Source organism: Nuphar pumila, chromosome 10, assembly GCF_984573655.1.
Source record: "Nuphar pumila chromosome 10, dmNupPumi1.hap1.1, whole genome shotgun sequence".
Lineage (NCBI taxonomy): Eukaryota > Viridiplantae > Streptophyta > Magnoliopsida > Nymphaeales > Nymphaeaceae > Nuphar > Nuphar pumila.
Window position 1 is genome coordinate 648931 of NC_143258.1, and position 144179 is coordinate 793109.

Here is a 144179-nt window from a genome sequence, read left to right on the forward strand (position 1 = left end):
AGTTGAAAATTAAGTATTTAATAAATAATTGATGAGGTATATTAGGCTTAGTTTAATGGCTAAGCTTGGTACCTAATCCAATTTTCCCGTTCAGTTAGAAAATTAGTTTATACTCTATTTCCTCTCACACAATTTTGGAAAAGAAGTCCATAACCTGTTGGAAACTGATTTGGAATGCCAAGTGCCATTCTCTCTTGTATTATATTATATATTATTTAATTTATATTTACTTAGTTAACTAACCTAATTAGGATAGGATGATTAGGGGTTTGACTTGAACTCTAGCTCCTTCCACACTATTTTGGGAGAGGAGTCCCTAACACATTTTAAAACAATATAAAGGTGCCAAGTGGCATCCCCCATATTTTAAATATAATATATTAATTAATCATAATTAATTAAAAAATATTTCTAAGAACAAACTTATAGCAAAAAGGGGTTTTGATGTACCAAAGACTCCCACATGATTCCCATAAGGGGTGTAGGTTTGATAAGAGGGTGCCATGTGTCACACCCTTCCTACATGAAAATTAATTTAAGAAAACAATACACTTAAATATGAGGTGTCATTAGATTAGAGAGTCATTTTGGAGATGAAGGGTTATGATTCAAAGATACGTGGCCAGGGTATTTTGAAAACTTATAAATAGGTAGGGGAGGACCCTCTACACGAATTTCCTTCACTCATTCTCTCTCTTCAAGAATTGTCTCCCCTCTCTCTAAATCCTTTCCTTTTTCATTCCCCATAGGTTGAAAAAAGGTCTTCCATTTATGAAGCTTCAAAGGATGATAGTGTGGTTGAAGATGAAAGATACACAAACTCAACCGATTCGATATAGGGTTTCTCTAACATTGGATGTGTGTACGAGCTAGGGTACACTATTCATGCATGGGGATAAATCCCCTATGCATCCTACTATCAAAAAATGGTCCTGATCTAAATATGATATGAGATTTGATGTATTCTAAAGTATTTTTTACGATTTCAAACCCCGAAATAGGCTTTTTGGAGATTAATTTTGAAATATCCAAGTTTTTTTTTTATGTGTTTCAGGTATGATTTCATGATATGATGTCTATATTTGTGCTAGAAACATGTTCATAGGTGTTTATGCATGATTTGATGACGATTTAATAACTCAAAATCATTTTTTCATATTTTCATGGTTAATCGTGATGTATGCTTGGATTATTGATGTATTTATTGAATAGTATGTTGGTTTTCCGAGTTTTTAGATTTGAGCAATGTTTTGTAACTTAAATTTCTATAAATTTATTCAAAATAAAATTCTAAAAATTTATAAAGACACTCTGCACACGCAGAGAAAGACTTCAGCTTAAAATCGCAATCGTCTGATCTTAGATGAGGGAGATATGCCCTCTCCAAGTTGGATATGAGATTTTGTTTGTAATAGTGAACCTGTTTTGATAGACCTATATTAGAAAAATCATATCCCCACGATAGTGTGTTGTTTTGATCCAATTTTTTATGGATGATATTTGACATGACTGAGAACCTAAGATGAACCAGGCATGTATTTGACCTGATTTAGTACAATGTGTGAGCTTAACAAGAGCCTTGAAGTTGTACATTCATTTGTAAGCATGTATTGATTGCTAAATGACAAGTAATGCATGAATGGATGTTACATAGCATGAATGTGTACATGAACTTGATTATTGATGTAGTGCATGATGTGGTGACATGTAGCATGCTTAAATGATATGCATCATGAACAGAATACATGCTATGTTGTGTTGTAAGATATAAGAAAGATGTGTGCAAATATGTTTATAGTTATGTGGAACCCATGTAGTGCCAGCAGTCAAGATTTGATAATACACGTTGTGTTGCATGTACCGTCATATAAGATGTATGAAAAACACATGCACTTGTAAATGCTCTTGCTATGAGCAAACAATTAGCGGATCAATCGATGTCCAGACACGTCAAATCAATGGATTGATACACATGCACACAACATAATTAATTACCTCAGGGGAGGCATACCTCAATGCAAGTACGATGGATATTCGATTTAAAGGTATCGGACATAGTATGAATGGGTTATTTTTTCTCAAACTTGTGTAAATGTAAATCTACCAAAGAGTAGGTAGTATTTGGCTCATACCAGTGACATTGTACCCTGAATAGGTACTTGTGCTAATGCACCTTCTTTTTGTACTGAGTGACATAACATTTGTGTCTAATACACTTAATTTGTAATAACAACTCTCATAACTCATTCTAACTTTGGTTTACCTTGGAGTTGGTTGGTAATACAAAACTTCGTAAAAATGTGTATTTGTTTTGAGAGTTATAGGTGTCTTTTTTGGTCCTCAATCATCGGAGTCAGGGGTCGGGACTACCGTGAACAGTCTAAGTGATATATCTCAAACACTACAGTAGTCACTGATTGCGCAATACAATTTGTCATTGAACACATCACACTGGTGGAAACTATTTTCGGTTGTGGATCGCCCACAGTGGATATGTTTTAGTTAGTCACACAAGTTATTTAAAATACATAGCATAATAAACTCCCGTGTGGTCTCAATTGTTACAATAGACATCTATGAGTACCCAACCTAAGAGAGTTAAGAAAAATCAAAAGCCTTAAAATTTTATCGAGTTATGATGTTAAACATGTGATGAAAACATGCCTTAATATGAGAAACATGTGTTGAGTTATGTTCATGCTCTGAAATAAATGTTTATGCTTTGAAATATATCCATGCATTGAGATGTGTAGCATACTTTAAATTATTGTTGTATACATACAATTGTCATTATTATTTATTGAAATGTTTATGGATTGTACTTGCAATAATTGATGCTTAAGTGATAGCATGATATTATTATGTTGTGTTGATAATTGCATGTTATTTGTATACTTAGATATGTATGTACATTCCCTGTTAGTGATTTCCTATTGAGGCTCTGAATGAGTTCTGACCCTCAAAATTTTATACAGATGTATAATAGTCGTACTAATGCACAACGAGATGCTACATTGACCATCGACCAATCTCTTAGTTTTGAGAAAACATTTTTGGGTGTCCTTGTCTAGATTGGACATTTTGAACAATTGATATAATTATTTGTTTAATGATTTATCATTCAATTGGGTTATTTAATATGTTAAATGGTTTGTTAACTCTGATTCATATTTAGAATATGGGATTTGTAGTTTGAAGTGAACTTAACCCAATATCTAGTATATGAATTTGATCAAGTCTCATGTTTGTTTGTCTTACCTTTAACCCGCCCAAAGTTTATAACTCAATTAAAAAAAAGTTTTTGTTGTTTAAAAAAATATTTGTCCTACTTTCGAGTTTAAATTTTGAGGTGTTACATATTTGGTATAGTGGTTAGCATTTTAGTTTATGTTAAAGAGGTCATGAGTTCAAGTATCATTACAAAGGGTAGGTCCTATGTTCAAACTCTTAAAATAAGGATAAATTAATAATTTATCTCACATATAAAGGTAAAATGGTAATTTTAAAATATGAGTTAGTGTTAACCCAAGAACAATCCTACGGTAATTCATGATTGAGGCAATTTGATTAACCCAAGTAAAAACTTTGGTGTAAATTTGCAAACTTTCAAACTTTTTGTGTACGGAAAAGTATGAAGGAATTTACAATTTTTTTTCTAAAATTAAAGAATTGCCCTTCTAATCTTTGTGAATAGCAGAGAGCTGCCTCTCTTTTGCATAATCACCCCAAGCATAAGTCAGACGGGTTGGTTGGTTTGGACATCACTGCATCAGCATGGTTTATGACTATATATATATATATCACGTTTGGATTAACATTTTTATAATAATAAAAATTTGTAAATGTCACATAATTACAGCAGTTAATAGGAAGGTTCTAATATATCTTTGCGTACAAATATATGGCCTCACTGCCAAGCTTCAAAATCCATATTTATTTACTTAATTAATGTTACCTTTTCTTTTCTCACTTGTTTTCATCTTTTAAATGTTAACCCTCAATTTCCTCATCTTCTCTTCACGTATCCATTCACATTCATTTCCTTCTTTCACTCCTAAAAAGTAACATATGAAAAAAAATACAAGACTAACACAAGATAGCAATCAAATTTATTATGATAAAATATTATAAACCGACATTATGGACAACTGGAGTAAGATAATCAGATTTAACACTCATAACTATAGTAAAAACCAAAATGGTAACAAATCCACCCTTCATTATGCTTAATGCTCGCAAATATAGTAGAAATAGCACTGGAATAGTAGAAAGCTATTCTACTTAAATGTCACCTCCCAATTTATTGAACTAAAGATATTGAAACTAATACTAACAAATAGGGCTGGAATATATATATATATATATATATATATATATATATATATATATATATATATATATATATATATATATTTGGGTGGTCGGTCAACCCGTGTCCAACCCCGCCAAAGTCTGGGCCAGGCCTAGGCCCAATTCGGGTCAGGACCTAGTTGAAAAACTAGGCCCAAGCCTGGCCCAAGGGAGCTAAGCAATGGGCTACCCATGGGCCGCCTGGCCTGTTGTCCAGCTCTACTAACAAATACTATAAAATTAAATGTCCTATACTCGAACTTAAAAACATGCAAGAAATATAGGGTTATGGGTTATGGAAAATACAACGTTCTACCACAAGAAGGAAACAAAGGCCCTCTACTCCACACAAACACAACTTTCTTTTTTAACATAAACCTCCTACAAAAACAAAATGGATAGTATTAAAAAAAAAAACGCTAATAATCCCAAATGCAAGTGCCAAACAATTGCATTTTATATCATTTATTATTCTATTTTAGTTTTTTTTTATATATATATATATATATATATATATATATATATGGACAACCATATAGAATAAAATAAATAAATACACGTAAAAACACCATTTTGCATAGACCTTATTACTTAGCCATCTAATCAAAGAAATATATATTTAAACTTTTATAAAAACCATAAATGAAAAAAACATATCTTTCAATATCCCCCGATTGATTGTATGAAGGCGTCAAGTGCTATGTGCAAACCCTCAAACCACAAGCATGTAAGATCAGAAATCACAACAAAACTTCAAACATGAAGCATATGAGATGAGAAAACATGACCAAGAACACAAGAAGAGTAGAAAAATAGAAAAGGTCCAAATTTGCAAAATGTGAAGCAAATCGGTGATACATCGCAGACTAATGCCACTTAAAACCATTCTATTGCAATTCAACCATAAGTAATTTTGTGTACATGTGCACTGATGACAGTTAAAACCATTCTCCACAATGAGTTATATTTTTTTGATAAATTAAAAAAAATGACTTGTTCGAGTCATCGAGCTGCAAACGAGCGATCCGTTCAAAAAAGACAATCATTTTTTCCATATGGTAGATGTGTCACCCTCATGCAACCTTATAATAGAGAGACTATGGATTCATGATCTCAAGGTTGTCTCTTCCAAGTCCCACCAATGTGTCAAAATATCATGGCAAGATCACATTGTGCTGGTGTATATTGATGATCCTGTCATTAGAATGGTATAACCCATGTTGCCCAAACCTATGGGACATGCTAACATGCCAACCATTTGATCAAAGGAAGAAATGCCCCTTCATCAAGCTCAGTTAGGAATATGACAATATCTAGCTCATGCCAAATGTCATTTGTAGATCTCTCCAAAAGACTTAGCGTCTTAGGCCTCAAAAGAAGGATGTATGACTCTCACCCCAAGGGTTGCCCCCAATATCAACATGTTTTAAAATATATCAATGGATAGAGAATTACCTTATACATGGAGTACGAGTCATTTAGAGGGTTAAGAAAATGCCAACATGGGACAAGAGTACCTTTTGCAACAATGCCCAAGGTAGAAACGTAAGGTCTTGGCTATAAGATCTTACATGGGTCCTAAATAATATTTTCAAAAAAAGAACCACCATCATCAACTCAATAGAGGGTCCAATTACATCATATGGCACAAGATTTACACTTCCTTTACATGAATTTAGTTTTGAATCTCATAAGTCGTACAACAATCTGAACTCTTCCATTTCTCCTTATGCAAAAGATCGCAACAAGTCAGAGCAACATTGTTGTAGTATGGAGGAAAAAATATATCTTACATAGATCATCATCCCATGGCCCAAGATAAGTTTAAGAACTCCCGAGAACCTCAAGATGATCAAAATTGGAAGTTGCTTGACAAATGAAAAGATAAAATAAATTATACAATTTATGAGGCAATATGCCAATGTTTTTGCTTGGACGTTTGAAGATATACATGGTTAGCAAACATAGTTGTTGTGATGAAGGCCAATGGAAATGTTAGTGTGCATAAACTTTAGAGACCTCAACAATGTTATTCACAATGATGACTTACCACTGACCAATATTGACCTCATAGTTGATAGCACAATATATTTTAAAATGTTCTTTTCATGGATTAGTTATCTCATGTCTGGATATAACCAGATTGAGCTTGTTAAAATGGATTCGCCCAAAACAATATTTATTACTCCATAGGGCACATTCTATTACACAATCATGCCTTTTGAATTGAGAAATGAAGAGGCAATATATCAAAGATCTATGGTCATCATTTGCCATGATCAAATTCATGACTGCCCAGAGGTATATGTTGATGACATTTTAAAAAAATACAAAACTCTAAAAGGTCATTTTGAGTTAGGGTTTTCAAGTGCATTCGAGAGTATAAACTTATGATGAATCCCCAAAAGTGTGTCTTTAGAGTCAAGCCATGTAAGCTTTTAGGATTCATAGTCAATAAGAAAGGCAAAGAAATTTACTCGACCAAGGTTAAAGTCATCATTGACATGCTTCCTTCACATAACCTCAAGCAACTTAAGAATCTTCAGGGTAAGATTGAGGCCATTAGGAGATTCCTCTCAAACCTAGAAACCCATTGTGAGCACTTTAAGAAGCTCCTTAAGAAAGATGTTGAGTTTGAGTACAACCAAGAATGTCAAGAATATTTTAATCGCTAAAACAATACCTTCTCAACCACTTTATCCTTAAGCCTCCTATCATAAGAAAACCATTGTTGTTGTATTTATTTATAGGAGAATTTGACTTTGGATGTTTGTTGGCTCAATATAAGAATGATGAAAATATAGAATGCACCATTTATTATATGAGTAAGACTCTATTGGAGTATGAAAAAATATATATAAGATTGTAGAATACATGCTTAGTTTTAGTTTGGGTAATTCAAAAGCTTCAACATTTTATGCTAACATGTGAGGTGAAAGTATCTCTAGGCTTGATCTGATTAGATATCTCTTCGATAAGCCAATGCTCACAGGAAGACTTGCTAGATGGCAAATCTTCTTGATTAAATTTGATCTAAAATACATATCTGGAAATTTCATAAAAGAGCAAGCAATAACAACTCATTTAACAAACTTACCCAGGTAGGAGAAAACAATGATAAAAAATAATTTTCCATATGAGAATATACTTACCCCGAAAGTAATACCACCATCTTGAAAGATGTTTTTTTATAGACATAAAAATGTTTCGGGAGCCTGCTTTAAATTTGTGTTAATCACTTTGGAAGAGATTGAGATACACTATTATTTGAAATTAGAATTTCCATGTACAAGAGATATGGCTGAATATGAAGCACCAATTTAGGGAATACAAGTGTTGATAAAATGCAATTGGAATCAAATAAGTGGATATTATAGGAGATTTCTTACTAGTCATCAACAAAGTCGACAACAAATGACAAACCAAGCAAGAAAGGCTATTTTTCTATAACAACCAAGCATTGGACCTCTCTAGAAACTTTGATAGGTAATTGTTCTCTGAAAAACATAAACATAATTTTGATTGCATGATTAAAATACTTTGTTCATACAATCATATTTCACAACACTTAAATGAAGCTCATGCATAATAATAGCAACACCATATAATTTTATAGTACACTCTATGCTAAATTTAGAAGTTACTAAACGTAGTGCTCAAATTGAAAAGTGAAAGATTTTGTTTGCTTGCTTGTTGTTTAGCTAATTTATTATTGCAAGACTCCAAATACCTTTTTTAATAATTGGTCTCGTTTGTACTGGAAACACTAAGACTCTTATCACACATAGGGTACATAGATATTACATTTATATTTTATCAAAGTTTTTTTTCATAAATTTTCCATACATTTGAAGTTTTTATCCTTTTTGATGTACTTGGTTTGCTAGAGATGCCAACAACTTTACTAGCAACTTGATCAATTTCTCTACATCAAAATAACAATCAAAATATAACAAGAGACTGAAAATAATATTATCGAGTTTGATTATTGGATGTCATTATTGCAAATCTATAATATTTAATCTCACTAGAATAGCTCAATAATAATGAGAAACTGAAAATGAAAGTGAAATGTTAAAAAACATGTTAGTAAATAGAAAACACGATTACAGTCGCCAAGGCCAATAAAACCAGATAAAATACTAGACCAGACAAGCAAAAACATGTTTTTTAAGCTTAAGTCTACCTAACAAACCAGATGCATTGTTAGGACTTTTTTTTTAGAACCCCCAAAATAAAAGTATTCAACTATAAACATCAACATTATATGCCAATATTTTCTTATGAAATCCATGACTAAGTAATTTATTAAGAACAGAGATCCAATATGTTGAAATGGTTTCATTTGTTCAAACCCAAATCCAATTTTTACACATGATATTTTAGTGCATATGCTTTTTCATGCAGGACCCACGGTTCGACCAAATAATTAAAGATTGGATTTAGGAATTATAGTTGGGCTACCGTCTTGATGGTTGGATTAGGCAGCATCCAAACTGATTCAGATCTTGTGGGCACATGTTTCACATGGATTTCATTGATAAATGATAAATGTCTCACCAAGAATGCAACACGCACACTTTGTTAGAATCTAAAACCATTAAACCTAAAAACCTAAAAATAACACACCCGCTACTGCTAGACTCATGCATGTTTGGATTAAGTAGTTGAAATTTGAAAGATAATGCAATGCAAAAATGTCATATGCAAAAAAAGGAAAAAAACAACTTAAAAACATATCTGCTACTGCTAGACTCATGCAGGTTGCCAGTCACACACGAGACCACAGCAACCTAAAAACTAATATGAATACTTGGATCAAGCAGTTGAAACTTGAAAGATAAAACACAATAAAGCCATATCCAAAAATGTAAAATCAATGTAAGTTAATTCATTTACCACAAAATTTTTGTTAATATTTTCTTAGAAAACAACATTGCTTTCATTTTATTCACGAGCCGTGTTGAGTGTGTTTTACCATATCCCCTTTTTTGTGATGTCTACTTATAAAAATTGAATAGAATCCAAAGAATTGACTCAGAATAGAAAATATTTTGCAATAATCGTGCAAACGAACATGAACATGAACATGTCTATTCATGATAAATGCTTTCTCACAAATTTGAAAAATCAAAGGTCCAAGAAGGATCAGGTGTTTCGCTTCTAAGCAACCATATATAACTCATTTTCTTTTATAATATAATGCAACAACTGCCTTCTATCTGTTTGTGGTTTCTTTCTTTAATCAACATCAATGTCCTTATATACGCCTTTAACAATAGCTAGTGTATTATTTTGCCCGTCCATGCAGCATGGCTCTACTGATAGTGTAGGAATGATTTAGACAATAGTTGCCAAAAATAGGTACAAGTATGAGTATTTGTATGAGATACTGGTAGGGGTATGTGAGAGCTTCAAAAGTTTTAGGTACGTTTTTATTTGAAAGGCAAAAAAAACATCGATGTGGGCTTCAAATAAACATTGATACTATTTTTAAAAGAATTGGTATGAGTTTATGAAAAGTTGATATGAAGTATATATTTTCATAAATATCCATAAATTAAAATAGTTATATATATTAATCAATCAGTGTTCTATAATATTTTTTAATAAATTATAACATTTTAAAAAACTTAATAAAAGAATTAATTTGTAAAATAAAGTTTCTATTCATATGCAAAATGTTAATAGAGATGAGCTTGATACTCATTTATAATGTAATAGAAATGTGATTCTACAAAAGACAATATGACAAAATTCATTATTGGTGTCAAGTTTCTTAAATGTTTGATACTTTTGTTTATGGTTTTCGAGACGAGTTTCATATTTTGTCAAGTATCGATGCAACTATGATTTAGATGTATTATTTGAGACTTGAAAACTTATATGTGTAACATTGGATGCAATGATGCGCCGTTGTGAGGGTGTATACTTTAAACAACAATAGCATTGTACAAGGGCAAAAAATATCTCAAATTTCCCTCAAATACTTTTGAAATTTTATCTCTTTCTAAAAGGGTTATAAGGACTGTGAAACGTGATGTTGCTCATAAGACTCAAAAACATTCTTCATTGATGAATACGACAAATATATAAAAGGTTTATAATAAGTGGAGATACACGGTAACAGTTAAAAGTAAAAAATACAACATGAAACAATATAACAAATGTTAATAACAAAAAGCGCGTAAATGAAGTTGGCCCATGCGATAAACTCGAATATGAGATAGCATGTATCATGCAGTTGGTTTCCAGCTGAGATAAGATTATCATGCATGGATGCTGTGTTGACCAACGAGCATGAATATCGTATGATATCAGATGCTACGCCAATATTCCCCCTCAAGTTGGAGCTGGCAACTGGATGACGTCCAACTTGGAAATGAGGTCATGCAAATGGTCTTTCCCAAGAGGCTTAGTAAACACATCCGAAGTTGATGTTTGGTAGGAATATGATGTGTAGAGATTAATCCATTCTATATATTTTTCACGAATAAAATGACAATCCACTTCAATGTGTTTAGTGTATTCATGAAAAACAGGATTCACAATGATGTGCAAGGCAGATTGATTGTTAGAGTGAAGCTGCATGGGGTGTGTATGTGAAAAGCCAAGGTCTTGAAGTAACGCTCATAACCAAACCAGCTCACATGTAGTGGTAGCCATGATGTGGTATTCTGACTCGGCAGAAGATCCAGAGATTGTGTTCTACTTTTTAGACCGCCATGAGATGGGATTCTAACCTAGGAAGACAAGATAGCCAGTAACTGAACGACGTGTTGTAGGGCAAGTGGCCCAATCCGAGACAGAGTAAGCTGATAATTATAGATCATTAATGTGGGACTGCATGAGAAGCCCTTTTGTGGGGGAGGACTTTAAATATCGAAGGATCCTGAAGGCGGCGTCTTGATGAATGCAGTTTGCATAAATTGGCTTAAGAGTTGGACTGTATATACGATATCTGGTCATGTCATGATCAAATAAAGAAGTCACCCAACTAAGCGTCGATATGGAGTAGGATCTGGTAATGGATCTCCACCATCTGGTGTGAGATGACAAATATCACAAACATGTTGAGAATAAAAAATAAAGTCTGAGACAACTTTATTTAATAAAAAGCTTCGATCACATGAGGGATGACCTAGTCGCATATGCCAAAGGATGCCTTTATTTGGGGTAGAAGTTGTCAAAGCATGATGAGTTTTTGGAATGATGAGGTGGTAAAGGCCATCACATAATCTGCCCGCTCCAATCACAGTCTTCTTCAAAGGGTCGTGAAAGATACAAAAAGAGGAAAAGAAAGTAGCTATACAAGGAATAGAAGAGGCTAACTTTGGGACAAATAAAAGATTGTAATGAAAGTTAGGTACGCACAAAACATCAAAAAGAGTGATGTTGGAATATAGATTGGCATTTCCCATATACGTAACAAGAACTTTCTCACCATTAGGAAGGCTAATGGGGCGTGGTTTAGGCGAAATTATAATCTTAAAAAGAATTTGAATGTGGGGCATCATGTGGTGTGAAGCCCCTGTGTCAATGACCCAAGGAAAAAAAGAGTAAAAAGATGAATCACCTGCCAAGTTGGCGGAGGCTGGTTTGGCATCAACATTATGCCAAGAGGCAATTTGTCCAAGTTGATCCTTCGTAAGCTGTGAAAGGATAGAAATATATTTGGATTCAGGTGGATTTATTATAGGATCTTGTTGTGAAGCTGCATTAGCCGACCCACAATCTGTATTTCTGGAGTTGAAATTAGCCTTTTGGGTGGTGTGGTGGATAGCCATGAAGCGACTAGCACCAATTCTTGACGTGGTCTAATAGACCACATTAATCACATTTTGGTCGTGGCTTGTTAATTTTGGTGGAGTAACGGTTGACCATAGGACATGATGAATGATACTTGACAGAAAGTGCTAGATTATCATTCGCTCCATCGCTCAATGGCATGAGTCAACATTGAGTTTCCTCCCAGAGAATCATGGAATAAACTTTGCTAATGTTCGGAAGGGGTTCGATAGTCAAGATGTGACTTCAGAGTGCGAAAAAAGTTTCATTCAACCCCATGAGAAATTGATAGACCTTTTCTCGTTCAAAACAAGTATTAAGGTTTTTGAATGCACCACACATGCCTATTGGAAGAGAGGAATATGAGACGAGTTCGTCCCAGAATGTCTTGAGTGTGGTGAAATAAGCAGCAAGAGAACTCTGTTCCAGGCGATGATCAGAATGAGTTTCTTCAATTGGTAAAATTTGAGTGACGTTTTCTTGAGATAAATGTTCTTCTAAATCTACCCAAACATCCTGAGCCGTGTTCGCATAAATGACGTTGTTGGCGATGTCTTTGAAAAGGGCATTAAGAAACCAAGATAGGATCATTTCATTGCATCGGCACCAAGATGAAAAATCGGGTGATGAACTCATTGGCTTGGGGAGGGAGCCATCGACGAACACGAATTTGTCTTTGGCGCTAAGAGCGATCCTCATAACAAGCTGCCAGGTCGAATAATTGTCACCTGTAAGAACAAAAGAGACGAGCACTGTTTCGGGGTTATCAGAATGATGCAACAAGTATGGTGACCTAGCATCAGTACATGATTCAGGATGTGATGCTGGAATTTGATTGACAAAAAATAGACGTTACGTCTTAATGAAGATAAATGATAGTCTTATTTAGCAACAGGATATCGAGATCAAACGGATCTTGGCCGCTCTCATACCATGTGAAACTTGATGTTGCTTAGAAGACTAAAAAAAATCTTGATGGATGAATATGACAAATATATAAGAGGTTACAATAAGTGAAGATACACGATAACAATTAAAAGTAAAAAATACAACATGAAAAAATATAACAAATGTTAATAACAAAAAGTGCGCACAGAGCACAAATAAAGCTGGCCCATGCAATAAACTCGGATAGGAGCAGTTGGTTTCCATCTGAGATAAGATTATCATGGGTGGATGCTGTGTTGACGCATGAATATCAATAAGGACAAATTGTCATGCCCACAATTGTTTCTTTCTTTTAAGGCGTGTCAATTATTTAACATTGATTTTGATAATAAAGAGGCTGAAAAAAGAAAGTTAGCCCATGGGAAGAAAACATGCTGTGTTGAGAAAACGCATGCGCACAGGAAAATGACCATTGGAATACAAGAAATTGTAGCCATTGATGTCGTAATATGCATTTTTTTTTTTTTTATAGAATAGTAACATGTTCTATCGACCAACATAATCATGGGACCCCTAAAAATGAAGGTGCAGATCTAGTGCATGCGACAAAAGAGACATAAAAATCATTTTTTCGATTTCTTATCGAAAAAATATAATCCAAAAGCTAGTTTTTCCATATTTTGATTTAAGGAGGACCAGAAAGTCCAAAATCTACAATCAATGCTGATGGGACGGGCTTGCCTTCTTCAATCTTAAAGCATCTTATCTATGGGACATGTTCTTTATAATTTATTCAGTAAGAGTTTACAGAGACACTTTTGAGCGCTTTAAAAAATGAATAAATGTTAAAAATCCAATATGTAAAACCTGATCGATGAAAAACTGAATAGTTAGATAAATAAATCATTCAATTATCATTGATTGAAGATTTTGGACCTTTCTTTAGCAGGATGGTCCTCCTCTCTCTCTCTCTCTCTCTATATATATATATATATATATATACTCCGAATTATCAACAAAAACATCAATCTCATGTCGGGAGTTGGACCCATACTGACCTAATGGCATCATTTTGGAGCTTGACTTCGGCGCATGATGGGATAGGATGAGGAACCGCTAATTGTATGGACAACCTTCATTGACCGTCATGACTGACAGCACGCCTTTTTATTCTATAGGCCGTGTTTTGTGAAAGCCCCCCCCCCCCAGAAAGAAGTTAATTTCATTAATTTGCATTAATCCGATGACATTCCCAGCGATGCGCCTCGCACTTACGCTCCCATAATGTGATGGGTGGTGGGGTATAAAATTAATTAATTATTTAATAAAAAATATTAAAAAAAAAATCTCTTAAGAAAGAAGTCTTTTCGCCATTTTGCATCACTTTTCCTACATCTTTTTTTCTTTCAAACGTGCCATTACTGTGCATGCATGGTTAAAGCCTGGGACGCAGGTAGCAGAGTGGCTTGGCTTTGTTTAATTGGTCCACCATTCGATAAGACAAAAATCACTTGATGGACGGCTTACATGGCAGGCACACCAAACATGGGTGGAGATGCCGCTCATGCAGTGGCTCCTGTTCCGTTAAGTGCGTCTCCACGCAAGCCCTCCTAGTCCTTCCTCTCGTCGGGGGGTTGTCCAAAAGGGACAGAGACTCCGCTGTTGGAGCGTCGTGGAGATCGTGAAGGTTGATCGGATCGGCGACTCCTGAAACCCCGCATCGCCCTACAGCGCCAAGCGAAAGGAAGGGATGTCGTCGGCGTTCGATCCCTTCTTCGCGGAGGCGTCGATTAATCGACCGTTCAGCGACGAGGGCTACGACCCTCGCCTCTCCATCAACCAGCGCTTCGACTCCTTGTCCGACGACCCCGACGACCGCTCCCCGGCCTTTGCTCCCCGCGTCTCATCCTATGGGGAGGACGAGCTCCACCAGCCGCCGGATTTCTCCACCTTCTCCCCCGCCCCCGACGCTGCCGGAAGAGGCTTCGCCGCCACCGGAGATCTCGGCGGCGCTCTCGACGACGCCTCCAACGGGCCCGTCCTCCCTCCCCCTGACGAGTTGCAGCCCGAGGAGGGCTTCATCCTTCGCGAGTGGAGACGGTAAACCCCTTGCTGGGCCTTCCCTTTTCTTTTTCTTTTCTTTTCATTTCTTGGTTGCCGACCAAAGGAAAAGTCTCTCTCTCTCTCTCTCTCTCTAATTCTTCGGTTGGGTAGTTCTGTTTTAGGGTTGCAGATGCAGCAATCGTCAGTTCTTCACTCCCTCTTGTTGGGTCATGGATTTCTTGTTGTATTATATCATTTACCGTTAAAATTTTCGTTTTTTCTTAATAAGAAAAGCCGAAAAGGATGGTTCACTGACAGAGATTTATGTTGGCTACGTGTGAATATCAGCAGGTTTTTATGCACCCTCCTTCGTTTTAAGTTGTTATATCGGTTTATTTCTTTTTCTTTGTTTGAAAGATCAAACCGTTCTTGTTTAAGCATTCAACTAGCCATCTTCGGAGGGCTACGCTGCGACTATTCTTTGCCTCACTTCACCTTTGGCTTTTGGCAGTTAATTGCCATAAAAGCTTAGTCATGGAGGCATAAATTAATGTTTGGCTGGTGAAACGTGGGAGCATGGTGGATTCGATACTTTTGCTTCTAAAAAACCTTGCTATAGGCTTCCTGTTTTATTTCATTCTGTTGTTAAACCATTCCCTTACATTCTGATGAGAAAGGTTTCATCCTCTGATTGTCAGACTTGTTACCATCTGTTCACCCAGGCATTTCCTTCTCAATTGTTTCAAGATGTTGTGTCACAATTTTCCCTCTGCCATCTTGTTAGGTGAAATCTGGCTCTGGTGAAAATTTGAAATATTTGCACTAATTATCTCCTCATAATGGGATATGTCTGTCCTTTGCCTCACCTCTTCTAATTTTATGCTGTTAAATTGCTGGGAATGCTTAGGCGTTAGCATAAATTGAAGATTGGCAACTGAAACATTGATTGCAGAGAGGATCTTGCTTTTTGCCTGTTGTAAATGTTCCTTCTTTGGGATGTTTTCTCTTTTTTGATGAATTGACTCTTCCCTATTGAGTTACAAAGAACATTCTTTCTGATATTTCCTTAAGCTGCAGATTTTCCAATCCATGTTTATTTATTTACCGTCATTCAACTTGATAAAATATGTTGGTAGTTGAAACTCTTACTGATATACCACAACTGCTTCTAAGTTCAGCTCACCTTTGTTGCTGCCATATTATTGTGGATGCTCACTAATTTGGAAATATTGAAATGTTTGGTAAATGAAATTTAGCATCACGTTGAGCGTGATGGTCCTGCTTTTGATTTTATTGCCCTGTGGTTCTTTATTTCTCTACCAACCACAATACAAAATTCTTTTGTCAATATAACGAGAAATACTGTGTGTGAGTGCAGACACACACTAAAAGATAATATAATATAATTGTAATAACTATAAAAACTATAAATCCTAAATAGGACTCTCCCTGTGTATGTGTGTGTAACAATAGCCAGATCTAGTAGGCCTTTTCCTTTTTCAAACTGTTGACATATATCCAGACCCATACCATGTATTGGGATGCAGCTGGTTATCGATTTCCAAATCTGGCAGGATAAAGTTTTGCAGAACCAGACCCAGCCAGATATGGATCTGAATATAGTTCACACTAGAAAAAGTCTGGTCAGGATCTAGATATGCATAAAAAAAAAACCTGACTGATGATCTGACTCATTGCCAGGTTTCCTAACCAGCCATTTGCCCTTCTCTTCAAGATGAATTACAGTTGGCAACTTGGCATTACCTTTTTATAGAAGGATTTAAATCCTATTTATGTGACCAAGCTGGGGATCAACTCTTGGTACTACTCCAGGCCCTTACTTAAGATCGTGTGACTAGAGATCCAGACATCAAATTTGGCTCCTTTATTCTTTAAGTTGATATGAAGCATGAATAAACTATTGTGCTCAATAGATTTGAAACTCCTCTGGCACTTTTTATTTAATGTTAAGACAGATGGTTGTAACTGTTTTACTGAATGTCATTTATATTATTTTTGCAAAGGATGCTAGTTTGGACTTGAAAACCATGTGATCCAGGTCATGTTCAGATCTTTTTATGCACTATGTCCATTGAAAAGGGCTGGAAAACTTGACATGAGATGTTCAACCTGGGGATAAAGTTTGGTCACATTTGGTCTAGAGCATAGACCTTGATAGGTTATGGATCTTGTTTAGGTACTGGTGAATCCTTGCTGAGCATAAACTGTCAGGTGGCAACACCCACACCATTCCAGAATATTCCTCATGGCCAGAGAATAACAGAAACTAAAACTTGGAAAGAAAGGGTGTACAAACTGGTGTTTCTGACAGGAGTGGCTGGAAACACCATTGATGGTCTGACACTCTTTCTGTGTTTCCACCCCCTTGGTTGGAGTATTGGAAAATGACACATACTCGAAATGCTTTTGGCCAGTTCAATGACAGGCTGGTAACCTGCTTCTCTGGAGGTGCTGCCTCCATGCTCTTTTAGTTCACCTTTCTGGCCAAATAATGGCCCGTGAGAGGTGGTCTCTGTAATATGGGAGGGAGGGAGGGACATGGGGCCTTTTTGAGATTGTTGCCTAATGATGTTTGGCATCTGCTTGTCTTTTCCATGTTCATCTGTTCTTTTTTCATTTAATATCCAAGAAGTCTCTCTTGTTCTAATTTCATGGCATAAACCACATTTGTTAATGATCTTGTAGAACTTGTTTCTGACAATTATGTATTGATGCTTCTATGTGACGGTTATTTTCTGAATCGGCATTATTAAGTTTGTACCTGATTTTTCCTTATGTTGTCTAAGGTTGTTGGCCCCAATTGTTTTGGGATGAAGGCGTAGTTGTTGTTTGTTGTTGTTGTTGTCTAAGGTTGTTGACCTCCTCCTACTGAGTTAATGAGACTTGTTATCTGATTTTTGGTCAGCTTGAAATTTCCTTTCTTGGAAATGTTAGTACCTGAGCATCTGCCCGACTTTTCACTTCCAATTATGAAACTAATGTATTTATGGAATGCTTAGCTTGATATCTAATTTGATTTTCAACCAAATCGTCTCAGGTTCCTAGTTGCTGAAAGTTTTACTGTGCCCGAGTCTTGGTTGCACTCAATCGAGTCATAAACAGATCCTGAACAAAGTCAATATCAAGTCCTGTCAGTGTTTATCAAAGTTGTCTACATGGATATCTTTCAAGACTCAGAAGACTCTTCCAAAAATTATCCAGGTCCTTAAGGGCTTAGATGCTTATTTGACATAAAACTCTTTTCTGCCATGGGGATAGTTCAAGTTGAAGTTTTATTGAGTCTGGAGGTGCATTGCAATCACATACTGCTATTCTTCTGTTAAAAATTCCACCTGCCAATCTTTTGTAATTTGTTCACTGTCGTAGTTGGTTGAAGTCCTTGTTGCTTCATAAATCGTACAAAAGTTTGTACATGCCAGTGAATGTCCTTTTGTCTTTGGAAAAATCATGCACATGTTCATTCCATCTCCATCTGCTTGTTTCTTAAAATATTGTAGGATGCCATTCTAAGCCTGTAAAGAGCTGTACATCTATATATTGTACAAGATTTTTCTGATTTGCTTGTTTTCAAGAGATCTTATAGATTTTGTGTCCTATCCTGCCCTATATGCCTTCTGTAGGTATTTCTTGCTTTCTAATCTATTATGCCGTTATGGTTGTAGGACTGACGTATGTGATGATTCTCAAAACAGTTTTCTTGTACAAATGGTTGAGCTTTATAATCACCTCATAGTTCATGTGTGTTTCTATTGCAGGCAAAATGCAATATTACTTCAAGAGAAGGAACGGATGGAGAAAGAGTTATTGAACCAAATAATTGATGAAGCTGATGAATATAAAGCTGATTTCTATAGGCGCAAGGAGATAAACCGTGAAGCAAACAAGGCCAACAATAGAGAAAAAGAGAAAGTGAGAGTGTCACAGCCTTGTTTCAGATATCTTCTTTATTGTCAATCAGTTGCATACGATGAGTGACTGATTGGCAAACACTGTCCATGAAACTGCTGACAGGGATGTTACCTACGAGTGTTGAATCTCAATGGGCTGCAAGGGTTAGTTGTTTTCAACAACCCTTGCACAATGTGTGGATCTTCCGAAGTGGTCGAGATGGCCACTTCTTTGGCAATATACACTTGAACAGTTGAACTTATTTAGAGATTCTTTCATTTTTTAAATATGCGATAATGGTCTCGTTTAAACTCAATAGCGCTTTGCCGGACAATACTGGGAATTTTGTAAACAGCTTGGTTTTTAGATGTTTTAATAGTAAGATTGTGCTTCATCATTGTCGTCTATTTTGTGGTTGAGAGTGCATTGTTAATTTTGTTTTTCTGTGGGCTTGTTCAGCTATTTTTGGCCAATCAGGAGAAGTTTCGTGCCAATGCTGACAAGCACTATTGGAAGGCGATTGCAGAACTTATTCCACATGAGATACCAAATATAGATAAGAAAAGGGGAAAGAAGGAGCAAGAAAAGAAACCTTCAGTCACTGTAATTCAAGGACCAAAGCCAGGCAAGCCAACGGATCTGTCTAGAATGCGGCAAATTCTTGTGAAACTGAAGCATAATGTGCCTCTTCACATGAGGCCACCTCCACCTGCGGCAGCCTTTACTAATGGAACGGGCAAAGATGCTGCAGCTGCTTCCTCCAAGGCGGCAGCATCCCACCCGTCAGAACCTGTAGTAGCAGCTTGAATAATTTTTTCCCTGTGGTTTTCATGTATATGTGCAGTATTCTATCGGAACAGTATTAGAATGACGTTATTGGGATCCTCGTCCATATGAGACAAGGACTGTCTACCTTTCCATCATTTTCGTGTCAAAATAGTACTACATTATGTTGTTAATGTCAGTGTATCATGTAAATCAGCTCAAGCCGGTCATGTTTTCTGCAAAAAGATGATGGTGATGACTGAAATATTTGCTATACCTTTGAAGGTCAAAATGATGTGAACTTCTTTCAAAGCCATTTAGGGTGTCGGGCAACAACTTTCTTTTTGTGAACCCAATTTGCTATTATCCACCAAATTCCTGATTGATCTCCTACAACCACAGCTACAAACACCACGGTGTTGTGTTGTCGAAAACACGATGAAAGAACATGATCTTTTGGTAAACATTTAGGCTCCGTTTGGAAGACAAGAGGCAAAACTTGGGTTTTGATAAGCCTAGGTTTTGCCTAAAACTAAATTTTTGGCAAACCTGGTTTTGCTAAAAACCCGAGTTTTTGGCTGTTTGGTTGAAAAAAAACTTGATTTTCCAAGTTTTAGTTAGAAAAAACAAAAAAAGGTGCCCAGCCATTTTCCGGCAACCCACAGATCAGAAATAGTTGTGATGATACCATATTCGCTTGATGGTAATAGTCTGGCTGTTTTCGTGCCAGTGGGTGACAATAAAATGGCCAGCCACTGGTAAATGGCCACCGCCAATGTAAGAATCCAAAAAGAAAATTTGCCTGACCATTTTTCAGCCATCTATCAGCCGATGTCAGCCTAGACATTTTCTGGCGGGTAGATGTCTGAAAAATGGTCAAAAGTGGCTATAAAATCAGAAAAGTATATATATGCGGCTATTTTCGGCCAGTAACCGACCGAAAAATGGCCAGTGTGGCTATAAAATCAGAAAGGTACCATGCTGGCCATTTTCTGGCCGGTCATGGGCCGGAAATGGCTGGCATGTAGACTGGCCATATGAGGTGCCAAAGAATGGGGGTGGGGTGGGGTGGGGGCAGCTCCCCCACCTTGCCCCCGATAAACCTGGTTTATCAAAGCCAAGTTTTTGGCATCAAACGGAACCAAAGATCTGGTTTTGGTCTTGTAACTGGTTTTCACCTAAAACCAGGTTAGAAACCAACCTGGTGGGCCCTAAGACCGCTGATAAAATCATTGTATTTGCAAAATAACATGATTTTATTTCAAGTACCATGATATATTTTTATGGCATAATCTCCAAGAAAAAATATTTGACTGTTTGAATATATTCTAATTTTATTATTTTTTCCATTTCAAATTTTGCCGAGATTTTTCCAAAATCTATTTTTTTTAAAGACCTCTCGCAAATTCCTTGTTTGAAAAAATGCTGCTTTAATTTTTTTTTCCGGAATGCTGCTTTATTTTTCGTCATTAATTACGGCTACAACAATTGAATATACGTGGTATCCGCTGAGGCAGTGGCGGAGCCAGGGGTGGGCAGCCGCCCACCCCAGAATTTGAAACCGAAAAAAAAAAAATACTATGCCTCCAGCGATATTTCGTAAAGAAACAAAGAATCTGATTTTAACTCTTGTATGCTAATGCCTACCGCTACGTGTGCTTTAATTTGTCTGGTGTGTGACAAACAGAAAATAAGTGTATGTTTACTTTTAATCCAGCAATCTGTTCTGGATATTATCATCCGTGGTGTGTTGTCATTTAAATGCAGTTTGTTTTAGGTGGCGAGCACTCGCCCAGGACAACAATCAGCAAGTGGTGCTGACATGTTTATGTCTTCCCGTGGCAGCGGTATCACATACACCCTAAGCTTCCACGTAATCTGGACCCGCGTCTGTCACTCCCCTAGTTCGAATCTGCATTCAACCGGGTTCTGGATTGTGCGTTTTAAGCTTTAGAAGCTGCTCTCGGAAAGCAACGTAATGTTTTGGTTCCTTGAAGTTTATTTGAGCTGAATGTATGCAAGACTGATCTCAAATGATTTGAGTATATTGTGATAAATATTGCTGATTCTTTTTACATTGATAACCAATAGATTTCAATATAATTCAAAGGCTTATTTAAGTTTTATCTCTTCACCTTCGAACTGTGCCTCCAACCAATTTTTTTTGGCTCCGCCATTGATCCGAATAAATGGATCGTCCTTCAAGACCATATAGCATTGTCCCCGAGACCCAAGGTCGGTCCACCTAACGAAAAACTCCTGGCTCCGCCGCTGCGCTGAGGCAACTACATTATATCAATTTACTGAAGCCGTATGAATAGCATAGTATCAATTTAATCCAAGCCGTGTTAATTAAAAGTACATGACAAATATCCGATGACATCTGCTTTTGCCGATCAAATCTTATCACTGTCACAATGGAGAGTAGGACACAGTACCACATTCAATGAATACACATGGGCACGGAAATAAAAAAAATATTCTGCAGTAAGCTAGCTTTTGTCCAGCCTTATCCGCAGATGCTATTACAGTAGCTCCAAGACGAGAGCCCGAAACAATGCGTTTGCAATAGTATACATCGCTGCCTGGAGAAAAACTATCGTGACTTTAGATAAACATTTATGCTTCCGTATCATCGAGGATACAGCTGCGTCATCGAACTGCCAGAAATCAGGGTATTGGTTGGAGACATATGCATGTATTGTTTGCCTTTAGAAACCAGGGTGCTCAGGGAGGAATCTCCTAACTTGGCTCCGAAAAGATGGTCATGATTCCTTGGTATGCCTGGCTCTGTTAGCAAATCCTCGTTAAGATGTATCCTTCTTGAAAGCATTGCTACCACTTGCACCATGGATGGCCTGTAGCTTGCTGTTGCCTGGGTGCAAAAGAGCGCCACCTTGATAAAGCGCAGCACTTCTTCAGGGTATTCCACCAAATTTTCATCTACAATCTCCAGCAGTCTGTCTTCCTGCCGCAATTTCCACGTCTGTTGCAGCATTCCATTATTCAAAGATTTAGAACAACATTACATCAAGTTTTTGGCTACTTCAAACTTGAGTTAATTCAAGGCACAACAGATCACTGGTTGCCATCGACATGTTCGTTTGCAAATAAGCAAGTCATTCATCAAAAGATGATTTTAGTTCATGAAGAGGAGAAAATGATAATGCAGAGGTTCAGTTTAAACGTTGCATGAGTTTGTCCAATCTTCCTCAATGCACTTGCCTAAAGAAAAAGAAAAACCTCAACGCAATAAACAGTTTTTTTTGTGTTTGCATGTTTAGGACAGGAAAACTGGAGAATAAAATGCACTAAACGGTAATATTTTCACAATATTTAAATTAAACAATAACTGCAACAGCTTGTGGAAAACTTCCTTGTCAAACTGTTTCCCCCTCTTTTAACTCCCTTTCTCTTCACCTATCCTTTTTGAATAACCAAGCTGAGGGATAGCCCCTGCTGAGGTTCAAAACCAATATCACTTGGCTAATATGATGCAACTCTAACTGGTCCAGCTATCTTATTTGGTTCACTGGCTGTACTGTTTCCAGTTAAAATAAATGAAAGAGAGAAAACAAAGACACTTGTAGCAGCTAAAGCACAAGAATTCTGCAAGGAATAACTTTCAGAAGGAAAGATGTTCAACCTACTGGATTTTGTATGACATAATTGCATTCAATTCATGAAAATTTAGAATTGGTGATCAGAATGACAGATTTGGTGGTTTTACCAATTCAAGAAGAGACAAATCAGCTGGCATCCAGCCTGACTTTGAGACGTTTTTTCCACTGATTACCTCAAGTAGGAGAATCCCAAAGCTGTAAACATCTGCCTTTTTTGTTAACTGACCTAGTAAAGCATACTCTGGAGCCAAATAGTCACTGCAAAATAAAAATTATGCAAACCAAATCAAACATATTTCATATCACCTATGACATCACAATGTTGTTTTTCAGAAGCAATATCAACTTATCAACCATTTCATTCCTTCTTTACTACCACTGTCACAAAACTTCCTAGAGAGAGCAATGGTGCCAACGATAACACTAAAACATGAATGCACATGCGAAAGTAAAATCAGGTATTCATAATGTGGAGGTATTTTTGACTTTTATAGCACACGTAAAAATGGTATTTAACAGTAAAATATTAATCATCAACAAAAGACCACTTCACAGTGTAAAATTGGCAGGAAAATGTGGTGAAAAATTAAAGTCCTATTCTAATATGGAAAAATGGACAAGGCAAATCTCAACAAACCTATATGAAATTTTAGCGAAATTCTTGTGAAATTTAAAAGGCAACATCCATATTCCTTGTAAAACAAAAACTCAAATAACATAATACAAATTTTCGACAGCTAAACCGCTGTGGAGGCAAAATTTTCTGTTTAAAATAATGTAAAAATCAAAGATTCACTTAAATTTCTGTGGAGGGTTTAACAACCATATTCTGATAATGATTACAGATGATTGATTTATGGGTAACAAGAACAATCTAAAAAATGTAGTCGATGAAGATTGGGTGTTATGGATGATATCAGTTGCCAAAATACCAAGGATGACTAGAGGATGAGCTTCAGTCTTTTAATAGGCAGTCAGTTCTGTGAGACTGCGACTTTAAACCACAGGCAAAGTTATGATTAAAATGCATAGATGTTTAATATGGATTATGCATTTAGAATTTATAACAAATCATACATGATTACAATAACTAAGTCAAACAACGCACCTTGCCGTTTGACTTTGGTACAACTAGAAACATACGTGAGAAAATATGATCCTCCAATTACGAACCAAAATGTCCACCAATAAATCAAATTGACAAGCACAAAGTGTCACTAAAGATACACACACAAAACCCAGAAAAGGGGTTCTCCACAACAAAGAATATAAAAAATAGTTTTTTATTAATAACCAAATTGCAAAGAAATGAATTACAAATAATGAGGGGGTTCACCCCTATTTATACGCAAGAGGTAGTCTAAAAAAGAGTTTGGAATAGTCCAACAACTACAAATAGAGTTGTTGGGACTGTTCCAACAGCTATATTTGACTAGTCAACTCTATGTTGACTAGTCCAAAAAGAACTTAACCAAAAAAGGAAAAGAAGAATGAAAAAAGGGGAAAATAGTAACAAAATTTACATATATAATATATATGTATACATATATGTATATTTGTATACATACTTAAGTATGTATATATATAGATACATGTATATATATTGTATATATACATATTATATGTATATGCATTTTAACATCCCCCCTCAAACTTAAGGTAAAATAACTAAAAGTTTGCTAAGAAGGAAGCAAAATCTAGGAGCAACGAGAGTTTTGGTGAAAAAATCTGCCAATTGGTACTCTGATGTGACATATGGCAGATCAATAACGCCTTGAAGATACTCATCTCGTACATCATGGCAATCCATATTGATGTGCTTGGTTCTTTCATGAAATGTGTGGTTACTAGCTATGTAGATAGCACTTTTATTGTCGCAACAAATCTTTGAAGCTCCTTGAATTTGAATTCCCATATCAGAGTCATATCATCTCAATTGTAGTAGTGGCTATGACCCGATACTCAGCTTCTGTCGGAGAAAGAGAGACCTTTTGTTGCTTTTTGCACCACCACGAGATTAGAGATTCACCTAGGAAAACACAGAAACCCGTGATTGAATGCCTATTGTTAGGATCACCTCCTCAATTTGCATCAATATAAGCAAGTCTAGTGCAGATGATGAAGACACAAACAAACCTCTAGAAATAAACTTTTTAAGATATCTAATGATACGCAAAACAACTCTCATGTGAACAGATGTGGGAGCATATTGAAACTGATTAGTTGTGTGTAAAACATGTCCTATATCAGGTCTAGTAATTGACAAATAAGAAAGGGCTCCAATAAGTTGTCGATAAGATGTTGGATCATCAAGAGGCTCCTCATCATCAATTTTTATTTTGACATTTGTCACTTCTGGAGTATCAACCCTCTTGTCATCTGTAATATTGGACCTGAGAACAATATCAGAAGCAAACTTAGACTGAGATAATAGATACCCTTTAGGGGAATAAGCAACCTCTATACCTAGAAAGTATCTTAGAAAACATAAACCAGTCATTTCAAAATTGGTTTTAAGAATCCTTTTAATATTTTGAACTCCTTGTTTGTCGCCTTTAGTGATGATCGTATCGTCAACATAGCAGTGTTGATGATCATAGTAAAATGAGAATATCTGCATCATAATCCTTAACAAACAAAGCAGTGGCAGTTAAACAGGATCTAAAACCAATATCAAACATAACTCTGTTAAATCTATCATACCAAGCTTTAGGAGCTTGTTTCAAACCATATAAGCCTTTTGTAAATGAAGAGCCTTTCCTTGAGGGATGCACATACCTGGGGGTGCCTCCATGTATGCTTCTTTCATAAGATTTTCATTGAGAAATGCATTTTTAACATCCATTTAATATATAAACCAGTTCTTAATTGAAACAACTACAATGAAGATTCTACCAGTGATAATACGGGAAACAAGAGCAAAGGTTTCTTTATAATTTATGCCTTACTTTTGTAAGTACCTTTTGGCAACTAGTTTAGCTTTATATTTCTCAAGGGTCCCATCATTCTTGGTTTTTATTTTATATACCCACGTACAATTTATGAGTTTCTCTCCTTGTGAAAGGTTTTGAATAGTCAAAGTTTGAGCCTTCTCTAATGCTTCTAATTTTATTCTCATCTCTTTAACCAATCCGGATTTTTCTTTGGCATGAGCATAAGATGACGATTCTACATAAGAATGAATCAAGGGTATGCATGCCTGGTATTTTGAGAAGAAAGAGATAGGATACAAAATTCGATGGAGGTTTTGATATTCTAGATGATATCTTAGTTTGTAGTTTATCTCCACTTTCAAAGTTAGAAAATTTCTCAAGTGCACATGGAGGGTTTTGGTTTTCCTGTCTAAAACATTGTATATAAGTTTCATCATTATGAGATAATTCATCAAGAGGTTCAATATCCCTTGATTCATTAACATTATCAAAATCATACTCATAATCATTAATATCTTGTTTTGAAACAAGATCAAGCAAAAAAGAATACTTAGTTACTTCCTTAGATTGATCCTTATCAAAGAAAATTTTCTTTTCTAAAAAAGTTACATTTCTTGAAATATATAGTTTTTCAGTCTTAGAGTCATAGCATCTATATCCTTTTTGGTTGTCAACATAACCAAGAAAGGCATGAGAGATAACTCTAGGAGAAAATGTGTCATTCTTATTGGTTAAAACAAAATATTTGCAACCAAATACTCTTAATTTGGAATAACCAGGAGTGAGTTTAAAAAGATTTTCAACTAGTGAAATATTTTTCAAAGAGGAAGATGACATTTTATTTATAAGATAGACAACAGTTAAAATGTCTTCTGCCCAAAAAACCTTAGGCACATGACTAGCAATAAGTTCTTGAAGTTTCTACAATATGCTCATATTTTCTTTTAGCTAAGCCATTTTGTTGTGGTGTGTGCGGACAAGATCTTTGATGTGTGATGCCATATAAGTTGATATAATTTTTAAATTCATTGAACAAAAATTCTCTCCCTAAATAAGTGTGAAATATAAAAATTTCATCATTAAATCTATTTTTAACCACTTATGAAAATTTTGAAAGTGAGAAAAAACTTCAGTTTTATGTTTAAGAAAGTAAATCCAAGTATATCTAGTGAAATCATCCACAAATATAACATAATATGCATATCCACATTTAGACATAACTGTTGCAAGATCCCAAACAACTGAATGAACTAACTCAAGTGGTCTAGAAGAAATAAAAGTTTTATCATTAAATGGTAATCTCATCATTTTTCCCAAGAACACAATCTTCATAAGTAAAGTCATTAGCATTACAAAAATTTTCAATCTTGGAAAATATTGAATTTTGGATACATTGGGATGTCCTAATCTTTTATGTCATGAATTTAAATCCAATTTTTGGACACTACAACAAAATGTATCTTTGGGTATATCCAAAAAATTCATATAGTTAGAGACCTTTATGGCTTTGCCTAATCAGCTTCCTTGACTGACGATCATGCACCGAGCATCCATTTGAAGAGAAGATATTACAACCATAATTAGATATTTGGGAGGCAGATAAAAGATTTAAATTTAATTTAAGAATGTATCTAATTTTTTATTTTTTTTTGTATTTGAAAGATTTTTATCAAAATTTTCTATTCCTTTGATTTCAAGAGATGTACCATTGACATTGACAACATTTAACACACTTGAGTTATTACGACATTCAGATAAAATATTATGATTGGAGCCAAGCAAATTTACCAGGGTTGGTGTAGAATGAGACCGTGGCTCCAATTAAAGAAGAAGATCCTCTAAAAAGAGGTTGAAGAACTTCCACCAGTTGAGATAAGGATTTAGCTATTTCAATGGATGTATTTTGAGAGGTATCATCATCCTTAGTCTTTTAAGGTGTTTCAACCGTCGCCACTTTCTTCTCCGTATAGTATTTTTCATCCCTTCTCCTTAGCTTGGGATACATAGGTTTAATGTGCTCTAGTTCATGACAATAATGACAAATAATTTTTTCTTTGTTGTCATAGTCATTTGTTTGTTTTTCAAAGTGAAGTGGTTTATAAGTATGAGCATAAGATCCGGGCCTAGAGACGGCCAACATAGATTGTTCATCATTCTTAAGAGAATTTTTCTTCAACCTATTCTCTTCCATGCTTAGTTCTTCTATCGCATCAACAATAGAGGAAACTTTGCCTCTATGCAAAAGAGTCGATTTAGTAGACTCAAATTTCGGTCTCTATCCATTTACAAATTGGTAACAAATGTTTTACATCGATTTGCCTTTCGCAAAGCTCAATATCTTCGGTTGAATGCCACTTCGGTTCAAGTAGGGCCAACTCTTTCCATAGTTCGAATAACTTGTTATAGTATTCTCTAATACTTTTGTTGTCTTGAGTCATATTTCAAACTTTGTCATGTAAATTGCACGCATGTACAATATCCTTAAGAGAATACATGTTCTTGAGGTATTCTCAAGCATTGTTGGCATGCTTGAATTTCGCAAGGCTAGAGCACTTTTTGATGTCAACTCGGTTGATGATAAAGACATAATCTTGGGATGTCCTACTCTCCACTCTTTTCATTTTTTTTCATAATTAGCTATAACTTTAGTTTTTGTACATCGAAAAGAGGGACTTCTTTCTCATTCTCCACCTTAGTGAGAATTAATTTAGGTTTCGGAAACCATCCACTAATCTTCACAACCCTTTTCCCCAAATGTGATGCTTTATAATTGAAGACTACACAACATAATTAGTATCGTTGAGTTTCATGGGTACGATGGTGACACTTTCTTTGTCATTCACTTTTACAAGTGTAAGAAGAGATAAAAAGAGATGAGATGAAAAAGAGAGAACACAAAATGTACGAGAACCACTTTCACGAACTTTGAGTAGATCAATGAGCACAACGAGAGCACAACTTGATCACATGAACACTTGAGATGATTCACGAATAAAAAAACAAGCTTGTGTTGCAACCACCAACACGAGCATGAGAGAGACATGATTTTACGAGCCAACGAATATTCTTCAATCTCAAAGAGCACCTTGCTTTGATACCATGCGAGGAAATACGATCCTCTATACGAACCAAAATGTCCACCAATAAATTAAATGGATAAATACAAAAGTGTCACTAAGGACACTCACAAAAACCCACAAAAGGGGTTCTCCACAACAAAGAATATAAAAAATATATTTTATTAATCACCAAAATGCAATGAAATGCATTAAAAATAATGAGGGGGTTCACCCCTAGTTATACACATGAGGTAGTCTCAAAAAGAGCTGTTGGAACAGTCCAACGGCTACAAATAGAGCTGTTGGAACTGTTCCAATAGCTCTATTTGACTAGTCAACTCTATGTTGACTAGTCCAAAAAGAACCTAACTAAAAAGGAAGAAAGAAAAAAGGGAAAAATAGTTACAAATAGTTACAATATTTATATATATAATATATGTATACACATATGTATATATGTAAATGTATACATATATATATATATATACATATACATATACATATATATATACATTTTAACAACATAAACTTCAAATCTCTGTAATTGCATGTCGTAAAAGAAATTGCTCATTCAGCTCTCACAATCGACATTGCTGAGCTGTCACTTTAGTTGCAGGATTTCTTGTTAAATATATCAAAAATCTTTTTGGTGGCTAACAATCATTTTAACATATGCACAGTTCATGCCTATTTAACCGATGCACATTTACAAAACTTTCCTTTGCCTTATTCAAATTGTATAGTCAGCATGTGCTGAAGTGTAAGTTAAACACAAATGCATCTTATACAGCAATGACCAGCTGTCTCATTCTTCAAGTTTTCCTGGCTTTTTTGGAAACTGACATAAGCATCACTGGATCTGTCACTTATCAAGAATTATGTTTGTAATAAGCAGAGAAGCCAAAGTATGAAATGAATCCCAGAATACATCTAAATTGATTAACGAATCCCAGAATATATCTGATTGATTATATGACCGTGTTAGGCAGATAATATTCAAATAAGTTTTAGCTACCCCAAAAGGAGTCCTGTTCCAAACTTCTTGATGTGTATGCCTTACTAGGAGGATAATAAACTAGAACTTGCAAAAACACTGTGCTGATTGAGTATATATTCTCACATTGTTCCTGCAACACGTGTACTGATGTGAGAAACATTGTCTGGAAAAAGTTTTGCAAGTCCAAAGTCTCCAATCTTTGGAAAGAGATCTTTGTCAAGAAGAATATTGCTGGCTTTGATGTCTCGGTGTACAATATGTGGATCAAGTTCCTCATGGAGGAATGCAAGTCCAATAGCAGTGCCAATGCAGATTGCAGCTCTCTTAGACCAGTCAAGTTCAATCTTTTTTCTTGGACCTGTAACATATGATAATATCAATCTAGTATACAATGTTCTGATTAGAATTAAGTATTTCTATTACTGACAAAAAATGATAATCCTGTATAATTGTTGTTCATTACTCTCCCTGCAATGAAGGCAGGCGACTTTGCTATTTCCTGTACTAACAGAGTACTTTGTTTTTTTAAAAACAACTTGACTTAGCAGTAAAATTCAAAGTTATAACCAATAAATCTCAAAGTTACCTAGTGTGGCATTTGAAAGGCTGTTGTTCTCCAGATATTCATAAACTAGCATCCGGCTGCTTCCCTGTACACAGCATCCAATTAGTTGAACAAGGTTTGGATGCCTAATATTTGATATCGTATGAATTTCTGTCAAAAATTCACGGTCTCCTTGATTTGATTCTGTGGAGAGTTTCTTGATTGCAACTTGCATATTGCCTTTCAGGATTCCCTGCAAATAACCACAATGATGATAATTAATTGTAAGACCCAAATGATTAGGTATCCAGTGATGGATCTGTCCTAACACAAAAGAGAAAGGGAAAGATTGTGTTCCTGATAAAAGAAATGACAAAGCCACTTGGTTATCATGTGTGATGTGGTCACAAGACGCACATAAACTAATGTGATAGGAGCTCAGCTGATGATGTGACAGAAGTTATCAAGTATGGTAAGGCCACATAGATACGCAAAATCTGATCACTGATGTGAAAAGTTCAGCATTTGCAACTTGTAACAGACCTATTGTACATACGTGTGAGTCTCCTGATAGACTGAACTTTGCAAAGGCCATTGGAGAATAATCTACAGCTGAAATGAATGAGTGCATTGTATACCACTCTTGGCGATAGATTTAGTTTGCGAACCATAGTAACTTTGTTTCTACCAAAGCATTACTTAAAATAGTAACAGGTCACCATATTAATTATGTTTGTTGTTCATCTTTGAGAAAATACAAGTGATACAATCAATCGTTTGTAACAATATTTTTCTGAAAAGAACAAGCATATCCTTGAAATCTCAGCAAAATGACTGAACAACTGAAATCTCCATGGAAAGACAAGAGCTAGCTTGCTGCTGTTCCTAGGTGAACATCAAGAACACTGGCACATATCTAGATAGTTAATAATGGCAAATTAGGCATCATTATACCAAAAGGTTGCTAACTCTACTTGTTTTATCTTGAGATAATTTCTAGACTAGGTTACAGAAGAGCAGAAAAGGTCACGTCCTATGCAGGTTTCTTCTTATTCTCTTATCCTTAAGTGATAACTCGACAACTGCTCATAAACCGGTGATAGAATTTTAAATTATTAAAGAATAACTGGTAGAAATAAAGACATGATGATTTCAAACAGGCATGCAGCCACAAAGACAGCATAATAGTTTAAGAGATGATTATGGGAATGAAAACATGTTACCACATGCACACACACATCATACATCATACATGTACACACATGAACACAGACAGATAGGATAGTAGTTACACCTTGTAGACTACACCGAACCCACCTCCACCTATTCTGTTACATGGATGGAAGTCATTTGTTGCACGCCTCATCTCACTTTCAGAATATAGCTGGATAGACATGGCTTTAGAAAACTCTGACCAACCAAATGAATGGAATCAATGTGTCAGACTGATGCTAAAGCTTCCATATATGTGACAAAAGAGACACACATGAATCACTATTATCTAGTCAGAAGCCACACAACAGCCGAAATGCACGACTTATCTCTGGCATATCAAGCATATGAACAATTTGACAGATAAAAGTATCAAGCTGTCACATTTATCTAACCCTTGTTGGCGCTTGGATGTTTCACTTTAGCAAATATGGTATACAGTTTACTTCTAGTTGTATATGTCATCAATTACTTGGTAAAGGGTCCTAAATTCCGTACATAAGCAAATTCTAGACGAGTGTGCAATAAAGATATCATTAAAATTTCCACCACTATTGTTAGCGTTCCCATAGTAATAACTCTTATTAGTAAAAGGGCAATACTTTGGACTTCTTCACATGGTTATATCAATTGGGAAATGCATAGAAGTTTGATCTCTGTTCTCACTAACTTTATAAGGAGTGTCGAGTCCCCAGCAGAATGGGTGTTCCCAAAAGACTGTAGGAGTCCAATATATCCGAAAAAACAAACCCATAAAAGCATGCATATACAATGTCTAATTGATCAGGTGAGAAAATGACCATCCCTGGTTGGACAAAAGAAAGCGGAGTGATCCATGTTAAAACATAGATATCGCTCTTGAAATGGAAAAGATATGAAAATATTAAAAAAATGCATCACATTTGAAAATATTGATGACAACAATCCACAAGTGTATGAGTACAATGAATTTCTTACCATCTGTCATTTTAGCAGCAGCATTCTTATTCTTTTCCCCTGCCTGTGGGGGATTGAAGCAGCATACTCGCATAGTTGTTGGTGGGCAGCTGAAATGATCAGACCTGGAAACAGATTATTAGGATTATCAGCGAATCTATCAATACTTGATGGGCATAAGATGGACTTCAAAGCTTGAAATTTCATGCTTGAAGTATGAATTGGATGGAGTGACACAGGATTCGCACAAACGATGTGGAGGTAGGCAACATAAATTATAAAACATGGTACTATTACTTTGACCAGAGAGAGAGAGAGAGAGAGAGAGAGAGAGAGAGAGAGAGAGAGAGAGAGAGAGAGAGAGAGAGAGAGAGAGAGAGTCATACCATTGTAGAAGGAAATCCTAAACTAATGTTTGTCCCGGCTGCGGAAATTCGAATTCTACCACGACGCCTGATTGAACAACCATACGGGATTATTCCAATTCAAATGAATGGATGCAAGAGGATTCTGTTAAACGAGTAAGAGAAAACCTTTTTGGAAAAAAGAAAAAGAAAGGAAGGAAGGAAGGAAGAAGGCAGGAGGACTGAACAACACTAAAGGAGAAGTTGGTATTGGTTCAGTAAAACAGAGCTAATTAAATTGAGGTTTCTGCGGCGGAGAAATGATGGCGGTGTTAAAAGTGTTCAACAAAGGGCGGGAGATTTCTTTTCCATCTCTCGATCTAGAGAGAGAGAGAGTTTTTCCTTCGCCTCCCCTTCAGTCCATCGTCGTCTTCCTCCTTTTGGGCGGTCGAGCCAGTGAACGTTGACGACATCACGATCACGACAAAATCCAAATAATCCAATCCCTCCTAATAATGCGAACCCACATTTTGCAGGTCGTGTGGTACTACTGGTAGGCATTAACGTCTAACGTTTAACGCATAAAAACGAGACAAGGTTTCTACCCAGAGTTTTGGATCCGATCCATGATTTTCCAACCCGGAAAGCATACCCTCCCTCCCTCTGGTGGGCCAGGTTCCATGGATCCCATGAATTTACCCACCGGCGTATAACTAGCTCTGCTCATATGATTGGCAGCAATGCATACAAGGGCTTGCAGATCATAATTGAATTTAATGGTAGGATGGCAACTGGTCCGGCCCCTTCCGGTAGGCCAGGATGAGCCCAACCCAATTAATTAAAGAAAGCTGAGTCTGACTCAGTTGGTGCTGCCTGCTGCTTGGCAAAGTCAATCCACATAAGGCTTGGTCAGGCACCTGCTTTGTCCCACGCTCAAGGAGGGTCCACCTTAGAGCTCAAACTTAACACCAAAGCCATAGGTGGATTAAAACCCGGTTAGGTTACTCAAATAGGTTTATCTTTAAAAGTATATCTAATTTGTTTTCGACAGAGAAAGGTGGGGGTTAGGCAGACCCCTACCAGTTATACAACCACACCATTTGGGATTCGAACTTGCAGAGTCCCAACACAAGGTAACCTGCACTAACTACTCCCAACCTTGGAGCTTTGCACAACCATCCTTATGTGTGGGCGCTTCATCAACACGGCAAGATGGCATCGTGCATCTGGGAGTTCTTGGCATTGTTATTAAAAATATGCTTCATACTATCCCGTGGTGACAAGGCAACAAAAAAAGATGATTATCAAAAGTTTGAGATAATTTAATGGCGAGAACCATTCATATTAACTTATATAGAGGATTACCTCATTAGAGTCTTTGAAGTTTACCCCTCTGCAAAAGGTATGTTTTTTTGCTATTGTGGCAAAATATAGCACGATGTTGGAAACCCACATCCAACTTCTTTTAAAGCATAGGATGAAGAAAAGCTACAATGTCGTGGACCATGTGAATAAGATGTTGGTAATGTCTAAGAATCTAGCTATTGCCTTAAATGTCATCCTTGATCGTATGCAAATATATATCTATAATCTTGAATAGTTTGCCCCCATTTTGAAAAATAGTTATATCTATGAGACTTAGACTCCAAAAACTTGAATTTGGACGAGCTTCAAGCCCAATTGACAGTTGAACAAAAATATTTGAAAAAGATCAAAAGAGTGAATTATTAGTAGCTTAAGATGTTGTTGAGAGTAGTCACAACCCATTTAAACACCACCAATTCAAGAGAGGACTCAATCAAAATTTTGGCAAATATAATAACAAAAATGGTTCAATATTTCAAAAATTGCAAGGAAAAACTTATTAAGTTAAATGTTTTAATTACAAAAAAACTTTGTCATATTAAGAAATATTGTTAATCTCGCGACTATAACAACAACGATAGACACAATAAAAGGAATGACGATAGTTCTGAGGAGCTTTACATAGTCTTTATGGTATCAAAATGTTTGTTCTCTAATTAAGACATTCTAGGATGGTGGGTGGACTTTGGAGTTACTCGTCACATCGCAAGGAGCAAGGATAGAGCGGTGGTCCTAAAGGAATTTCAACCCGAAGAACATCGTGTATACATAAGAAACAACACATATTGCAATGCTACGAGAATTGGGTCGTATAGGTTGAATGTGTTAGACACTATTGTTCTTCTGACATATGTAATGTATGTGCCATCCATGAGGAAGAATCATGTGTCATTTCTATCCCTAACTAAGAAGGGTTTTGAGGTCAGGTTTGTTCTAGATAAGATCATTGTAGGTCAAATTAAGTTTGAGGGTATATTTGACCAAGATTATGGTATGTTCAAGCTGGGTTTTCTTAAATGAATAAAGCATATGCTTGGATAATGCATTATCTATAGATGTGAATGTTTGATATTAAAGATTAGGTCATATTATTTTAAAGAAAATGTTGAAAATGGTTATACATGGGAAACAACATGCGATGTTATGGAAATTGGGTTGTATAGATTGAGTGTGTTAGATACTAATGTTCTTTTGTCAGATGTTTTGTATGTGTCATTCATTAAGAGGAATTTTGTGTCGGTTCTAGCCCTAACTTTTGTCGAATCATTGCGGATAAGTACGGTCGAATTAAGTTTCATGGTATATTCGACCAAGATCATGGTTTGTTCAAGTTGAGAGTTTCTGAAATGAATAAAGCATATGCTTCTTATGCGTACATGGATAGTGCATTATCTATATATGTGAATGTCTTGCATCAAAGATTGAATCATGTTAGTTTAAAAAAAATGAATAAAATGGTTAAATTGAAATTATTGCCAGATTTTGATAAAAAATCCTATAGTAAATGCGAAGCCTACATTTATAGAAAATAATGAAAAAATCTTTTCTAGAAGAAGTGATTAGAGCATCTTAATTAGTGGAGATAATTCATATTGACATATGTGGACCTTTCAAGGTTCAAACCCATAGAGGCATGTTTTACTTCATCACCTTTATCAGTGATTTTTTTAGATATGGATACATATACCTCATATCACTTAAGTATGAGGCATTTGAAAAATTCAACAAATATCATCGAGAAGTTAAAAATCAACTTGGACGTAATATCAAAATATTAAGATTTGACTGAGGTGAATATACTTCAAATGAGTTTTTTGAGTATTGTCGAGAGCATGAAATTGATCAACAAACATCAATGCCTGAAATACTATAACAAAATGGTGTATCAAAGAGATACAATAGAACTCTCTTAAATATGGTTCGCTCCATGTTATCACATGCATCTTTACCTAAGGTGTTTTGGAGAGAAGCTGTTTGTACAACTATATATATCATAAATCTAGTTTTCTACAAAAAAGTTATTGTTGACAAGTTTAAAGCCATATTAGTTGCAAAAGATTTTTCACAAAGTGAATAATTGAATTATGTTGATACATATTCATCAGTTGCAACATTTACATCTATAAGAATAATTTATCATTGTGATATATTATGACTTAGATTTTTATCAGATAGATGTTATGATTGTATTTTTAAATAAAAATATTAAAGAAATCATTTTTATGAAAAAACCAGAAAGCTATATAGTTAAAAGCTAAGAAGATAAGGTGAATAGATTAAAAAAATTCTTATACGGAATTAAGCAATTACATTGATGTTGTTCCCTAATGTTAGCAATGGTTCTTCCAACCACGTTCAAAGTACTATCGATTCGATCAATGACCACTTCTACGTGAGTCAAGCTGTAACGCCCCAAAAATTTTAACCTTATTATAGTTCAAATATTGAAATTTTGAAACAAATTTTTTTATAAGTATAAGTAAATCAGATCTTATAATACGAAAATGATTTTTAAAAACGGTTAAGACTTTGAGTGCGGTTACAATAAAGATAACAATCACATCAAAATGTACGGGATATATACATTTCAAACCACGTATAATATAAGACTGAAATATGAAGAATTTTAATTTTATTTCAAATCAGAGTATGAAAAAATACTTCAGTCTCTACATGTTCAAGTACTTAAAACGAAAAGATCATGAATACCAAGATCGCAAATGCCAAAAACTCAAAAAATGCCAATTATAACAAGATTAACAAAAAATAACAAATTACCCTATAAATCATTACCAAGAGCCAAATAACACACAAATACACTTCAATAATTTATAAACTTCATCAAAAATATATTTAAATATAATATATATATATATATAGTGATTTATATATATATATAGTGATTTATAGCCCAAAATAGTTCTATAAATGCAAATTATACTTTGATTGACTTGAATGAACAAATGAATATGTAATAAATAAATAAATAAAATTCAAAAGGTAGAAACACATTTCTAATTTGGAGATAAAAAAATGAATTCTTTATTTATTAATAATCCTTAAAAATTATGAGTTTTACACAAGCGACTTTCGAGCGAGGCCTCTATCGTAAACTCGACAGAGGGATTCAGGGGACTAGTCGTATGAGGAGGTATCAGAGGAAACTGGGAGCTTTTAGTCACTCTCAAGAAGCTAAAGCATGCTCCCTTCTTCTTGCTTTGCCCGATAGGAGATAAAACCTTTGTTTGAGGACATGGCGGCAACAAACGATGGCTCTAGTACCAGTTGTCATAGTCTTTTTGCTAAGAACCGTATGGCACCAAGGATGCATACTAGGCAAGCCTGTAGAGTGAAAGCGGCACACAAACGTGACCCAAAGCAATACAAGATGGTGTGTCAGGAGATGACACGGATGAGCGAAAGCGACACGTGGGAAGCAACTCTTTAAGGCCACCACATGGGAGCGGATGCCCAATCAATGCTCACCGCACTTGGGAGGCCCAACGAGGCTAGAGACTCGTGAGCAAGCAACAACCTTGGAAGGGACGATCACACACAAAGCCACAAAGGCAAGCGGTGTGGCAGGCAATCACCAATAAGCACGTGCAACCTGCAGGCAAGCAAACAAACAAACAAACAAGGTGGTGCGGCAAGACACCAAACAAGCAATCAAAGACACAATGTCCAAGAAATGCAACTTCTATTTATAAGTTGGCCATGCTGCACTTATAGGCGTGGTACACGAGGTGGCATGATAGACTCACTATGGGGCAATATGAGGTGGGGACGGTTTTCAAAGAATGAGCCATCGAGGAGAGCTCTACCTACCAATGAGTCTTCCTCTAAAGATGTTATGGGTGTTGACTCCCAAAGGATAGGAGGAACCCCCCAAACATTTGAAGAACAATAAAAATTTCAAGAGGTTTTCTCTCAACACGAGCACGCGTTGGCACCAAGCTCTTGGCACCACATCTCTCCTTAAGCTATGGGGAAAACCAGAGTTCTGATTTGTCCTTTTGAGAAACGGCCGAAACGTTGGTTTTCTGAGGTCCCATTGCAATATCTAGGAACGATTAAAAAACACTCTAAAGCGTCGAGTCATAACTGTCAACCTTAGGAGAGAGCACTGCAGTTTCACAGAAAATGCACAAGACCTACCACTCAATTTTTGCTGTTAAAAGTCGTGCATCAGACAAGGGAGACCCCACCAGCAGCAGTTATATACAAGGTACCATTGGGTTTTGAACTTGCAACGTCCCACCATAAGGTGACGTGCACTAATAGTTCCTGCCAAACAAACAAGCAGAGACCCCGATGGTATCACAGTCATTAACTTGGGTTGCTTGAGGATCATGAGATATTTAGAGTGGTCCAAAACTTGCCAATCCATGAGCATGAGGAGAAGAGAGAGCTCTTGAATGCGATGAATGATACCGATGACATCCCTATAAGGTATAATAAAGGACGAGATTGATATTCCCACAAGTTACAAGGGCCCTTCCTTAGCTGATACTTTCTTCAATATACAAAGGACTTAAAGGAGGAGAGTGTCCTCAAGTTAAAAAGTGTCAACTCTGTGAGAATAATCCCTTGTTGCGCCCATGGCTTGCCTTCAGCAACCACCCTTGGCGGTTTCATTACAAAAGGGAATTGGGAAAGCAACGATACCCAACGTCAAAATCGGCACAGCTGACCATCCCATCCTCTCAATTCTAGACAACTACACCAGTACGGCTCTAATCAATCAAGTTCACGCCTTTATGATAAAAACAGGCATCGTTTCCGACCCTTATGCCCTCAGCAGGTTGCTCACCTCATGTTCTCTGTCCCAACATTCCAGCCTTGATTATGCGCTCAAAGTGTTTGATGAAATTCCTCAACCAAACTTATACATGTGGAATATCTTGATCAGAGGACATGCCTGTCGCGGTAAACCCAAGGAGAGCGTCCTCATTTTCTCTGATATGTTGGAGCGAAATATCCGACCCAACAAATTCACGTATCCTTTTGCCGTCAAGGCGTGTTCTGAGATTAAGTTGGTTAATGCGGGGAAGGTCGTGCACGGGTTGGTCTTTAAGAATGGGCTTGATGGTGATGTTTTCATTAACAATTCACTCATTCATTTCTATGCAAGCTGTGGGGATCTGGAACAAGCTTTCCAGGTGTTCGTGAAGAGTCCTCAGAGAGATGTTGTCTCTTGGAACACCATGATTACGGGGTATGTACAGAGCCAACAGCCGGACCCAGCCTTGGAGCTTTTTAGGCATATGGAGGAGGAGAAGGTGAAGACCAATGATCTCACTATGGTGGGGGTCATCTCTGCTTGCACTCAGAAAGGTGATCTCGAGCTCGGCAGGTGGATGCACTCTTACATCGAAAGGAACGAGATTGGTATGAGTTTGGTAGTTTGTAATGCTATGCTTGATATGTATACTAAATGCGGAGATGTTGCTACTGCTCAGCTGTTGTTTGATAGGATGCCTGTGAGAGACACCATCTCATGGACTTCGATGATTTTGGGGTATGCAAAACTTGGTGATTTTGTAGCTTCACGGCGGTTGTTCGATCATATGCCTGCTCGAGATATTGCAACATGGAATGCTTTGATAGCTGCTTACGAGCAGGGTGGTCGACCCAAGGATGCTTTAGCCTGTTTCCATGAATTGCAGCAAACGAAAATCAAACCTGATCAGGTCACGTTTGTGAGCATGCTTTCTGTTTGTGCACAGTTGGGGACGCTGGATTTGGGTAGGTGGATTCATGCTTTTATAGGCAAGCAGGGTATTGAATTGAATTTTCATCTCACGACGGCGTTGATAGACATGTACAGCAAGTGTGGAGATCTAGAGAAGGCAGTTGAAGTGTTCCGTTCAGCAAAGAAAAAAGACGTCTTTGTGTGGAGTGCCATGATTGCTGGGAATGCGATGCATGGACATGGGGATGTAGCAATTGATCTATTCACACAAATGCAAGATGCAGGAGTGAAGCCAAATGAAGTAACTTTCACCAACTTACTCTGTGCTTGTAGTCACAGTGGGTTGATTGATGCAGGAAGGCGTTATTTCCATCTCATGCCATGTGTTTATGGTATCAAACCCAAAATTGAACACTATGGATGCATGGTTGACATCCTTGGCCGTGCTGGGCTCCTAAAAGAGGCCTCCGAGTTGATAGAAAGTATGCCAATTGCTCCTCATGCTTCTGTCTGGGGAGCGCTGCTTGGTGGCTGCAAGGTCCATGGCAATGTTGAGTTAGGAGAGCGTGCTTGCACTAGATTACTCGAAATAGAGCCTTCCAATGATGGGGCATATGTGATGCTGTCCAACATATACGCCAAGGCTGGAAAATGGGATGAAGTTTCACGAGTGAGAAAAATGATGAAAGATAAAGGGCTTAAGAAGGAGCCTGGTTGTAGCTCAATTGAGGTTGATGGAGTTATCCATGAGTTTTTAATAGGAGATATATCTCACCCTCTCTCAGAGAAGATATATTCGAAATTAGATGAAATCACATCCAGATTGAAGCTGCAAGGATATGTGCCAAATAGGTCGCAATTATTGCAAGACATAGAAGGGGACGATGCGAAAGAACAGGCACTGTATCTCCACAGTGAGAAATTGGCAATTGCTTTCGGACTTGTCACAATATCTGCACCGGCACCAATTCGGATAGTGAAAAACCTTCGCATATGCAGTGACTGTCACTCAGCTGCCAAAATGATCTCTGTAATTTACGATCGAGAAATACTTTTGAGAGATCGATACCGATTCCATCATTTCAAAGGGGGATCTTGCTCTTGTAAGGATTACTGGTGAGTAATCTGAATTTGAACTGCCAAATAGATGTGTCATGTCTTGGGTTCTCAAACTCTACGAAGAGTTCAAGTGCATGCTATAGCGTCAAATGGATTTTAGAGTGATCCAGGACTTTTAAGAAAGCAAATGAAATGTTAAAAGTGTCAAATAAGAGAAACATGTATCATCTGTTCATTAAATCTGACTGCAGTATCAGGATAGTACTTGCAGCACAACATCCTCATCAGCTGCTGTAGTGCTGCCTCATTATATTCAAACTCCACATATAGAATCTGAATTGTAGCCACATCCAAAGGAGCTGTTTCGATCATATATCCAACAGTTGAGATTGTGCAAAATTTCATTACCCAAATGCCAAATGGGTGTGAATTACATGGGATTTTAAGTTTTCAGGTTATATCGATGTTCTTCAGCTCGTTGAGGCATTAAAAAAAGACGGTCAGTAAACATGTAGATGGTTTCGTGCCGTCACTGTCAGTCTATCAGCTTTAACATGCTTCTGCTCTGCTGGGGAGCGAGCATCCACATGGTTCAAGTTATGAAATAATGCGTCTCTAGACACACCATTTAACCCAGGAAGGACGGTCAGCCAAGGCTTAGCGAGCATCAGTTGGCAGGGGAGGGATGACCCGGTTGGGATTCATGTGTTCTAGCTATGCTTCTGCCACATAATGTTGAAAGAAATGAGGACTTGGCGTTACTGTAAGTGGTTCTTCTAAATTGCTCAGTTGTGTTAACTTGTCTGAATGTTAAAAGGATCAAAATATGTAATTCCCAGTACCATAATTAACATCTACTCATGTTCTCTACTTGTCAACAATCTTCGGAGTTCAGAAGATCCTTGTGATTTCCATGTGTGGTCTATGCAGCACATTCCATACTTGTGTTTTCGACTTTTCAAACCTCAAAAAACAAGCAGATCCAATTCAACATGACATACATAGAGAGCGTGCAAGAGATGTTCAAGAGGCCTAAAATATATATTGACAGTCGGTGAAAAAAGGCTACGTTCCCAACAACATAGTACAGATAAAACTTTCGCGGGCTAGGAGCAATTTTATTTCATTCAAGCTTGCCCTTTCGCAGAAATCATTTCCAGTGATATGTACATGGTGTCCGAGCAATTCAAACTGCCCCTATGATATCACAAATAACATAGCAAGAAGATTAGAAAGTTAAAAGTTGGGAATGGGATGAGGAATACCAGGTAAAACAAAATGGAGGTGATGAGGTACAAATTAGCCTGGACCTCCTGGAAAGATTTCTTAGCTAAACCAGGGAGAGACATACATGATTTTGTTTCAAGTCATGAGGCTACAGAGTCATGCATGAGACCATTACCTAAAATTGAGAACCTGATAACCGAGTCACCGTCTGCTTATGAAATCTATAAACTTTATTCCTGGTTTAGAAGTGCTCAAGTTGGCATACATTCATATGCTTCCTTGTTCCAAGGAAAAATAAACTTGCTCTGGAGAATAGTAACTTAAGTATCCAACAAGAGCCTATATGTAGATGTTTCAGAAGAGATACTTCTCAGTAAGAACTTCTAGGAAGCACAATTCTTCAGCAATCCTTGGTATTATAAAGCTGCAAACCACAGGAAAAAGGGAGCATGATGCCACGACCAACATCAACATAAAAGATGATCTCTCATTAGACAAATATTATGGCAACCTTATTCCCTGATTTCCTCATTGGAAATGTAAGTCCCTTGAACAAAACCAAATAGGAAGCATCTACCGTCAAGCTAAAGTTTGAAATTTAAGACCGCTTAAGCATTTACAGATTCAATATCACATTGAAGAATTGTGTCAATTAGGATGCATGTTTACAGGTTTATCTCATATGACAAACTCACCAAGTCTCTCCCACATTAATTGCAACAAGATAAGCTGCCCCTCAACCAGATAATAAGGCTATAGTCCTCAATTACACGATCAGTTAGCCATTGAATAGTGGGTTCACAGTGACTTCTTTTGAGATTAGGCAAACTGCTTGTCTAAAATACAGCCAATTGTTGCTAAACACCCATGTATCCTTCTTTTTGACATTGGTCTTCCCAATCAAATTCATAATAATACTGAGACTGACCGACTAAACAGAAATTCCATTGGATTCTAGAAGCTCATAGCATTGGTCCTGATAAACCCCAAGTATTGATTCCCTTTCCCAAGTAGGAAAAGAGGTTTTCTACCCATACCACATAACTAGTAACTACAATATGGATTCTCATCAATTCTTCCCAAGTTTATCTAAGTTTCCTCAACATCAAGCTCTTTGGCTACCAGCCTTTCTAAGTAATGGTGGAGAAAATTGCAAATCCCCAAATATGATCCACTAAGAATTAGGTCAACCTATGTAAGGGGATTAAGGAAAAATTCAAACTAACAGCAGAATGAAGGAATGGAAAATTGAGAAGATAATAATAACAGAATAATATTACACGTCCCAACTTGGCATGCAAACAAATCAAAGAATTCAATGATGTTATCATACATGAAGATCCACATCCCCAATGGAAAATGATCTCTTCACAAATTTCATTCAACATATTCACCAGAAGAGAAAACGAAAAGAACTCTCGTTCCAAGACGCACCTAAGAAACGAACAACAAGAGGAATTGACGAAACAAGAACCATTCAGATCCCTCCCTTGAATCAATAATCATCACCGATCTCCATCACAATGAATCGCAGGAAAAGAAAAGACAAAAGCACCTAAAATTCATATTTAGTCACACAAAAGCAATAATTTACATAAAAAAAAGGCAAAGAGAAGTGAAAGAACAAAATCCTTCACCAGAACATCCCCGATACCGCAGCAGTATAGATACACAAGAGAAACAAGAAAAAAAACCAAAATTACATTAAGAAAACAAAAGCTGAAAGTGCCGAAAATGGAAGATGAAGCACGAAAAGTACACCAGGGATCGGAGAGCGAGAAACACAAAGATAATAATCCGTCCGAGAAAGAGCCTTTTCACAGCGAAATTCTTCGTCCACACGCCGGATCGGATTGACTGATTTGGCGTCCTTCCCGATCGGCTAGGGTTCGCGCTTGTTGGAGTTGTAGTCGACGACTTCGGAATCGGTGACGGATCGGGAGTGCTGGACGATGGAGCGGCCGATGGAGTTGATCCACTCCTCCTTCTCCTTCTCGGAGTCGGCGATGAAGTACATGGTGTCGGAGCTGGTGGAGATCTCGAAGGCGAAGGGCTTGTTGAGCACGTCCTCGGCGCCCTTTACGGTCAAGCACGTCCCCACGGGGATGACGCCTCGGGGCCTGGACGCCCGCGTCACCTGAGACTCCTTGAACCAGAAGACCTTCCCCCGCTTGAGCACGAACCACCGGCGGCGCCACGTCTTGATGTACTCGCCCTGCTTCATCAGCCACCCGGCCCTCTCAGGGCTCGCCCAGAAGTCCACCCCGTAGTCCTCCTCCCGCCCCCATCCCAGAAGCCTCGCCATCGCTCGCTCTCTTTCTCTCTGGGTGTGGGGGTGATGATGAGATTGATGAGGAGGAGAGCGAAGAAGAAAGGCCCTGTTTTCTGTTTGCTGGTCCGAGCGAGGGGTTTTGCCAAGTTTTATCGGAAAAAAGGGGCGTGAAAGAAAAAAAAAAACTCCCTGAGCCGTTACGGTCATATTGTGTATAACGAATCGTCGGTTATTTTGAATCCCCACCGCACATCTCTCTCTCTCGGGAACACTATGAAAGCGGGGCTCGTACTCCGGTGGTGATGTAATATGACGGCAACTGCTCTCCTTACCGTCCTTTGTTTTCCTTTCCACCTAATTTTTGCTTTTTTTAGTAAAAGAAATTTCGTCAAGGTGGTCCAACAAATACCACTGCGGTGGTTACCCATGTGGTGAGCCAGGGCTTGGGTCAAGCTGAAGGCCCGGATCGAATCTCGTTGGAGCATAAGGCTGTCATTGTTTTTATGACAGTTGGGACACGTATGGCTAGGTGATCGTGTCTTCAACCCCAAGTTTTACCTCGCAGGGAGGCAGTGACCCGGTTCTCCATAAGAGTTTAGCTTCATCATAAATAACATTAAAAAACAAAATTGGTTCACCTAATAAATCATCCAACTGCCGTTCTTTCTCATAGCATTTTTTTTATTTCACTTAAAAAGGTATATACACCATAGTAATAAAATTTAAAAGGTAAAAAAAAAATGAAAATACCATTTGTAGAGAGAGGCAAAACTGGTATTTTAAACCTATTTTTTTTTATAAACCAGTCTTGATAAATCATAAAATGGGAACAACCGCTATAACAACTAGCTTTAAAGGAAGAAAACTGAAACATGTATGGGTTCCCAAAACTGCAATATATCATGATTGTGAGCTATAGTTCCTAAATGAGTAGGTTTTTAAAAAAATAATAAGTTTCAAAACTATTCATATTCTTGCAATTGATGAATGCATTGTATGTGTAAATGGAATATAGGTGAAACTTAGGGCTCCTAAATGAATAGCTTTAGTAGAGAGAGAGAGAGAGAGAGATGTCTTTTACATTAAATGGCAACTCTTCAGTTTTTTGAACACTTTATTTATTGAAACAAATCATCCACAAATGCAGAAACATATTCGAAAATGACATTATTAATAAACAGATGACAACCATGTCAATTAAGAAAAAGTTATAAAGAATCTGATTTTGGAAACCTACCACCCTTGTTTCTTCTTTTATAATATTTAAGAATAGGAAATAAAAGGGTAGAAAAGTTAAAAAAAAATACATAAATATATTCAAAACATAAAAAGATATATTTTTTCAAAATATAATGGTAAACTTATGATATTTTAAAAATTTTAATATTCTAAAATGTGCAAACTTCTTCGGAGGATGGGTTTAAAACATTACTGTTCAAAATATGAGTTTTTTCTTTTCTTTTTTGAAATGTCGCGTAAAAGATGACAGTTTATTTGAATATTTTTTATTTTTGTCATTTTCCCAAAACAATCGTTCTGCTTCTGCCAGCCGCGCGTCTCTGTAAACCAGTCGGGGTTTGGCCTCGGGTCCCGCGACTTGGATATAGCGATTTCTCGTGTTTCCTGCTGCCGTTGCTCGCTTTCCTTCTTTGGCTTTCTTCAAGTCTGTGTCGGAATTCAGAAGAAGGCGTTTGCTGCAAAATTCTTCCATTCCCTCGTTTCCTGTAAATCCTGAGCAGGAAATTGTGGGATCGTCTTCGATTTTGGGGTTTCCTCAGGGTTCATGGCAAACCCCTACGCCAATCGGGCTTACAGATCCAGGTAATCCTCTTCTCTCCTCTCGATGACCAATTTTTGAGATCGATTGTCGTTGTTTTGGAATTCGTTGTAGAATTTCTTTCTTCGTGTATCCCTTATTACCCGCCGTCGTCTGAGGTCGATGGTTTTCATGCAGGGAGGGTCTGACTACGAGGGCGACCGCCTCTTCGGATGAAATCCAGTTAAGGATCGACCCCATTCACGATGATTTGGATGAGCAGATCACGGGTTTGCACAAGAAGATTACTATGCTAAAAAACGTGAGCCATTATCATTGCTTCCCCCCCCCCCCCATAGTTTCATGATTTTGTTCTTAATAATTATGGGATATTTAGGCATCTGTCGTTCAAAAAGTTTGGGATTTTTTTCCCAAATAATTCTTTACATTCATTCTCCCCTTTTTGCAAACTCAAGGATAATTTCATGAGTGGGTAAAATTGTATGTTTTCCTTGTGTTTAGTAATGCTTAATTGCTCTCTGTTTCGATGCTGAATTAGAAACCTTTATTATATGAATTCTCCTTTCCCGATCACACTATTCATCTTTCAATTAACGTATGCGAACCCCTGATTCCATTTTTCAAGTTGACCTTCTAAGATCACTCCGTGAGCCTTCTTCCAAAACCCTTTATGTTTGCCGTCATCATCATGTCTTCCTTACTGCTGGCTCAAATTTTAGGTGTTCAAGGCTTGTTTCTGGTAATAATTCTGTGTCTGTCACTCGTTAAGGACAACAGACATCCATCACCCATAAACAGGTGAGAAAACAAAATTTCCCTGTACTGTCCTTGGGGATACCCTCTGTTTTTAAGCCGATTAGGTGGCCAAATTGGTGGACTAGGCAATCCAAGGAGCCCAGGTCCTGTCCATATAACTCCATATATCTACTTTAACATGTGTGTTTTAGCTATTGCACTATTCATTTTTGTACTCGATCTTGAATAGCATTTTATTAAATGTTTTGGTGCATCCTAGAGAAGGTGGCAGTCTTGCCCTCTACGTCATGAGGCATAAGAGGGTCTCTAGGTGGGTGAGAGATGTCATCTCTTAGGATATGTGGCTAGGATCGAGTGACACGGCTTGGATTTCTGGGAGCTGTTGGAATGGGGATGGCTAGAAGTGGAGTCTTCTTTTAAGATAGGGGTTGATTTGTTCATTTAGTTGCAACTTGGAGGAGCAGGAGGATGAATTTTCACTTTGTCATCTCTGCTATAATTGAACCTCAGCATGAGTGCATGCATCAAATAGGTTCAAGGTGGGTGTGACTAAATTGCATTCACAATTTTCAATGATGCACTGTGTAAGGCCAAATGAATCTTTTGAAAGTAAGAAGGGAAAGCGGCTCAAGAGGGACAAGAGGACAAATTCACGTCATAATGCTTGAGGTCAATACAGTGTGAAGTGGATCCATGGTACAAACTGACATGGGTGTTAATCATCATCTATAAGGTGACCCCTGACTGTGCATTTTTGTGTCCTTATTTCTTAGAGAATTGGTTTTTCATTGTGCTCATCATGATTACTTGGCATTCGTGATGGGTATTCCACAAGCCTCATCTTTGGTTTAGCTTTGTGGATATCTTTGTGATATCTAATTCCTTGTCTTGCTTTTAAAGCTTTTAAGGGCTTGTTTGATGGCTTGTCCAGGATTGGACGCAATTAATGAACAAAATGGACAAAACACACGTTTTGTCTGTTCTGTAACAACTGTAATCTGTTCAACGTTTGGTGGCTTGTTCACGAAAGCTGTGTTCCTTATGTCCAACTTTTGTTAGATCCGTTGTGCAGACAACATGAACACACATGGATAATGGGTCGGATAACTTTGTTTTGGATCGTACAACTCGATTCGCCCAACCATATGAGTGTTTTAACATGTTTATTATGGATTTTAACTTCGGATATAAATCTCGGATTGGATCTAAAAAAAAAATGTTTAAAATCATAAATAAACCATAAATAAACCAAAGAAAAAAAAATCAAAGAAAATCAAAGAAAAAAAACCTTAATCAATGACAATCAAAGAAAAATCCCCTAATCAATAAAATCAAAGGAAAAAAATCTAATCAATGAAAATCAAAGAAAAAACTCTAAGTAAGTTCAAAGAAAAATCAAAGCTCTAATAAAAGAAAATAAAATAAAAAATAAATGAAAATCAAAGAAAAACACTAATTATTAAAAAAAAAAAACCTAAGAAGATCAAATAAAAAACAAAGCCCTATTAAAAGAAAATCAAAGAAAAAACAAATAAAAAACAAAACCTTAATAAAAGAAAATTAAAGAAAAAAAACCCTAATCAATGACAATCAAATAAACCCCCCCCCCCTAATCAATAAAAATCAGAGCAAAAAAACCCTAATAAAAGAAAATCAAAGAAAAATCAAAGAAGATTAACAAGAAAATCAAAATCCTAATAAAAGAAAAGCAAAGAAAAAAAAGCCCTGAAAAGAAGAAGAAGAAGAGAGAGAGAGAGAGAGAGAGAGAGAGAGAGAGAGAAGAAATAAGAAGGGGGGGGGGGGGGAGCTTGTCACCGGACGTTGTACAGGAGAGAGAGAGGAACAAATAAGGGGAAGAAAGAAGAAAAAGGAGAGAGAGAGAGAGAGAGAGAGAGAGAGAGAGAGAGAGAGAGAGAGAGAGAGAGAGAGAGAGAGAGAGAAGAAATAAGAAGGGGGGGGGAGCTTGTCACCGGACGTTGTACAGGAGAGAGAGAGGAACAAATAAGGGGAAGAAAGAAGAAAAAGGAGAGAGAGAGAGAGAGCTCACCTTTGGCCGCTGCACATGAGAGAGAGAGAGAGATTTGTCACTTTTTTTTTTAAATTGGTTCCCCTTGTCCCTTTTCTTTTCGTAACAAGGGGAAGGGGGGTGGAACATAGAAAATGCGTTCTTGAGACGCGGCGGACGCATGTGCGTCTGTCGCATCCCATGTTTGTTTTGGCAGGTGTGAATTTCCGCCGCGTCGTCCTAATTCACGCCTCTCAGAGGGCATCAAACAAGCCCTTAGGGTGCGTTCAGGTCATAGTCACCTATATCATTCAAGGCAATTTGTCATCAACGGTTTTTCTTGGAGTTTTTTTTTTCAATAAGTGATTTTTCTCGAACAAATCTTGAAAGTTAAAAAAATATAAAAGATAAAAAATAATAAGTCTTTCATTATTTTTCTTGCAAAAATATGAAGAAACAAGCTTTAAAATGTTTAAAAATATAAAAGAGACAAGAAAAAGAAAAAGTATGCTTAAAATATGAAAAATAGGACTTTTCCAAAAATATCACTTAAATACTGTGATATTATCATGGGGCTTTGAATGATAGTGATATTATGAAAAATATTGCGATATGTTGCTGATAATTTCAACTTACCTTAAATTACTGATATTATCGCGATATTTTCAAAATATCAGCAATATCTGTGACTATGATTCAGATAACCTGTTGTTTGGAGAAAGTGAAAGGTAAACATGAATCCTCATTAATGTGGATTATTAGAAAATATGAAGGTATTTAAATCCTCCCTAGTTGTGGACCATAGATCAAGCTAAGGGTCAACTCCTAGTTAGGGCTGAACAACGGGCTGGGCTGCCCTCGGGTAGCCCGTAGCCCGGTCCAAACGGGTCTGGCTTTGGCCTAGTATTTGAAAGAAAGCCCGACCTGAACCGACAAGATAGCCCTACTTCTAGTCATCCTGTCTATTGTCCTTTTCGTTCTATGTTGCAGTATAAACCAACATTGATAATATATACAACAATTCTCCATAGCTGAGAACAAATTTTTCCTTCCAGTGAGTGACTATTTCTACAACATGGGAGAAGCCTCTCTTTTTAATTGATCTTCATTTATTATTGAAGTGAAGAAAAGCTCCATTATATATTTATATATATGATGTAATGAAATACAAAAGATGTGTGCACAATACAAAGGCTACTAAGAGCAATACAACAACAAGATGTGCATAACTACAAAGCCACAAAGGCAATACACAAAGAGCCACTAAGGGCAAATACAAGAGCACAAAATAAATCACAAATACAAGTCACAAGTGGGCAAGAGAGCATACATAAAAAAGTATATATTTTTATCATAGCAAATGCTCAAAAGAAGCATGCATAAAATGGGCAAGACACCCATTTAAATAGAGCCCAACATACAAGAGAGAGGGAGACCAAACTAGCCTTTGGGAGCTCCTAACGGCTGGATGGCCAAATGATAAAAATGCCCCTATGTTAGGGGCTAAATGCAAAAGATAAAAATAAAAATAATAAAAATAATAAGCCTATATATATAACATGTGTATATACATACAATGAATATATACAATGAGTGATGTAGTGATAGTGTAGTGAGTGATACTCCGTCTTAACCAGCCTTTGGTTCCCGAATGCCAAATAGTCCTATAATGCACTCAGTTTTTCTTTGATAAATAAACCGACAGTCATTGACGTTTCCCCAGCATTTTCCGCAGACCCCTTTGAGATAAATAGTCCCTTCTGTGCAGTTCCAAATGCAAATTTGCGAGTCTGATGCATTTTCATCCCCCTCCCTTTCTAGAAATTCCAATTACCACCTAGATAGGTGGGAATGGGTACTTCCCCTCAAAACATCTAAAACTGCTCTCTCTCTCTCTCTCTCTCTCTTTGGAAAATAATGGATCTGGGTTTAATGATAGTTTGTTCAAAGTGATTCCAAAGCAGGTAACTGTGGGCCTGATGAAAGTTCTTGCATGCAATATCCAAACACACCCTTAAACTCTGCTGCTTTTTTTGGCACCTTGATTTTTACGACAAGCATGAAATTGTATCATGTAACCTTTTCCCTCTTTTACTGCCCATGGTGAAAGAGTTATTAATGGACCTTTGGTATACTTAATCACATTTGATCAATGGAGTCAAAATAATGACACGAGGCTAAAACCTCCATCTGGTCCAACCAAATCTAAATCTAGTAGTAAATAGTGAGTGGATACGTGGTACTATAGATGGTATTGCCATTATCTGACATTCTCTTGCATATAGGGGGAGTCTACTTGTTTCTTTAATGCATTGATGCCTATGGTGTTGTGGTTTGATTGTGCATGCTTGAGAAGTGAGCTTCCTTTCTGAACTTATCATTTTGATGATATTCACAGGATCTGAAGTCTTGTATGCATGGAATATTCCTTTTTTTTTACTTTTATTTTCATTGGATCTATCTTCTTAATCCGATTTTCTTTTATGAACTTTATTCTGCAGGTAGCCCAAGAGATAGAGTCTGAGGCAAAATTCCAAAATGACTTTCTTAGTCAATTGGTAATTTTGGAGATCCATTCCTTTAAATTGTTAAGTTGTTCCTCTAAATAAACAGATATATCCTTGGTTGGAAATGATTAACAGCAATATCTAGCTTTCAAATTTCTGTGTTTTACATGATACAGCAGCATCATGGTGGTTCCTTAACAGATATTCCTGTGGGAGCAAAATTGCAAATCCATTTGGCTTAGCTAAATTTACCACTTTTACTGTTGTAGAAATAGACGATCAGTTAAGGCCAATATTTTAGAGTCTGGGCTGCATATGCTCAGGCTATTGAACTAAACACAAAACGATCAAGTGCACTTCCCAGCACTCCTGTACTTTATCTTTTCATTTGACTATCTTGTAGTCTTCTGCGTTTGTACTCTTGGTAGAGTGAGTTTTATTATTGTTATTTCCCTCTGGCACTTTTTGGATGCATCTTCCAGGCTATTGTTACTCTCCCCACAATCTATTTGAACTGTTGAATTTTCTGTTCTTGATAAAAAAATCACTTTTGGTTTGCCCCTTCCTTCGATATTATTGATCGATACAGTGTTTTCCATCTATCACATTTCCTTTTGCTAGACCAGATCTAGCCGCATAGATATCACTTTAATGTGTGTAGGATCCGAGTTACAGTAAATTCTGATGGTAATCACTCAGAAACTAGGGAGGTAATCGTTTCTATTCCTTGCACAAACCAAATCATCTGTGGTTGATTGTCTAAAGCGCTTGACTTTCATGATTGGCTAAAAGTTTAATGTGTCACTTACAGACCCTTGTTGAGTGTATTTTCATAATGTAGGTCCTGTGTTTTAGGTTCAGGGATGAATGTGGTTGGGTATACTTTAACTTGATTCAGTGCACACCTGGTCATTGTTGGCAATGTGCCTTTCACTTTCATCTTTGTCTTATGTGCAATACAATCGTTGTTTATGTTTGGTCTTAGCCTACTCCTTTTATTGTTTTATTCTGTTTTTCCTTGTTTTCTGGTACACGCACTTATGCAAAAAGAAAAAAACAGGAAAATAAAGGACAATGAGGTGAATTCATATTAGCTTATCCTAAGGCTGGAGTGATGCCATCAGGTTTTTATTAGTTTTGTTTGTGAATGTAGTATGTCTGTTTGGTTTTAAAGGATATTCCGAGAACTGCTAATGTTTGGTTTTAAACTAAATTTAGTTCAAAGAATGAGTTTGTTGTCGGCATCTTGGCTGATGTTTGTAAATTATTATTTTTAGTATATGCTGATTGCAAATTATGTGTTCAACAGTAGGTGCCCTTCTAATGTGTAATCTAATTTTGAAACAGCAAATGACACTTATTAAAGCTCAGGCAGGAGTGAAGAACAACATGAGAAGATTGAACAAGAGCATCATCCAGCAGGGTTCAAACCACCTATGCCATGTGATTCTGTTTGCATTTTTGTGTTTCATGGTGTTCTATTTGTGGTCAAAGTTTTTGTGAAGATGGGGCCTGGCATCACAAGGGGATTGACAATGCTCCAAATTATTCCACCCCAGGATGCGGTGCTGATGATTTGTAGCTTTCTTCACAGGCTCCTTGCAATGCATGCTGGAACAATTTTTACTTGTATATGAAACCGGTTTTTGTTTAATCTGTCCTGCCAACAAAATGCATTATTGATGTCAAATGTTTAAGCCGTCCTTTTTCTCATTTTGTAAATACGAATCCTTCACCACTGAAAACAACGGACACTGCGCTGGGACTGTGTTTTGATTGAAGATCAAGATCTAACTAATTGCTTATTCGTGCTTTACTTGGAAACTTTGTATTACTAAGTGATGATTGGGAGAGATTAATGGCTTGTCACTGTTGTGGATTGAGACTAAATTATGTAAATTTTGCACATTTTCGTAGTTATGAAGTTGACTTGGTGGGTTTCTCTTCGATCTGGTAAGCCAGCATCACTAAACCCTAAGCCCAGGGACTGTAGATCCAACACAGTGCCAGGCGCTGCAATTGGTAGCCAGTAGGGACTTGTATGGAAAATCATTTAATCATGCTGCCGATGTGCTTTTATGGAAAATTTGAAAACATTCACATGTTATACATCTCTCCAGAAAAATGGTGTCTCGTGTCCTTTTACTCGTGTCATTGTGACAGACTTTACTCTTGAATGTGTCTGTTATTGCTTTTTTTTTTTTCATGACAGAGCTAGGGGAATTAAGACCTCCTCCTTTTTTACAAACAGCCTTTAAGCCAACCCAGACAGGCCTTCAAACTACCAGTTATTCAACCACCCGTGTACCAGTGGGTTGAGCTTGCAACGTCCCATCACATTGTGACTTGACTTGCACAAACTGCTCCTACTAGATAGTTGGAGCTCCTGTTGGTTGCGTCTAGTACAACTTAATGAGGCTAACTCAGATCAACCTGGTTAACATGATCGAGATGAGGGTCAGGACGTTAATGAGTCCATCTTACTGGTTCTAGTCCTTGAGAGAATGAATTGGTTGGGGATGGCTGGTAAGCTAGAAGCCGAGTTTGGGCTGTTCGGGCTCGGCTCATTAATGTCCATCCTCTTGCACACCCTATTCTCTACCTTTGTCCAATGTGAATCCCTAGAAACCCCCAGGTACAATGGGATCCCCAAATACTGTAACTGCAAGAACATTCTAGCACACACAAAAATGATTGGTGCAGCAGTACACACCACCTCATCAACCTGACACTTATTCTCATTTACCCGCAATCCAAAAATGAATGAGAAGCATTGCAATATCAGCCTTAAGTACCACAAATTCAGCAAAGAGCCCCCCCCCCCCCCCCTCCCTCTAAAGATAAGACATATAGTAGGTGACTGAACTGGGGACTCCCAGATAAAGGCATCCCTTTGAAAAGAGCAACAGATTGTGCTTTATCTAGCATGGAAATAAACTCCTGCATAACAATATTGTAAAACAGAGGAGAAATCGGGTCACCCTGCTTCAACCCACGACATGGGGTAAATTCCTCTCCTCTTCTCCCATTAACATAGATGGTAGTAGAAGAAGAAGTAAGACACTCAATCCATAAAATCCAAACCCCATCTTCCCCAAACATGATAGAAGGTAATCCTAGCTCACCGAATTAAAGGCCCTAGCTAGATCCACCTTCAAAATAAAGGTATGCTTCCTTGTTTGATGAATATAGTGCAAGAGTTCACGAGCCAGCACTACACACTCATGGATATGCACCTTCCAAGAATAAATGCATATTACACTGGAACTGGATATACATTCAACCTTTCCGCCAAGATCTTTAAAATAACCTTATAAACACAACCAAGAAGGATATAGGCCTAAGTTGGCCAATGTCAGCTACTCCCCCATCCTTAGGAAGGAGAACCATCAATGTCTACAAAGGTCCCTAAGAAGCTTCACATTAGCATAAAACCGCTGAAACAAGATCATCAAAATATCATCTGAATGTACTTTGAGATAATAAGCATAAGTATGATATGCACATGCAAGTAAAGAGCGATCGGCATCCACAAATCGATCATGCAAGTAATAAACTCAATTACAAGCCTAACAGTCCTTACCAAATTGGGCTTACTAATTACGACCCTATGTTGTGTCATTTACGAACAAGATAAACATATAAGGCCGTAGTTCTGAACTTTCCATGTTGGCCAATATCCACAATCATATCAATCATCGAAATATACTTTGAAATAGTATATGATATGTCCATGTAAGCAAAGAGCAATCGACATCCATGATCATGGAACTAAGAAACTCATTGCAAGCCTAACAGTCCTTACCAAAATTGTGTTTACTAATTACTATCTAAGTTAATATCATTGGTAAACAAGTTGAACATTAAGATCGTCGTTCTAAGTTTTCCATGTTGGTCATGATCAATCATCGAAATATCATTCCAATATACTTTGAGATAATATGCATAAATATGATATGCATGTGTAAACAAAGAACGATAGACATCCACGAATACTGTAGATCATGCAACTAAGAAACTCAACTAGAACCCTAAAGGGCTTACCAGATTGGCCTTGCTAATTACTATACATCTTAAGTTATGCTGTTTACGAACAAGCTCGTGATCTATCATCGAAACCATGCAATTTGATCTTAGGCATTGCGTCTAGATGAATTATGATAATATTAGATGAATTCTAATCATGCACAAAAAAATAGAGTTTTGGTTCGTTGCAATTCCCAGCTTTTGCTTGAGAAAAAAAACTAAATGTGTGCATTTTCATTTCATTTGGGCTATTGTAGCACAAAATCCAACAGTCAAATACCAGTCACAGATGGTTCTAGCCACAGGCACAAGCTCTCATCGCATTTTTTATTTATTTATAACCTGAAGAAACCGCACCCGGTGACAGCATAAAACTCCGAGGCTAGGATCCCTGCCCCCTGAGCGAGCCTATGCTACGCTTTGGCTTGCAGAGAGGGGAGACATGGCATGAGAATCGAACCTTGACTTACCCGTCTAACAGCCAAGGCCCCACCCCACTACGACCAGCCCCTTGGGGGTAGTCTTCATCGCATGCATAGACTTTTGGAAATGAAACAACAGTAGAGCAGTGATCAATTTTACGATCAACTGTCATTTTTAGGTCCACCAAAATAAATATACAAAAAGAAAAAAGAAAAAAGAATGAGCATGATACATGGAAGGACCATCGACACTAGAAGTTGCCCCCTTCACTAATCAAACTTGGGGAAACCAAAAGGATAGAAGAATGGATGGGTGTCATCGTTAAAAAAAAAGATCAGCACCAGATCCCATCATCCAACCATGCAGAGTAGAGCCCCCCACAGAAGCATCGTTCGGGTTGTTCGTGGGTACAATGGAGGAGGAGGAGGAAGGGAAAGGAAACGGTTGAGGAGCAGCAGAAGCAGAAGGTTGGTGGGGGACCTGCGTGACAGCCATGCTCGTCATGAGGTCCTCCTCGCGCTTGGAAAGCGCCTCCTTCATCATGTTCAAGCTGCCCATCAACTCCACCAGCTGCTGCTCCGTCATGCTATCAACGTCCGTTTCCCACAAGCTCCCCAGCTTACTCGTTCTCTCCGCCTGCAACTTCTTTTTCAGGTCGAACCGCCGCTTCTCCTCCTCCCCCACCCGCCGCACGAGCTCATCGTGCTCCCGGTGGAGCTGCTCCAGGACCGCGTCGCGGCGCGCATCCAGCTGCGGGGGCAAGTAAGAAGATGGGTCGAGGTACCGCTTGATGAGGTCCTCGACGGATGGATCTCCGTAAGAGAATGCCCTCCCCGCTGGGGAGAAGACGATTAGCAGGATCTGAGCGCCGGTGAGAATACCGAGCTCTCCGGCTTTCTTAATCAGTCCGTTCCGCCTCTTGGAGAAGCAGACTTGTCGAGATTCTTCTTTGGTTATCCTTTTCAGTTCAATTTTTTGCCTTCCTGCCTTCGATCTTTTGGTGCCGGTGGTGGTGGTGGTCGCATCCATCTGGATGAGATCTCAGTTTGTTGAGGAAGCAATGGAGTAGTTTTGGGGAGATGGAGTTGGTGGGTGAGGGTGGATGGGGGGGGTATGTTTGTATAAAGAAAAGATGGGGAGTGAGAGAGAGGTGTGATTGTAAAGAGAGAAGACAAGGGAGTGATGGGTTTGGGACTTGGGAGTGAGATTGAGGTATGCTTATAAGGAGACGAGAGGGAGGGATGGGTTGGGGGAGTGAGCGAGAGAGGTATGCTTATATAGAGAGAAAAGAGGAAGGGGGCAGTAAATGCAGATAGACACAAAGGGGGCCTGGAGTGAAAGAGGGAACCTAACGCTGTTGCCGTTTTGGCCACTTGGTCAGCCGGTGGCTACTGGCGTCATAATGGCCCCAAACTAATTGAGGAGAGATATCGTTAGAGTTGTCAGGAGTTGACCGAAAGTGGCACAGAAATTAGGGTTTTGCCCGCGCGCAAAGATTTGCATGCACAAGAAGAAGACAACTATGCTAAAAATATGAGATTCTCAATGGTCGTGTTTTCTCCATGGTTTTCGTGATTTTGTTCTTGATAATTGTGTGTTTTTTAGGGTTCTCTTGTTCAAAAGGTTTGGCATGCATGTATTGGGGTGATTCTGTACTTTCTTTCCCCCCCTTCTCTTGCTATCATGTATTTCTTCAGGGTTTCCTTTTGTGTTTATTAACAATTAGTAGGTAAAATTGCAGCTTTAGTTAGGAGAAGAGGATCAGGTCCAAATTGTCTTGGACAGAAAAACTGTTCAAGGAGCACCTGGATTCGGTTCATCATGAAAATGAACGGCATCCAGAACCTAGCTACTGAATGCCCAATGTTTTGGATGATTTTCGGCCGTCCATTTTTGCATCATTGATGCCGTTCATCAACAAAGTGAACGTCATCAGAAATTTTTGTAGGGCCCATCTAGGGGAAGACCATCCTTTTAGATGGATTTTTTATGCCGTCCATTTCTGTGATGAATGGCAACCAAAAGGCCTTGGACCTGATCCACTCTCGCTATATATATATATATATTCATGAGGACAACCTTTTGCGTTTCTTGAGGTTTAATTGCTCTCTGTTTCACGAGGACAGTTCTGATCTGCTCTCGTGCCACTACCATGGCCAGTGATGAATGTGAGACCATGAATGGGTGGTGATTTGCCATATCACCTGCTCTGTCCTGAGGGAACCAAATTGAGGGGCAGGACTGACAGGTTGGCTTTGAAACGTAACAAAAGTGTAAAAAGAGTTAAATAACCCAACATTATTACAGCTCAATGCACAAACCAAGATCATAAAACATGGTTTTAAAATCAAAATTTTACCTAAATCATGATGAACAATGTTTTATGGCAATCGTAACCACATGGTTAGCCTTCAGCTCATAAACTTTTGCAATTGAAACAACACAATACTAATTAGTTCTATGCCAAACTGCCACTTTAGGTGCACATATATGAAAGAAACAGACAAACATAAAATATATAAAACCATAGATGCTATGTGTCACTTACTCATTGATCAAACATGGATAACCTTGAAGAAACAATAGGCTATAGTAACTAGCTCCATGCTATACTGCCAGGTTAGGGACACACACAAACACACTTGAAGAACATATATATACACATAAAACATAAGGACCATAGACACTGCGCAGCCCCATTGATTGATCAAACATGGGAAACTCAATTGCATACATGCAATCACTGTTGTCATTAAGATAATGATCAACATTAGGGCAACACATTTGGAAGATAAGAACTTCCTGTAGAACCGTTGCTTAGGTTGGCAGTCACAATGATGAAAGGGGTCGTTATTAAAACCATTCATTAAGGAGGAGGATGGTCCAGAGGCAGCAGAAGCTGAATGGTGGAGAATGTCAGTGCACCAGACTTGCGTGATGGCCATGCCCGCCCTCGATGGAGGGATCGCTGTAAGAGAATGGCTTCCCCATTGGGGAGAAGATGATTACGAGGATTTGAGCGCCGGTGAGAATACTAAGCTCTCCAGCTTTCTTAATCACTCAGCTCCGCCTCTTGGAGAAGCAGACTTGCCGAGATTCTTCTTTGGTTATCCTTTTCAGCTCAACCTTTTGCCTTCCTGCCTTCGATCTTTTGGTGCCGGTGGTGTTCCCTCCCCCCCCCCCCCACTGGGGACAACAGCACAATGATTAGGAACTGAGCGCCGGTGAGGATGTCAAGCTCATCAGCTTTCTTTATCACACCAGTCCTCTTCGAGAAGGCAGCCTTGTCGGGACTCCATATCTTCTTCAGTTCGATTTTCTGCCTTCTCATCTTTGACCTTTTAGTCATTATTGTTGTTGATATCTCCATGAGATCAAAATTGGATGAGGAAGCAGTGGAATAGTTTTTAAGAGATGGAGGTGCTGGGGTGGGAATGGGAGCAAGCAAGAGAGGTATATATAGTTTAGATATAGAGGGAAGAGAGGAAGGTAGCTTAAATGAGGATAAACACAAAGGGTGTGGGATAGGAAAGCACACCAAGTGCCTTGCCATCTTTGTTGCAAAGTCAAGCTGTGGCTATCGATGCCATAATGACTCCCAAGCTAATTAAGGAGAGGATTGTTCGATGGAAACACGGAGTGAACATATGGTTGCAAAGCTAGAAGGTGGATTTTGGCAACATAATGACTTCAATCTAATTAAGGAGACGATACGGTTAAGAGTATCATGAGTTGACTAAAATGACACTGAAATTAGGGTTTTCTTCACACAAAAAAAATATCATCCCCAAAATGACAAAAATGCCCCCCCCAAGAAGTGAGATTTAAGTCTTAGTTGGGGTTTGATATGGACGTCCTTACGATACTTGGTGGAGTTTGCGGATACTAAGTCAAGTAAATCAAGTTTGTGACAAGGTTAGATTTGTTTTCCTTGGTTAACTAGGGCAGCCAGTGTCGTACCCCTTAGTGAGATTGACCCCTAGAGCCTTCGGTTAAGATATATAGTGCAACATGTTAGTATAACCTAACCTACATGATGTTGCCCAAAATGCTGATTGAGGTGGGAACGCACACAGCTCATGGGCGATTCTGCATTTGAGACTGCCGACCACCAGGCAAACATCCTCAGCTTCGACCACGGGACACCAGCCAAGGTCGAATCTGGCACACACACAGCTCATGGGCGATTCTGCAAAGGAAATCGTGTGGTCTCACGATGAGACCGACTCCAACGAGGCACAAAGAGAGCGAGGAGGGGCGATTCACGCACACACCATCGGTTGAAAAGAAAAACACCAAAAAATTCCCTTCGTTGATGCTATATCCAAATACAAATAGGGAAACCAAGGGGAAGGGGACTCAACGTCTCCTTTCTTGAACCAAGAAAGGCTGCCCAAAATGCCCAATTAATGGGCGGTTCTTGATCCAACAACCTTATAATGGCCCAAGCTGTGTGTTTTGGGCTGCCCAATTTTTTTAAGACTTAATCCAAAATGGACAAATTCCTAATTCAAACTCAAAAATCAGAAATAATTCTTAGATATTCAAAAAATTTATTTTTTGGACAAAATTTATATCAAATATTGACAAAATAAATTCTCAAAGTTAAAAAACAAGAAATAACACCTTTCACCTTGCAGGTGTGTATGTGTCTTCGTCACATTGTCTTGCCCAAATGCTAATTTAATAAGTAAAATCCTATCACCCTTCTTATGGACCTCAACTACATTATCTATAAACTCACGACTAATAACAATCCCTACTCCATTCATATTCCTATTTATTCCTGTATACCAAATCTTATATCCCCAAAGTTTTATCACTTTTGCTTTTTCACCTACTCATTTGATCTCTTGTAGACATAAAATATCCATCTTTCTCCTACACATAACATATACTAACTCTACTAACTTACCAGTTAAAGACCCTATGTTTCAAGTGGCTAACCTGATTTTATGGTCTTAAACTATCTTCTTTACCCCCACCCGTCCAACAAAGTGATGGAACCCTTGCCTATTTGACACCACACCCCGACGCTGGTGTGACGCGTCGCTTCTGGGCGACGACCTAGCGACCCTTGCCCATTTATCATTGCCTCCGGGCCTATAGAGTACAACATGTCGCTCAGTAGAGAACGCCCCAACGAAATTCTCATATTGGTTCATATTCATAGGGTGTGACTAAGTTTTTATGTTGGTTGTCACTGGCCTACCGAATCGTACTTTTTTTATGAAAAAAAATAAAATTTTCTAAATCACAAATTTTTGTGTTTTGTCAACCGTTGATTTTTGAGTCGCAAAAAATATACGTAAGTTAGATTTCATCGATTTAAAAGCCTATCGTCACTAAATGAATGATGTAAATCATATCTATGGAATGATGAAAACAACTTTTTTTTTTTTTTATAACTCGAAGAAACCACACCCAACATAAAGACCTGGTCGCGCCTGCCATACCTACGATCGGCATGCTGATAGCGTAAAACTCCGAGGCTAGGACCCCAGCCCCCAAGACCTATGCTATGCATTGGCTTGCACAAAGAGGTGATGGCCATCAGAATAGAACCTTGACTGCCCCTCAAGCATCCAAGGCCCCACCCCACTAAGCCAACCCCGCCTTGAGGGTGATGTAAACAACTTGCATTCATGAGATCCTTAAGAAGGGTAAGAAGATAGGGATGACATAGGGGATGAATGGAGCTGATTTTTGTTTCATGAAATGATGAAAGATGCAAAGTTTTTTTTTTTCTCCAGAGGTTTATCCATCTAATCAATATTGTTTTTCTTTTTTTGAGAGAACCGTCTAATCAATATGGTTGGTCGTAGAATTGATAAAGATCCAGGAATTTGAATTTAAATTTTTAGAACTAGGAACAAACCTCAAGTACTGTTGCATGGAGTATCCAAACGCCCCCAAAAATGTTATTTAACAAAGCACTTCATGTCAACATGATAAACACCATACACAGAGATGGACACCCGGCAGGGTAGCCTGCAGGCTGTCAGGTACCCGACCCGTATCGGGTCAGACTCGGGTTGCATTTTGCAGCCCATGCCCGAATGAAGTTGGGCAGCTCCCGGCCCAATTAGATAATCGGACACTAATCGGATCGGGCCCATGTGCAAAGTGCACAGATCCCAACAGGCCTGGCCCATTAACTAGGTAGGGCTTAAAGGGACCAACCCGAGCCTGAATATGGGTTGGGCCTGTCGGACCCGACTGGATGTCCACCCCTACCCATAAATGTTATTAGACTATGTTGAATCAATTATCTTATCAAACTTGGATTTGTCTTTCACCAATTTATACTAAAAATGGCTGAGTTGGACTGGGTGAGGAGGATAAATCCAGTGTTGTGAGAGGCGTACGCTTCAGTACCTGAAGCGTACACCTCAGAGGCGAAGCACACACTCAAGGTACTGAGGCGTTGCAGTGAGGCATTTCAGGCTTGAAATGCACGCTTCACTCATGTGAAGCGCACGCCTCAAGTCGAAATGTGCTCCGCTTCTTAAACGTACGCATCCGTGTAGTCCCTACAAACCACTGCTTTCCTGCCAAAATCCGCTGTCGGGGATGGTGACAAGCAGGTTGGTGCCGTTGTCAATGGGCTTGGACCACTTGCGGGAGAGCCGAGGTCAAGTTCGTAGAAGGTGAGATGCTTCTGAGCGTCAATAGCAGCATGGCCGAAGGGGTCCTGGTCGGCTTCGGAGTAGTCAAGCTCGATGGCGGCAAAGACGGAGTTGTCGCAGTTGACGACAACGATGGAGTAGACGAGGGTGTGGGACTTGTGAGCCTCGAGAGGGGAGGAGATGGTGAGGCGGGCAACGGTGTCGCGGTTGCGGATGCAGACGAGCTTCTGCTTCTCGCAAGCGTCGATCATGACGGCGCAACCCTTGGGGTCGACGGCGAGGAATTGGCCGAGGATGATTCGGCGGCAGCCAGACTTGCCGAAGGTCTCCTGGTGGACCTTGTCGAAGGCGTTGCACTCCTTGTTGTACTCGAGGATGACGATGCGGCCAGAGTCGGACCCAACAACGACGTAGTCCTTTTGGGAGCCAGTGAGGCGGAACTGGGCAAGGGAGCGGACGACGCCGAAGACCTCGACGAAGAGGAGGGTCTGGAGCTTGCCAGTGTCGTCGGGGCGAAGGAGCTCCAACACCTTTCCCCGCGCCACCACAATCTCCTGCGTCTTTCCACCCACGAAGCTGCCATGCGTCGCGCAAACCACCCCAGTCGCCCGCTGCAGCGTCAGGCTATACAGATACATCCTTCCTTGAGCCCCTCTACCCTCTCAAAACCACCTTCACTTTACTCCCTCCTTTTCTTCTTCTTCATTTTCTGTTTCTTTCTAGGGTTTCTTTTTTCTTTTTTTTAGGGAAGAAGAGGATTTTGCCGTTGCTTCCTATGAGTTGTTCAGAGAGAGAGAGAGAGAGAGAGAGAGAGAGAGAGAGAGAGAGAGAGAGAGAGAGAGATGAGGATGCCCTAGGGGTCGGGGACTCGAGGGTGAAAATGGATCGAGTTCGATTGGACCCCGATTGATCATGAAGCTTACGCTCCAACGCCTCGAGGCTTACACCTCGCTTCATAACATGCTCAACGCCTCGCTTCATCGCATTTAACAACCTTGGTTAAATCCATTCTACAACCCAAAGTAGCTCATGCCTTTCATGAGATCCTCCTCACACCTGGCCAATGCCAGCTTCGTCTCACCAAGGCGGCCATGAACTCCTAAAGTTGTTTGCATGTCATATCATAAGCATCCGCCTCCCACAAGCCACCCACCTACCTCCTTTCTTCACTCTCCAGCCATTGTTGAAGGGCGGTGCAACGTTTCTTCTCAGCCTCCACCTACTCCACGAGCTCCTCGTGCTAAACAAGAGGTCCTCAATGATCGAGACACAACAAATGTTCGACGAGAGGAGGCACGTACGAGCTTGGTGCAGGAAAAAAGAAGCAATATCTTGATCAGATGTGAGTTAGAAATAAGTGCCCAACTATTGGATTTTTTTCTTTTCCGCATGGAGAAAGCACAAAAAAAAAAAAACCACGAGACAAGTAAAAGAAAAGAACCAGAGAAGATGCGATATTTGCGTCCACCGGCAAAGGAGTAAGAACTCCACTAACATATGTGAGAAAATACAACGGTGAGATACAAAGCTCTCAAAACCTTAATCCCCAGTTCTCCAAAGCAAGAGGCTATAAATATAATGAAAGTCATAAAATTCTAGCCGGTACAAATTTTGAAAGATCACAAATTTTTTCCACTGAGAGCTACCCAAGAACTAGAATTGTGACCATCATTTAAACACGGCAAGATTGCAAAATCCACCAATATATCAGAATGTTCATCTGTCAACTTAAAGTAAAGCCAATGATTGGGATAAAATCACAATAAATATATAAGTTCATGCAAGCTAAGCAATTTTTACAGCTCTTGTAGTAAAAAATCATTGAAAGAAATGCAATTTACCCCCAACACAGATCAGAAACGCAGACCTGGAAAACATTCAGCACTACAGAATTCAGAAGAGTTAAGGATATATCTAATGTTTAAACTTCTGAGAGATCAATACCAGTCAAGCCAGACCAATAAGTTTAAAGCAAAACAACTGACAAGATAAACCTTGTTTCCTGTTTCAGGTACTCAGCAATGTCCAAGAGAATACCTTATCCTAAAGATGAAAATGGAATTTCCAATTCATATCCTGGATACCCCCACATCTGTGTGAACCATGGCCTCTTGAACGTGAAACATATGCCGATTCTCACAAATGATTAATGAATCCCCCATAAACCCAGTTTAATGAAAAGAAAAAAACTTAAACATCTCAAGACCCACCAAGTTTGAATAGAGGAAGGTCTCTCCATTTCAGGGTGTCCCATCCCATGCCCTTAATGATCTCCTTACATTAAAACTGGTTCATAAGTGTTCCTCATTTTCTATTAGGACTTTTTCCATGCTCTCTACTTGCTTTCCCAAACATTCCTGATGTTGCATTCGTATTTCACATAAGTTTAAGAACCTTGGTTTTGCACTCATTTTTCAAATTCTTCATAAGAAGCTCATCCAGCGGAATCCTGTACCAGACTTCTGCCAAGATAACCTTGTGTAGCCATTGTCTGCACTGATGATCTACATAACAATCTGCTGAAATGAGATGCACAAAATTTCCTGGCTAAGTTAAGGTTGCCTATCACCCCCTCACCCCACATCTATTCTCGATCTAATGGTAATCAAGAAAAAGGTGAGATAAGAAAAAGTTAGAACATTATATAAATGGCAAACATACACTATGTACGAGTTCAGAGATGCATAGGCTCAAGAACTAACAAGAATGAACTGACATAAACAAAGCAAGCCCCACTTATATATCAGAAGTTTCACTTCAACTCTCCAGTGTTCTCATTTTTCTTCTTTAAGAACAAAGCTCTAAAGGTGCCAAGTCTGATCAATAAAAGAATATAAGGAGAAAAGGTGCAAAATGTTACGAGTCAAGAACGAGTTGTCACCACCTTTAGCTTTTACAATTATCTAGATCTTTTGCAGGTGCAGTGCAAGATTTCACAGGAAAAGAATATTTAGAAAATGCTAAGGGCCTGAGGGTGTACGTAAGAAACAGTAACATTAAGAGTCTGATGATAGAGAGATGCTAAGATATCAAAATTATGTGCTTTATTCCTACACAACCCACAACATGTTTAAGCTAGCTTCCTAAGAGTCCTATGGTGAATCACATTTTTGAAGGACACAGTCCAAATTACAATGAGAGAGGAGGTAAATGAAATTTGATAGTGTTTAGCATAAAAGCATGTTTTCAAATTCACCAAGGTCAAAAGCAAATGAAGTGCAAGTTCAGTTGATATCACAAAGTAGGTTAGGTTATAAGTAAAATACAAGATTCAGTGTGCAAAATGCATTAGATTCTAATATTTGGCTCTACAAGACAATAAGATGTTGATTTAAATTACCCTGCTAGTAAATAAGTGCAGGATAAATGAAGTCCAGAAAAGCTAATGTCTGTTGTGTGATAAGTAGACTCTTAATCAAGAAGCTGCTTTATGGAACATTTTGATTTTCTCCATTGTATCTCATGCAGGTAACCGAGACTTATATGCAAATTTGCATATCTAGAAGAAGAAGAAGAAGAAGAAGAAGAAGAAGAAGAAGAAGAATAAAAATTACTACATCGAGACAGAATAAAAACAAGAAATGGTTTTTGAGATGGGATTTGAATATCCTGTAGTGCCTTGAAGGACAGCAACAGAAAGCTTTTAAAAAAAGGCAGTATATTATGACATGTTGAATGAAATTAAACAAAAAAGAAAAAAGGAGGACCAATACGGTGTTAAAATGTATACTCAAAAAACCTTATTGTAAGTATAAATATATATACTTATATACATAGAGATACGTATACATATGTTATATGTATACGTATCTCTATATATAAGTATATATATTTATGCATTTTCCCTTTTTTACCCGAAAAGGGTATTTTAGTCCTTTTACTGTTTTGCGCATATTCCAATTGGAATATGTTGTAACTTTTTTCTTTATTTTTAATTTCTTTATTTTTTTTCCTTTTTGTAATTTCAAAAAGGTGCATTGGGGGTCTCCCCAATAGAGTCGTTGGGGAGCCCCCAACGGTCACAATTGTGACAGTTGGGAGCTCCCCAACGACTCCTTTGGGGAGCCCCCTTGCACCTCCCATTTCTTGTATAAATAGGGGTGTTCCCCCTTGTAAATCCTCAAGCTTGAGAGTCTCAAGCATTTCCTCTTTCTTTATGAAACACATGCATTATTGCATGTTTATTATTTTTACGCTTTTCGCGTATTGTGTTCAAGTGTTGTGAAAGTGCCTTCGTGCACTTCTTTTTTTTAAAGTATTTATGCTTGTATGCGTATTGTCTCTTCATAGACAATTTTACATGGTATCAGAGCTCGGTTGGTGATTAAGGATCGTGGGATTCTTCTTTTTTCGAGTGCCTCGAAAACCGTGCCTTCGGATTCTTGGAAGTTGAAGTGGTGGATCTTGCTTCTCAAATATTTTAGAAGGAGCTTGTGCAAGCTAGAAGTTGAAACATTGTGTTGGTACGCCTCCTTCTCTTTTTCTTTACTCCTTAATGGGTGAAAAAGAGTCTCACTTCGCCCTTGGCTTCAAGTTGAATGGGTCCAACTACCATATTTGGGCCGGGAACATGGAGGCTCACATAAAAGGTAAAGGATTATGGGGTTATGTGCAAGGCTCTATTCCGGAACCGGAACCCAAAATAACCATGATGGACGGAAATGAAATCAAGGTTCTTGAGGGAGAGGAAAGGGTCAAAGCTCTTGAAGAATACTCCAAGAAGCACGACGAATGGGAAATGAAGAACTTCAAGATTCTTTCTTGGTTCTTCGCATCCGTCGAAACAAAGATTAATGCCAGCATTATCAAGTTCAAGAAAGCATCCGAAGCTTGGCATTATCTCGAGAAAATGTATACATCAAGAGATCTATCCCATAAGTATTACCTTCAAAAGAAGGCTCTCTCCCTTACTCAAGGTGAAATATCCATTAGGGAATATTATGCCGACCTCTCCTCCATTTGGGATGAGCTCTCCATGCTTGAACCAAAATGGAGTGGAGAGGCAATTGAACTCCGCCACAAGCAACTTGAAGAAGATCGGTTCTTCAATTTTTTGAATGGGTTAAGACCGGAATTTGAGCAAATAAGGTCATCTCTTCTATCCTCATTTACTCCTCCATCTCTTGAAGATGTTCTCACCAAATTAAGTGGTGAGGAAACTCGTATGAGCTTATGTAAACAAGGATCAAATGTTCTTGTGGTTCCTTGTAATCATGAAGAAAACAATGAGGTCAATGCCGTATCAAGACCCGGAAATAATGTAAAGACCTATCGTCCTCCTCATTTCAAATTCCAAAATCAAGGAGGAGATGGTGGACAAAGAGGAAAGAGAGACTATAGCAAGACTATTTGTCACTTTTGTAAGGAACCGGGGCATATCAAGCCCGTATGTCCCAAATGGAAGAGGCTTCTCGCTATGGCCACCATCGGTGTACCACAAAAGGAAGAGGCATCATCAAGTGGGTCACTCTCGTTGAATCAAATAGTGGAAGCCCTTCAACCTCTTCTCAAGGGAGCTACATCCGGTGCCGCTGTGTCTACCTCTTCCATTCCAGGTAAAGTCTCTTGGCTTTTGGACTCAGGTGCATCTTTTCATATGTCCCCAAACATGTTTTCACTTTCCGATTTTTCAAAAAATGTTTCTCCATCCTTTGTTTCCACTGCGGATGGAACCTCCCTTGAAATTAAAGGAATAGGTAATTTTGAAACTCAAAGTTTTTCCATTCCAAAAATTAGATTTATACCTAAACTTAACTTAAACCTTCTCTCTGTTTCTCAACTCTCGGACCATGGATGCGATATTAAATTTTCATGTGACAAATGTTTAATACAGGATCGCCGGTCCGGGAAATTGATTGGGGAAGGCTTTAGAAAAGGAGACTTATACTATATGGAATCTCTCCAAGTTCCAAAATCTTTTTGTAATGTTGCCCGGAACAAAGATATAAACATATGGCACAAAAGACTTGGTCATCCTAATACCACCAAGTTATCTTATTTACATTTTGCGAAGGATTTATGTAAAAGTTCATTTTCCTGTAATGATTGTATTCTTGGAAAAATGCAAAGTTTACCGTTTAAGCAAAGAACTATGTTCTCATCTAAGACCTTCGAAATTGTTCATTCCGATGTTTGGGGACCCGCACCTGTTGTTTCAAAAGGAGGTTTTTCTTACTATGTTATTTTTGTGGATGATTTCTCCCGGTATTCATGGATCTATTTCCTAAAGTACAAACATGAAGTTTTTTCATGTTTTAAAACCTTCCATTCAATGATCAAGAATCAATTCAATAGTAACATAAAGATTTTTAGAAGTGACTCTGGAGGAGAATATCTCTCCAACCAATTTAAAACATATTTTGAAGATCACGGAATTATTCATCAAAGGTCTTGTCCTAAAACCCCTCAACAGAATGGATTGGCCGAAAGAAAACATAGGCATATCATTGAGACCACTAGGACCTTGCTTATTTCTCAAAATATTCCTAAGAACTTTTGGGCTGAAGCAGCCCTCGCTTCTGTTTACCTGATAAACCGCTTACCATCTAGGATATTAGGAAAAATATCCCCTTTTGAGATCTTATATAAACTTGAACCTGATTATAAGAGGTTACGTGTTTTTGGGTGTAAATGTTTTATTCTTACGGATAAAAATGACAAGCTCTCTCCCAAAGCTATCCCCTGCGCCTTTCTTGGGTATTCCGAAACTCAAAAAGGATTTCGTTGCTATGATCTTCGAGATGATAAGTTATATGTTTCTAGAAATGTAACGTTCTTAGAAAATGAGAGTGGATTTGAAAAAAATGTTTCTCAACAAGAAAATTTTGATTACTCATACCTTTTTTATTTATTGGCTAGTAATGATGATATATCTAGTGATGATGATGTATCATCAAATCACGATGAGGAAATTGATGGTGATGTCGAAGAACATAACCCTCTCAATGATCAAGAAAACAGGATTTTAAGTGATCCGATAACCTACTCCCGTAGAAATCAAGACACCTTTAGAAGTGTCATTGACCAATATAGTGAGCTTGTACCTACTCTCGATCACCGGAGATCTGAGAGGAATAGGAGACCGCCAACTCGTTTTGTCTCTTTTGATTCATTTTCACCTCGGTATAGGGCTTGTCTTAGTGTCATTCACTCTTATTTTGAGCCAAGGAATTTTGAAGAAGCTAAAAAATGTATAGAATGGCAAGAAGCCATGCAAAAAGAACTTAGTGCTCTCAAAAGAGCTGAAACTTGGGATTTCCAAACTCTACCCATAGGAAAGAAAACTATAGGTTGTCGATGGGTTTTTAAAGTTAAAACTAAAAGCGACGGATCCCTGGAAAGGTATAAAGCTCGCTTAGTTGCAAAAGGGTATGGGCAAGAGTATGGAATTGATTATGAAGAAACTAGTGTTATTAAAAACGCGCCTCAAGGCGCAAAAAGCGCGTCTCGCCTCAAGGCGAGGGACTTCATGCCTTGAGGCGCATGGGTAAAGCGCAAAACCTATGAGGCGTGCGCCTCATAGGCCTTGAGGTGCACGCCTCGAGGCGAGGCGCGCCTCAGAATGAGGCGTACACACCTCAATTGATTTGGTCAAATGAGGGTCAAAACCCTCATTCGACCAAAAACTAGGGCTTAAACAAAGCCCTACTGACTCTTTTATGTTATTCCTTTACTTTTTTTCTCACCCTATCGCTGTTTTTTTTCTCACGACCTTCTCTCCCTCACGGCAGCCTTCTCTCCCTCACGACAGAGCATTCTCTCTTGTGGTGGAGACCAGAAACAGGTACGGGTTTTCTTTTCTCTCTCGTTCTCCTCTTCTTCTTCTTCTTCTTCTTATCTCTTCTCTCCTCTCTCACGTGATACAACATTCTCTCTCTCTCGCGTGATACAGTCGGCCCTCTCTCTTTTTCATTTTTGCTTTTTTCTCAACCCTGTATCTGTTTTTACCCATCTTTGTACAGTTTAATGTTGTATCACGTGAGAAACTTGAGAAACTTTTTCAACTCGCAGCTTCACATTCATTTGTCCAGTTGAGAAACTTGAAATCACAGACGTGAGATATGAGGAGATACATGTTGTCTGGTATGACTGCATGACTCCATGCATATTCTACCAGCCCCTTTGAGTTGAAGTATGAATCTGTTTCTGGGTTCCCCACTTGCATCATGACTCGGGTCAACAGCATTAGTTGCTAGCTAGCTAGCTAGTGGTAACAAACTAACGCTTGCACCTACATGTGTTGCTTTATATATGTGCCATTGAACTATGTTTTCTTTTCTCTGTCTATTGATTTAGAACGCATGTAACCAGATGCAAAATGGCACGTTATTTGAATCATTCTAGCAGTACATTATGTGTTTTCTATAGATCCAAACTCAAAGGCCAAAACCAATCCTTGGATCATGTTTATTATGTGCATTCTGTGCTTATTTTTCATGTGGTAAAGTTGACCAACAATAAAAGATGTAGGATGGGATTTTTTTTTTTTGTTGTTGCATTAATGTTACTTTTACATGTTAATCTCATATTTTTTCTGTATTTATTTGAGATTTTTTATTTTTTGTTGGTTATTGCTTCATCAATAAAGCATTTCTTATTTATTTATAATTTTAGATAATTTTTATATATTTTTTTAAGTTTTAATAAAAAAAAATTGAGGCTTACGCTTTGCGCCTCGAGGCTTACGCCTCGCCTCAGATTTTGGTGGAGCGCCTCGCTACGCCAAAACGCTTTTCACAACACTGGAAGAAACCTTTGCTCCTGTAGCCCGAATGGTTACAGTTAGATGTCTCATTACCATTGCATCTATTAAAAATTGGAATATTTTTCAAATGGATGTAAAAAAATGCTTTTTTAAATGGTGACCTTAACGAAGAAGTGTATATGGAAGCCCCACCAGGCATGACGATTCCTAAAGATAAAGTTCTTCGTCTTCGAAAGGCTCTTTATGGTTTGAAACAGGCCCCCAAAGCCTGGTATGACAGATTTACCAGTGTAATGCTGGAAAATGGTTTCTCCTCATGTTATACTGACACTGCTTTATTTACTAGGAAATCTACAGCAGGGATTGTAATATTGTTACTATATGTTGATGACATGTTGATTACAGGTGATGATGTTCAAGGAGTCAAGGGTATTAAGTCCGTCTTGACTTCAAAATTTGAGATGTCAGACTTAGGTTTTCTGACATATTTTCTTGGAATTGAGGTTGCCTATTCGCAACGAGGTTATTTTCTATCTCAGTCTAAACTTGCTTGTGAGATTATTGACAGATCAGGAATCTCTGATGACAAAGTATGCGAAACTCCTGAAGTTGTGGGAGCCAAAATGAAGATTGACGATGGTGTCCCTCTAACCGATCCTACTCCCTACAGGCAGTTGGTAGGTTCTTTAATGTATCTTAGCATTACTCAACCTGATTTGTCACATGCTATACACATCGCCAGTCAGTTTCAGCATGCTCCTACAACCGTTCATATGAGTGTTGTGCTTCGCATTATCAGATACTTGAAGGGAACGGTGAATAAGGGAGTATTCTTATCCTCTTCTTCTGAATTAAAATTGCTTGCTTATACTGACTCAGATTGGGGAGGTGACCCTAGTAACCGTCACTCCACCACTGGCTTTTGTATTTTCTTAGGAGAATCTTTGATCTCATGGCGATGTAAAAAGCAACAGAAGGTCTCCTTATCATCCACTGAAGCCGAATACAGAGCCATGACATCTACCACCATGAAAATAGTATGGATTAGACGCCTTTTGGAAGATATGGGAGTCGTTGTCAAAGAACTAACAAAGCTTTGCTGTGACAATAAAAGTGCAATCTACATTGCCAAGAACCACACATTTCACGAGCGAACAAAGCATATAGAGATGGACTGCCATTATGTCAGGGAAGAATACTTGAAGAAGGTCATTGATCTACCATACGTGACGTCTGAGTATCAACTTGCGGACTTCTTCACAAAAGCACTTTGTTCGCCTAGATTTCATTTCCTTCTTGACAAACTTGCGGTTATCACACCGTAAGTTTGAGGGGGGGTGTTAAAATGTATACTCAAAAAACCTTATTGTAAGTATAAATATATATACTTATATACATAGAGATACGTATACATATGTTATATGTATACGTATCTCTATATATAAGTATATATATTTATGCATTTTCCCTTTTTTACCCGAAAAGGGTATTTTAGTCCTTTTACTGTTTTGCGCATATTCCAATTGAAATATGTTGTAACTTTTTTCTTTATTTTTTTTCCTTTTTGTAATTTCAAAAAGGTGCATTGGGGGTCTCCCCAATAGAGTCGTTGGGGAGCCCCCAACGGTCACAATTGTGACCGTTGGGAGCTCCCCAATGACTCCTTTGGGGAGCCCCCTTGCACCTCCCATTTCTTGTATAAATAGGGGTGTTCCCCCTTGTAAATCCTCAAGCTTGAGAGTCTCAAGCATTTCCTCTTTCTTTATGAAACACATGCATTATTGCATGTTTATTATTTTTACGCTTTTCGCGTATTGTGTTCAAGTGTTGTGAAAGTGCCTTCGTGCACTTCTTTTTTTTAAAGTATTTATGCTTGTATGCGTATTGTCTCTTCATAGACAATTTTACATACGGTTCGTGAAGAAGGTAGCCAGAGGTCACATCCATGAGTACTGAGTTGAGCCTTTAACCATTTAACCACAGATAACAATGTATGTTCATGTGTTTGCATCCAATCCAAAAATACCCACATCAGGTTGTAGACTTGTAGTGGCACCCAGAATTTTATTCTCTCCCTTCTCAAATTAGCACAGGGTCGCTGCGGAGAAACAATTCACTTTTTCTAAACTTTCTGGTGCTAACATTCATAAGGCATCCATGAAGGACTCTATAATTTGTTGAGAGCACAAGAAAGGTCAGCATATTAAGGCGCATTTGAATCTCCGTTTGTGACCGTCCACGGGACGCACCAAGCGCAGGCCCCATGTGCGTCCATGCTCCCATGAAAATGCGGGAAGCGTGGACGCAATATTAGTGTGTTCTATGAACGCTTATTTGGTGTCTGCCACTGCTCCGTGCACCAACCCCCCCACCCACCCCCACCCACACTGAACAGTGGTGGACAGACACTCTAGGACAAAAAAAAACTGTTTTTTTTGGGGCGTGGACAGTGCGTCCTGTCCTGTTCGCGGACGTGCGTGGACGTCCCAGCACGTCCTATCGACATGCGTCCACCATTCTTCAAACACACCCTTAATCTCCACACAAGCAGTGTACATCAACAACTACCATATATAGAGGAAAACATCACAAAAGTTTTATGCATACAATCCATTTAAACGACAACAACAAACAACAACAACAACTACGCCTTCATCCCAAAACAATTGGGGTCGGCGATATGAATCAAAAAAGAAAATCATTATGGGTCTTCCACATGAATCCTTCTCCTCCAATCATTTCTATCCAATGCCATGTCCTCGGTGAGGTTCAAAGCATTCACATCATTTCCTATCATCTCCATCCATGTCTAACTAGGCCTACCCCGACCTCTTTTAACTAATATATTTTCCCATTTCTCCATCCTTCTAACTGGAGCATCATTAGGCCATCGCCGAAGATGTCCAAACCACCGTAAACGATTCTCTCTCATCCTATTTTCAATGGGTGCAACGTCTACCTTCTTACGTATCTCTTTGTTCCGAATCTTATCTTTTATTGTATTTCCACACATCCATCTAAGCATACACATCTCAGCTACACTCATTTTTTGAATATGATGTCTCTTGGCAGCCCAACATTCCGTACCATATAGTAAAGCGGGCCTAATAGTCATCCTATAAAACTTTTCCTTCAACCGCAATGGCATTCTACGATCGCACAACACTCCAGTTGCACTTTTCCATTTCATCCACCCAACCTTTATCCTATGATTTACATATCCATCAATTTCTCCATACTTTTGAATGATAGATCCTAAATATTTGAAACAATCATCTACCGGTATTTCTTGCTCACCAAGCTTCACTACACTCCCATCACTACTTCGTTGCTTACTAAACTGACATTCCATATATTTTGTCTTACTCTTACTCAACTTAAAACCTCTTGCTTCCAATGTTTGTCTCCATAATTCTAACTTAGCATTAACCCCAGCTCTAGACTCATCAATCAAAACAATATCATCAACAAACAACATACACCACGGCACATTTTCTTGAATTGATCTCGTAAGCTCATCCATCACTATAACAAATAAGAAAAGGCTTAAAGTAGATCCTTGATGTAACCCAACCGTTATAGGAAAATTAGTTGTCACCCCTCCATAAGTGCGGACATTGGTTACTACTCCTTCATACATATCTTTAATTATACTAATGTACTTGAGAGAAACACCTTTCTTCATCATTGTCCACCAGAGAACGTCCCTAGGTACTCTATCGTATGCCTTCTCCAAATCAATAAAAACCATATGCAAATCTTTGTTCCTCTCTCCATATCTCTCAATAAGCTGTCTAAGAAGATATATAGCTTCCATAGTTGATCTTCCAGGCATAAAACCAAATTGATTCTCCGATATCATGACAACCTTCCTCAACCTGGACTCAATCACCCTCTCCCAAAGTTTTCATGTGCTATATATTTCCAAATTCCTTTGGAACATTCTACTAAAGCTATCATAAAGGGGACAGAAATAATAAATATCAGTTGAGATTAGAGCAAAGATGCAAAGATTCACAAAGAGTGACACAGTTGAACCATATGTGCATGCATACGTATTATATATATATATATATATATATATATATATATATATATATATATATATATAACTTCTACAGCCCGTACTTGCATCAGGATATAATTTCCACAGAAAACCAAAATCCCAATGAAAACCGAAATTCTTAAACAATGATAAACTAATACTATTTGATAAACAAAAGGGAACATCAATAGAACATCATGTAACGGTTTACAACAAGTCCCTGAAGAGACAATGCAAAAGAGAGTGCGTAATTAGGGCAACAAACAGAGTGGATTTCTAGCTAGAGAACAAAGACTCGTTCAATTCAATCTTAACGATCTCTCCATCATCGAAGCGATCCTTCCTCGGCGGGGAAGGCGAAGTGGGCGGCCTAGGAGGACCTCTCCCTTTCTTCTTGTTCCTGGGTCTCGCCTGACACATCACCACAAAACCCTCAATTCATCTACCAAATTTCCCCTCAATTCTATCACCAATTACAATTCAAAACACGCAGAGTGAAAACAATCAAAATCAAGCGAAAGAAAAATCCCCGAGTTTGCGAAAGTGGGAAAGAAAGCAAACTCACATTGCCAAAAGAGTGCCTGAAACGCTTCCCTTTGGCGGTCTTCTTATCTCCGCGACCACAATAAACTAACGAACACCCAACAACAAAGGTACCATCAATACTTAGAATCAACTGAGAGAGAGAGAAAGAGAGAGAGTATACCGGGAAGGTGGGTTTGAGTGAGGGGGGCAGCAACCAAGGAGAGGGGAGAGTGGGAAGATATGGAGAGAGGGAATCCCACAGACTGCCTCGTGATAGAGAGTGAAGACAGAGCATCGGGATTATGGCGATGGGTGAGCATAGGAAGAAGGTTTCCGACGAGCGTTAGCGCCATCTCTCTGCGTCGCCACACGCACCCCTTAGCCTCTCCCCTAACCGGACAGGATAAGAGTGAGCAGCAGTCCTCCCGTCCCTCTAATATGGCTCTCCATCCCCTGCAAACGGATCGGGTTCGCGGGATTTTCTTGCGGAGATCCGAATCCCAAATGCAAGAACCATGTCTGAGTCTGAATGGATGCTAATCAGATCCAATGTGGTAAAGTTGAACCTGGATTTGAAATATGTATAGTAATATTTAAAAATAAATAAAAAAACAAACAATTTACATGCGAAAAAGAAATATAATTGGATTAGGCATTGATCTGAATCCGAATCTGATCCATCTTAAAATACTGATCTGAATCCAAAAACAATCCGACTTAACATATCCAGATCCAGAATTCTCTATGAAGAGTTCCTGTTGATGTGGGTGAATAAATGCTTTTAAAAGTAGAGTTTTAATGCATTGTTTGAGCCTATCTCCGATGCATCGTTCACGAAAAACGGAAAAACTACCCTCTCGATCCGTTTGCCCTTGGAGAGTCGACCAACCTTGGTTGAGCATCAAAGGTCTCCTCCACTGTGCTAAACCGCTTGGGCCTGTCTAGCTAAGTTTTTAAAGGTCGAGAATCTAAGTGCATGAGCAAGGTGCTTGTTTTGCTTTTGTTTCGAGTGCATTCCTTTTGATTGTTGGCATCCAAAGTGATGGTTGGGTTTCGATGAAACATGTAGGCGAGTATAGAGGTGCACAACAAGCTAAGCTAGCTCGAGCTCGACTCAGTCTTGACTTGTTTAAGCTCAGTCCGAGCTCATCCGTGAATATAAATGAGCTTTAACACAAGTCCAGGCTCAGTGTGCATAAACGAGCCGAACATAAATTAATGAGCCAAGCTTGATCAAGTTGTTGAACTCGATTAAGCTCAGAAAGCTTGACTAGGCTCGAATAAAATACATGTAATATGTTTTCAATTTAATTCTTAAGAGTTACTGTTAGCTTACTAGGTAGGGCATTAGGGACGCTAATATAGTGGTTTTACAAAGCAGGTTTTATGTTCCCCCCCCCCGAACAGGGCAGTTAGCTACATCTCATGCTCGGGGTCCCAAAGAGCACCACGTATGTAAGCATGTGTGTCTCGTATCCCCATGTTTGTCAGTATTAATTAGCGTTGGAGTTTGATGCGATTGCAAAGACTTAAGTACCCTCTCCTCCATTGGTGCCAAAAAAAATGACGATTCTTGAAAAGGAGTGGTTGTAAAGACTTAAGTGCCCGAAGATGATTATTTAAGACCCAGTCTCTGCACTGCAGGATTATCTGAGAAAGAAATCTCCCCTGGAGGAGGACATGAACATCAACCCTTTCACACACACTCTCCTTTCTATTTATGCTTCTATGCACATCCAACAGAAGATCTTACATTGCTCCATCAAGCACCGGCTGACCTGCACATTGACTGTTGTGGAGCCTGATTCAGAGTTTTTACCCTTACAGGAGGAGGGTTTGGGGGTTCATCCCAGCGTGGGTAACATCATTCAACTAAATGAGTTGTAGATCCTGATTCAGAGTTTTTACCCTTATAGGAGAGGGGTCTGGGGGCTCCTCCCAACGTGGGTAGCATCATTCAACTTGAAAACTTGTGGAGTCTGATTCAAAGTTTTTACCCTTACAGAAAAGGGGGGTCTTAGGGCTCCTCCCAGCGTGGGTAGCATCATTCAACTTGATGAGTTGTGGAGTCTGATTCACAGTTTTTACCCTTATAGGAGGAGGGTTTGGGGGCTCCTCCCAATGTGAATAGCATCGTTCAACTTGATTTGTTGTGGAGCCTGATTCAGAGTTTTTGCCCTTACAGGAGAAGGGTTTGAAAGCTCCTCCCGATGGTCATCCGACGAAACAAATTTGAGCCATCAAAAATGCCAGTTTAAACTTTTCATCATCATCTTCTTCTTCTTCCTTCTCCGTAAAACACTGTAAAACCCTCTCTCTCTAGAGAAGAAATCAAGGGAGGCAAAGAGTTCCCCCTGGAGAAGGCCATGAACATCAATCATCTCACTCTCTCTCCCTTCTCTCTCTACTTATGTGCACATCCAACAAACGATCCAACATTTCTCCATCAAACATCGACTGACCTGCACACTAACTGTAGCATCGTTCAACTTGATGAGTTGTGAAGCCTGATTTAGAGTTTTTGCCCTTACAAGAGGGGGGTTTGGGGGCTCCTCCCAGCGTGGGTAACATCATTCAACTTGAAAAGTTGTGGAGTGTGATTCAAAGTTTTTACTCATTCATATTTTAAAGTATTAGATCTCATGTTTGAACATCCACGCATGTACAGTTTGCTTTCATCATGTTCAGTTGCTTTCTAGATTATACTTTGAATTCTGGTGCATTTTAGATTTATCGATTTGTATGTAACTAGAGCTCATTTTAATCTGATTTTTTTACTTTAACTTCATGCATATGTCTTCATGCTCTCCACCAAAAATCAGATCATTCTGAGTTTGTTTGACCCACTTTAAAAATCGAGATTCAAAACTTGTTATTTTGCACCGTCAGGATTTTAGCAGAATCAGGACCAACTTGCGGGAGTGATTTCTCCCTAACCAGAGATGATTTTTCCGATCCGTAAAAAAGGTTGTTTTCTAAATTGAATGTAGTTTGTTTATACCAAATTTCAGCGATTTCTATGGTGTTTTCATACCAGTTTTGGGTCGAAAACCATAACCCTGTGTCATTTTAATGGCTCAGATTTTGATCCATTTTGTTTGAATTTTATTTCCCTAATGAGAGATCATTTTTCAATTATGTAAAACGGGTTCTCTTCGTTTATGTGTCTAGTTCATCTCTGTAAATTTTTAGAATTTTTCATGGTCAATTACTATTTTATTTTGATTAAATACCAGAACCTTGTATCCAGATTTTATAAATGTTCTAATTTTGGCCCCCATATCATGACTGTTGTAGCACTTCTTCAACAAATCGTTATTTGATTGGCAATATTCTTCAGCAAATTATTGTTATGATTTTTTGGGGTCTCTAATGAGTCCCTACTATGATTTGTAGTATTTTTGGGTCTCCAACGAGCCTCACAATGATTTATAGTGTTGTTCGGTCTTTTAACTATGATTTATAGTGCTTTGGGGTCTCCAACGAGCCCCACAACGATTTGTAGTGTTTTTCGGTCTTTTAATTATGATTTATAGTGTTTTCGGGTCTCTAACGAGATCCACAGCGATTTATAGTGTTGCTGGACCTCGCTATAGCGATTTGTAGTGTTTCTCGCTAAACACTACAGCGATTTGTGATATAAATCGCTATCCGAATCAAGACCAACTTGTGAGGGCCATATCTCCCTAATCAGAGATCGGATTTCAAATCCGTAAAAACTGGTGTCTTCGTTATGAAGTCTAGTTTATTCCTGTAAATGTTCAGCGATTTCTATGGTCATTTGATACCCCATTTAGATCAAAAACCAGACCCCTATCAGTCTGCCTTATTTGAGTGACATAGGTTTTTATTTCATTTTGTAAGAGTCATATATCTGTAACGGAAGATCATTTTCCAAATCCGTAAAAAGGGTTTTCTTACTCTATATGTCTAGTTTATATCTGGAAAGTTTTATAACTTTTTATGCTCATTTGATATTTCAAACGTGTTAAAAATCGAGACATGTTATTATTCTGTTTTAAGTGAGTGGATGGAAGTTAATTATAACTTGTTGGAGACATGTCTTGATTTTTAACACGTTTGAAATATCAAATGAGCATAAAAAGTTATAAAACTTTCCAGATATAAACTAGACATATAGAGTAAGAAAACCCTTTTTACGGATTTGGAAAATGATCTTCCGTTACAGAGATATGACTCTTACAAAATGAAATAAAAACCTATGTCACTCAAATAAGGCAGACTGATAGGGGTCTGGTTTTCGATCTAAATGAGGTATCAAATGACCATAGAAATCGCTGAACATTTACAGGAATAAACTAGACTTCATAACGAAGACACCAGTTTTTACGGATTTGAAATCCGATCTCTGATTAGGGAGATATGACCCTGACAAGTTGGTCCTGATTCGGATAGCGATTTATATCACAAATCGCTGTAGTGTTTAGCGAGAAACATTACAAATCGTTATAGCGAGGTCCAGCAACACTATAAATCGCTGTGGGTCTCGTTAGAGACCCGAAAACACTATAAATTATAATTAAAAGACCGAAAAACACTACAAATCGTTGTGGGGCTTGTTGGAGACCCCAAAGCACTATAAATCATAGTTAAAAGACCGAACAACACTATAAATCATTGTGAGACTCGTTGGAGACCCAAAAATACTACAAATCATAGTAGGGACTCATTAGAGACCCAAAAAAATTATAACAATAATTTGCTGAAGAATATTGTCAATCAAATAACGATTTGTTGAATAAGTACTACAACAGTCATGATATGGGGGCCAAAATTAGAATATTTATAAAATCTGGATACAAGGTTCTGGTATTTAATCAAAATAAAATAGTAATTGACCATAAAAAATTCTAAAAATTTACAGGGATGAACTAGACACATAAACAAAGAGAACCCGTTTTACAGAATTGAAAAATGATCTTCCATTAGGGAAATAAAATTCAAACAAAATGGATCAAAATCTGAGCCGTTAAAATGACACAAGGTGACAGGGTTATGGTTTTTGACCCAAAACGGGTATGAAAACACCATAAAAATCGCTGAAATTTGGTATGAACAAACTACATTCAATTTAAAAAACAACTTTTTTTATGGATTGGAAAGGTCATCTCTGGTTAGGGAGAAATCACTCCCGCAAGTTGGTCCTGATTCTGCTAAAATCCTGACGGTGCAAAATAACAAGTTTTGAATCTCGATTTTTAAAGTGGGTCAAACAAACTCAGAATGATTTGATTTTTGGTGGAGAGCATGAAGACATATGCATAAAGTTGCAGTAAAAAATTCAGATTAAAATAAGCTCTGGTTACATACAAATTGATAAATTTAAAATGCACCAGAATTCAAAGTATAATCTAGAAAGCAACTGAATATGATGAAAGCAAATTGCACATGCGTGGATGTTCAAACATGAGATCTAATGCCTTAAAATATGAATGGGTAAAAACTTTGAATCAGACTCCACAACTCTTCAAGTTGAATGATGCTACCCACGCTGGGAGGAGCCCCCAAACCCCCCTCCTGTAAGGGCAAAAACTCTAAATCAGGCTCCACAAGAGTCAATGTGCAGGTCAGTCGGTGCTTGATGAAGCAATGTAGGATCTTCTGTTGGATGTGCACAGAAGCAGAAAGAGAAGGGAGTCAGAGGGTTGATGTTCATGGCCTCCTCCAGGGGAGATTTCTTTCTCGGATAATCCTGCAGTGCAAAGACTGGGTCTTAAATAATCATCTTTGGGGCACTTAAGTCTTTTCAAGAATCCTCCATTGATTTCTTCTCTAGAGAGAGAGAGGGTTTTACAATGTTTTACGGAGAAAGAAGAAGAAGTCTTTAAAGAGTCAACATCATCTTCGACTTTCTGGATGGAGGACATGTTTGTCCTTTTTTTGAACTGTTTGTTTTTTCTTTTTTGAATGAAAGGCTTTTTTGTCATTTTCTCAAACCATCACTTTATGAGAAGAATAGCAAGAAAGGGTACTTAAGTCTTTGCAACAACACTAGAGTCCGATGCAAAGTTATGTCAACATACACAGGAATACGAGCCCCATGTGCTTGTATACGTGGTGCTCATTCAAAGCCCCGAACACAGACGTGGGATTCAGTGAATCATCGGGGGGGGAACATACACCACCCTCTCGTGGTTTTAGTATTTGTTTACTTTTTTGTGTCACAGTAAGCAACAAACATGGTTTGGCGCAGTGGTGGCAATGATTAGGGAGGTCAGGGATTGAATCCCACCTTCTCCTTGTATATGTCTTTTTAGAATGCTGTTCAAGCTAGGCTTGGCTCGAGCTCGGAACTGAACCGAGCATGAACAATGCCGTTGAAGCTCGGCTCCGAGTTCAAGCCACCGAGCTTAAACGAGAACATTTTGAAACGAGCAGAGTTCGAACAGCCCTGTCTTGGCTCTAACTCTGCTCTTGTGCATCCCTAGGCAAGCATTCAGAGTGATGGCATTGTCGGTAACTGGAGGATGGGAAGAGTCACACCCTTCTTAGCCTTGAAATTTATGGTAGGCCAGCTCCACCTTGCCTCACGAACAAACAAGAATTTTAACATAACATTTTTATACAAAAGCACAAGTGGAGCAGTCATGCTAAAAGATTACAGCCTTTATAACTTATCAGACTATCACGCTTGAAGTGATATTTGCAAATTATCAAAACATGGTCTGCTCCCTACGTCAGGTGACTGTGCTGCAGGTTCTCAACTCTTATTTTATACTGTCATACAGCTTATTGCTTCTCTTCTGAGCTTTCTATTTACATAATCTGATCAACTTTGTTGGGATGGGTTGGCCTCCACCACTATTAGAAGGAGTGTTCTTTGGAACCAAGTTAGGAAGAAACAAAACATCCTGCTCAGAATTGGTACAGACTCATTTGGAAACAAAGATGAGTTTCCGGTGCAGCTTGGACTGTATTTTTTGGCTTGTGAAGATAAGCTCATTACTCAGCAAAGAGTTAAACGCCTTGGAGCGTCTTTGCCAAGTTCTTACATTTGCAGAAATGATGAAGAAACATGTTCTCATATTCTCTTATCATGTCCTCTGATCAGTAAGCAGGTATGGAACTTTTTTTTGAGCAAATTTAAAAGGAGGTGGCCTCATGATATGAATCTCATCCAAGTTCTTCAACGGTGGTTCACATAGTCTTTTCGGATTGATTGGATGACTGTTTGTTGGAGGCTTGCTTTTCATATTATTGTTCAGAGGCTGTGGTGGATCAGTAATCGTATCTGTCATGATGTGGAAGAGTGCTCAATCAGCAAGGCTGAGCATATTGTTTGGAACTCCTGCTTGGATGTTTTTGGTAAAATACAGTGACAGGAAGATGAGTTTTGTAGTTTTAAAATTTGGTCCAAGGTGGGTGTTTTTCCTTCTTTGTTGGCCTCCTGTCGGGATACAAGCCTTGCACATACAGCTGTTCTCTCCTACTCTCAGAAAGTGGGAGTGAAGATTGCTTACAGTCCAAGGGATGCTAGTGGTTTTTTTCTGAGAGCTGGGGTGAAAGTTTTTTATAAGGATCTTATTTTCCCAGAGCTTCCCATCTTTGACAGACTGTTAGAATGTGAATTCCAGTTCCATCCCTGTCTCTGTGGCATCTTCTAATCCTATCTGGCTCAGATGGCTTAGGGATGTGTTGGAAGGTCGCAGGCAATTGGATTCAATGTTTGGATTTAACGTGATCAGTTGGTCATCGTGGAACAGGGGCTTACGATCGATACTGGAGCTCTTTTATTCTTTCCTTTGGGTTCCAGGACTGAAGTTGTGTGGCTGCAAGATAAGCCTTGCAGTTGGGATCACACAGAGGATTGTAAATCGAGGAGTGTTTTGATTCTTTGGAATTCTGTTAGTTTGTTTTTTCGGAAAATGACCGTACTGTCTGCAAAATGACATGTTTTTCAAAATGCTCCAAAATTTTCATTATCCCCAGGATATTTTTACCCTTTGAGCTTGCGAATCTCCTGAGGTTCGGTTTGCGCGCTACCATGTGAAGAATGTCCTCACATCAATCGAAATGTAATAATTAAATGATTTATTTTTTTGTGTTAAAAATTATAATTATTTGCAATTTATCAATAGTTTGAGAGGCATAATTAGTACAAAAAAATAATAAATAAATAAATAAATGTAAATGTAAAAAGAATAATAATTTATGTCCATTCAATCGTATCAATCCAATAAGTTCAATAGTAAAGTAAAACCAATCATTTTCTAAACAAGTGGATGATATATTTGTTTAAAATTTCATTTAGCATTTTACTATACATAATATTTTATTACATTTAATTGTTATGTACTTAAACATACATACCACCAAGTTTTACAGCACATTGACACATTCTCTTATCTGTTTATATTTTTAGTCTAGTTTTTATAATTTTTAATATGATATTCATGATTTTGCCGATTAACCATGATTGGACGAGAAGTTTGACTCAAGCAGTCAACTGATTTTGTCTTGATTAATTACGATTTACTGAGGAACTTAATCTTGAGTAATTGATGAGGATGAGTTTGGCTACTATAAAAGTTGGAACATTATATCAATGGCAAACATACACTATATACGAGTTCAGAGCTGCATAGGCCCAAGAAGTAACAAGAATGAATTGACATAAACAACTCATTAAACAAAGCAAGCCCCACTTATATATCAGTAGTTTCGCTTCAACTCTCCAGTGTTCTTATTTTTCTTCTTTAAGAACAGAGCTCTGAGGTGCCAAGTCCGATCAAATAAATTCAATAAAAGAATATAAGAAGGAGAAAAGTTGCAAAATGTTATGGGTCAAGAACGAGTTGTCACCACCTTTAGCTTTTACAATTATCTAGAACTTTTGCAGGTGCAGTGCAAGATTTCACAGGAAATGAATATCTAGAAAATGCTAAGAGCCTGTACGTAGGAAACAGTAACATTGAGAGTCTGATGATAGAGAGAAGCTAAGATATCAAAATTGTGCGCTTTATTCCTACACAACCCACAACATGTTTAAGATAGCTTACTAAGAGTCATATGGTGAATCACATTTTTAAAAGACAGTCCAAATTACAATGAGGTCTCCAAATAAGGTGTCCAAATAACATGAGTTTTCTGTTTCTAAGGACAACCACCATGGATTCGTTATATTCACGACAGACTGTTTACAACTAACTGATGATCACCATGCGTTATTTCTAGCCTTGACTATTTTTTATATGAATTTCTATCTTTCCATATCAACAAAAAGAATCTAAAGCAAATCTCATAGAGTCTTCCTCATTCATGACAATTCAGCATCGCTGACCATGAAATAAACCGACTGCTAGTGTAAGAAGTCCACTATGTAAGAAGTCCACTATGTAAGCAATAACTAGTGGAGAGGCGGAAAAAATAAACGAAGAAAGGAACTAAAAAAAAAAGGACAGAAAGCTAAAACCCATACTTGATCTCATAGCCTAAGTTGGTCAGAGCAACGGTATAGAGGTCATCTTGATTGTTAGAGAAATAACTTCCACCATGCATCTGGCTATCATCTTGATTGTTAGAGAAGTAACTCTCACCATGCATCTGGCTATCATCTTGATTGTTAGAGAAGTAACTCCCACCATGCATCTGGCTATCATCTTGATTGTTAGAGAAATAACTCCCACCATGCACCTGGCTATCATCTTGATTGTTAGAGAAGTAACTCCCACCATGCATCTGGCTATCATCTTGATTGTTAGAGAAATAACTCCCACCATGCATCTGGCTATCATCTTGATTGTTAGAGAAATAACTCCCACCATGCATCTGGCTATGACAAAGATCACCGGCGACGAAGCCCCCGTTATTGGTCATTGGAACGAACAAAGTGCTGTCACTGTTAGTGATAAAATCATAGCCACCCATGAAGGAAGAAGCAGGAACAGAAGAAGAAGAATGGCTGGGATCGAATCCCACGCCCATGCAGACATGCCCAGGCATCTTGAGTATGAGCTCTTCGGCACGGCTCTGCAACGTCGATCTCAGCTCCTGCAAGGCCAGCAGAAGGTGTTGCAGTTGGAGATCGTTGAGCTCATCCACATCCACATCCCAGCAGGCCATGTCCTGCGCCTGGCAAGCCTTCTCGTGCTGCTTCTGCAGGACCTCCCGGTGCTTCCTCTCCGCTTCGAGCTGCTGGAGGAGCTCGTCATGCAGCCGGTTGAGCTCTCTCATGGCTCCGGACAGGTCGGTCCTGTCCGGCTCTACAGCCGGCGTCGAGAGGCCGAGGAAGCGGCGGATTACGGAGTCGACGGAGGGGCTTCCGAAGGAATAGGACTTGCCGCCGGGGGAGAAGACGAGGACGGCGACCTCAGCGCCACAGAGGATGCAAAGATCGCTGGCTTTCTTCATGAGGCCGTTCCGGCGCTTGGAAAAGCAAACCTGACGGCTGTCTTTGTTCTGGATCCTCTTTATTTCAATCCTCTGACGGCCCATTCTGTGCCTCGATTCTTTGTTCACCATAACAATGGTGTCACTGTTGATAATGGAGGATGGAGAGTTTTATCTTATTTTATGTCTGTGGAGTGAGAGTGAGAAAGAAGAATAAGAAGAATTACGGTGTTAAAGAAGAGGAAGGGAGAGGAGGATGTGGTTGAACAGAAACAGTGTGGTAGTGGTACTTAGATAATATAGTATGCCGTTGGAAACGTGCTCGTCAAGGGAGCACTGTTATGGAAGGTAGCCTTGCCTTCCATAACGTAGTAAGAGGTATCTTGGATGAAAATTAACTGTTTTAAAACCCAAATATTTTTTGCTAAACACTTACCAAAATGGGGATTAGGGCCTCTCTCTCTCTGCCCACCGACAAGTAGAGAGAGAGAGAGAGAGGTGCTAAGGCGTATCTCGAATCCAAATTAACGGTTTTAAACACCAATATTTTTTGGCAAAACTTACCAAAACGGTGATTAGAGCCTCACTGTGCCCACCGCCAAGCAGAGAGAGAGAGAGAGCCGAAAGAATTTTTTTTGAGCCGAAAGAAACAGAGAGAGAGAGAGAGAGAGAGAGAGAGAGAGAGAGTGGCCTGGGAGGTCCTCTCCCTTTCTTCTTGTTCCTGGGTCTCGCCTGACACATCACCACAAAACCCTCAATTCATCTACCAAAATTCCCATCAATTCTAGCACCAATTACAATTCAAAACACACAGAGTGAAAACACTCAAAATCAAGCGAAAGAAAAATCCTCGAGTTTGCGAAGGTGGGAAAGAAAGCAAACTCGCATTGCCAAAAGAGTGCCTGAAACGCTTCCCTTTGGCGGTCTTCTTATCTCCGCGACCACAATAAACTAACGAACACCCAACAACAAAGGTACCAGCAATACTTCGAATGAATTGAGAGAGAGAGAGAGAGAGAGTATACCGGGAAGGTGGGTTTGAGTGAGGGGTGGGGGGCAGCAACCAAGGAGTGGGAAGAGATGGAGAGAGTGAATCCCACAGACTGCCTCGTGATAGAGTGAAGACAGACGGATCCGAATCTCAAATGCAAGCAGCATGTCTGAATTTGAATGGATGAGAATCAGATCCAATGAGGTAAAGTTGAACCTGGATTCGAAGTATGTATAGTAGTACTTAAAAAAAACAAAACAAAAAAAAACTTGATATTTACTAGATCCATCCAGTATCACCATATATATGTTGGATCCGAATTCAATCTTCCATCATCGAATCTTGTTGTTGTTGGGGATTCGGATTGACTTCACAAAATTCGTATTCAGATCCCGATCAGGCAGGATACTGTCCGTTCCCGATCCGTTTGCAGCCAGCAGGGGCAACCGGCCAGAAACCGATTTGATCGGGTTTGGGCACACACTCAAACCAAACCCGACCCTAACCGCACCGACTAGCTGTTTTCCCGCTGTAGGAAAATGAAGACGACAAGAAGCCGCGTTTGGAAGTCGGTATTGGCGTCATTTTAGAACTTCCCAATTCTTCCTTTCGGAAGGAATCGCAGATTTCAGATCGACCGAATGTGAGGCTGAGCGAGAGAGCCAGGCCCAGGCGTCTCCTCTCCAGCCCTAATTTCCCCTCTCTCTCTCTCTCTCTCTCTCGCTTTCCTGTTTTTTTTTATTTTTGCTCTGGGAGATCGATGGCATCGGCTGGGATTTCTTCGTATCGAGATCGGACGTCGGAATTCCTTTCCCTGTCCGAGAGCCTCATGAGGACCGAAGGTCGCCTCAGCGGCTCATCCGTCGATCCGTCTCGGAGCAATTCCGAGCCGTCTCCGTCCTCCAACACCTCTCGATCGGAGTTCAACAAGAAGGCGTCCAGGATCGGGTTGGGAATCCACGAGGCGTCTCAGAAGATCGCCCGTCTCGCGAGACGTGAGTGCTTCTCCGGATTCGGTCCTACTATAGGGTTTTGGTCGCAAATTTTGTACAAGTATCGCGAGAACGTGATCTATATGCTTTTCTCTTGTGGAGTTTCTTTTTTTTTCAATATATTCAAAGGCTGTAATTGTGGGAATTTCCAGTTTAACCAGAATTTTGATCAAATTCCGCTTTGAATTGGGTTTTCTTTAGGAAACTACCATTGGCCTGCTGCAGAAATATTGATGCAAGCCTGAATTTTGTAATTCGGATTCGATTTCTATCGAAAATCAGAAACTTTGATTGATATTTCCCTTCTTTCGATATTTAGGCTGTCCATGCGCCGATCTTTGTATCAAATGCGTGATCTTCTTGTATACAATTTTCCAGTGAGGTCTTTCTTAAGGGGCCTTCCATGTATACATCAAGAAATTACGATCAAATTTGTCTTTTAACGTCATGTTCTTCTTATTGTAAAATATTGGCTGTTGATCTCATTCAGAAATGAGGCATATTTTTATATATGTTCTTATTCTTAGGCACGTTGCGTTCTTCACCTAAACGATTTCTTTGAGGACTGTGTTCGGTGAAATATAAAATGATTTGCTACTTCTGGTTAGCGGCTGGATAATGTAAATTGAGTATGCATAGAAGTTATTCATTTGTTGCTTGTGGTTGATATATTCGAGTGCAAAACGATTCTTATGGTGTGCTCTCTTGTCTTGATTTATGTTAACCTGTTGTTCTGTTACAGTTTATTGCTCTCTATGAAGAGTCCAATAAGCTTCATGTTAGGTATCATTATGATCGAATTATAAATACTCAGAATATTCTTCATTATATGTTAGGCAGATCATATGAAGCAGAACTCTGTTTTTCTTTTTTCTGGTAGGCATGCTGCTTAAGCAATAGCTATAATAACCTAGGGATGAGATTTGGGTGCTTTTCTATGTTATAATAACTTTTTCTCTTCCATGGAAATCGAAGTTCACACTTTACTTTTGCCATGATATTGAACTCCACCACTGATTTAGCTCCTGAGAACATTTATTTCAATTTTCAGTGGCAAAAAGTTCATCCATGTTCAATGATCCAGCTTTGGCGATACAAGAGCTCACTGCTTTGATAAAAAGTGACATTGGTGCATTAAATCTAGCCGTTTCTGAATTGCAAGCCCTTCAAAATTTTGAAGCATCTGATGGTAATTTTTCCAAGGATAGCATTGTCCACTCAACAACTATTTGTGATTATTTGAAAAATAGACTTATGGGGACCACGAAGCAGTTTAAGGATGTATTGACTGCAAGGACAGGGGTTGGTATTTTGCTACGGACTTTGATGGTCTGAAAATGCCATTTAATGATAAGAAGTTTCTAAGAAGATTTTGTTTTTCCTGCAGAATTTAAAGGCTCATGAAAATAGGAAACAGATTTTCTCAGCAAGTGCATCACGAGAAAATCGCATCATGCAGCATTCAAAGGCTGTTGCCGAACCCCCTCCCTGGTTGAGTCCAACAGGTGTTTCACCACCACCTATGTATGTTTGATATAGTCAGCAATGCTATAAATTCCCATGTACCACTGAAACCCAGGATGTGAGGGTTTTCTATTAGATTTTGTGTCTCAAATTTGTCCTATTTGGTGTTCCAATTATTTTTTCCCAACCTGATTTCCTGGTGCTGTTAATTTGTTCATGCTGGATCGGGGGCAATCATTATGCAGCGGGAATTGTCTTATTTGTCTCTTGTTTGTGCAAATCATTTCTAGTCAGTGCTCCAATTTTAATGCATTTTCTCAACCTGATTCGCTGGTGCGATTTTAGTACTTGGAGAATGCCATTGTATGATACTGGACTTGCTAATGAAATATGCTACTGTTGACTCTATGAAAGCGAGGACCTTGATTCTTATATTCTTGACTGTGGCAATAAGACTTCCAAAATAGCCTTTAGTTCTTAACATTATTGTGGTGAATCTTTCAGGATATGTGAGGGCCTATGTCACATGGACTCGTTTAAAAGGCCGCCTCACCTGCGTTGATGTGATGCGATGCGGGTGAGGTCAAATACCCATGGGTGCGGTCAACCCACACCCAAGGTTTTATTTGTCTAAAATGGACTCGGTCAACTTTGACTGATTCCATTTTTGTCCAATTTAAAAAAAAAACAAATTTTGGGGGAAGGGTTTAGGGCATGATCGCCCCCCCCCCCCCTCTGACCGTGACAGCGAGGTGAAATAGGTACGTCTCTCACTCTCTCTCTTCCTCCGCCTCCTCCTCCTCCTCTCTTTTTTCTTCTTCTTCCTTCTCCAACTCCTCATCCTCTTCCTCTTTTTCTTCTTCTTCCTTCTCCTCATTTTTCTAAAAGGTTGTAATGAATGATATTTTGCACCAATATAACCCCACATCAACTTTAATAAGTGTTATTTCATTATGTAATTCTTGCATTCATGCAGACAGGATAGATCACATACACAAAAAGTCAACACTTGGACTGTAACTGTAGACATCTATGGACAAAACTGTATCTTGAAAATATCAGGGCTGTTGTATATCAGTGTTAGCATGCAAAGTATTAGTGAATATATAAACAATTTAATTACAAATTTGGTAAAGGAAAGTTAAAAGCAATAAAAAAAAACTGAAAACTTTTCTAAGGTTGATCATAAATATTGCAAGAATTGTTGTTCAGAAAGTTGAGTGAAAAGCTACATTTCATAAGATGCATCTTACATCATTTACAACTTTAAAGTGAAGTAAAAATATACATGATTCTGAGAAGAATCCTACACATATCACATGTCAAAGATATAAATACTGAAAATTGTCCTGAACTGATTTTCAGACATAAGGGCAATTCCTTAATCCTCATCCAAGTTAAATTGGTGCTCGAAATTCCCTTGTTTACTGCTAGGCTTATGGTACCAAGTACTGGTACAAAACTTGATGCATAAACAATAGGAGTACCAAATACTAAAGAAACTCTTTGCATTTGCATTTGCATTTGCATTTGCATTTAATTAAGAATATATATATAATTAGAATTCATTATGTTATGCAATGATGATGAAATGACCTATTGGCTATTGCCATTGAAAAATATGATTACAATCCTAAACAAAAGAAACATGAGTCACTTCAAAAGTATCAACTTCAAGACATGCTCATTATTTATCAAAATATGTATATACCAAAATGCTCATCTTATTATTTTTAGCATGAAATTGCAAACTATTCCAACAACAACAACAACAACAACAACAACAACTACGCCTTCATCCCAAAACAATTGGGGTCAGCGATATGAACCAAAAAAGAAATTCATTTTGGGTCTTCCACATGAATCCTTTTCCTCCAATCATTTCTATCCAACACCATGTCCTCGGTGAGGTTCAAAGCATTCATATCCTTTCCTATCATCTCCATCCAAGTCTTCCTAGGCCTACCCCGACCTCTTTTAACTAATATATTTTCCCATTTCTCCAACCTTCTAACTGGAGCATCATTAGGCCTTCGCCGAATATGTCCAAACCACCGTAAACGATTCTCTCGCATCTTATTTTCAATGGGTGCAACACCTACCTTCTTACGTATTTCTTCGTTCTGAATCTTATCTTTTATTGTATTTCCACACATCCATCTAAGCATCCGCATCTCAGCTACACTCATTTTTTGAATATGATGTCTCTTGGCAGCCCAACATTCCGTACCATATAGTAAAGTGGGTCTAATAGTCGTCCTATAAAACTTTCCCTTCAACCGCAATGGCATTCTACGATCGCACAGCACTCCAGTAGCACTTTTCCATTTCATCCACCCAACCTTTATCCTATGATTTACATCTCCATCAATTTCTCCATACTTTTGAATGATGGATCCCAAATATTTGAAATAATCATTCACCGGTATATCTTGCTCACCAAGCTTCACTACACTCCCATCACTACTTCGTTGCTTACTAAACCGACATTCCATATATTCAGTCTTACTCTTACTCAACTTAAAACCTCTAGCTTCCAATGTCTGTCTCCATAATTCTAACTTAGCATTAACCCCAGCTCTAGACTCATCAATCAAAACAATATCATCAGCAAACAACATACACCACGGTACATTTTCTTGAATTGATCTCGTAAGCTCATCCATCACTATCGCAAATAGGAAAGGGCTTAAAGCAGATCCTTGATGTAACCCAACCGTTATCGGAAAATTGGTTGTCACCCCTCCACAAGTGCGGACATTGGTTACTACTCCTTCATACATATCTTTAATTATACTAATGTACTTGAGAGAAACACCTTTCTTCATCATTGTCCACCAGAGAACGTCCCTAGGTACTCTATCGTATGCCTTCTCTAAATCAATAAAAACCATATGCAAATCTTTGTTCCTCTCTCTATATCTTTCAATAAGTTGTCTAAGAAGATGTATAGCTTCCATAGTTGATCTACTTGTAAAACTATTCCACTTGTAATTAAATTGAATTTGTATAGTGTGAGTTATTCATTTGAAGTGAGCGAATGATGAGATTAAATGAAAAATAGCTACTATAATTATTTAGTATCTTTATGTAAAAATATATCATGCAATTCTTTTAAATAACGAGTATCATTATTGTTAGTACTTGTATTAATTCTTTTTATAAACACCATCAATTTCATTAGAAACTTGTGGCAAGCATCTTTTGAACCTGCAACAACATACTATCACTCTGTCAGGTGAAGCCATACCCTAAATATTTAGACCTATGCATACCAGTACCAGCAACCATACCCACCTCTGGCAACAATGTCCCTCACCTATGTCACATAGATGCGGGTGCGGATGCAGCAATGAGGCACTTTAAAAAAACTTGGGTGCGGGGAGGGTATATATATATATATATATATAATTTTTAACAGTTTTAAGTTAACATTAATGAGATGGAAGAAGAAAGAGAGGAGGAGGAGGCAGAGGGAGGATTTTTTTGGTTCGTGTCATTGTTTAAAGGAGCTTTTTGAAGGGTCTAATGCACAAGAAAGGGTTGTAATGATGAGCTAGAAAGTGTAAATCAACAAAGGAATTTTAATTTCAAAATGATGTTCTGAGTTAGTGAATTAAGATATAATAGAAACAGGTGCAAATAAAATATCTAAAGTTTAGGAGGGAGGTTGAATGAAATAGCTGGATGGTTTGGTCACTCCACCCCCCAGTTATGATGGAGGGAGAGAGGGAGGTTATTACTTGTTGTGTTTTAGCACTCCAGTTCTTCTCTATTTTGTTCTTGACCTCATGCATATTTCCTTTTCTTGAAATCTTAGCACCATGCCAGTGTTTTTTCATTTTATCTGTCATATATTGACCTCAGTATGCATGCCATTATCTATTGTGAGCATTTCCCTTATGATAAACTTCATTTTTGTTCTGCAATAGATTACCTTCAGGTGGAGTCTCAAATGGGAGTCAGCTGAGGTATGCTTTGATGTCACTGTTATCTCATTTGCTTTTGTAGTCTCTTGTGCCTGAAGCCTTGACTATAAATAGCTAAGCAAAAGAGCTGGTGATTTGTCCTTAACATTTTACCGAACTAAGCAGTGATGAATAGTCTGATATGCGAACAAAAGCCAGACTTTTCTCTATGGTCAAGTGAACATGAAATGCTAGAGTTGCTATAAGCATAAAAGCATAGTCCATCATGCTTTTATTGTTCTTGTCAACAAATGCAAGGAAGCAATCTAATTGGTCAATCAGCAAATGAAAAACATGCATTTGTTTACCATGAGTGTAATACATACTTTTGCAGGTTAGCAAATGATCTGTTATAACTTATAAGTGCTGAATTTCCGCTTTTAACATTTTCCTGTTGGATTTTATGGCCTTAGTCTGTTATGTATTATATTTGAATTATGAAACGCAATCTTGATGCAAGTTGAGCTCAATATATGATTTGTGAGTGGGTCCTCGACTTATCCTAATTGTTCTATTAATCAAGTACAAGTGGTCCATTAAGGCAGGAATCATTGTGGAAGAAAATTAATGGTCTGTTAGGATTTCCTTCATTAACCATTCTTGAGGGTTTACCTAGGTGAGAAGAGGTGGGGTAATCATTTATCTGTTTGCAGTTAGGCATCTTAAGGAGTTGACTTGAAGGCCCCTCTATTTATGACTTCTTGGAAATGCAACCAAGAACTAAACAAGGGCATCATGTAGTCGACAGTCTCCACTCACAACCTGCCTAATGTTAAAGAAGTGTCTCTCACAAACTTTATCATGTTCAGTCTTTTTAGTCTGTTGTGGCTTGACTTATGACGTTTTTTCCTTGTGATTTATTCAACCATGATGGAATGGAGTTAACTTGCAATGCTATTTTGAGTTGGCATGCCCCAGCAAGCTCAGAGGGCTTGGTCAGTGACACAACAATCAAGATTGAGATAACCATGAATATTTTATTTTTTTCCGTTAATTGAGGACAGGAAATATTCACCATCTAACATTTTTGGATTCTGGAATTGTATTAGACTCCTGAGGGATCAGATGATATTGCCTCCTTTTAACAAGGCCATGGTGACTAAATGTTAGTGTCATCTAGATTTTGAGGTGGGGAGTGGTGGATTAAGATGATCAAGGCTATGTATGTTCAGATTCGCCATGGACCTGGAAATAGGTAATTATTGGGAGGAAAGAATCATGTATGAGGAAAGGTTTGATGGACATGTTGGATTTCTTCTTGGAGTGCTCTTGGATTAAGATAGTCAATGGCCTGAATTCTCAGTTTTGCAAGCCCTGTGGTTATTACTTTTCCCTTATTGGAGGTTTTTGCTAGTTTGGTAATTTTCACCTATGTGCAAACCGCAATGTTATATGTTGTTGGGCCTGGTTTGGACAAAACTTGGATCACTTTCCCATGAGGTCTGGAAGATACAGAGGGAAAGTAGGAATGTCTAATGAAATAATTGGACTAAGCGCTACACCTAAATCAGTGAATCCTATGATGGCTGCTTCACTGTTAGAGATTGCTTATGCTCAATGATGAAAACTGTTGGCAATAAGACTAAAAAGAAGACTAAAAGGCTTTGTTGTGCTTGGTTGGTCTTTTATCACACATACCTCATGAACAACTTGAAAGCCAAGGGGTACTTATTTCTTTTTCTTGGGACCTCCATGTACTTCAAGGTGACTGCTAATCACCCTCTACTCTGAGTGTGTGTAACTTCTAGTTATATTAACTTCTGCAGTGTTCAACTAATTGAACGACCAAGACCCCATTAAAAGCAATGAGGGCTTTGAAAATAGTAGTTACTTTTAGTGATAGAACGAGGATTTTTGAGGATTTTGGTGTATTTTAGTAAATTGAATTTGAAACGTGATTCTGACTTTTTTTACCTATATATTTTCAAAACTACAATTGCTTTTAAAGCTGTGTTGATTATTTCAGTCAGTTGAACATCAAAGTTAATTAATATGTATTTGTCTTTGTGTGTGTGTGTGTGTTCTAATGCAGACGTGCATATGGTATGAACGAATTCAACCTTACCTCATGCTTTTCAAGTAAATCAGACCATACGGATGGTTTTACCATTGTTTATTTAGTACAGACCATGTTTTTAATCTAACAGTTTAGATGTAGAATGCCTTCTTTTCTATATTTTGATGTAGTTTAACCATCCATTTTCATCCTTATTTAAAATATATTTAAATATTAAATTTACATATTAAGGCATATTTTGAAGTAAATGGACCATGAAAAAATAATCCATATGGTCAGATTATTTAATAATGCATTGATTAATGAGTTTCTGATACCAACTTTCTCGTGCACATTTTCTCATCAAAGACTTTATATATAGGGATAGCATTTGCTACCCTCGTGGGTAAGGAACCCCCTAGTTGGAACTCTTATGATGAGGTTGTTTTAACCAAATCTGACCTCATGGATGTGTTCAGCATGGTCAAAATAGTAAGAATTGACCCTTGGATTATAGTTTTTCAACATAAAGATATGTTTTTCAAGGTTTGAAATTTTGGTACTCTGTAGGCCATTGATTTTTCAACCCTCATAAAATCTGATTTATGCATTAGAAAAACATGATCCAAGGGTCAGTTTCTACTAAACTTAATATGTAGATCACATCTCAATGGTCAGATATGCCAAAAAAAATAAAACATAAATAATAATATTATAAATTTTCACTAAGGGGTTCCTTGCCCACAAGGGTAGCAAACATTACCCCCCATATATGTGTGTACGTGTGGATGGGAAGGAACAGGGCTATCTGCATTGCACATTGCTATTCTCTAGAAAAATTCTCAACTAGCACAGTTGGATAGAGTATGCATTAATGTGTACCCTTTCAATCCAGCGATTCAGGAGTTTTCTTTTTTCTTCTTTCGAGGGATGAAATTGTTCTCTATATGGCATTGGTGGCTACTCCAATGGGGTTTGATCTTCTCCTGAGTCTTGTGTATCTTACCCTTTCAAGCCAGCGTTTCAGGCGTTTTCATTTTTCTTCTTTTGAGGGATGAAATTGTTCTCTATATGGCTTTGGTGGCTGCTCCAATGGGGTTTGATCTTCTCTAGAGTCTTGTGTATCTTCTAATCTGTTAAAATGTATTGATTCATATATATATATATATATATATATATATATATAGTATTTATTCATATATATTATATAATTTTAAATTATTTTTCTTCCCTTTGTAATAGGTAATACCCTTTAGGGGTATTGTGATAATTTTGTACATGTAATAGGCTCTGCCCATTAAAGGCAGAATGGTAATTTTGTACATGTAATAGGCTCTGCCCTTTAGGGGCAGAACTGATCTCTTTTTTTATTCTGTCTTTCACACTTTTGTAAAAGGCAGTTTTGTCGCAGTCAATATAGCTGTTGGGAATCTCCAACAGCTATATTTCTAGTTGTTGGAGCCTTTCCCAACAACTATATCGGCTATGTCACATGGGTGCGGGTGCGACACGGGTGCGGCGCAATTCCAAAAAATTTGGACACGGGGACTCGGCTATATATATATATATATATATTAAAAAATATATATTATAAATATATATATTTTAAATATTATAATTATATATATATAACAATAAATTAACACATAAAGATTGTAAATTTTAAAGCAAAAAAAAAGCAATTCTTAACAACACAAACTTACCAAAATATAACACATAAAGAAGCTTGTGAGTGTGATAAACAACAAAACTTATCATAAATCTGCCTCATCGTCTGAATTAGAAGGAAGAACATGATCGATGTAGTCCATGTTGAGAGTATGTAAATTATGTTCTCCCTCCAAGTCAAAATCTTCTGGATTTACATCTCAATTCTTGGATGGTCCACAACTGCATCAAAAAATCACTATATTAGTATCTAACTTAAAACTTTGAATACAAATATGAAATATTTAAATACAAACTTTGAATACAAAGAAAAAAAAGTACCTATACTCTTCTTTGGTGCGGCGAGAAATTAATCGTAGATTTGAGTGAACATATACCAAATCCTCTGCTCTTTTACTAGTGAGTTTGTTTCTTTTAATGTTGTGAATTTGAGCATATGTACTCCAATTTCTTTCACAACAAGATGATGTAGCAGGTTGAGATAACAACTTCATTGCAAGACGTTGCAGATTTGGTGTCTCTGATCCATATGTTGCCCACCAATTAAGGGGATCTTCCTCGTCCCTTGCCACAAGTGCTGCTAAAGAATCAAATCTTCCAGTAGAAAACTTGTCAAACTCACTATTTACAACCTTAAACATGTGAGGATCATTAAAAACTCTTCCCAAATATATCATTCTATTTCTTGATATCTCAGGATCTTCATTTGGAGAAACACGACCAACACCTGCTGTCAACCATTTTTTTGCATAGTATTTTGGATTGAGAGAGTGTGCCATGCAATGCAAAGGTGTATTGCTTTTATCCCATCTTCTCACTAAAACTGAATGTACATGATTGTAAAATTCTGAATCATCAAGTGCAATATCTTTCTTCTCATGTTTAAAAATGATACTTTGAACTTTTTCAATCATATTGTCCCACATTTCATAAATTCTATGAAGCATGGGTACATCTCTGTCAACTTCTCTCAGCATTTCCCAAATAGGCTCTGTAAATTCAACAAAATATGTAATTTTATCCCACCAAAAATCATCACAGATGCATTTTTTGATAGCTTGAGCCTTGACATCATCTTCAGTACGATAAAAATCCCAATCTTGATCAGCCACCATCATCATCAATGCATTCTTGAGTTGCTTAATTCTTTTTATCATAACAATTAGAGAAGCAAAACGAGTTTCAGCAACTTTCAGTAACTTGAGATCAGAATGCCTATTAAATATAGAAAGGGCATGATGATGGTTTACAACAAAATTTCTAATATTTCGAACATCATGTTCTATTTCCTCAATCCATAAGCACATTTCATGTGCATGTGCATCATCTTTTGATGGATTGCATATACTCTTAAGTGCCAAATTTAAACTGTGTGCTGCACAAGGAGTCCAAAAAATATGTGAATATGTATCTTCACTTGCCAAATTCATTCCTGCACGACTGCAAACTGGAGCATTGTCAGTAATGATTTGCACCACACTTTCTTCACCCACTTCTTTTATCACTTCAACAAATAATCTCTTTAAATATTCAGCATCTTTATACTCTCCAGATGCATCAACAATCTTCAAAAAGATTGGCTCATTTAGTGAGTAAGCAATGAAGTTTATCAGTGGTCGCCTTTGTATATCAGTCCACCCATCAGAAACAATCGACACTCCATGTCGTTTCCATGCAAATTTTTGGGTCTCTAGCAAGTCTTCAATTCTATTTTTTTCCTCTGCAAGAATGACTGTTCTTAGTTTTTCTGAACTAGGAGGCACATAACCACTCAAATTGCAATTAGCCAAAGATGTAATCATATCTTTCCAGTATGGACTTCTAGATACATTAAAAGGAATTGAGCTTGAGTAAAAGAATCGACCAATCTTTTTATCAATTTCTGCTCTTGCCATGTTTTTGAATGACGCTTGTATTGTTTTATTGCTTTCCATCTTTCTTTTCTTTAAAAGCTCTTCTTGTGTATCACTAGCAGTAGGAAAAGACAAATTAATCGAATCGCTTTTCATCTCTGCAATTTTCTTCTTTTCAGCTTCCTCTTGTTCTTTTTTTAATTGCTTTAACATGTCTTTGTCAACCCCAGAACATGCCCTAATTCCTTGACCACGAATATGCAAAAGATGTGCTTTCACACGCGTATAAGAACCTGTGAAAACAGTCTTACATAGATTACAATGAAACTGCACATTCCCACCACCACCACTACTAGCTTTTATCCCTTTTGTCACAAGCCTCCAAAGTGGTTGAGAAACATCTAATTCAGGGTTAGAACTTGAACCAAATGTATTGACACTACCGCTAGAACTCGCCATTATATCTGAAAAGTGAAAATTGAAAAGAAAATAATTAAATAAGTAAATAAAATAAAGTTAATAAAACAGGGAATATTGGAGGGGCCGAGCCCCTCTTCTGCGAGCAGAGGGTGCAGGGAGGGGGGCCGAGCCCCTCCCCTGCGAGCAGAGGGTGCAGGGAGGGGGGCCGAGCCCCTCCCCTGCGAGCAGAGGGTGCAGGGAGGGGGGCCGAGCCCCTCTTCTGCATGAAAAGGGTGCAGGGAGGGGGGCCGAGCCCCTCCTCTGCGAGCAGAGGGTGCAGCGAGGGGCCGAGCCCCTCCCCTGCGAGCAGAGGGTGCAGGGAGGGGGGCCGAGCTCCTCCTCTGCGAGCAGAGGGTGCAGGGAGGGGCCGAGCCCCTCCCCTGCGAGCAGAGGGTGCAGGGAGGGGGGCAGAGCCCCTCCCCTGCGAGCAGAGGGTGCAGGGAGGAAGGCCAAGCCCCTCCTCTGCGAGCAGAGGGTGCAGGGAGGGGGGCCGAGCCCCTCCCCTGCGAACCGAGGGTGCAGGGAGGGGGGCCGAGCCCCTCCTCTGCGAGCAGAGGGTGCAGGGAGGGGCCGAGCCCCTCCCCTGCGAGCAGAGGGTGCAGGGAGGGGGGCAGAGCCCCTCCTCTGCGAGCAGAGGGTGCAGGGAGGGGGCCCGAGCCCCTCCCCTGCGAGTAGAGGGTGCAGGGAGGGGCCGAGCCCCTCCCCTGCGAGCAGAGGGTGCAGGGAGGGGGGCCGAGCCCCTCCTCTGCGAGCAGAGGGTACAGAGAGGGAGGCTACGAGCAGGGTCGACATACCTGACGGAGGGGGAGACAGTGGCTGCCTGTCGCCGGAGTTCGGATCGCCGGCGTGGTTGCAGGAGAAAGCTGCAGGGGCTGAGGGGGAGAGGCAAAATCGAGAGGGTAAGCCCCTCTCCCTGTCGATAAACCCCTTTTAGGGTTCGGCTGCCAAAAAAAATTTGGATCTGGGTCGGGTCCAAACCCGACCCAACCCGGATCCAAAACAAAATTTAAAACTCGAATTGGACAATTTTGGACTCGGTCAAAGTTGACCGAGTCCAAAATGTGGTCGGACTCGGCCCGGACTCGTTGACCGAGTCCAACTCGGAGTTGACCGAGTCCGAGCCGAGTCCAAAGCCGCACCCGAGTCCGTGCGTGTCGACGCGGGTGCGGCAACCCTTTAGCCGAGTCCGTGTGACATAGTATATCGGTCATCTTGGCCCTCTTGTTTGTATATAAATAGGGACCTTTTGTTCCATTAGATGTAATGCTTTCCTAAGCATTCTATCTCAATAAAGATTATTATTTTTATATGTTTTTGTGTTTTTGGGGGTATGCTCTTTGGTGTCTCTTATGATCTCACGTATTGCCATTAATTGGCTTGTGTATTGTCCCTTGCTTGTGCATATTTAGGCTCTTTGTAGTCATTGTATGCACTTAAGTGCTTTTGTATTGCCTTTGGCATTTGTATTGTCCCTTGTTGGACTTGTTCTTGTGCTTATGCAGATTATGGTTTGCTTTTTGCTTGATTTCATTACATTTATGTCACCAGGGTACGGTACGAGTACGAGTATGGGTACGGGCACAGAGGGTACGACATGACAATTCCAAAAAATGTGGGTACGGGGACACGGCTATATATATAAAGAGTTTGGGCTCGTAAGCTAGACCCGAAATCCAGAGAGTTTGGGTCTGGACCAGGTTTGGTCCTGTCCAAAACCTTAGCTTTATTGTCAACAAGCCATGTGTTATAAAAGGGGAAGGGCTACACCCCTTCCCCTTTTTGTTTTTTCTTTCTCTCCTCTCTTTCTCCCCCTCTCTCGAGAGTTGCAGCAAGAAGAAGAAGAGGAGGATAAGGCGGTACACTTCCCCCCCCCTCTCTCTCTCTATCCCTTATGCAACAACAAGATGAAGATGAAGAGGAGGAAGTACTCTCTCTCTCTCTCTCTCTCCTGGGGTTTCAGGAGAGAGAGAGAGAGAGGGATGAGGGGATTATCGGGTGGGGCGGGACTACTTTGACCTTGGTTTGACCAAGGCAAAATTTTGAAAACAAAATGGTCTGAGACCAGACCCAATCCGCAGCATACTGGTACCGCGCCTGTGTCGATGCGGGTATGGTGGCCAATATGCCGAGTCACGGTTCCATAGCATTACATAATATGCCTGTAATACAACTTTGGGCACAGATTAAACAGGGTGGGGTGTGAGGATTTCTTTTGTATAAGGTATTGTAGAGTGGGGGATGGGATTTTTCTCGCATTAGCTTCTAGCTTTTTCTCCCAATGGATCTCTTGTGTTTGCCTAGTCCTTGTTAGTCTTATACTTTTAGTGGTAAGATGGTATCACCTCTACTCAGTTTTTTCATTACACTTTTCTCTCTAACTGCAGAAAAGGAAAGGAGAACAGTGTACTTCTGACTGGATTCATAGTCAAACATGATTCCATGAAGGCTTAAACTCAAGCAGAATTTGAATCAGTAATTGAACATTTACGATAAGAACCAAGCCTGAGCAGCCAGGGCTTGGCTTGTGATGACTTGATTTGCTCCCCTACTTCCACTTTGATGATGCCATAAATTAATTTCAGATGTTGGATGGATAATAGACTATGCAGAGACAACTTAAACCTCCAACACAGATCACTGGGATCACTGGAGGAGTTTTATACTTATTAGTTATGCAGCATTAACCTTTCACTGCTATTAAATGTTGTTCATACCTTCAATGGTCCCACAAGGCTCTCTTCATTAGTATATGTGTATCCTATGAGACATATTTTTGCCGGTGGGAGGAGCCACCTCCCCTGTTCTGTCCATCCTCATATGTGATTTTCTTGGCAAGTGTGTGCTAAGTGCATATATGACAGTAGTGTAGAATCTATTGAAAGAGCATTAACCAAATTCCTTCTCCCGTGCTCTGCATGAAGCAGCGGATAACAAAGAAACAATAAGATTTTTTGTCAAGAATCTAGATAAGTTCTGATCCTAGGGGTAGCCTAATAGGTGGGCCATGCAAGAATAGTAAATTGGTCTCTAGGGCTCACAAGCACGTGGTTCTACAATCCTAAGTACTGAAATAAACTAACAATCTTAAGTAATAAGCAGGAAAATAAACTAGCAGCCCTAAATAAGTAACAAAAGGGAAACTAGCAATCCTAAGTAAAACGAATACACACAATGAGCAATAAAGTGAATACTCGTATTTCTATCAACGTTCACTGGCAACGGTGCCAAAAAAATGGTGTAAGTTTTATGAAATAGATTTTTAAAAGATAATTTCGATGAAAACGATTTATGCAAGCCAGACGCAAAATAATAATAACCAGCTCGCACTAGTGGTGGAGTCCGGGTCTATCTCAGAGAACGGGAGAAACATTTCGTATTCCACAAAAATTAAGCTACTCTTTATTGCCAAAATAAAATAAAAATAACTAAGTAATTAACTAATTAAGAGTGTTGCTCTCTGCGGAGGGCTTAAACAAATAAAAATAATAATGAGTGGCCTTATTACAAACCCAATGAAATAAATAAATAAAATAAGCCCTAAGCTAAAAAGAAAAGAAAAGGGACTTCAATATTCTGAGCTTCTAGTCCCTTCTTTGAATCGATGTATGGTTTTCTTGCTTATTTGATTCATAAAAAGGCTTCTTGAGGGGCTTGAAGGACCTTTTGAGAGAACCTTTTGGGGACCTCATAGGGCTCTTCTGGGGTACTTTTGATCGTCCAACCGCTTTCCTGCAAAACATAATCACAAAACATGAACAAAACACAGAAGAACTAGACAAAAATTCAATGTTAATTAAAAAAAATCACAAAAACAAGAATCTAACTACTAAGAACAAACTAACTGCATGTTACAACTATGAACTAACTTGTAACAAACTAAAGCACTAAATGACAAAATACCAAAACTAACTATCAATCAAGAAACTAATTTTTGCAACAAACTACAACTAACTAAGAAAACAAGAAACTAGACTAACCGAAAATCAAGAAAGAAATTAAAACAAATATGAATCGATTCTTGTGAAATAATACATTTATGGGAGGATTTAACTATTCCTGCTTGCAACTTTGAGAAGCAACAGAAATTGATCATAACTTGATCTAAGGCAGCATGAAGGATAATGAAAACATCTTTTTCTGAGATTTTTAGCATATAGAATATTGGCTAAAGATGAATGTATTATAAGCAGGGAGGATGAAACTAAATGCACGAGAAGAGGAAACAGCAGCCAAATGATCAAAATTCAAAACTGAGTTAAGCATTGAAACACTGAAATAGTACAATATTCACACTAAAGTTGCAAAAAAAGAAAATTTTAATTGAAGTAAAAGAAGCATCTTAACATTTTCCTGATTTGTTTTTCTTGTTATGAACAAGGTGAGGGTCTGGTTGAGGCTACTATTTTCAGTAGAAAAATGGTGTGAAGTGATTCTTTCATAAATAAATTTAAGGTGAATTTTCTTTCTTTTTCATTAATGTGCAAAACTAAGGCATTTGATGTAATTTATCAACTAGTCACTGTTTGATGAAGTTGACTAACTAGGCCAGTATGGCTGTGTTGGTACCCCATGTTGACACGGTAGCTAGAACTCTGTTGGTACCTTTACCATTCAAGCATGTGAAGGTGGTGCAAGCCAATTTCATATGAATCAGATGAGTTCTGATGATCATCATCATGTATGATAATGACGAATGGAATTTTTCTAATTGTTTGATGGAGTGAGTATAGATCTGTTGATACTTTTTACCGTGTTTTTATGCATGAGGGAGTAAATTATAATCCTCTTCTAACCTAATATCTTCAGTTCTGGGGTCATAGAATGGGAAAACTCATATGGTCTCTGTTGCAGACGATGATTGGGTTCAGATGCTGCACCATCATACAGCATGGAGGTGCAGATGCTACAACAGACTGTTCCACTTCAAGACAACTACATGCAAAGCAGGGCAGTTGCTCTCCAGAATGTAGAATCCATGATTTCAGAACTTGGTGGCATCTTCACCCAGTTGGCAGCCATGGTAGCACAACAAGGCGAATTGGCCATCAGGTTTGCTTCCCCATCTATGTGATGCACAAATATGACTTTTAAGAACGTTCTTTTCAGCACCCTGGCTCGAACATGGTCCATTGAACTGGAGTTTGAGTTTGAGTTCAGGTTCAGGGTCTATGTTGAACAAAGTGATCCTTGGACCAGCCAATGCACCAGAGTCTTAAGTTTTGCAGCAAGCAGTCGTTGCTGAAATGGAGGTTCAGTCATGGCCAACCATAGAGTTGGTGAACTGATTTCCCAGCCATGTCGAGTTGAATTGGATCAAGTCTATATACGACTTAACCCAGTAAATAGTTCTGATTCTTTTGGGCGACTCACTATATCAGCCTGCCTGACCCAGCACAGGCCAAGTCTGGTCCAACACTAGCATGGATCAAAAGTTTCAAAATAGTATCCCATGGTGGAGGAAAACCATCACCTAAGGCATCCGTTTGAACTTGAAACAGGATTGACGACAACATGGAGGAGACGCTATCAAATGTGGAAGGCGCGAGGAGTGCACTCTTGAAGCATTTGAATCGTGTCTCTTCAAACAGGTGGCTTATGATCAAGATATTTGCCGTTCTCATATTTTTTATGCTCATCTTTCTGTTCATCTTATTATAAGCCGGAAATTGAAAAAAAAAACTCTCTCCCACTCTGATATAATGAATTATTTGGTTATTGTAAGTATTTATCTGTGGAGCTTGGCTGACAGTGGGTTATGCCCGTCAGTCACCTCTAAGGATTGTAAATCTGTAAATTGCCCAGGTATTTTGCAGCTTTCATTGTGTTCCAAATGGAGCTACATGCTCGGTTAATGCAGTTCCAATTGAAAGAAATTTAATGGTAGAGTCTCCGACTCACAATTTCATTTTTTTTTTCACATTTTAGTTGTTTGATGTGGAAATTTGAAATAAGCTATATCCTAATTCTTAAGGTGCTGGATTAAGCCCACCTTGAGTGAAGCTACAAAGTGGGTTCATGTCCATGCCGACTCCTCTAGCCAAGTCCTTTTAGGCTCAGTTTGGGAGCTGGAGATGGGAGATGGAAAGGGTGATATGCGTGGAGAAGGTAGTGGAGATGAGCCTTTTTCAACTATATCTTCACAAGAATGTAGCTGACATCTCCACTCTTATCATCCATTTTCTTCTCCATTTCCATTACCCCTCTCATCTCCCCTCCAACAGCGTCCCTCGAACATAACCTTGAAGCTTTCAGTTTGTACCTAATTAATTGTCAGGAACTACTTTGAAACTTACGCATCGGTTTGGTGGGTAGGATGGACAATTCTCGTCTATGGTAGATCATTTTCTTCAAAGGAGACAATGAGAAAGAAAAGTCTATCTTTGATGTGGTGGAAAGATTTTATCCATGAGTTAAAGTCCACCTCTCAAGGTGGGCACTGGGTCCCACACTTTAGCTGGTCACTATTCACACCTCTCAATCCCAAGCGTAAGTTTGGTTTGATTTCATGAGATTTAGAAAGCAAATCTCGATTGCACAGCATCCCAAAAGCAACCAAACGTAAAAAGTGAGTTGTACACAGCACCCCAAAAGCAAGCCTTTACCAATCAATGAGGCCTCGTATGATTAGAGAGTTCTCGTGAGATTTAGAAGGTGAATCTTATTTGCCCACAAGCATCCAAACGAATCCAAAGACTCAGTCAAACCCTGTCAAAATGCACGAGAAATTACAGCAAAATGAGAAAAAAATGATAAGACATATCACATATATGTCCATGAGCTGTCACACGAGGGATGATATTTGTAGTTATTTTGTCTTATAAAACATTTGGAAAAACCCGTAAATAGACTCATTTTTTATTTTACTTATAATTGCAGATGAATACAATCCTTTCTTTTAAATTTTAAAAAAGGACTTCCTTTTGTGTAAATTAATCAAGTGGGCCCGCTGATGCCTCCTAGTCCTAGGCAGCAGGGTTGACCTTGAGTTAATTCATTATTCATGCAAAAAAAAAGGGTGCCTGAACTACTGTGTGCTTTCAGTTTTCAATTAGAATACCTCAAAAAAACCCATTTCTATGCAGGGGAATTTCAAAATTTGCATTGGACAAGAATGCTCAATATTAAAGGCAACCATGTCCTTTCATTATTATATAAAAAATAAAACGAAAATTTATCACATGATTTTTACTTTTTCCTGAAAGTTGGCCCCATTTTCATGTTTGGCCGTTTCGATGAAAAGATGTTTCTACACCAAAAAAATTCAGAAAACATGGGTCTCTATTTCAAAATCCCAGGTAAAATATTAGAGCTAGTATGAAATTTCCTCCTCTCCTTGAGTAGAGAGAAAACAAAAGCAAAATTACAAACGCCAAGCGGATCTCACAAGATCTCAAAAGGGAACACCAGATACTCCACCAAAGTGCCACTGAGCAGGGTCACCCGTACGTGTGCTACTTGGTCCTCACACGTGCTGAGCAGGATTGCCAACTATCGAAGCTGTCAATTATGGGGTCTAGGGTTTATCTGGCAGGAGGGGCGGTATATATATATATTTATATATATATATATAGAGAGAGAGATGCTTAATGATACTTAATTAATTGGTTTTTCAGGTGTCTTTAGTTTTATTTTTAAATTCTGACAGTACAAGATGAGATTTATGTACTTGATTTTATAGGGATCATCTCTTAAGTGTTTGATTCCGAGACATGGGTGGGTTTGGATAAGGTTAAAAAAATCAACAGTCCAAAATCTTTGTAAATTTTTTAGACTCCTCATATCATTTTTTTTCCATCCAAAACACACTCAGAACTGCAAAGAGCAGAAAAACCTATTAATTACTTATCATTAGGCATATCTCATTAAATACCTACCCAATTCTCCCTCTCTCTCTTTATCTATCTATATATATATATATGGGTCCAGGGCGCACGTGACGTGCACATGGGGGTGCCACTACCTCTAACGAATGTCTGTCTTGGGTCGACGCCCAAGGGCATGACCCCACAAACACTCGCACAATGCTGAGGATGAACCAACCACCGATAACAAATCCAAAAGATGGCCAGAGTTTACGGACTCAGCCCAGACCCCCACGAGGCAACCAACTCTCATAAATCCTTAAGACTTCCATCGAGCACACATAGCTTTGGCCTTGTGGCAAGGGATGTGCACATGTGGGCTTAGAATCCGCCTTATATTTGGGGTTGACATTCCAAAAAAAAAAAAAAAAATTGCCCGGGTCGAAAGAGGCTCACAATTAAAAAACTCGAGCAGGCATTGAAACTAGGGATGGCAGTGGACCGGGGGAAAGCGGGGCCCCGCCCCGCCTCACCCCGTTTGGACCGGGGATGAAGGGTATGAAACGGGGATGGAGGCGAGGGTGGAGGATAAAATCCATCCCCGCCGCGGAGGCAGGGCGGGGGTGGACGTGCACTTTTCCCCGCCCCGCCCCGTCCCCGCCTAATCCCCGCCCCGACCACTTTTCCCCGCAATATCCCCGCCCCGCCCCGCCTCATCCCCGTTTGGACCTGGGATGCCATCCCTAATTGAAACGATAGAACATCAGGTAAGTTGTATATAACTGATCATCGGTTATATTCAACTTTCATCTCACATTGTAAGATGTGTGGTAGGAGTTAAATATAATCGAGAAATGAATTACATACAACATTACCTGATATGCTCTCCATCAAAACGCCCAAAGAGTATAATGTGGCCTCTTATGCCCTCCATTCCATCGGTACAGATGTAATCATGTAAGCAAGTCAGATCTATGTAATACCAAGTTCCAGCTAATTGAATCTCGTAACCAAATCTGGGTTTGGGATTTGGAGTCAGATGTGAATCAACTAAAATTGAATCAGGAATCGACTTAATTACTTAAAATCTGACATTTACATGTATTCAAATTCATGTTTTACTCCGATCGAGGCTTGCGAACTTGATTCCGAATTCAAATCAAATTACTAATGGGGTCCAATATTGTTGCATGCCTCCCGAATCCAGTAAATGGATTCTGTTTGGTCAGATGTTTGACCCGAATCCCAACTGTTTACAATCTCTCCTCAGCAAAAGGGCCCCATGCATGTTCGGGAGTGTTGCTGCCAGCAAGCATGGGCCCCTCCTTCTGGCCTCACAAGTGTTTCTTTCCAATGACTAGACTTTCCCTTGTCCCACTCCAACCCTCACTTGGGAAAAAACCTTAGGCCTTGTTTGTTTCATTCCACTTACATGAGAAAATGCCGAGCTGACAACCCCGATATGTAATCTTTTCTTATCATGAATGTAACAAATATCAAATCATAAATCATCATGGTGGGAATGTGCCATGCTGGTATAAGTTGGCTTGAGTTTTTTACATGTAAATTCATTCATACATCTTCTTCAATGAAAACTTTGAGGTAGTTGAACTAACAGTACTTTCGAAAATGAGTGTTCATTTTAATGTAAAGTTTTTCCTTTGCATAAAAGTGAAACAAACCAAACCTTTGGGCTGCACGTTTGAAAGCAAGAAAAACTTTCATAGCTAGAAAAAGAAAATTTTGCCTATGAGAAATTTTGATATGATAGTTTTTTAAAATATATATATTTTTTTACTTCTTTGGGTAGCATGAGAAAATTAAAACAAAAAATCTTTAGAAAAATGAGAGGGAAGAGGAGGGAGTGGTGTTGATGGTGGAGCTTCTCAGACACAGTTTTTGAGGAGGTGGATGATAGTGGGTGGTGGTGGTGGTGGTGGTGAGAAGAAGAGAAATAGCCCACAATTTTTTTCTAAAAACATTCCTCCACCCTTTTGAAAGAATGTTTTCTATCAAAAAGTGTATTTTTTAGAAAAACTCTTTCATATCTCTGGTTTTAAAAGGTCGAAACCATACAATTTTTTCACTTTGTATCACTTTTCCTACATCTTTCTCACGTTCAAACATAACCTTAGTGCTAAAAGCTTATCCTGCTGAGTGAAAATGATATTTAGATGAAAAAAGTTTGGAAAATAATAAGCATTTATTCAGTTTAGCAGACAGGTGGACGACAAATCATGTAAATTACACACGAGGGTGGTAGGATGGGACTGTCATGGGGTCAGTTCTGGTTTAGACCCAGTTGAATCTGAACCCGGATATGATTTTAAGGTGCAGGTACCGGGTGAAAACTCTGGATTGATTAGGTCTGTTATAAAAAACATAACCAGACCCTATAAAAATTACTTGAATCAGAGCCAATTTTGGTTTGAAATTTAACAAATCATACCTGGCTCCATATTCTAAACGGATCCTTGGGATCGGACACGGTTTCTAACCTAGCTGCCTTCTTTATCACCGAACCCTGATCTTATAGGGTTTGGTACGGGTCAGGTTCAGGTAAAACCCAACCATTGGCACCCAAGAAGAGAAGAGGGTGAAAAGATAGGCTCATGTGTGGGTGAAAGACGGGGTTTTCAGCATTAGTGTCGTGTCTATGAAAACGACAATGAAAGATATGGAAAGATGTGATGACATTTATTGACTAACCTACATCCACATAGAGCTAAATGCATTTTTGAATAAAAAAAAGAAAAGCATTTAGCTGTACGTGGATGTACGTTAGTCAATAAATGTAATTCACCATCATGGTCATTGTATAGCATCATAGCCTTCCTTTCACTTTTCTATTGTTTGGCAGAGAACAAAGTCTAAAAGAAAATACCATCATGGTCATTGTATAGCATCGTAGCCTTCCTTTCACTTTTCTCCCATTACTTTTCTATTGTTTGGCAGAGAACAAAGTATAAAAAAAAATAGTGGTAGGTGTGCACCACTATCCCGTGAGCATCAAAATGCACTCAGTTTCTTATATATATATATATATATATATATATATATAATTTAAATTCTGAGTATGCAGATGTGTTATACACGATTAAATTAGCAGGTAGGTTTTTTTAAGAGTTGAAAATCAACTATTCACACTTTTTAAAAATTAAAATATTATAAAATCAAAATTTTCCATTAAAAAACACAAAGTAAGGGTCAATTCCTAGCAGATAGAAGATGCTGAACACATCTGTAAGGTGAAATTATCACAAAACACTGTCCAACATTGGTGCACTCGGGATGTGCACATTTGGTAATTTGGTACTCCTCCCTGTTTGGGAGCCAGTGGAGGGGATTTGATGGAATCCCCAACAACCCCCAGTTTGGGAGTTTGGATATGGCAAATCTCATGAGGTGGGATGAGATTTTTCTTTTCAAAACCCTTTTATCTCCCAAATCCCCCCCAATCCAGCTACAACCTTATTGAGGTAGTAATTTGCAATTTCATTGTTGGGCACCCCCGTCATCTCCATTCTCAACTCCCTTTTAGTTTACTTGCTGATTTTTTGGCTGTTTGGTAGCTGATAGTTGGCAACGAGATGCTAATTCCAATCAGTTGCCAAATACCAACTCTCAAATTGCTATGTAATTTGACAAACCCTAACCTATGCACCCAGATTTTAAGTTTGGCATTACAATACCAAATACCTGCTTAGGGCCGGAAAACGAGACGAGCTGTTCATATTTCTCCTTGTAAAGATTTCATTTGAACTCATAAAATAGGCTCAGCAAGCCCAACATAAACAGTAGGTGTTCGCTCAGCTCAGCTTACATAGGCTTGTTAATTAAATAATAATAAATATATTCTAGATATGTTTTATATCATATAATATTATATTATATAAATTAAATATTCAAAGTGTTTTGCTTGAAAACAATGGGTTTAGAGTACAAATTCTACTACCTTCAGCATTGAAACAATGCAATCTTCCTGTAAATGAATCCCCTTGAGCTTTGTGCAACGGGTATCGAGTTCAAGAGTAATGAGTCAGTGCTAAACTCATTTAGTGCTAAATGTGTTTTTCAGCTTCTTGGGTGCTTTTTTATGCGGTTTTCAGCCCTATAAATGTGTTGGGCATCTTCTATTTACCAAGAATCCACACCTGGACCATGTGTTTTGGATGAAAAAAATGATGTTTGGAGCGTGGAGAAAATTTACAAAGATTTTGGACCGTTGGTTTTTTGAACTTTATAAAAACCCACCCATGTGTTGGAATCAAACGCTTCAAGAGCTGATCCCTATAAAATCAACTACATAGATCACATCTGTACAGTAAGAATTTAAAAATAAGATGAAAAAAGCCCAAAAAACCTATTTAGCAAGCGGTTTAGCACCGACCCATTACTCTTGAGTTCAAATCCTATTAATTTCAACTTTAAAACAACGTGTGTTTATGTAGTTTAGCGAGCCAGTTCGAACTCGATTCATTCAAGTTTGAGCTCTAGCTTAGCTTACCTCTCACAAAAATGAGCCAAGCTTGAACAGCTCATATTGGTTCTTGTTTGCCAGAATTGTGACAAGAGTCGAGCAGTCTGGGGTGCAACTTTTAAGCCCTCTGCACTACCAAGTGATAAATTACTATTATCTGATAGCAACGGTGGCATGAACACATTGAATGCGTGAAAATTTTCATCCCAAATCATTAAGATCTGATCACCACCTGGGACTTGGAGTAGGGGAAAGTATATATTTAAAAAATAGAGCCTGACCAGCTCCAGCTCCTCCCCTTATTTCTTCAATTCAATGATTCATGGTGTTCAGCAAGATCCCCATCAAAGAGCACGTGACCCTTCATGTCCAGGAACACTTGCTTGTACAATCTCTTAAAAGATTACGAGGATACTTTCTTTCACTGTAGACTATGAATTTTTACAGTAACCACATTTCATACTGTAACCACACTAAAGAAATAGGGTGCATGATCCCTTTCTATTGTCTTTACCATGCAGCTTTGTTTTGTATTATTTCTCCCAATCACACGACCTCCCAAAGTGTGGCAAACTACCAAGTATTCCTCTTGGACTCGAGTTAAGATTTAGTCCCAACAGATATATTCCATTACAGTAGGGACACAACTAGGTCTTGGAAATTGGTCCCTGGAACTGCATGGGGATCCTTTTGAATCCATCAAAATATATCATGGTCATCTCTCATTCTAGGCACATAGATAGACATATAGTGTGCTTTATGGGTTTTAAAGGTGCTTTTAAAAAGCCCCAAGGGGTTCAGCTTAGATGGGTGGTCAGGGTTTCCATTCCCATGGGCGTCAGCACCTTGCATATAATAAGAAGAGGCAAGAACATTATGTCCCATGCTCTTACCTAAGCAAGGCGACTCCTTGAGGGCAAGGGGTGTGCCATGGGTTTACATGATCCTGAAGGCTACTGTAATAAATACAGCAGGCATAGCCAACACGATTAGGTCTCTGATCTCAAGAAAAAATATATATACTTTTGAATACCTTGGATCTCCAATGTTGAATCTGATATGGGGGCCCACAATGAGATTTGAGATAAAACAAATGATGAATGTCATATCTACCTTAAAATGAGAAACTGAGACTTTATCAATTCAAGATTTTTTTTGGCCTGGTGGGGAAGGGTCCGCCCACGATTCGTTAATCTCAAATTCATAGATTACGGCTGGAGATCTGGACATCCTCATGATTTGATACCCCTATCTCAAATCCATGCTTCTCTGATCTAAATAACCACATCCATGGATTTAAGCTATTTCAAATCTCCATTGATTTTTTAGTGCATTCAAACTCCACTAAACCTACTTGGAGCATTCCAAACGAGATCAACCCTAAAACATAATTAACCCCATGCCATGCCTCATCCAAACGTGGAATTAAAGCAGTGTGCTGATTTTTGTTTCAACCTTGGCCCATATTATAGACAAAAAAGATTTACCACCGTCCTCACATGACATGTAGTCATAAAGCCAAGCATCTGTCAGCATCATCATCCATTTTTACTCAAGGTCACACCCCTCATTATTGTTGATCAAACCCAACATTGAAAAGTTTATTCAAAATGTTAGCAATGACAAAGTCCTCGTTTTATGCCAGCTGGGGGTGGTTGTGAGAGGAAGGCAAGGATCAAACTCCTCGGCGCACAGGTGTGTTTGTAGCTTTCAGAGGTGGGTCACATAAGACAGTGTGGCCGTGGAACCCCACTCAGGGTTTTCCTCGCTTCGGCAAGAGTTTTTCATAATAAAAATAATGACAAAAACGACGTTTTCATCCCCGTTAATTGCCTAGATCCTTGGCCAGGCTTAATTTATGTATTTCTCTCTCACTCTCTCTCTCTCTCTCTCTCTCTCTCACACACACCAAAATGGAGGATTAGTCACAGTTGCTGTGATAATTAGTGGCACCTTTGGAAGCAAAGGTGGGGGGGGGGGTACTCGGGGGCAGTGATGCATCGATATATGGTGATCAACGGCTCGGATCCCAAGCTTTGTGTAAATGTGAAGACTGAAAAGAAAGGGAATGGTAATTCTCTCAAAAAGAAAAGAAAGGGAATGATAAGTAAACTTATATGAGTTTCATGGGGGTGGGCAGGGGGGGCTTAAGGGTTTTACCAACCGGAGGGCAGCCAAGGGTTTTACCAGCCAGGGTTTTTCATTGGATTATCCAAAAAAAAAAAAAAAACTCAAGACATCACATCTCTCTCTCCGGGTGGTCCTATGTCACAAAGATGGGTGGTCCTATGTTACAAAGACAGGCCAACCCTGACTCGGTATGGGGTCGAGGTGGATGCAAGTTAGCAATTTTTTTGAAAAATAAGAGGATAATTAATTATATTTTTGTATTTTAATGGATAATTTACATGTAGGCAAGTAATGTATGGGAAATTTATGATAGGCTGCCCATGGTTTCAAGTTTTAAGCAATTTATTACAAAAAGTAGCTAGGAGTTTATCTTAAATGCTTGAAAACTGAGGTGGCTTAGTATAAGTATGCCATACGTGAAGGCCTATATGTAAGTTATTCCATTTTAATATATACAAATATATTTATTATGAAAATATATTAAAAATTACTAAAAATAACAAAATATTGTTTGTATGTATCATATGTGTGTGTCAAGTGTCGCGTCCACATGTAGCTACACTGTGAAAAATGGTGTATGGGTGTGTGCTACTCTTGTTATCCCTTTTTTAGAGATTTTATGTTCGAGGATATGATTGGTGAGATAACTTGAGATATTAGTATCGGTGTGAATCGGCACCGGCCTGCCGATTCATATTATATCGGCGATACTAACCTGAATCAGCTATTTTTAATAAATATAAAAAATGCTTATAAATACTTTTTAATACTATTTTAATGGTTTTAATATGTGTCACGTTCTGATTGGCACGAAATATTTTTTAATTATTTTTTAGCCGATTCAGAACGATTCACTTGAGAATCCTTATCCGGGCCGATTCACCTGAATCGTTGGCCAAACGATTCAATATCAGATACGATTTTGACAACATTGGGTGGGGTTAGATTGGGTGCATCAACTGGTCGGGTTTACCCATATCTGACCCATACCAAACCGTATAGGGTGGTCCGGGTATGGTTATAAATAAGAAGACTCAGGTTCGGACCCGAAGGTCTGATTAATACATGGATCCGGCGGGTATAGTTTATTAGATTTTATATCAGACCCTGGCCTGACCCGAGTTCCGATTAAGATCCGTAAATTTTCAATGTAAAAATGATAAAAATACTATTTTACCAGGTGTGACCCAGGTCTTGTTCATGAAGTTTTTATCGGGTATGGGTATGTTTTCTCTTATGGTGTGTCCGATTAGACCCATGTTCAGACCCGATACCATACCCGAAATTTGGGCCCCCAGGTTTGGTTTCACCTGGGTCCTAACCAAACCCGACCCGTTGACACCCCTAGGTTAGATATTTGGATTAAGTGGATGAATGGTGTGTTTCACTCTCTGTTTAAATTTGCCCTACTTGTGCTTTATTTATTGTCATCATCACGTCACAGCAACGTCACAATACTACCATGAAGAAGGATTAGGGTTTTTTTTGGGGTTTTTGGAAAGTGCTTGGTAGCAAGGCACATCAATGTAGTTAAAAGCTGTGATTGCATATCTTAGCTTATCCAATAGAGAGTATAGAGTGTTTGGCAGTTCAACTTTATTGAAGGGTCTATCATTTTGGAGCACAAATAATTGAATCCATGATTTTGATGTTGAATTTTAGAGGTTTGTGGTTGGTCATTTCAAACAATGCAATGACAAAGAAGGCGAGTATTACTTGCTTGTGTGGAAATTATTTTGTTTGCAATTTGGGGGCCTTACTTCTACAAGTACAAAATTTTTCTTGTATTTTAAGTGATAAATAAAAAATAAAAATAAATAGGATCACCATGCACTCAGACATTTTGCTAGCGTTGAAGCACATCCAGGCCATCGATTTTGAGAATTAACGGTCAGGATCTCGAAATTCACTGAGATCAATGCATTTCTTAACCATTCCTTTTTTTAAAGTCAAAACTATTTCGTTTGTCCGGTGCAGTGATTCGTCTCATCGATTCAATGACCAAAGTACTGAGATCTTTACGTACCATTCGATGTCTAGAAAATTGTAGGGATGGTTGGATGTGTTGTGACTAGGGCCCGGAAATGGATCAGGTATGGTCGGATATCCGATCTGAGTCCGACAAGTTATTTCTGGACTTGGATCTTTTAAGTAGATTTGGAATGTTCATTCGGATTATTTCGGATTTGGTTGGACTTGAACTAGCATTTTAATTCGGATCTGGAGTTGATTCTAATCAAAATTCGACCCAATTGAATTTTTTACATGTAAATAGCTTGTTTTTTTGTTCTTGTTTTTCAGATTAAATAGTATCATATATATGGATTTTGGATTTGGATTCAACCTTATCGTCTCAGATCTGATTCACATCCAGATTTGGGTCTACAGTTTATATTTCAGATTCAAAATTGGTTCTGGCAAGATCCAACCGGTTTGTACCCCTAGTTGTGACGCATTCTTTTGCCACGAAAAATGGGATATTGCTGTAGATTGAGCACAAAGCAAATAAGTCAGCTCTTTATAGTTTACTTTTTTTTGTATATTTATCAAGGTTCAGGTGGTGGGGCCGGGAGAGATTGGTGCTTTGGCATATGGCCCACCCCTAAAAAGATGAAGTTTCCTTGTCGTTACCAATGGGGGCTCAGCGTGGTTGGTAGGAGCCGACAGTGCACGTCTCCTAGTGGTGGGATGTTGCAGGTTCAAAACCCAGTGGTACGTTGAATAATAATCGGTGGGGGTCTGCCTAACCCCAGCTTGCCATTAAAAAAATCCTGGTCGTTTCCCGTGCCTGCCAAGAAGCCTGCTGCTTCCGCCTTAAGGCAAGGGATTTGCTCCCCAAGTATCCATCTCATGACATTCTTCAACTTGAATGCCTTAAGCCAACCCACCTAGCCAGGCATGTTGGACTCTTGTGGGCGAGCTTTATAGTTTATTTGGTAAAAAAATGCACTTCTTTAAGAAATTTTAGTATTTAGACAAGTCTTTAACAAATCTAAGATCAATGTAACTTCACAATTTGAAAAAAGTTTTCTTGCAAAAATGAGCTGATGGAACACATGTTTTTCAATAAACAAGCAAAGATAAACAAACCAACAAGTTCAGATTGAGGGAAAAAAGAGTGACTCTTGAACATGTCCATTCAGGTCCATTAGGACATGTTTGATGGTTTGTTCAGGTTTGGACAAAATGAACAAAAAGGATGGAACAGAACATTGGTTTTATTTGTTCTGTAACAACTGTTCTAAGTTCAACGTTTGTTTGGATCGTACTCAGATGCTATGTTTCAAATGTCCATTGTTTGAAACCAAAGGCAGCAAAGGCACCCCTGCTTGATGAAAAGATCTGTGGCAACATGTCTGTGCCCCTCCTTGCCAAAAAGACAAACGGCAGCATAGGGGTGCCCTTACTTGCCAGGAAGAGCCACGATCGCAAGGGCGTATTCCTGCCTGTCAGGAAGAACCACGGCAGCAAGGGCTTGCCCCTGCCTATTGGGAAGCAAACAATAGCAAGGGTGACAACCCCTGCTGAAGCCATGAATAGGCGGCAAAGAAAGAGCGGGAGGGCATGGCAGAGAGGCCGTCGGCCCCCCGACAATAGAGGGAAAACAAAGGAGGACGAAAAAGAAGACAGGGGGAGAAAGAGAAGGGGGAGGCACGATAGGGGTCGGCGGCATCCTACCGGCCTTCCAACAAACAGAAGAAAAAGAGAAGAAGAGAAAAAGAAAAAGACAAATACCTGAAAGAGGAGGGCACCGTCGTTGATGTCGAGCTCCCCTGTGGAGTCGTCGGCGACAGCCGTGATAGGTCGTCAGAGAGGGAGAGGAAGACGGGGAAGAAGAAGACAGGGAGGAAGTGGGTACTTGCCAGGTTGCCGGTGACGGCGATCGGAATAAGGAGGCATTGGGGCTTGCTGGAAACCGCAACGAGAGAGAGAGACGTTGGGAGGAGGCATGGGCGAGATGGTTCGGTGCACCCGTCGAGAAATTTTTATTCCTTTCGTTCCTCTTATTTTTGTAACAGGGGAGGGTGAAACGAAAATAACATACGTATGAGAACACGGCGGACATGCGAAACGTCGTCCGCCGCATTCAACGTTTGTTGAAAATCGTCGTTCTTAGCATAATTTTCGTCTGAATCACGCTGAGAACGGCGCATCAAACATACCCTTAATTAACTCCTGAACATGCGTGCAGATTGCATTAAAATGCAAGGATCAAGAAAATAAGCTTTCATATCCATTTACTTAAACTGGATCATGATTGATACCGAATGGGCCAGGATAAAATTATCCACTTGTTTGAGTACAGACATAGGATGGTTTCGATCCTACATTCGATCATAACCAGCAAGCAGGGCCTGTTTGGGATCGGCAGCTGGGATGGGCGTTTATGGATTTTATGTATTTGAGGAAGTGGCAACTGCTTTGCCAGCTAGGAGGTGGTAGATGCCAAATCCATCCTCTAGTGTAAATACAAAGGAGAAAGGGCCTCACTTCCTATCCCAAATGCATAAATGTTCATCCTAGCGCCGAGATTTCAAACGGGACCACCATGCGCGTTTAACCAAGATTTTGCCTCGGGAACACCAAATGCATAATCGCCCATCCCAACGCCGAGATTCCAAACAGGCCCTTATTTATTTTTTGGTTTTTTAAAGTTTTATTGAAATAAAGCATATTTACACAGAGTTTTGCTAACTATGGGATAGTAGGGAGCTAGGGACTCAGTTAACCTCTTTGCCCATATTGAATTGAGTTTAAATGTGAAGTGTTTGGTATACAATTCAAACCAAATTACCTCGCAATTCCCTTCCACTCATTCCCTATCTTCACCTTCCTACTTCTCTTTTGGATCTCATTGTAGCAAGTTGTTTTGATCATATTTGAACTCGTAGAGTGGTTGGGCAAGGTCAATTTGATAGGAATTCACACTTTGATCACAGTTTTTAATTTTTTACATAAAAAATTATCATTTTTATAGCCGATACTTAATTCATCTAATGAATGTTAGTTTTTGAATTGCCAAAATCCAACATGTGTGCAGGATTTCCTGGGAAATCAGGTTTTATTTAAAACAACCTGCAACATAAAAAGATCCTAAGATGAGCTATAGCGATAGGGATGACATACAAGACAAATGGAATCAAATTGGTTTGGACAATGTTGTCAGAATCGGTTCTATGTCTGAATCGATTTTAAAAACGATTCAAAGAATCCCCCGATTCAGAAATTGATTGGAATCGGTTAATCTTTTGCCATCAAATGACACGTGCCATTAGAAAATAAAAAAACAACAACTATATCAATATTAAAAATCATTTAAACCCACCTTAAAATTATTATAAATTTAAAAGTTACTAAACAGAATCGGCTCTTTTATAAAATCGTTTTTCAGCCGATTCAGTCTGATTCACAGTGATCCTTTTAAAAACAGCTTTGGTTTTCGGTTCAAATGTAATATAGCCTAAATTAGGGATGAGAAACTAAGACGAGCAGCCCGTTGTTTGGCTCTACTTGACTCGGAAATTGAACTTGGTGAGCTGAGCTACGAGCCATCTCATTTAGGTAAATGAGCTGAGCACCAATCGTACCAAGCTAGGTTTGAGTTAGGTTATATGAGCTCATTTTGCATATTATATATTTATATGTTACATATTTTATACATGTACTACATATATTATATACATAAGATCCATATTGTATATGTTTTATACATATTATATATATATATTGTATATTATTAAGCTTTAAAAATACTTAAAAATTTCGTTTTTTTTTTTAAATGAACCAGCTCTTGATCGGCTCGTAATGAGCTTGTTATCATTGATGCACGGCGTAGCTTTAACAAGCCGAGTCCAAACAACCCAAGTTTGGCTGAGAGAGAGAAATAAAGAAGCACGTGACCGAAGGACTAATGCCACTGATCTGATGCAAAAGGCATCCTCCGTCTCGTGTGTGCTAGCCTGGCCCCACCCCCTCACAAGATTGCAACAAAGACATAAAAAAATCCTCAGAATTAAACCCCGATTAATATACTAATCAATTACTAATATTTATTTATTTATAACTTAGAGAAACCGCACCCAGCACGAAGACATGGTCACTATAAAACTCCGAGGCTAGGATCCTCGCCTTCAGAGCGAGCACAAAGGCATAAGCCATAATGGGCTCGTTCCGATGCCACCAACCAAAAAAAGGAAACCAAAATCCAATTGGATATCTTCCCTTAACCCGGATATTAATCATTAGCAACCCACTAAGCAAAAGAAAATTCCCTGTAAATCATGGAAAAGTGAAGGAAAAGGAAGGATGGGGTGGGACTCCAGCAGGGTGAGTGCGGTTGAGTGTGGGGCCCAGGCTCGAAGTGGGCGCACCCAGTGGATAATTCCCGGGGAAAAGTGGGTGTTTGTATGGAGGCTGGAGCTGCACCCACAAATATATCCTATTTTTTATTCTCTTTCACCTAAAAAAAAAAGAAAAGAAAAGAAAAAGGAGAGGAGTGTTTCGTTGAAAGAAGCCTATAACAAAAATAAAGTTATTTATAGTTACTTCACTTTCTTAAAAAACCTTTAAATAAGTTCAACATCTTATTAGTTCGAAAATAAAAAAAAGTTCAACATCTTACTGCTTTATTTCTCATAATCAGAGAAAACCCCCTCACTCACTTAGAATACAACCATATCATTGGGATTTGAACCTGCAACGTCCCAACACAAGGTGATGTGAACCCCCCACCCCCTCAATTGGTTAGGTCCTCCTTGCCAATCAAGCAGTACAACCATAGTGACAAACTTTTTTTTTCCCAAAATCTAGTTTTTCAAAAACTCGTGAGAAATTGAAAAAAAAAATCATAAATCTTGCATTTTTTTTTGCAAAATCTTGGCAATAAAAAAATCAATTAAAAATATAAAAAATATTTTTTATAAGAAAATATTAATAAAAATTATTTAAAAATAAATATTGCGTGGTATTTATGTTTTTTAATAAATAGCACGATATTTTGAAAATCTCATGAGAAATTGCCGTTTTAAACTTTGAGGCAATTTCTCGCTATATTATGGCGAGATTTTCATAAATCTCGCTGTATTTGTCACTATGAGTACAACCAGCTTCATCTTGGCATCAAAGATCGCGCATTTGTAGGTATTGAACTCGTTCTCGAGTCGCCCCCGCCAAATGATGGGACCTCAAAATAATAGTTTTTCATTTTTTTTTTCTCGTTTCTTGATTTCGGTTGTTGGGGGTTTGCATATCACCATTACATTAGGGGTACCAACGGGTAGGATTTTTAACAGATTCAAATGCATATTCAAAATGTAAATATTAGATCCATATTCAAATTGAAATCAGATCTAAACAAGTAAGGTTGGATCTGACTCCCAAATACATGTGGTAATATTGGATCTAGAAAAAATAGAACAAAAACAAGCTTTTTACATGTAAAAAATGTAATTGGGTCATATTTTCAATCAGATCAATTCGAGATCCGAATCCAAAAACAATTCGATTGAACAGATCTGAATCCACAATCTAAGATCTAACTTAAAAAGGATCCATATGCAAAAGAAAATATGTCAGACTCGGATCGAATATCATAGAACATATCTGATCCGTTTGCTGCCCTAATCGCCATGCTTATCAATCAATCACGAGATTGCTACTTAATCACGTTTATAAGAAAAGCTTGATACGGCAGAGTGTGATTAGACCAAAAAGCTGGCACAACGATACTTCATGACATGGGATCAGGTCAGGGTGCAAGATGATGAACGGCATCCAAACATGTACGGATGAGATGCTCCCCCCATCACTTGGATGGGCCCCACTTTTTCTTTTTTTTTTCCCGATGTGGTTCGTGTTTGGATGGACGTCATCTGAAAGATTTAAAATGAACGGCTCACAATGAGCCTTATTCTCTGTTTCGACGGATGTCGTTCGTTTTCAAAGATGAGCCGCATCCAACGCGCCTGATCTCCTCTCTCAGAGTACCGGCCACCACCTCGGTGGGGCCCATCGACAGGCAGTGGTCGATGAATTGGCGAAATATCCGGGCCGTCGACCTGGATAACGCCGACGAACGGCGTGGCTTGAGCCGGCGCCGACACCATGGGGCCCACCCACCACCATCAAAGATAAAAATCCAGAATGGCAGTAGAAAAAAAATGAAAGGGAAAGAAGAGAAAAAGGAATCCCCAACCCAATACATGAGAAGAGAAATGAATAAAAAAAATAATAATAACAAAACAAATGAAAAAAGCAAAAAGGAAGTAAAAAAAAAAAATACCAGCGGAATTATTTGAGGTCGATAGGCAGAAACGGACTCGAAAGCGGTCTTTCCATGTATTTATATAAGAACGGGGGAGGGAGAGGACAGAGATAAAAGAGAGAGAGAGACCTGAACCAATTCTTCATATTTCATGCTTCTTTTTTTTTTTTGCTACAGTGAAAGCTGAAGGTTTCTCTGTGGTCGTTTCTTTCTTGAAAAATCTTTAATTTCCAAAATAAAACAGCCACCAAGATTGCATTTCAGTTGTTCAGATAATCATATCATCACTGATGTGCCCACCAGGAGCGAGGAAGGAAGAAGGGCCGTACGAGCTCGAGTAGCGTGAGAAGGAGAAGCTGCAAAATCATAGAGGATCTCGACTCGAGTGTTGGATACTTGGGAGGGCGAGATCGGCGGCCGTTGCGGCGCGCATTTACTGTACCCTGAAGAGAGAAAAGACTCGAGAGGGAAAGGCTGAGCAGGCAGGCTTGTGCAATAAATCGGTGCATTGAAAGGCTTCCCTTCTCTCTCTCTCTCTCACACACACACTGGTTGGGAGATCGACTCTCGAGAGTCCAAGATGGGCAAATGAGACCATTCTTGCTGCAGCTTCACATTGATTGATAATTTGATTCCTACAAATACTTCACGAGTATCTAGAGACAGAAAGAGAAAGAAAGAAAGGAAGGTTGTGACTTGTGAGTGGAGACAAAAGGAAAGGGTGGGAGGTGTGCGTAGGACGAGGGGGAGGGAGGTCTCTCCATCGGATCTCTCTGCTTTTGTTTGCTCGATCTTTTTCCCTTCCTTGGGTTTCCGTCCTCAGAAAGCAGTGAGTTATAAGGAGGAGTTTTCGCTTTCGCTTTCGCTTTCTCTCTTCGTTTCTGAAATTTATGGCCTCTCTTTTGTCTCATTGAGTTTTGACTGCTCTCTCTCTCTCTCTCTTTATCTTTTTTTTTAAGGAAGAGAAAGAGAGGACGAGGACAGAGAAATGGTGCCGCAGAAGCAGGCGGAGGAGGCGATCGTGCCGAACTACAACGAGACGGAGGACGATGGGAAGGACGAAGGAGAGAGGGAGGACAACGACTCCATGTTTGGCGTCAAGAGCCTCCTCTGGCATGGTGGTTCCGTCTATGACGCTTGGTTCAGTTGCGCTTCCAACCAGGTAACAAGAGAAAGAGAATAAATGAAAAGCCTCTCTCTCTCTCTTTCTGCACTACGAATAACGACTATGGCTTTTCCATTAGCTAATGGGGTTTCCTTCTTTTGCCTTTTTTTGGTGGGGTACAGGTTGCTCAGGTATTGCTGACGCTCCCATATTCCTTCTCGCAATTGGGGATGCTCTCGGGGATAATCTTCCAGATCTTTTACGGCCTGTTGGGGAGTTGGACGGCTTACCTCATCAGCGTTCTCTATGTGGAGTACCGAACCAGGAAGGATAAGGAGAACGTGAGCTTCAAGAACCATGTCATCCAGGTGACTCCAAAAAATTCTAATTCTTTTTCTTCCTTTGGCTTTCATGGTTTTTTGGTTGCCTTTCAATATCATAACAAAAAAATTATATTAGAACCAAATGGTCCTTTTGCTTGTGTTTCTGTTGGTGTTGGATTCAAATCTGTTTTGTCTACTTTTTTTTCTTCCTTTTGTTGGGAATAGTGGTTCGAAGTCCTTGATGGGTTGCTCGGACGCAAGTGGAAGGCAGTCGGACTCACATTCAACTGCACATTTCTGCTCTTCGGCTCGGTCATTCAACTCATCGCCTGCGCTAGGTGAGAACATATTTACCATCCCTCTCTCTTGGTGGGGAAGAGATTTCTGATTCAAATGTTACTCCCCCTTTTTCTTTTCTCATTCTTTTGGGGGGTCGTGGGGTGTTCTCTGATGCAGCAACATTTACTACATCAATGACCGGTTGGACAAAAGAACCTGGACGTACATCTTTGGAGCATGTTGTGCCACGACTGTATTCATCCCCTCGTTTCACAATTACCGCATTTGGTCATTTTTGGGCCTTGGAATGACTACCTACACCGCTTGGTACTTGACCATCGCCGCCCTCGTTCACGGCCAGGTAAAAGAAAACTTCACTACTACCCAGATTGTAAAAATTAAAAAGTTTTTTTTTTTCTGATTTCCTGATTGATGTTAGATTTGTGATTAGTAGAATGGGAGAGGGAGTCTCTCTGATTGCATTTATTGTGTTAACGACAGATTGAAGGAGTTCAGCACACGGCTCCCACCAAAGCGGTGCTGTATTTCACCGGCGCCACCAATATACTGTATACTTTCGGCGGTCACGCCGTCACAGTGTGAGTTGTCTTTTTGGCTCTCTCTGGAGTGGTTTTTTTACGGCTGCCTTTGAGGCCCTACTTTTTGGCCTCCTATTTTGGTCTCCGAAGGGTACAGAAATAATGTTGAGTGGCGTGAAATGATGTGTATGTTGCCCTCCAACCTTTTGCAGACGCCATTAATGGAAACAAGTATTATGAGGTGTGGCTGGTTTTATTCTTCTCTCTTGAAACATCCTATCGAAATCCCCGTTAGTTGACCCGGGATTCGCCATTAATGAAACTTAATCATGTTGGTGCAGTCATTTCCTTCAGCTTCATCCTCTATCCCGCTCTTGAATTTATTGGAGAAGCATAAATTAACTATATCCAACTTTTTTTCTTTACCTTTTCTCGAAATTTGTCTTGGTGGTGGTTGAAAAGATAAAGAGCATCGCGTTTTGGGGTTGTGTTTTTCTCATCACCACTTGGATATTAGATTTTCATGTTATTGGTTGTGAATTTCTTCTTTGTGTTGATTGATGGGGTGGCACAGTGAGATCATGCACGCAATGTGGAAGCCTCAGAAGTTCAAGTACATCTATCTGCTAGCCACACTATACGTGTTCACCCTCACGCTCCCATCGGCGTCCGCCGTCTACTGGGCCTTCGGAGACGTCCTCCTCAACCACTCCAACGCCTTCTCCCTCCTCCCCAAATCGGGCTACCGAGACGCTGCCGTTATCCTCATGCTCATTCACCAAGTTCGTATCACACATCCCCAACCTTCATCTTTGTCTCGCTTTTCAATCCTTTCCTCCAACTTAAGCACGGCAATGCTTGTTTTGTCTGAAAATTGCAGTTCATCACCTTCGGATTTGCGTGCACTCCTCTGTACTTCGTGTGGGAGAAAGTGATAGGGATGCACGACACCAAGAGCATGTGCCTGAGGGCGCTGGTGAGGCTGCCTGTGGTCATCCCCATTTGGTTCCTCGCCATTATTTTCCCGTTCTTTGGTCCCATCAACTCTGCCGTCGGTGCCCTGCTGGTTAGCTTCACCGTCTACATCATCCCCTCCCTTGCCCACATGATGACCTTCAGGAAGGCTGCTGCTAGACAGGTAACGCTCTATTCCCGTCCCCCACTTTCCTTCAGTTCAAAGCCACGGCCCCCCTCTCGTGGGGGGGCACTAGAGTGAACCTACTTGTATAGTGGATATATATGATCCCACCCTCCTTGTGTCTGTAATTAGCTTTTCCAATTTTCGTTTTTGTTTTGCTCAGAATGCAGCGGAGAAGCCACCTTTCTTTCTACCAAGCTGGACGGCGATGTACGTGCTCAACGCGTTCGTGGTGGTCTGGGTTCTGATCGTTGGGTTCGGGTTGGGAGGGTGGGCTAGCATGACCAACTTCATCAAGCAGGTCGACACTTTCGGCCTCTTTGCAAAATGCTACCAATGCGCGCCCAAGAATCCCCCTGCGGCCGCACCCAGGCCGGTTCACTAGCTCCTCCCCAGTCCATAGTCTCACACCTCTGGTGTACCAAACTCGACCCTCAAACCCCTCACTCTTTCTAATCAATGTAGCCAATACTCAATAGTCAAAGGGTCGCTCTACTGCTTCTTAGTTGGTGTGTGTGCTTCTTTCTTCTGTTGTCTCTTCTGTTGTCAATGCGTTCAAAAGTTTCTCTTTTTTTCTTTCTTTTCATTTTGGGCTTCTTTATTCGCGTGCTGATCATAATTAGGAGCATGTTATATGTCTTAGAGTGCACGCTAAAAAGATTAGTGCTTGTACTTGGTGTGATACTTCTCAACACATTGGGGTAATCTATTAGTGGGAAGATTTAGGTGGTGGGGATCCGTTTTGTGACTTGATTTTGAAGGGTGATCATGGGCATAATATAATATTGGAAATAAATTTTTTTTTTTGCTTTTATTTTAATGGTGTGTATCTTCCTCTTCTTGATGAATCGATCCACATGGCGTATATCTTCCCCTTCTTGGTGTCATGTGCATTGGCTTTATATGTTGATTACCAAATTCTTCCAATTCCAATGAGTAGTCAAGGTGGGTTTTTTAATAATACATCATGGCGTATAATATAGGCTCACCCTCTTCTTTATGTGGGTCTAAAGATATTATAGAGAAGGGGATTTTATATGTTAGCAAGAACAGTAGAGAGGCTTTTGTGCTCCTTTGTTTATTTGAAATTGGCCTTCTTTTTATGGGTAAGTGGTAGTGAGAATCCTCCAATAAAGAGGGAAATATGTCTTGGTATATTTTTTTTCGGGTCATTTAGTAGGAATATGAGAATCCACTTTAATTGTAGGGTTTGGTACAAAACGACCATGAGGAGGACACCCTTTTGTTCTTTTTTGAGTCCTGGATTTAGGGAGGGTGGTATTTGATTTATATGGGCACCACAAGGCAATGTTTATTAAAAATGAATATGTTGGTCAAAGAATGGTTATCATCTAGTCAATTTGTGGAGATGTTAGAAGCTGATTGATTGCACAACTTTTAACTCTTGAAAGCAAATAATTAAAAAAAGTTACTGATTGGACCAATTACTTTGAAATTTAGCAGCTAACAGGCTGTACATTAAAAAGCGAGACCAATAATTGAAGGTATTGTGCGTGTACGTGCGAGCGTGCGTGTTTACCATAGGCATGCAAAAGCTTTAGGGTATATGTTTTGAATGCTGTGGATTTCTTAACACAACAGGCCCCATATTAGATCTTCTAGTCAGGCCATCAGATTGCTTTGGATCTAAAATTCGAGGCTTACCTGCCCATTCCTGTTTATCCATCCAATATTTCATGCACTTTTCAAACAATAAAAAGGTTAAAAAAAGATAAAAGAGTTAGTAGGAACATTGAGAAAACCATAAAATCTGATCTTTAGTTGCATGGCTCAAATGTTGTTCAATGAAACAATGTGATTGTAATTGAAAATTCCATAATCAATCACCTTATGCAAAACTGCATTCATAAGGACCCTTTCGACCTACCATATCAAAAACTTGCGAGAGAAATCGAAAAAAAATCATAATTCTTGCATTTTTTTGGCAAAATCTTGGCAATAAAAAAATTAATTAAAAGATATAAAAATATTTTTTATAAGAAAATATTAATAAACATTATTTAAAAATAAAAATGCATGATTTTTTTGCTATAAATGGCTGTTTAAAACCTAAATATCGCGTTTAAATTGTTGTTTTAAACTTTCAGGCAATTTCTCGAGATATTTATTATGAGATTTTCATGAATCTCATGATATTATCGCATTTAGTTTTTTTTCTTTTATTTATTAGGATACACAATACAAAGGAAGTTGCTTCTTAAATAGGTGTATACTAAAGTGTTAGATAGAATTATCCTCTAAAAAACTTGCCTTGAGCACTAACGCCTTCGAACCCCTACTTTATGGGTAGGGAGCCCACCAGTTGCAATCCTCAGCCAACTTATGCAAAAATTATAAATTTATCCCCAGGTAGTAACCTAGTTCGACACTCCTCCAACATTAACTTTATTGATCTTAGCAATTCACATGAAATAACAAGTTAGAACGGGAAGACACTTTTCTTAAAGTTTCTTTCTAGGTTTCTAGGTAGTAGACTTTGCTATTGAATTGGTTGGCTACATTATGTGTTATGTCCACTTGAAACTCGCTGGATTGATAGGAGTGTTAATAGTCAACTAAGTAGATGGATAATTTTCAAATATTAAACTGTTTCGCGGAATAATTAATTTTACAGATTTGATCAGAAAACAGCTATACTTATTGCTACTTTCTAGAAGGGGAGATGCATCAGTTTTTGGAGAAGGCCATCGATCACCTTAGAAAGTTGATCCCTCTTCTTACTGGATCTGTGTTTTGTTTAAAAGTTCCTGGACTTGCGACCATGACCTTAATTGATGTTTATCTCTCTAAAAGTGGGAAAAAAGAGTGAGTGGGAAGGAGAATAATCAACCCTAGATTTTCACTTTCTTTTCCTCCATAGATTCAAGCCTAGCAAAGCTTTTGGAACACATAAAAGGAACTAAAGTGGGTCATGCACCTCATTATCCAATCTTTGTAGGCATTTGGAAAAAGAAGAAACCAACTTTTGTAGTTCCCAACTTTCATTTTAATGTTTACAATGAAATACATACAAATCTAGGTCAAAGAATCAAGCATTCTAAAATTTGAATATTATGAACATAGTGGATCCAAACTTTGTTATTGACATCCACACATCAATGATGAAGCCTTCCTTGTTACTCTTGTTCAGATTGGGGGGCCCTATGTGCTCAGAATAATACATAATTTCATTTGATTCATCCTTGTGAAGTGGGTACACGCAGACAGTGGTTTAACAAAGTGAAAGGAACGGCCAGTTATTGTGAAGAACACTTGGCAAGTCTAATAATGGTCCCTTGGCCCATTTCTATATGCTTCAAACTTTTCTACACCAAACTTAACGTACGATTTGACCAACATCTTGAAATAATTTGTGCCCTTTGGTTGGGAAAGTTGGTTGGTTTATGAAAGACTAGTTGGTCCCCATGGGCAGAATTGATTAGGGCTGCAAACTGACCGGTTCTTGCTGGATCCAAATCCAAAATATACAATATAGATCCAAATTTGAATCCAGATCCGACATGGTAAGGTTTTAACCGAATCCAAAGTGTATGTAGTAATACTGGATCCGAGTCCGACCAAAAAAAAAAAAGTTAGGCTCTTTACATGCAAACAATGAAATGAGATCGGAACTTGATCTGGGTGTGAATTACATCAGGCCTAAAATATTGATCCAAATCCGAAACAAACTACAAATGAATTTGATATAGCAAATCCAAATCCCACCCGAATTCACAATCAGATCTTAACGTAAAGAACCAAATCTGGAAATATGTTGGATTCGGATCAATTATCTGATTATATCCGAATCGTTTGCTGCCGTAGCATTGAGAAAAGAATTATCCGTTCACTCTGAGAGACAGCTGTGGCGTAAACATCGAATGGGTTAGTTATAGCCATCAGTGTATCATGAACTGGAATCAGACCTACCTTTTATGATCTTTCATTTTTTTTTCTTTTGCATGTAAATGCTTCGACGCTAATTATTGACGGTATCGTGTCAATTATGGTGACAAAGATGTGTCCCTTGCGAACATGCACCAGTCGCATATTCATGCCTTGCAGTTCAAACATACTTTGGATCAGCTTTATCAATATGGGAATCATCCACGCAGTTCTTCTTGTCTCACACCAAATACTGAATTACCACACCTTGGCACACAATCTCTCTCTCTCTCTCTCTCTCTCTCTCTCTCTCTCTCTCTCTATATATATATATATATATATATATATATATATATATATATATATATATATATATATATATAAACCCTTGTGGTAGTTTTCTTCTTGCTAAATATGAGGATCCAACTCTTATTCCGGTTCGTCTGGGAACCCAAGGTTTGGCGCTCTCGCACTTGCGTAAATCGTGGTTGAGGGCTTTAACCTGTTTTAGAGACCATTTTGAGGTCTCCGGAAATTTTGGTCAGTGGTTGCAGTGGGCGTTGGCACCAAGCGGAGAGTTTCTCACCGAAAAAGTCTATAGATCGTTGCTACCGCCAGGGGCTGATTGGTTGCCCGAGGATGTGCTTTGGGCGAAGGGTCCTTCCCCCGTTCTCGAGTCCTGGCTTGGTTAATTTTGCACGATAGGATCCAGACCCACAGTAATTTAAAGAAGTGGGCCATTCAACTCCCGAGTTGGTGCGTGCTTTGTCAAGCTGTAGAAGAATCTACGTTTCACTTGTTCTGGTCTTGCCCAATATTTATGGAAATCTTTAGCAAGACCTGGAGGCATCCGAAAGTATTTGTTAAGGAGGAGTCCTTTGCGCTAGATCTGATCTTGGAGCCGGTTTGTATTTGGCGCAGCAAGAGGTGGAGGTTCATCTAGCGGACGTGGTTGCTTACTTCTTGGTGGTTTGTTTGGATGACGCGTAACGATGCTCATTTTTGTCATATTCGAGTTAACATTCAAAACCTGGTGCATAAAATCTTGGTAGATGTTTATGCGATCTTGCTTATGCATCTTAGTGATCTTCCACACCCTCCTGCTGATGCTACCTATCCTTTGTCGCAATCTGGGCAAGGGGCTCCGGCGTGAGCCCATATTATTTGTCTAATGTTCTTTTCTCTTGTGCTTTTTTTATTTGTTTTGGCTTTTGTTTTTGTTTAGTTCATGGGTTCAACATTTTGTTGATCCTCATGAGTGGTAATGTTGAATTACTTTCGGCTCTCTCTCTCTCTCTTTCTTTCTCTCTCTCTCTCTCTCTCTCTCTATATATATATATATATATATATATATATATATATATATATAGCATTTGTTATTCTCTTGGGTAAAGAGCCTCTAGGTCGGGGTCGACCAGCGTAACCGGTTTATTAAACAGGTCGGGTTCGGGTTGAGGGTATGCCAACCCGCCAACCCAGCTGACCCGTTTAATAAATGGGTTAGGTGGGTGGGTCAACCCGTCAACCCGACCCGTCAACCCATCAGCCCGACTCCTCAACCTGACCCGCGAACCTAAGAACCCGTTTACCCGACCCAACCCATTTATTAAATGGGTTGGCGGGTTGTGGCGGGTTACCCGTTTATTAAACGGGTCGGGTTCGTGTTTGCCACAGCCGACCCGTTTAATAAACGGGTCGGGTTCGGGTCGACCCGCCAACCCGACACTATTGCGACCCCTACCACCAAGTGGTATACATACTCGTTTAATTTCTTGTTAGAAAGGATAGCCTAGCTACTCTTGCCCATGAAGTCTCTACCTTAGTTGTTAGGGCAACTATGGTTTTTGTTTGACATTAGATGTTTATGGTTCCAAATCCATAAGGATTATCCTTACTAAGCTTCTTGCTACATGAGAAGCGGGAAACTCCTCGCTTCCTCGAAAGACGAGGAAGTTATATGCTACATGAGAAGCGGGAAACTCGTCGCTTCCTCGAAAGGTGAGGAAGTTGACGGAAACCCTCCATTTACGTAAAGCTGGTCTTATCATAATGATTTCAAAAAAACGTAAAAATCATAATTGACAAATTCAGTTCATCATTATTTCTAATTTATCACGGTTTTGTGTTTTATTTATTAAATTTTATTTGGATACTTTGAATTTGTTTTACTTTATAAATTCGGGCAGCGTTTCTCAAATCAATCCATTATATATATATATATATATATATATATATATATATATATATATATATATATATATATATATAAAGTGTGATGTATCATGATTTGGATTGGGTTGGGTCCATTTGGATGCAACTCAATCCATTACATGTATTTATTATATATATTGTGTGATTTGGATTTAGATCTTAAGTCCAAATCCAATCCAAACCATACTCTCAAGTCTAACTCCAAGACATATGGATTTGTATCGAGATTGGATTGAATCCTTTTTTGTTCCGAATCAAATTTCAATGTGTTTAAAACATTAATACATTGGTTTTATTGGGTTGGGTTTGAATGGATCAAGTCCCTATGTTATATTAAAATAAGACCACCTTGGGTCTTATTTGGATCTTGGATCCAAATTGATATTCTTCCATAAATATCTTATGTATATACATATATATACACATTAGTTTAATTGTTTTAAAGTTGGTTCATCTATTTGAATATGATTGTATACCTGTTTAGTACAACAACTTGGATCCCTCTTGGACCCATCTTTTTTTGAGATTGGATCCGTCTAATGGATCCAACCTAAGTCTTTAAGATTTTGAGAAATCTGGATTTGTTCTAAGATCCAACTTGAAACTATTCTAAACTTGGAGCATGTCCAGTGAATGGATCCAAGTTATTCTTATAGTGTTTTGAAAATTCAGATCACTTTCTGGATCCAAACTCATTTAACTAGAAGATTGAGTGGATCCAAGGCATCTCAATTGCATATTTCAAATTAGGTTTTTTGAGAGTCGATCCTCGTGGATCCTCTATCGAGCTTCAGGTTAAATAATTTGATAGAAAATAAAAAAATCTCATCGATAATTTTAGTATCGATGAATTACTCATAAAAATACCGAGTTAATCTCTCATTATTTTTGAAATTTTCAAAAAATTGACCGATTTTTATATAAAATCACTCATAATTCATTGATCTCTCCCTTTTCTGCCTCTATAACGAATATATATAATAAAGAAAGGAAAACCCTAGAAACCCTAATTATACTATCTATCTAATATAAATCTAATATGAAACTATGATCCAAAAATGGTAATATAGGTCTAAGATAGATCCGATATTAACTAAAATCCAAAACATAATCACAAACTATGATTCAATTTAAATAAGTACAAAAAACCTAAATAAAGAAAATGGATCTACATTGACCTTATAAACCCGTTGGCGATTTGCTCCCGCTCCTGCATCAGACTTGAATGATGGATATGCAAGAATGATAAACGTTATTTATACATCTCCATGAACTTTGCATTGCATTATGTGGTCTACTTTTTAAAACTAATAATATTAGGGATTATACAATTAGCTCTTTTTCTTCCCAAATAGCATAGGTGTCTTAAGCTAGCCTCATTCCATTGCCAGGAGTTCCTCATGAATCAAACTTTATAGGCAACTTCTGGATACTCAACCTGCAGGCAGCTTGTATTTTCTCTGACACCACCGACTATGTTGAAGATTCAAAAAAGAATTCGTTTCTTCTTTTTTTGTTAGTGTATATATTAGTTATATATTACAAATTATTATTCAATTTTAATTTATAATATATGGTATAGAATAATTCTAATTCTAATTCTAATTCTAATTTTATAATTAGTTTAGTTATAATAAATAAGATAGATATAAGAAAATAATAGAAATCTGATTTCATTATTTTATATAATTCTATAATATAAATAGTTTTTAATTTATAATTTTTTTATTTCACGCTTTCATTAAATGAAAAAATAAAATAATTTCAACAGGTTTAAACCTGATTTTTATTTTTAAGCAAGTCTCGACTAACTAAGGCTCACTAAGTGCTCAAGCTCAGCTCATCGCAAGAGTGAGTCGAGTTTGAACAGGTTCGTTCGTCTCGTTTACCAGCCATTCCTTTAGACCAGACAAGGAACCGCCTTCATCACGCCATATTAGATTAGGACCCGAGTCCGGTAAAACATCGGACCCAGGCCTTGATCCGTCTGGGTCTGCGCAGCGTTCATTGCTCGGCCCTTTGCCCTAGAGTGAGGATCAGGTGCAATCAGATTGCACGCTAAAAGTGTGTTGCTCCACCTGAGAGCCCACATGTCGAGATACTGCCTGTCAGCTCTTGGGGCCCAACTGCAAGATGGTGGGCTCTCAGGTGCAGCAGCACACTTTTAGTGTGCAATGCGATTGTACCTGATCCTCAGTCCTTTGCCCTGTGCGGAGATCCGGGACACGAGGGCGGAAAAGTGGGGGATTTGATAAGTAGCCTGACGTCCGCGGGTTTCAGACTGGATCGATTAGGTTTCCCGCCAACAACTTCAGTTTGGCGCTCTCTCTTTCTCTCTCTCTCTCTCTCTCTCTCACACACACACACACACACACATCCTCACACTCTCTCTCTGGATCTGCCTTCTTCTTCATTCTTCTCATCTTCTTCTGCGATTTCATAATCAGAGCCACACAGATCGATTGATTTCTTTCCCAGGTATACTTTAGATCACTCTTCCTCTCTCTCTCTCTCTCTAGGGTTTTTCTTGTTGGGCAACATTATGCCAAGATCTGTTACTCTTCTTCTTCTTCGTCTTCTTTTTATATGCATTACTGTTTCGGATTAATGTCTTAGCCCTCCTCATTCCTATTTTTTATGCGGAGATCACGATCTGCGTGTGTGTGTGTGTGTGATTTGTTTAATGGACTTTTGTGTTGAAGTCTATAGATTTGTGAATCTCCACTTCTTCAGTTTTGTCGCCACTCTCATGTTCCAGGCCGATCTTGAGTCTCTTGGATGTTTCTATGGGTATTTGTAGTTTTCATTTTTATGGCGGCGGTTTTGGTTGTATAAAATGTTGATTGAATTGGGTAATGTTGTGTTTTTGAGGGATATTCTTTGGGTTTGATGACGTTGGTACAGTGGATGAGCAGCTCACAACTTATAATTTCATGTATTCTTCTTTTTTCACATGAATGGGATTTACATGGATAACAAGTTTGGTTGTGCCAAGGGCATGATACACTTTTCTCAGGTCCATGCCCATGACACCCATTGGAAATATTGTTGCATTTGATATGGTGTCGCTATTTCTGGAAGAGCCAACATGAAGCACATATGTAGCATTCATATGATGTGGGGGGGGAGGGGGGGGGGATCAGTGTGTTGCTTATATATTTTCAGGACGACCCTAATGCTGAGCTTGTTGTGCATGCAACTTCAGCGAGGATGAATATAATGTCCATGAAAAGAGCAACGCAGCAGTATACTTATGTTTGGAATGAAGCATGTGCTTTTATATTAGTGGATTCTTGATTCGTGTACATGTTATTATTGTAGCTTGATCATTCCACAAACTGTTTCTGGCGTCAAAAAGGCAAATGGAAGTGTGTGGAGTTGAGTCAGACAATATGGATAAATTGGATTGCTAGAGAGGGAATTTCACAATTAGTCATCCTGTTGGAATTCCCTGTAATTGTTCATATATTAGGTTTTTATATAAATTGAAATGTAATTTGGCCAACATTTTTGGGGTTAGAGCACGATCTGATTAGGTAAGCCTTTGACCAACATTTTTGGGCTAGAGCATGATCCGACAAGGTAAGTCTATTCCACAATCTTGGCATTCTGTCTGAATGTATTCCTTTAATGATTTAATCCTACAACCCTTCTCCAATCCCTTAACCTTTTCGCAACTGCATAACCCTTGATGTACGTACACACCCTGTGCCCACTCACGCAATATCAGGGAGGTGCTTTGCTAGTTGCATAAATAAAATATGAAGGATGCACATATTTTTTATGTAGTTATCTTATGCTATATTGAATTTACCAACTTACAAAAGGCATGGGGGATACATCAACACGTTAAAGAAGGGTTTCAGTTTTAGGGGATTGCCTTTAAAACAAAACCAACTGTAAGGTTTCACAAAATAGTTGATCTGGATAGAGATGCTCTCTAAGAAAATAAAAAATCCACTGCAGATAGTTATTTTCCTGATTTGTTAGAGATGCAAAAGCCCTAATCAAATAAATAGTATCAGGGTTCTCTTCAAGGCATTTATTGAAATGTGCAACTATTCTCAGGTATGGGAATCATGTTTGACTTGCTAAGAGGGAGGTGTTACTCGGTGGACCAGATCATCCTCTTAGGCTGGGTGGAAGTGAAGATGGTCTACAAGAAGCCTTTGACAGGACTCTTGTCAATCTTCTTAAGAAGACTGTTTCAAGATAACAGAGCAATTGTCATGAAAAATTGCTGGACCAATATATGTACTTTTTATTTCTTTTTGGATAATGCAAAACAGATAATAACACTTTGTTAACGTCTGAAACTATCAACACATTAGGCAAAAAAGCAAGGAGAAAGTGAGGATAGCATGTGGAGTGCAGGTTGGAGTGGCCAGGTATGCTAAGAAGCAAAAACCACCAGTCAGTGATGGGCAACTCATGTTGATCATATGAATTCCTATGCAGGGTAAATCCTATGCCATCCACATTCATGTGACTCTGATTCTAATAACTTTTTCATGCCAAATTAACCACTTTGCTTACATTGGCCACCATTTCCAAGTTTAGTTCACTTCTCAACCACTAGTTGGATTCAGTTTGCAAGTATGATGTCCTTATGTTTCTGGTGTTGTTCAATGATCTTCCCATCATCTAGCCATGCTTGGATAAAAACTAAAAAAAGTTAAGAACGTCTCATGAACAAATAAGTGCCCTTTTAACTCGAGGTTGAAAGCACGTAGATACCTATTAGACATGGCCAACCCTCTTATTTGTATATTGTCTTGTGCAAGTGGCTTGCTGAACAAAGCAACTGCAGAATTATCTTGTCCTAGGAGATGGGCCCTATATCTGCAGCACTTTCTTGGAAAATTGAAAAGTGCACTTCATTCGATGCTTTTCCGGTGCATATTTAGTTCAGATTAAATTGTCACCAAGTTACTTGCCCTTACCAGAAAAGATTTGCTACAAAACAATTCAAAATTTTTTAACTCAGAAAAATAAGAATGCTGGTAAGAGTTCTTCTCTTACAAGATCCTGCTATTGTTATGGTTGATCTTCAAGTTCTTCCTTCATCTGATTTTTTCTTTTTTGGAACTATATGCTATACAATCGAAATTGATCAGGAAGTGCCAAACTGTTAGCTATTTTGATTTTAATTGAACAATCTCAAGAAATTTGCCTTGAAGAAAACATTGCAAGAAACCACTTAAACCTGGATTGATATCAATTCTCCTTCCACAGGGAGGATTTGTCCTGCTACACTAGTTGCAGATTGAGCGGAATGAGAAAAAGTATGAGGCTTTGTGGAAACAACTATATCGACTGCGATCACAATTCTAGTGATCTTGTCCAAGGTAGTTCTCTGTTTTTCATTTGGGCAATTCACAAGGGTACCATGATGAAAGTCCCCAATGTAGATGGGCAGAGAAGACCAGCATTAAGATTCAAGAAATTGGATGCAATATTTGAATCTGAAGATGGTGACAAAAGATGCATACTTTCATGTCTTTATCGGCAAGAACGTAAGCTAAAACCTTCTGAGGGTACATTTGCATCTTCTTCACTGAATTGCAATAGTGACAGTATGAGAAATTGTTATGCAAGCCGTGGAAATTGCTTAATGGATGATGATATCTCCGGTTTCCAACATGCTTCACCATCAAAAGGAGACAACCATTTTTCAAGTGAAGCCTGTGATAAGCATGACAAAGATGGCCAGAATGGTGATGAGGATGGCATCGACAATGATGATTTTGTCTTCAGTAGCTTGACTTTAAAAGAAATTCAAGATATCTGCAAAGCAAAGCTAAAGGGTGTTTCGGTCCCTAACTACTCCCCAAAATCATATGATTCAAACATCGGGAGCCATTCACATCTTAATGGCTATTCAAGGAAAAGGAACCATGCTCATATGCAAACATCTGACAACGAATCTGACCTTGAGGAAACCCTTGGTAGTTGGAGAGAGTCACTATCTGCTTGGAGGCTGAAGACAAAAAAAAGGGGCTTGCTTCCAAACCGGACAAGTTCATGTTTTTCAAGGTCTACCGTTCCAGTCCAAATCAAAGAAGAGAGTGCCACAATCTTAAGTTGTGACCAAGACTCTAAGGTTTCAATTTTGGATAACAACCCAGACATTTCTGTATCCTTACATTCAAGCTATGAGCAAGACTCTGTGACTTCAGTCAGCATTGTATCTGCATTGCAGAAAACTGGAGATTTATCTGGAGCCATAGAAGTGAAAATTGAAGTGCTAGAATCTTATCCTAGTGAAGTTCACACTGTAAATACTATGACAGGCTGCCAGAACCAAAGGGATCTCTGTTGTCAGCCATTAAAATTGTTTGACATAACCAGCAAAGGTGGAATTCTGAATGAAGGATCATACAGTGGCACAGAAAGAATATTGCAGGGCAATGTTAATGCCTTGGATGAAATATGCTTCAAATCTGGAAAGTCTAGATATCATGTTGAAAGCTCTATGGATGCTTCACCTGTCATCAATGAGATGGGCCATCCTGAATCCCTCAGTGATGCAGCTCCTCCTACTTGTGTAACTAATAGGATGCCGGAGGAGCTACATACTGATCCAGTTTCTACAAGCAGCATTGACTCAGTCCTAACAAGTGTGTGCTTATCTGAAAGTTCTCAATGCTCTTCCTTTCTGCAGGAGGAAATTTCATCACTGATAATGAAGGACGAGGTGGGGATACAAATGCATGCTATATCAGCAGATAGTGGCCTTGAATGCTCGGAGGAATTTGTCTCCATGGATGATGCCTTCAATTCTATTAGCAATAGTAACAAGAGCAATTTTACAGAATCTCTTCCAGACTTGGACGTCAATCATTTCTACCCTAAATTAAAAATAACTTCTCTTGAAGAAGACAAAGCTAATGAAGAGTTGGATACAGTATACACAGAAGGTGGTTTAGGTCAGAATAGTCAACATGCTCATGTTCTTGACATTGCAGTTGAGTTTCCTGCAAAATTCAATGTTGATGAAGTCAAAACCAAGAATTATAAGTTGAAGAACACTAGCAGTGGGATTCTAAGCTGTGAATTTGAAGATGTCCAAGCTACAACTCGCACAGGCAATCTTGACACTCCACCTCACAGCCATTCAGATGATAGCCTTGAATGCTCGGTTGAATTTGTCTCCATAGATTGTTCCATTAATTCTATTTACAATGGTAGTGAGAGCAATTTTAATGAATCTCTTCCAAGCTTGGATGTCAATCATTTGCGTCCAAAATCAAGAATAATTTCTCTTGAAGAAAAAACTGTTGAAGAGTTGGATACAGTTTGTACAGAAGGTAGTTTAGGGCAGAATAATGAATCTGCTCATGTTCCTGATACTGTCAGTGAATTTCCTTTGGATGCTGGTAAATTCAATGCCAAGAATGATAAGTTGAAAAACGTTAGCAGTGAGGCCCTTAGCTCTGAATTTGTAGAGGTCCAATCTGCAACTGGCACAGGAAATCTTCAGACACCAACTCATGTCCTTTCAGACCGCAGCATAGATTATGGCCTTCACCCATTTAATATCAGACCTAAGGTTGTGGATAAATCAACTGAAGGTTTAGATAGCATGAAAGATGACAGTTCTCGCTTTTCCTCTTCCTATGTTGGGGAATCTATGGCCACAACAGAAGCACCTAAAGAGTATTCTGACATGAAGTGTTCACCAAAAAAGCTATTTGTGAAGAGAAAGGTGAGATATTTTCATTTTTGAAGTTATCATTTTCGATATAGATATCAGTATATTTGCTTTTATTTTTCTAGTGGAATTTCTTACTGGATAGCTTTTCAGGCCATATCTCCAACATCTCAGGAAAAGCTTTGCCAGGCCATGAATGCTGAAGAGTTATATAACAACTCACAATCTCAGAGTAAGAACTTTATTATTTCTTCATAGAGATTGTCAGTTTCCTATTAGCTGCATTTTATTTGGTTTATCGTCACCATTCTCATTATTATTACTATGAAAATTTATTTTTCCCATTGGGGCTGCTTGACATGAATGATTCACTGGTTTCAGAGCATAGGCAGAGAATTTGCTTTGACAAATGGACTAAGAATAAGGCTGCCTCACCAGGAGTAGGTTTTGATGAAGTTGAGTCTGCATCAGATTCAGTCAGCAAGAGTGCTGCCATTGTTCCTCCAACTGGTGGTATTGCACATTCCTTCAACCCTGATGGTCATCTTGTGTTGACGCATAAAAATCTGTCTCCACCATCAGCTACCAAAGGCATTCTTAAATCTTCATGTGGACCTTGTATGGTCTCCTGCACCTGCTCTGAGTGTGCTTCCATCCGCTCGTATGCTCAGAAGGCCATTGACTTTTCGCAACGACAGATGCGTGATATCGAGTGTCTTGCATTGAAGCTTATGAGGGAATTGAATTCCTTGAAAAGCATTGTTGAAGAAAATTTTCCTTCTGAAACATGCTCATCTACACTGAAATATGGAGTTGATGAGGTATAATAAAAACTTTTTCATATTGAAGTCTGTGTTTCATTTGTTTTCTTCTCTAATTTCTTGGTCATTTCACTACAGTTTATAGGTTTGATGTCCTTTATGTTTTCTACTTTGTGCAGGTGAGAACTGCCACCACCAGTGCAGCTGAGGTTGAAGAAACCACCAGAAAGTGGCTTTATATGATGGCAAGGGACTGCAGCCGCTTCTGTAAAATAATGGTCTGTCATTTAATCTTTTTTCTTTCTGAAGTCCTGTTCTTTCACAGCAAATCTGAAATGAAGAACGTTTACTTGTTGGTTTATACCAGAACTACTGCCTTACCTTTGCACTGTTTTTCTGTTTTGCAGAAGGTAAAAGAAAAGAGGCCTGTTAAAGTCAGCGTTACTCAGAAGGAGCAGAGGAGAATAACCTTTGCAGATGAAGCTGGTGGGTTGCTCTGTCATGTGAAGGTTTTCGAAGATAATTCTGTTTCTTTCTCTGAACCTGAAAAGTCTGAGGCTAATTATGGAAAATAAGAAAGTACTTAAGAATTTCAAAGCCTCCCTTAGCAAGCTTGTGCGCAAGTAAAATTCTTTTTATCCCAAACTTGATGGGATGATGGCTGAAGAAGATTCCCAGAATTTGTGATGGTGCCGGGAAAGCTTGATTGGTTGGTTTGAGTTTCTGAAAAGTCTGAGGCTAATTATGGAAAATAAGTATTTAAGAATTTCAAAGCCTCCCTTGGCAAGCTTGTGCGCAAGTAAAATTCTTTTTATCCCAAACTTGATGGGATGATGGCTGAAGTTTCCCAGAATTTGCGATGCTGCAGCATAGGAAAGCTTGATTGGTTGGTTTGAGTTTCTGCAAAATGCTGAACCAATGAGGGACCTCAATGAAGCTTTGGTCGGTCGCTATTTAAATTTCATTTTTTGTGGTCTTTTTTCTGATAATCTTTTTGTTTCATGTTGTAGTCCTTGATCACATGTTAGACTTCAATTTGGGGCGGCCATCTGTTCTGAGATCAGGTACTATCATGTATGATGGGGAAGATGGAACATCCTGCAATTCAGCATTGTAATCAGAACCGAATGGCATGAAGTTATTTCTGTTTCATGCAAGCATAAACTGTTGACTACTTAGTGTACCAAGTTCTGTTTATTTTTGCTTTTTGTTCTCTATTTTGAACTACAGAGAACATCCTGCATCTCAGCACCACTAGTGAATGGTTAAACAAAGACAGGGTGCGAACTAAAGGGCAAATATAAATGTCTCCAAGTTAAGCTCATGCTGGTTTAAGGACGTTCATCGGGCCTGGTCAAGTCAGGTGCAGGCTGGTCTCGGTCCTGAGCTACAAGTCCCGCTAAATGGGTTCAATCCTAACCCATGTTTGTTTTTTCCCAAGTCTAACGTGCCTGTGTGCGTTGAAACTCAGACCTGGCCGTTAGGGTAGCCACAACATTCTTCAGTTCTTAAGGCCATGTTTGGGGGAAAATTCTGTAAGAAATGTGAAGCAGAATCTTTTCATGCTATTTAAAACAGGAGAAATTTTTTATATAAATATTTATAGTTGTGCATGTCAAAAGTTTCTCCACTTACGCCACATTTTGAAGTGGTATAGTTTTTCTTGGAAAATCTAAGTATTCATGCATCATGTGAAAAGCTTTGAATGTATAATTGAAAAAACACTACAATTTCTCATCTCTTTAAGGTTGCCTTTGAGTGCAAGGGGAAAAAAATGTTGGAATGTAGAGCCTGTTTCTTACCTAAACATAAATCTTAAATTTTTGGCAGATCTAACTGTTGCAAATTTTTGAAGAGTACTTGTGTAAATTTATTTTAAACACCTAGACTAAATTTGTAGACTCACCTTATTAAGGAGGCATTCATTCTTTGTATTAGGTGTCCCAATCAATAAAATAACAAGACTGAATGCAGTCTTGAAAGTAGGCAGTTTTTGCATTAACACCTAAAATCTTTGTTTTCTCTTATTTTTTTCGTGTTTGTTTCTTCGATCTTTCGGGAAGGCTGTTCCCTAACAAAAGAATTGGATAAAGTTAAGTTTTGGAAAATAAGTTGGATATGCTCACTCCATTTTTTTTTAGACAAATTCTTTTTTGAGAAAAAACTCCTCATTTTGTTGTGCACCAAAAGAAAATGCATGGATCAACTTTTCCTTTTATATTCCGCAATCTAACAAGACGTCAGCGAAAGTCTTTCATATGTATGACAGATGAAATAGTATAAAAATATGAAAATTTTCATATGAAGTATCTTTTCTTTTGAAAATGCGTGAGAACATTTTTCATTCTTCCAAACGGGTTTTGAAGAGGTGGTACAAAATAGCCTTAAGGCTTTGTTTGTTTCACCCATTTTACATATGACAATGGATGGTTTGAGTATGAAACCCTCATTTTGGTATGTAGGTGACACAAACATGCCAACTCCATTTTCCTGTGGATCCCCTCGTCAGAAAAGGGTTTATTTTCTCGTTGACCATGCATTTAATAGGAAAATCCATTGGCACCACCTCCCTGCGAATGAATTCACGTGTGATTTTTTTCTCACCTTCGCATAAAATTTCTTTCACACGGGACGGCCTTCTGATGGGAAGGTGGGATGCGCCTTTCTCGTGGTTGTCTTTTCTGCATGATGGGAATGAAACCTATAAGAAAAATATGACCATTTCCAAACATCGTTAATCTCTACTTGCTAATCAAGGGCTTATACGTAATTTTATGATCCGAAGTTAGGGTTATATACTAAACTAACGCTCTCTCTTTCTCTCTCTCTGAGCTCTGTAAGTTTTTCTCTTTTTGGTTCTCTGTTTTAGGGTAAGGGTTAAAGCGACGTCGTCACCTTGACGAGTACTCGACATTCGTCTTGGCCCCTCTCTCTCTCTCTCTCTCTCTCGATTCTTTTTCGAGATCGTTATCGGATAGAAAGCATTCAGAAGCGATGGCGGTGAAGTACTCGAAGGCGGAGAAGAAAGTGATGTACGACAGGAAGCTGTGCAAGCTGCTGGACCAGTACAGCCAGGTGCTGATCGCCGCTGCTGACAACGTGGGGTCGAACCAGCTGCAGAACATCCGCCAGGGCCTCAGGCCCGACTCCGTCGTCCTCATGGGCAAGAACACCATGATGAAGCGCACCATCCGCCTCCACGCCGAGAAGACCGGCAACAAGTCCTTCCTCAACCTCATCCCTCTCCTCGTCGGGAGTGTTTCGCCCTCCCTCCTCTTGCTCTCGCATTTCTTTGCGAGGGTTTTCTTTTTTTTGTTTTCCAGATCGATGGGTGTTTTTTTCGAGGGAATTAGGGTAACGTTGGGCTGATCTTCACGAAAGGAGACTTGAAGGAGGTCAGCGAGGAGGTTGCCAAGTACAAGGTGAGATTTTGCGTTGCCACCTCTCTCTCTCTTTGATTGT

The 144179-nt window shown here is 38.8% G+C and overlaps 9 protein-coding genes and 2 pseudogenes across 11 annotated transcripts in view; 6 read left to right on the forward strand and 5 right to left on the reverse strand.

Moving 5' to 3' along the window:
- Positions 1–14659: 14659 nt before the first annotated feature.
- LOC149823149 (clathrin light chain 2-like) lies at positions 14660–20139 on the forward strand. The gene is made up of 3 exons (XM_090019957.1): positions 14660–15126; positions 18846–18999; positions 19438–20139. The coding sequence occupies exons 1-3, from the start codon at positions 14777–14779 to the stop codon at positions 19783–19785; spliced, it is 852 nt and encodes a 283-aa protein (XP_089876083.1). The 5' UTR covers positions 14660–14776; the 3' UTR covers positions 19786–20139.
- A 1904-nt stretch (positions 20140–22043) lies between these two features.
- Positions 22044–33859, reverse strand: LOC149823150 (putative serine/threonine-protein kinase). The gene is made up of 8 exons (XM_090018686.1): positions 33581–33859; positions 33434–33500; positions 33069–33172; positions 32194–32309; positions 30942–31152; positions 30479–30713; positions 23540–23624; positions 22044–22729 (listed from the first exon to the last, which is right to left on the reverse strand). The coding sequence occupies exons 3-8, from the start codon at positions 33139–33141 to the stop codon at positions 22376–22378; spliced, it is 1074 nt and encodes a 357-aa protein (XP_089874812.1). The 5' UTR covers positions 33142–33172; positions 33434–33500; positions 33581–33859; the 3' UTR covers positions 22044–22375.
- Positions 33860–39241: 5382 nt separating this feature from the next.
- On the forward strand, positions 39242–41623 carry OTP81 (Tetratricopeptide repeat (TPR)-like superfamily protein). Its single transcript, XM_090019958.1, has one exon. It carries the CDS (start codon positions 39358–39360, stop codon positions 41569–41571), a length of 2214 nt encoding a protein of 737 aa, XP_089876084.1. The 5' UTR covers positions 39242–39357; the 3' UTR covers positions 41572–41623.
- A 2653-nt stretch (positions 41624–44276) lies between these two features.
- On the reverse strand, positions 44277–45125 carry LOC149823152 (pleckstrin homology domain-containing protein 1-like). The gene has a single exon (XM_090019959.1). The coding sequence runs from the start codon at positions 45040–45042 to the stop codon at positions 44620–44622; it is 423 nt and encodes a 140-aa protein (XP_089876085.1). The 5' UTR covers positions 45043–45125; the 3' UTR covers positions 44277–44619.
- A 1447-nt stretch (positions 45126–46572) lies between these two features.
- LOC149823153 (bet1-like protein At4g14600) lies at positions 46573–53835 on the forward strand. Its single transcript, XM_090019961.1, has 4 exons — positions 46573–46830; positions 46964–47087; positions 52049–52105; positions 53402–53835. The coding sequence occupies exons 1-4, from the start codon at positions 46793–46795 to the stop codon at positions 53555–53557; spliced, it is 375 nt and encodes a 124-aa protein (XP_089876087.1). The 5' UTR covers positions 46573–46792; the 3' UTR covers positions 53558–53835.
- A 2989-nt stretch (positions 53836–56824) lies between these two features.
- LOC149823154 (agamous-like MADS-box protein AGL62) lies at positions 56825–57532 on the reverse strand. Its single transcript, XM_090019895.1, has one exon. The coding sequence runs from the start codon at positions 57530–57532 to the stop codon at positions 56825–56827; it is 708 nt and encodes a 235-aa protein (XP_089876021.1).
- A 5479-nt stretch (positions 57533–63011) lies between these two features.
- On the reverse strand, positions 63012–63770 carry LOC149823155 (spliceosome-associated protein 130 A pseudogene; annotated as a pseudogene).
- Positions 63771–76044: 12274 nt separating this feature from the next.
- Positions 76045–76808, reverse strand: LOC149823156 (small ribosomal subunit protein bTHXc-like). The gene is made up of 3 exons (XM_090018687.1): positions 76588–76808; positions 76447–76511; positions 76045–76292 (listed from the first exon to the last, which is right to left on the reverse strand). Exons 1-3 carry the CDS (start codon positions 76757–76759, stop codon positions 76158–76160), a joined length of 372 nt encoding a protein of 123 aa, XP_089874813.1. The 5' UTR covers positions 76760–76808; the 3' UTR covers positions 76045–76157.
- An 11577-nt stretch (positions 76809–88385) lies between these two features.
- LOC149823157 (syntaxin-31-like) lies at positions 88386–106036 on the forward strand (annotated as a pseudogene). Its single transcript, XR_016434722.1, has 6 exons — positions 88386–88742; positions 89791–90041; positions 90127–90263; positions 94136–94174; positions 104999–105196; positions 105646–106036. The product of XR_016434722.1 is annotated as a syntaxin-31-like (transcript).
- Positions 106037–122914: 16878 nt separating this feature from the next.
- On the forward strand, positions 122915–127024 carry LOC149823158 (auxin transporter-like protein 4). Of its 2 annotated transcripts, none has more exons than XM_090018689.1 (9): positions 122915–123651; positions 123786–123984; positions 124110–124295; positions 124476–124588; positions 124707–124890; positions 125031–125128; positions 125643–125850; positions 125949–126206; positions 126370–127024. In XM_090018689.1, the coding sequence occupies exons 2-9, from the start codon at positions 123811–123813 to the stop codon at positions 126589–126591; spliced, it is 1443 nt and encodes a 480-aa protein (XP_089874815.1). In that variant the 5' UTR covers positions 122915–123651; positions 123786–123810; the 3' UTR covers positions 126592–127024. The 2 variants fall into 2 exon arrangements, with proteins under 2 accessions (XP_089874815.1, XP_089874814.1); XM_090018688.1 differs by having other exon boundaries at positions 122923–123651; positions 123782–123984.
- Positions 127025–143711: 16687 nt separating this feature from the next.
- LOC149823159 (large ribosomal subunit protein uL10-like) overlaps positions 143712–144179 on the forward strand; it is a 4161-nt gene continuing 3693 nt past the window's right edge. The window contains exons 1-2 of the mRNA XM_090019962.1: positions 143712–143975; positions 144071–144139. Of these exons, the coding sequence (XP_089876088.1) occupies positions 143712–143975; positions 144071–144139 (333 nt within the window). The remainder of the gene's footprint in view (positions 143976–144070; positions 144140–144179) is intronic.

Excerpts from the sequence above, each read along its gene's own strand:
- LOC149823149 (XM_090019957.1), top strand. The coding sequence starts at position 14,777 with ATGTCGTCGGCGTTCGATCCCTTCTTCGCGGAGGCGTCGATTAATCGA. Across the intron at positions 15,127-18,845 it reads ATCCTTCGCGAGTGGAGACG|GCAAAATGCAATATTACTTC; the intron begins GTAAACCCCTTG and ends TTTCTATTGCAG. Across the intron at positions 19,000-19,437 it reads ACAATAGAGAAAAAGAGAAA|CTATTTTTGGCCAATCAGGA; the intron begins GTGAGAGTGTCA and ends GGGCTTGTTCAG.
- LOC149823152 (XM_090019959.1), bottom strand. The coding sequence starts at position 45,042 with ATGGCGAGGCTTCTGGGATGGGGGCGGGAGGAGGACTACGGGGTGGAC.
- LOC149823156 (XM_090018687.1), bottom strand. The coding sequence starts at position 76,759 with ATGGCGCTAACGCTCGTCGGAAACCTTCTTCCTATGCTCACCCATCGC. Across the intron at positions 76,512-76,587 it reads CACTCAAACCCACCTTCCCG|TTTATTGTGGTCGCGGAGAT; the intron begins GTATACTCTCTC and ends GGTGTTCGTTAG. Across the intron at positions 76,293-76,446 it reads TCAGGCACTCTTTTGGCAAT|GCGAGACCCAGGAACAAGAA; the intron begins GTGAGTTTGCTT and ends GTGATGTGTCAG.
- LOC149823158 (XM_090018689.1), top strand. The coding sequence starts at position 123,811 with ATGGTGCCGCAGAAGCAGGCGGAGGAGGCGATCGTGCCGAACTACAAC. Across the intron at positions 124,589-124,706 it reads CAACTCATCGCCTGCGCTAG|CAACATTTACTACATCAATG; the intron begins GTGAGAACATAT and ends TCTCTGATGCAG. Across the intron at positions 125,129-125,642 it reads GGCGGTCACGCCGTCACAGT|TGAGATCATGCACGCAATGT; the intron begins GTGAGTTGTCTT and ends GGGGTGGCACAG.
- OTP81 (XM_090019958.1), top strand. The coding sequence starts at position 39,358 with ATGGCTTGCCTTCAGCAACCACCCTTGGCGGTTTCATTACAAAAGGGA.
- LOC149823153 (XM_090019961.1), top strand. The coding sequence starts at position 46,793 with ATGGCAAACCCCTACGCCAATCGGGCTTACAGATCCAG. Across the intron at positions 46,831-46,963 it reads AATCGGGCTTACAGATCCAG|GGAGGGTCTGACTACGAGGG; the intron begins GTAATCCTCTTC and ends GTTTTCATGCAG. Across the intron at positions 47,088-52,048 it reads AGATTACTATGCTAAAAAAC|GTAGCCCAAGAGATAGAGTC; the intron begins GTGAGCCATTAT and ends TTTATTCTGCAG.
- LOC149823150 (XM_090018686.1), bottom strand. The coding sequence starts at position 33,141 with ATGCGAGTATGCTGCTTCAATCCCCCACAGGCAGGGGAAAAGAATAAG. Across the intron at positions 31,153-32,193 it reads GGTTCGGTGTAGTCTACAAG|GGAATCCTGAAAGGCAATAT; the intron begins GTGTAACTACTA and ends GGTTATTTGCAG. Across the intron at positions 30,714-30,941 it reads CCTTTCAAATGCCACACTAG|GTCCAAGAAAAAAGATTGAA; the intron begins GTAACTTTGAGA and ends CATATGTTACAG.
- LOC149823154 (XM_090019895.1), bottom strand. The coding sequence starts at position 57,532 with ATGGATGCGACCACCACCACCACCGGCACCAAAAGATCGAAGGCAGGA.